Below are 121896 nucleotides of genomic sequence, written 5' to 3' on the forward strand. Positions count from 1 at the left end.
AATTTAAGTATTTTTGTAAAGCTCAGTGTGCAAAACTTGAAAAGACACTTGGTATTACGATACTTTAATGCAACAAAAAATTATGACAACTATTTGATTATTATGATTATTATTATTTTTTTTTACAATTCTATAATTATAATCCTATTGTTCTTGGAGCAGAAGTTGATGGTAGTGGGGGAATCAGACCATTAGGTTGACATTGTGTACAATTGTAGGAATGGGTTCATGTCAGACGAGAACCATCTCAACCCTCTGCCGAACAAAACAAAACAAATAGAGTACATTACTAAATCATTTGGTTTCAAACGCACTCCAACAAATAATGACTTACTGGCCTCCTGCGAGACTTGAGCTCTATTCAGTCGGTGTTGCTGAAGCGGTACAGATTTCAATTGAAAGGTAATTTGGTATTGAGCCGATATTCAGCATTTACCACGCAGTCTTCGCCAAACAGTAGGAACATTGCTTTTAAATTTGATTAACGTTGTAAAGATGAATTTCCGCGATTCGGATTGAATAGAGCCTTAGATTATACAGTATTTGGTTCAATACATACAGCCACTTGTATAGAATGACTTCAATCCCAGGACAACACAATGACTACAAATCCCAGGACAACAATAATTACAAATCCCAGAACAACACAATGACTACAAATCCCAGGACAACAATGACTACAAATACCATTAAAACAAAAGTTGGGGTCAATTCCAACTCAACAGTCAATTAGTTGTAATGATATTATAGAAATGTTCAAAGAGATCTCACTTCCATAGTTTAAACTGGATTTGACGCCCAGCCCTGTAAACAAGCCATAGTTTAAACTGCATTTGACGCCCAGCCCTGCAAACAAGCCATAGTTTAAACTGGATTTGACGCCCAGCCCTGCAAACAAGCCATAGTTTAAACTGGATTTGACGCCCAGCCCTGTAAACAAGCCATAGTTTAAACTGGATTTGACGCCCAGCCCTGCAAACAAGCCATAGTTTATTTCCATATATATTACAATGATAGTGATGCTTCAAAATACTAAATCCTTTTTATGATGTACGAAACAAATCAATTACTAAAATAGCTGTTGTGACGTGAAGCATTCTTGGGTCCATATGAAGTGTTCTACAGTATCTATAGTGGCTAGTGCAATACGGGTCTGTGTCCTAAAGGACTCCCCATTTCCTTTATAGTGCACTACTTTATATAAGGAATAGGGCATAAGGAATAGGGCCCTGGTCTAAAGTAGTGCACTATATAGGGAATAGGGCTCTGGTCTAAAGTAGTGCACTATATAGGGAATAGGGCTCTGGTCTAAAGTAGTGTTTCCTATATAGGGAATAGGGCCCTGGTCTAAAGTAGTGCACTATATAGGGAATAGGGTTCCATTTACACAGGTGCACCTTGTGCTGGGGACAAAAGGCCACTCTAAAATGTGCAGTTTTGTCACACAACACATTGCCACAGATGTCTAAAGTTTTGAGGGAGAGTGCAATAGGCATGCTGACTGCAGGAACGTCCACCGGAGCTGATGCCGGAGAATTTTATCTTTATTTCCCCATAAACTGCCTCCAACGTCGTTTTTGTGAATTTGGCAGTACGTCTAACCAGACTCACAACCGCAGATCGCGTTTAACCACGCCTGCCCAGGACCTCCACATCCGGCTTCTTCCACTGTGGGAAGGGAGACAAGACATGATAAAGTCCTTTTGTGGGAAAAAACTAATTCTGATTGGCTGTGCCTGTCTCCCAATTGGGTGGGCCTATGCCCTCCCATGGCTGCATCCCTGCCCAGTCATGTGAAATCTATAGATTAGGGCCTAATGAATTTTTTTCAATTGACTGATTTCCTTATACGAACTGTAACTCAGTGAAATCTTTGAAATTGTTGCATGCCGCGTTTATGTTTTTGTTCAGTATAATTCCACATCGCTGAGTTCCTATTAAGCAGTACTGCAGTAAGGTTGCCCATTACCAACAGTACAGCAGTAAGGTTGCCCATTACCAACAGTACTGCAGTAAGGTTGCCCATTACCAACAGTACTGCAGTAAGGTTGCCCATTACCAAAAGTACTGCAGTAAGGTTGCCCATTACCAACAGTACTGCAGTAAGGTTGCCCATTACCAACAATACTGCAGTAAGGTTGCCCATTACCAACAGTACTGCAGTAAGGTTGCCCATTACCAACAGTACAGCAGTAAGGTTGCCCATTACCAACAGTACAGCAGTAAGGTTGCCCATTACCAACAGTACAGCAGTAAGGTTGCCCATTACCAACAGTACAGCAGTAAGGTTGCCCATTACCAACAGTACAGCAGTAAGGTTGCCCATTACCAACAGTACTGCAGTAAGGTTGCCCATTACCAACAGTACTGCAGTAAGGTTGCCCATTACCAACAGTACTGCAGTAAGGTTGCCCATTACCAACAATACTGCAGTAAGGTTGCCCATTACCAACAGTACTGCAGTAAGGTTGCCCATTACCAACAGTACTGCAGTAAGGTTGCCCATTACCAACAATACTGCAGTAAGGTTGCCCATTACCAACAGTACTGCAGTAAGGTTGCCCATTACCAACAGTACTGCAGTAAGGGTGCCCATTATATTACCTTAAGTACTGGAGTATAGAGGGGGTGTCAAACGGACCAGATACTAGGAGGGGACTTTAAATGAAGTCGGTAGTGGAGTGATAGTTAAATGTAACATCTTAGGAAATTACACACTAAATGGTCGGTTCAACTTTGAAGACACTTAAAAGACAGTTAAAGTGAAATGAACGAGGTTGAGATTGGAAGGGGCTAAGCGCGATATTTTACCAAACTAACAGGCCCTGCTTAAAACAGTTCAACTGACTAGACACACTGCAGTAAAGAATAACTTGTCAACAACAGTGGTTAGCAATCACAATCACAGATGGAGAATGACTTATATAATATACACACACTGGTTCACTGGTAATACATGAGATAGACAGCATTGAGCTAAGGCTTGAAATGACTCCGTTTGCAATTAACACTACACATGATACTAAACGTCTCTTATTACAAAATGACATATGGATACCAGTGTAACCTGCTACGAGGAACAAACAGTTGAGAAACCGGCAGTTAGTTTGAAAAGGTTGACATCACATTCCTTCAGATTGTTAGACTAACAGACCAGAAATATGACCTGACAGCAGCGGGAGGAAGCAAAGCACAGGACGCATGAGGAGTCGAGGGACAGGAGTCCGGGGGATAGGAGTCCGGGGGATAGGAGTCCGGGGGATAGGAGTCCGGGGGATAGGAGTCCGGGGATAGGAGTCGGGGACAGGATCGGAGGAGTCGGGGGACAGGAGTCCGGGGACAGGAGTCGGGGGACAGGAGTCGGGGGACAGGAGTCCAGGGATAGGAGTCGGGGTATAGGAGTCCAGGGATAGGAGTCCGGGGATAGGAGTCGGGGGATAGGAGTCGGGGGATAGGAGTCGGGGGATAGGAGTCGGGGGATAGGAGTCGGGGGACAGGAGTCGGGGACAGGAGTCCAGGGACAGGAGTCCAGGGACAGGAGTCCAGGGACAGGAGTCCAGGGATAGGAGTATATCTGAACACATCTGTAGCTGAGCGATAGTGAGAATCTGAACAGCTGTCTGGTTTGCAGTGGAGTGGAGAGTAACTGGAGCTGAGTGATGCTGAGTACGAGTCTTCAGGGTTCAGAGAACAGTTCCTGTCCCCTCTGAACCACCTCTCTCTCTCCCCCCTCCCTCCCTCTCAGACGGGAGCGAAGGCATGGCCTTTACACAGCGGCTTATCATTCTTAGAGTAGAACGTCTTCCCTTCGAGGTTGATCTGGCAGAACTGGGATGGAGAGAGAGAGACTGAGGTGAGACATAACAGAGACAGGCAGAGAGACTGAGGTGAGACATAACAGAGACAGGCAGAGAGACTGAGGTGAGACATAACAGAGACAGGCAGAGAGACTGAGGTGAGACATAGAGACAGGCAGAGAGACTGAGGTGAGACATAGAGACAGGCAGAGAGACTGAGGTGAGACATAACAGAGACAGGCAGAGAGACTGAGGTGAGACATAACAGAGACAGGCAGAGAGACTGAGGTGAGACATAGAGACAGGCAGAGAGACTGAGGTGAGACATAGAGACAGGCAGAGAGACTGAGGTGAGACATAGAGACAGGCAGAGAGACTGAGGTGAGACATAGAGACAGGCAGAGAGACTGAGGTGAGACATAACAGAGACAGGCAGAGAGACTGAGGTGAGACATAACAGAGACAGGTAGAGACGTAGGTTGGACCAGGTCCAGGAGAGACAGGTAGAGACATAGGTTGGACCAAGTCCAGGAGAGACAGGTAGATACGAAGGTACAGTTGAAGTTTACATACACCTTAGCCAAATACATTTAAACTGTTTTTCACAATTCCTGACATTGAATCCTAGTAAAAATTCCTTGTCTTAGCTCAGTTAGGATCACCACTTTATTTTAAGAATGTGAAATGTCAGAATAATAGTAGAGAGAATGATTTATTTCAGCATTTATTTATTTCATCACATTCCAAGTGGGTCAGAAGTTTACACTCAATTAGTATTTGGTAGCGTTGCCTTCAAATTGTTTAACTTGGGTCAAACATTTTCGGGTAGCCTTCCACAAGCTTCCCACAATAAGTTGGGTGAATTTTGGCCCATTCCTCCTGACAGAGCTGGTGTAACTGAGTCAGGTTTGTAGGCCTCCTTGCTCGCACACCTTTTTCAGTTCTGCCCACACATTTTCTATGGGATTGAGGTCCATACTTTGTGATGGCCACTCCAATACCTTGACTTTGTTGTCCAAACCGTAGTCTGGCTTTTTAATGGTGGTGTATGTAAACTTCTGACCCACTGGAATTGTGATACAGTGAATTATAAGTGAAATAATCTGTCTGTCAACAATTGTTGAAAGAATGACTTGTGTCATGCACAAAGTTGATGTCCTAACCGACTTGCCAAAACTATAGTTTGTTCACAAGAAATTTGTGGAGTGGTTCAAAAACTAGTTTTAATGACTCCAACCTAAGTGTATGTAAACTTCCAACTTCAACTGTATATAGAGGTGAGACAGACAGAGGTCCAGGTGAATCAGGACAGACAGGTAGAGGTGAGGCAGACAGAGGTCCAGGTGAATCAGGACAGACAGGTAGAGGTGAGACAGACAGAGGTCCTGGTGAATCAGGACAGACAGGTAGAGGTGAGACAGACAGAGGTCCTGGTGAATCAGGACAGACAGGTAGAGGTGAGGTAGACAGAGGTCCAGGTGAATCAGGACAGACAGGTAGAGGTGAGGTAGACAGAGGTCCAGGTGAATCAGGACAGACAGGTAGAGGTGAGGTAGACAGAGGTCCAGGTGAATCAGGACAGACAGGTAGAGGTGAGGTAGACAGAGGTCCAGGTGAATCAGGACAGACAGGTAGAGGTGAGGTAGACAGAGGTCCAGGTGAATCAGGACAGACAGGTAGAGGTGAGGTAGACAGAGGTCCAGGTGAATCAGGACAGACAGGTAGAGGTGAGGTAGACAGAGGTCCAGGTGAATCAGGAGAGACAGGTAGAGGTGAGGTAGACAGAGGTCCAGGTGAATCAGGACAGACAGGTAGAGGTGAGACAGACAGAGGTCCAGGTGAATCAGGACAGACAGGTAGAGGTGAGGTAGACAGAGGTCCAGGTGAATCAGGACAGACAGGTAGAGGTGAGACAGACAGAGGTCCAGGTGAATCAGGACAGACAGGTAGAGGTGAGGTAGACAGAGGTCCAGGTGAATCAGGAGAGTGACTTACAGCACAGACGAAGCAGGTGTCGTGCCAGCTGTATCCCAAGGCCTCTAGGAAGCGGTCCCCAGCATCGATCTTAAAGTCACAGCCATGACACTTAGTACCAAACATCTTCTCATAATCTGCAAGGAGAGGGAGAGAGGGAGCAGGGAAGTGGAGGAGAGAGAGGGGGGTGAGGAGAAAGCGAGGTTGAGAGTTACCATATTCATCAGCAAAACATTTTTTTTTCTCCCCCTGTAAGGTTTTGGCCTGAGAAGATTAACAACGAATCAAACAAAGAAAGAAGAAAGAAATAATGAGAGGAGGAGGAGGAGGAGGAGGAGAGCAGATTGTAGGGAAGGGATGAGAGGAGGAGGAGGAGAGCAGATTGTAGGGAAAGGATGAGAGAGGAGGAGAGCAGATTGTAGAGAAGGGATGAGAGGAGGAGGAGGGCAGATTGTAGGGAAGGGATGAGAGAGGAGGAGGAGAGCAGATTGTAGGGAAAGGATGAGAGAGGAGGAGAGCAGATTGTAGAGAAGGGATGAGAGGAGGAGAGCAGATTGTAGAGAAGGGATGAGAGAGGAGGAGAGCAGATTGTAGGGAAGGGATGAGAGGAGGAGGAGGGCAGATTGTAGGGAAGGGATGAGAGAGGAGGAGGAGAGCAGATTGTAGGGAAGGGATGAGAGAGGAGGAGGAGAGCAGATTGGAAGGGAAGGGATGAGAGAGGAGGAGAGCAGATTGTAGAAAGAAAGAAATATAATAATATAATAATGAGAAGGGATGAGAGGAGGAGGAGAGCAGATTGTAGGGAAGGGATGAGAGAGGAGGAGGAGATCAGATTGTAGGGAAGGGATGAGAGGAGGAGAGCAGATTGTAGGGAAGGGATGAGAGGAGGAGGAGGATATCAGATTGTAGGGAAGGGATGAGAGGAGGAGAGCAGATTGTAGTGAAGGGATGAGAGGAGGAGGAGGAGAGCAGATTGTAGGGAAGGGATGAGAGAGGAGGAGGAGAGCAGATTGTAGGGAAGGGATGAGAGAGGAGGAGGAGAGCAGATTGTAGGGAAGGGATGAGAGGAGGAGGGCAGATTGTAGAGAAGGGATGAGAGGAGGAGGGCAGATTGTAGAGAAGGGATGAGAGGAGGAGGAGAGCAGATTGTAGGGAAGGGATGAGAGGAGGAGGAGGAGAGCAGATTGTAGGGAAGGGATGAGAGGAGGAGGAGGAGAGCAGATTGTAGAGAAGGGATGAGAGGAGGAGGAGGAGATCAGATTGTAGGGAAGGGATGAGAGGAGGAGAGCAGATTGTAGGGAAGGGATGAGAGGAGGAGGAGGAGATCAGATTGTAGGGAAGGGATGAGAGGAGGAGAGCAGATTGTAGGGAAGGGATAAGAGGAGGAGGAGGAGAGCAGATTGTAGGGAAGGGATGAGAGGAGGAGAGCAGATTGTAGGGAAGGGATAAGAGGAGGAGGAGGAGAGCAGATTGTAGGGAAGGGATGAGAGGAGGAGGGCAGATTGTAGAGAAGGGATGAGAGGAGGAGGGGCAGATTGTAGAGAAGGGATGAGAGGAGGAGGAGGAGAGCAGATTGTAGGGAAGGGATGAGAGGAGGAGGAGGAGAGCAGATTGTAGGGAAGGGATGAGAGGAGGAGGAGGAGAGCAGATTGTAGGGAAGGGATGAGAGGAGGAGGAGGAGGGCAGATTGTAGGGAAGGGATGAGAGGAGGAGGAGGAGAGCAGATTGTAGGGAAGGGATGAGAGGAGGAGGAGGAGAGCAGATTGTAGGGAAGGGATGAGAGGAGGAGAGCAGATTGTAGGGAAGGGATGAGAGGAGGAGGAGCAGATTGTAGAGAAGGGATGAGAGGAGGAGAGCAGATTGTAGGGAAGGGATGAGAGGAGGAGAGCAGATTGTAGGGAAGGGATGAGAGGAGGAGAGCAGATTGTAGGGAAGGGATGAGAGAGGAGGAGGAGGGCAGATTGTAGGGAAGGGATGAGAGGAGGAGGAGGAGAGCAGATTGTAGGGAAGGGATGAGAGGAGGAGGAGGAGAGCAGATTGTAGGGAAGGGATGAGAGGAGGAGAGCAGATTGTAGGGAAGGGATGAGAGGAGGAGAGCAGATTGTAGAGAAGGGATGAGAGGAGGAGAGCAGATTGTAGGGAAGGGATGAGAGGAGGAGAGCAGATTGTAGGGAAGGGATGAGAGGAGGAGAGCAGATTGTAGAGAAGGGATGAGAGGAGGAGAGCAGATTGTAGGGAAGGGATGAGAGGAGGAGAGCAGATTGTAGGGAAGGGATGAGAGGAGGAGGAGGAGAGCAGATTGTAGGGAAGGGATGAGAGGAGGAGAGCAGATTGTAGGGAAGGGATGAGAGGAGGAGAGCAGATTGTAGAGAAGGGATGAGAGGAGGAGAGCAGATTGTAGGGAAGGGATGAGAGAGGAGGAGAGCAGATTGTAGGGAAGGGATGAGAGGAGGAGAGCAGATTGTAGAGAAGGGATGAGAGGAGGAGAGCAGATTGTAGGGAAGGGATGAGAGGAGGAGAGCAGATTGTAGGGAAGGGATGAGAGGAGGAGGAGGAGAGCAGATTGTAGGGAAGGGATGAGAGGAGGAGGAGAGCAGATTGTAGTGAAGGGATGAGAGGAGGAGAGCAGATTGTAGAGAAGGGATGAGAGGAGGAGGGCAGATTGTAGAGAAGGGATGAGAGGAGGAGGAGAGCAGATTGTAGGGAAGGGATGAGAGGAGGAGGAGGAGAGCAGATTGTAGGGAAGGGATGAGAGAAGGAGGAGGAGAGCAGATTGTAGAGAAGGGATGAGAGAGGAGGAGGAGATCAGATTGTAGGGAAGGGATGAGAGGAGGAGAGCAGATTGTAGGGAAGGGATGAGAGGAGGAGGAGGAGATCAGATTGTAGGGAAGGGATGAGAGGAGGAGAGCAGATTGTAGGGAAGGGATAAGAGGAGGAGGAGGAGAGCAGATTGTAGTGAAGGGATGAGAGGAGGAGAGCAGATTGTAGGGAAGGGATGAGAGAGGAGGAGGAGAGCAGATTGTAGGGAAGGGATGAGAGGAGGAGGGCAGATTGTAGAGAAGGGATGAGAGGAGGAGGGCAGATTGTAGAGAAGGGATGAGAGGAGGAGGAGAGCAGATTGTAGAGAAGGGATGAGAGGAGGAGGAGGAGAGCAGATTGTATGGAAGGGATGAGAGGAGGAGGAGGAGAGCAGATTGTAGGGAAGGGATGAGAGGAGGAGGAGGAGGGCAGATTGTAGGGAAGGGATGAGAGGAGGAGGAGGAGAGCAGATTGTAGAGAAGGGATGAGAGGAGGAGGAGGAGAGCAGATTGTAGGGAAGGGATGAGAGGAGGAGAGCAGATTGTAGGGAAGGGATGAGAGGAGGAGAGCAGATTGTAGAGAAGGGATGAGAGGAGGAGAGCAGATTGTAGGGAAGGGATGAGAGAGGAGGAGGAGGGCAGATTGTAGGGAAGGGATGAGAGGAGGAGGAGGAGAGCAGATTGTAGGGAAGGGATGAGAGGAGGAGAGCAGATTGTAGGGAAGGGATGAGAGGAGGAGAGCAGATTGTAGAGAAGGGATGAGAGGAGGAGAGCAGATTGTAGGGAAGGGATGAGAGGAGGAGAGCAGATTGTAGGGAAGGGATGAGAGGAGGAGAGCAGATTGTAGAGAAGGGATGAGAGGAGGAGAGCAGATTGTAGGGAAGGGATGAGAGGAGGAGGAGGAGAGCAGATTGTAGGGAAGGGATGAGAGGAGGAGAGCAGATTGTAGAGAAGGGATGAGAGGAGGAGAGCAGATTGTAGAGAAGGGATGAGAGGAGGAGGAGGAGAGCAGATTGTAGGGAAGGGATGAGAGGAGGAGGAGGAGAGCAGATTGTAGGGAAGGGATGAGAGGAGGAGGAGGAGAGCAGATTGTAGGGAAGGGATGAGAGGAGGAGGAGGAGAGCAGATTGTAGGGAAGGGATGAGAGGAGGAGGAGGAGAGCAGATTGTAGAGAAGGGATGAGAGGAGGAGGAGGAGAGCAGATTGTAGAGAAGGGATGAGAGGAGGAGGAGGAGAGCAGATTGTAGGGAAGGGATGAGAGGAGGAGGAGAGCAGATTGTAGAGAAGGGATGAGAGGAGGAGAGCAGATTGTAGGGAAGGGATGAGAGGAGGAGGAGGAGAGCAGATTGTAGAGAAGGGATGAGAGGAGGAGAGCAGATTGTAGGGAAGGGATGAGAGGAGGAGAGCAGATTGTAGGGAAGGGATGAGAGGAGGAGATCAGATTGTAGGGAAGGGATGAGAGGAGGAGATCAGATTGTAGGGAAGGGATGAGAGGAGGAGAGCAGATTGTAGGGAAGGGATGAGAGGAGGAGGAGATCAGATTGTAGGGAAGGGATGAGAGGAGGAGAGCAGATTGTAGGGAAGGGATGAGAGGAGGAGAGCAGATTGTAGGGAAGGGATGAGAGGAGGAGATCAGATTGTAGGGAAGGGCTGAGAGAGGAGGAGAGCAGATTGTAGGGAAGGGATGAGAGAGGAGCAGGAGAGCAGATTGTAGGGAAGGGATGAGAGGAGGAGGGCAGATTGTAGAGAAGGGATGAGAGGAGGAGGGCAGATTGTAGAGAAGGGATGAGAGGAGGAGGAGGAGATCAGATTGTAGGGAAGGGATGAGAGGAGGAGGAGGAGATCAGATTGTAGGGAAGGGATGAGAGGAGGAGGAGGAGATCAGATTGTAGGGAAGGGATGAGAGGAGGAGGAGGAGATCAGATTGTAGGGAAGGGATGAGAGGAGGAGAGCAGATTGTAGGGAAGGGATGAGAGGAGGAGGAGGAGATCAGATTGTAGGGAAGGGATGAGAGGAGGAGAGCAGATTGTAGGGAAGGGATAAGAGGAGGAGGAGGAGAGCAGATTGTAGTGAAGGGATGAGAGGAGGAGAGCAGATTGTAGGGAAGGGATGAGAGAGGAGGAGGAGAGCAGATTGTAGGGAAGGGATGAGAGGAGGAGGGCAGATTGTAGAGAAGGGATGAGAGGAGGAGGGCAGATTGTAGAGAAGGGATGAGAGGAGGAGGAGGAGAGCAGATTGTAGGGAAGGGATGAGAGGAGGAGGAGAGCAGATTGTAGGGAAGGGATGAGAGGAGGAGGAGGAGAGCAGATTGTAGGGAAGGGATGAGAGGAGGAGGGCAGATTGTAGAGAAGGGATGAGAGGAGGAGGGCAGATTGTAGAGAAGGGATGAGAGGAGGAGGAGAGCAGATTGTAGGGAAGGGATGAAGGAGGAGGAGATCAGATTGTAGGGAAGGGATGAGAGGAGGAGATCAGATTGTAGGGAAGGGATGAGAGGAGGAGATCAGATTGTAGGGAAGGGATGAGAGGAGGAGGAGGAGAGCAGATTGTAGTGAAGGGATGAGAGGAGGAGAGCAGATTGTAGGGAAGGGATGAGAGAGGAGGAGGAGAGCAGATTGTAGGGAAGGGATGAGAGGAGGGGCAGATTGTAGAGAAGGGATGAGAGGAGGAGGGCAGATTGTAGAGAAGGGATGAGAGGAGGAGGGCAGATTGTAGAGAAGGGATGAGGAGGAGGAGGAGAGCAGATTGTAGGGAAGGGATGAGGAGGAGGAGGAGGAGAGCAGATTGTAGGGAAGGGATGAGAGGAGGAGGAGGAGGGCAGATTGTAGGGAAGGGATGAGAGGAGGAGGAGGAGAGCAGATTGTAGGGAAGGGATGAGAGGAGGAGGAGGAGAGCAGATTGTAGGGAAGGGATGAGAGGAGGAGAGCAGATTGTAGGGAAGGGATGAGAGGAGGAGAGCAGATTGTAGGGAAGGGATAAGAGGAGGAGGAGGAGAGCAGATTGTAGTGAAGGGATGAGAGGAGGAGAGCAGATTGTAGGGAAGGGATGAGAGAGGAGGAGGAGAGCAGATTGTAGAGAAGGGATGAGAGGAGGAGGAGGAGAGCAGATTGTAGAGAAGGGATGAGAGGAGGAGGAGGAGAGCAGATTGTAGAGAAGGGATGAGAGGAGGAGGAGGAGAGCAGATTGTAGGGAAGGGATGAGAGGAGGAGAGCAGATTGTAGAGAAGGGATGAGAGGAGGAGAGCAGATTGTAGAGAAGGGATGAGAGGAGGAGAGCAGATTGTAGGGAAGGGATGAGAGAGGAGGAGGAGGGCAGATTGTAGGGAAGGGATGAGAGGAGGAGGAGGAGAGCAGATTGTAGGGAAGGGATGAGAGGAGGAGGAGGAGAGCAGATTGTAGGGAAGGGATGAGAGGAGGAGAGCAGATTGTAGGGAAGGGATGAGAGGAGGAGAGCAGATTGTAGGGAAGGGATGAGAGGAGGAGGAGGAGAGCAGATTGTAGGGAAGGGATGAGAGGAGGAGGAGGAGAGCAGATTGTAGGGAAGGGATGAGAGGAGGAGGAGGAGAGCAGATTGTAGGGAAGGGATGAGAGGAGGAGGAGAGCAGATTGTAGGGAAGGGATGAGAGGAGGAGGAGGAGAGCAGATTGTAGGGAAGGGATGAGAGGAGGAGAGCAGATTGTAGAGAAGGGATGAGAGGAGGAGAGCAGATTGTAGGGAAGGGATGAGAGGAGGAGAGCAGATTGTAGGGAAGGGATGAGAGGAGGAGGAGGAGAGCAGATTGTAGGGAAGGGATGAGAGGAGGAGGAGGAGAGCAGATTGTAGGGAAGGGATGAGAGGAGGAGGAGAGCAGATTGTAGGAAGGGATGAGAGGAGGAGGGCAGATTGTAGGGAAGTGATGAGAGGAGGAGGAGGAGAGCAGATTGTAGAGAAGGGATGAGAGGAGGAGGAGGAGAGCAGATTGTAGGGAAGGGATGAGAGGAGGAGGAGAGCAGATTGTAGGGAAGGGATGAGAGGAGGAGGAGAGACAGATTGTAGGGAAGGGATGAGAGGAGGAGAGCAGATTGTAGGGAAGGGATGAGAGGAGGAGGAGGAGAGCAGATTGTAGGGAAGGGATGAGAGGAGGAGAGCAGATTGTAGGGAAGGGATGAGGAGAGGAGGAGATCAGATTGTAGGGAAGGGATGAGAGGAGGAGATCAGATTGTAGGGAAGGGATGAGAGGAGGAGAGCAGATTGTAGGGAAGGGATGAGAGGAGGAGAGCAGATTGTAGGGAAGGGATGAGAGGAGGAGAGCAGATTGTAGGGGAAGGGATGAGAGGAGGAGAGCAGATTGTAGGGAAGGGATGAGAAAGGAGGAGTGTAGGGAAGGGATGAGAGCAGATTGTAGGGAAGGGATGAGAGAGGAGGAGAGCAGATTGTAGGGAAGGGATGAGAGGAGGAGGAGGAGAGCAGATTGTAGAGAAGGGATGAGAGGAGAAGGAGAGCAGATTGTAGAGAAGGGATGAGAGGAGGAGGAGAGCAGATTGTAGGGAAGGGATGAGAGGAGGAGATCAGATTGTAGGGAAGGGATGAGAGGAGGAGAGCAGATTGTAGGGAAGGGATGAGAGGAGGAGAGCAGATTGTAGGGAAGGGATGAGAGGAGGAGGAGGAGAGCAGATTGTAGAGAAGGGATGAGAGGAGGAGGAGGAGAGCAGATTGTAGGGAAGGGATGAGAGGAGGAGGAGAGCAGATTGTAGAGAAGGGATGAGAGCAGATTGTAGGGAAGGGATGAGAGGAGGAGATCAGATTGTAGGGAAGGGATGAGAGGAGGAGAGCAGATTGTAGGGAAGGGATGAGAGGAGGAGAGCAGATTGTAGGGAAGGGATGAGAGGAGGAGAGCAGATTGTAGGGAAGGGATGAGAGGAGGAGAGCAGATTGTAGGGAAGGGATGAGAGGAGGAGGGCAGATTGTAGAGAAGGGATGAGAGGAGGAGGAGAGCAGATTGTAGGGAAGGGATGAGAGGAGGAGATCAGATTGTAGGGAAGGGATGAGAGGAGGAGAGCAGATTGTAGTGAAGGGATGAGAGGAGGAGATCAGATTGTAGGGAAGGGATGAGAGGAGGAGGAGGAGAGCAGATTGTAGTGAAGGGATGAGAGGAGGAGAGCAGATTGTAGGGAAGGGATGAGAGAGGAGGAGGAGAGCAGATTGTAGGGAAGGGATGAGAGGAGGGCAGATTGTAGAGAAGGGATGAGAGGAGGAGGGCAGATTGTAGAGAAGGGATGAGAGGAGGAGGGCAGATTGTAGAGAAGGGATGAGGAGGAGGAGGAGAGCAGATTGTAGGGAAGGGATGAGAGGAGGAGGAGGAGGAGAGCAGATTGTAGGGAAGGGATGAGAGGAGGAGGAGGAGAGCAGATTGTAGGGAAGGGATGAGAGGAGGAGGAGGAGGGCAGATTGTAGGGAAGGGATGAGAGGAGGAGGAGGAGAGCAGATTGTAGAGAAGGGATGAGAGGAGGAGGAGGAGAGCAGATTGTAGGGAAGGGATGAGAGGAGGAGAGCAGATTGTAGAGAAGGGATGAGAGGAGGAGAGCAGATTGTAGGGAAGGGATAAGAGGAGGAGGAGGAGAGCAGATTGTAGTGAAGGGATGAGAGGAGGAGAGCAGATTGTAGGGAAGGGATGAGAGAGGAGGAGGAGAGCAGATTGTAGGGAAGGGATGAGAGGAGGAGGGCAGATTGTAGAGAAGGGATGAGAGGAGGAGGGCAGATTGTAGAGAAGGGATGAGAGGAGGAGGGCAGATTGTAGAGAAGGGATGAGAGGAGGAGGAGAGCAGATTGTAGGGAAGGGATGAGAGGAGGAGGAGGAGGAGAGCAGATTGTAGGGAAGGGATGAGAGGACGAGGAGGAGAGCAGATTGTAGGGAAGGGATGAGAGGAGGAGGAGGAGAGCAGATTGTAGAGAAGGGATGAGAGGAGGAGGAGGAGAGCAGATTGTAGGGAAGGGATGAGAGGAGGAGAGCAGATTGTAGAGAAGGGATGAGAGGAGGAGAGCAGATTGTAGAGAAGGGATGAGAGGAGGAGAGCAGATTGTAGGGAAGGGATGAGAGAGGAGGAGGAGGGCAGATTGTAGGGAAGGGATGAGAGGAGGAGGAGGAGAGCAGATTGTAGGGAAGGGATGAGAGGAGGAGGAGGAGAGCAGATTGTAGGGAAGGGATGAGAGGAGGAGAGCAGATTGTAGGGAAGGGATGAGAGGAGGAGAGCAGATTGTAGGGAAGGGATGAGAGGAGGAGAGCAGATTGTAGGGAAGGGATGAGAGGAGGAGAGCAGATTGTAGAGAAGGGATGAGAGGAGGAGAGCAGATTGTAGGGAAGGGATGAGAGGAGGAGGAGGAGAGCAGATTGTAGGGAAGGGATGAGAGGAGGAGGAGGAGAGCAGATTGTAGGGAAGGGATGAGAGGAGGAGGAGGAGAGCAGATTGTAGGGAAGGGATGAGAGGAGGAGGAGAGCAGATTGTAGGGAAGGGATGAGAGGAGGAGGAGGAGAGCAGATTGTAGGGAAGGGATGAGAGGAGGAGAGCAGATTGTAGAGAAGGGATGAGAGGAGGAGAGCAGATTGTAGGGAAGGGATGAGAGGAGGAGAGCAGATTGTAGGGAAGGGATGAGAGGAGGAGGAGGAGAGCAGATTGTAGGGAAGGGATGAGAGGAGGAGGAGGAGAGCAGATTGTAGGGAAGGGATGAGAGGAGGAGGAGAGCAGATTGTAGAAAGAAATAAATATAAGAAATAATGCGAAGGGATGAGAGGAGGAGGGCAGATTGTAGGGAAGTGATGAGAGGAGGAGGAGGAGAGCAGATTGTAGAGAAGGGATGAGAGGAGGAGGAGGAGAGCAGATTGTAGGGAAGGGATGAGAGGAGGAGGAGAGCAGATTGTAGGGAAGGGATGAGAGGAGGAGGAGAGCAGATTGTAGAGAAGGGATGAGAGGAGGAGAGCAGATTGTAGGGAAGGGATGAGAGGAGGAGGAGGAGAGCAGATTGTAGAGAAGGGATGAGAGGAGGAGATCAGATTGTAGGGAAGGGATGAGAGGAGGAGATCAGATTGTAGGGAAGGGATGAGAGGAGGAGATCAGATTGTAGGGAAGGGATGAGAGGAGGAGAGCAGATTGTAGGGAAGGGATGAGAGGAGGAGAGCAGATTGTAGGGAAGGGATGAGAGGAGGAGAGCAGATTGTAGGGAAGGGATGAGAGGAGGAGATCAGATTGTAGGGAAGGGATGAGAAAGGAGGAGAGCAGATTGTAGGGAAGGGATGAGAGCAGATTGTAGGGAAGGGATGAGAGAGGAGGAGAGCAGATTGTAGGGAAGGGATGAGAGGAGGAGGAGGAGAGCAGATTGTAGGGAAGGGATGAGAGGAGGAGGAGAGCAGATTGTAGGGAAGGGATGAGAAAAGGAGGAGAGCAGATTGTAGGGAAGGGATGAGAGGAGGAGATCAGATTGTAGGGAAGGGATGAGAGGAGGAGAGCAGATTGTAGGGAAGGGATGAGAGGAGGAGAGCAGATTGTAGGGAAGGGATGAGAGGAGGAGGAGGAGAGCAGATTGTAGAGAAGGGATGAGAGGAGGAGGAGGAGAGCAGATTGTAGGGAAGGGATGAGAGGAGGAGGAGAGCAGATTGTAGAGAAGGGATGGAGAGGAGGAGAGCAGATTGTAGGGAAGGGATGAGAGGAGGAGATCAGATTGTAGGGAAGGGATGAGAGGAGGAGAGGAGATTGTAGGGAAGGGATGAGAGAGGAGGAGAGCAGATTGTAGGGAAGGGATGAGAGGAGGAGAGCAGATTGTAGGGAAGGGATGAGAGGAGGAGAGCAGATTGTAGGGAAGGGATGAGAGGAGGAGGAGGAGAGCAGATTGTAGGGAAGGGATGAGAGAGGAGGAGGGCAGATTGTAGGGAAGGGATGAGAGAGGAGGAGGGCAGATTGTAGGGAAGGGATGAGAGGAGGAGAGCAGATTGTAGGGAAGGGATGAGAGGAGGAGGAGAGCAGATTGTAGAGAAGGGATGAGAGGAGGAGGAGAGCAGATTGTAGAGAAGGGATGAGAGAGGAGGAGAGCAGATTGTAGGGAAGGGATGAGAGGAGGAGGGCAGATTGTAGGGAAAGGATGAGAGGAGGAGAGCAGATTGTAGAGAAGGGATGAGAGAGGAGGAGAGCAGATTGTAGGGAAGGGATGAGAGGAGGAGGGCAGATTGTAGGGAAGGGATGAGAGGAGGAGAGCAGATTGTAGAGAAGGGATGAGAGAGGAGGAGAGCAGATTGTAGAGAAGGGATGAGAGAGGAGGAGAGCAGATTGTAGGGAAGGGATGAGAGGAGGAGGGCAGATTGTAGGGAAAGGATAGAGAGGAGGAGAGCAGATTGTAGAGAAGGGATGAGAGAGGAGGAGAGCAGATTGTAGAGAAGGGATGAGAGAGGTGGAGGAGAGCAGATTGTAGAGAAGGGATGAGAGAGGTGGAGGAGAGCAGATTGTAGGGAAGGGATGAGAGAGGAGGAGGGGAGATTGTAGGGAAGTGATGAGAGAGGAGGAGGGGAGAATGTAGGGAAGGGATGAGAGAGGAGGAGGGGAGATTGTAGGGAAGGGATGAGAGAGGAGGAGGGGAGATTGTAGGGAAGGGATGAGAGAGGAGGAGGGGAGATTGTAGGGAAGGGATGAGAGAGGAGGAGGGGAGATTGTAGGGAAGGGATGAGAGAGGAGGAGGGCAGATTGTAGGGAAGGGATGAGAGACGAGGAGAGCAGATTGTAGTGAAGGGATGAGAGCAGATTGTAGGGAAGGGATGAGAGCAGATTGTAGGGAAGGGATGAGAGAGGAGGAGAGCAGATTGTAGGGAAGGGATGAGAGAGGAGGAGAGCAGATTGTAGTGAAGGGATGAGAGCAGATTGTAGGGAAGGGATGAGAGCAGATTGTAGGGAAGGGATGAGAGCAGATTGTAGGGAAGGGATGAGAGAGGAGGAGGAGAGCAGATTGTAGGGAAGGGATGAGAGAGGAGGAGGGCAGATTGTAGGGAAGGGATGAGAGGAGGAGGAGAGCAGATTGTAGGGAAGGGATGAGAGAGGAGGAGGGCAGATTGTAGTGAAGGGATGAGAGGAGGAAGAGGAGGGCAGATTGTAGTGAAGGGATGAGAGTGGATGAGAGCAGATTGTAGGGAAGGGATGAGAGAGGAGGAGAGCAGATTGTAGGGAAGGGATGAGAGGAGGAGGAGGGCAGATTGTAGGGAAGGGATGAGAGGAGGAGGAGGGCAGATTGTAGGGAAGGGATGAGAGAGGAGGAGAGCAGATTGTAGGGAAGGGATGAGAGAGGAGGAGGGCAGATTGTAGGGAAGGGATGAGAGGAGGAGGAGGGCAGATTGTAGGGAAGGGATGAGAGAGGAGGAGGGCAGATTGTAGGGAAGGGATGAGAGGAGGAGGAGGGAAGATTGTAGTGAAGGGATGAGAGAGGAGGAGGGCAGATTGTAGGGATGGGATGAGAGCAGATTGTAGGGATGGGATGAGAGCAGATTGTAAGGATGGGATGAGAGGAGGAGGAGAGCAGATTGTAGTGAAGGGATGAGAGAGGAGGAGGGCAGATTGTAGGGAAGGGATGAGAGTGGAGGAGGGCAGATTGTAGGGAAGGGATGAGAGAGGAGGAGAGCAGATTGTGGGGAAGGGATGAGAGAGGAAGAGGGCAGATTGTAGTGAAGGGATGAGAGAGGAGAGCAGATTGTAGTGAAGGGATGAGAGCAGATTGTAGGGAAGGGATGAGAGAGGAGGAGGAGGAGGGCAGATTGTAGTGAAGGGATGAGAGTGGATGAGAGCAGATTGTAGTGAAGGGATGAGGGTGGATGAGAGCAGATTGTAGTGAACGGATGAGAGGAGGAGGAGGAGGGCAGATTGTAGTGAAGGGATGAGAGGAGGAAGAGAGCAGATTGTAGGGAAGGGATGAGAGAGGAGGAGAGCAGATTGTAGTGAAGGGATGAGAGTGGAAGAGAGCAGATTGTAGTGAAGGGATGAGAGGAGGAGGGCAGATTGTAGTGAAGGGATGAGAGCAGATTGTAGTGAAGGGATGAGAGAGGATGAGAGCAGATTGTAGTGAAGGGATGAGAGCAGATTGTAGTGAAGGGATGAGAGAGGATGAGAGCAGATTGTAGTGAAGGGATGAGAGCAGATTGTAGTGAAGGGATGAGAGAGGAGGAGAGCAGATTGTAGGGAAGGGATGAGAGAGGAGGAGAGCAGATTGTAGGGAAGGGATGAGAGAGGAGGAGAGCAGATTGTAGGGAAGGGATGAGAGTGGAGGAGAGCAGATTGTAGGGAAGGGATGAGAGTGGAGGAGGGCAGATTGTAGGGAAGAGATGAGAGTGGATGAGGGCAGATTGTAGTGAAGGGATGAGGGTGGATGAGGGCAGATTGTAGTGAAGGGATGAGAGCAGATTGTAGGGAAGGGATGAGAGAGGATGAGGGCAGATTGTAGGGAAGGGATGAGAGAGGATGAGGGCAGATTGTAGGGAAGGGATGAGAGAGGAGGAGGGCAGATTGTAGGGATGGGATGAGAGAGGAGGAGGGCAGATTGTAGGGAAGGGATGAGAGTGGATGAGGGCAGATTGTAGTGAAGGGATGAGAGTGGATGAGGGCAGATTGTAGTGAAGGGATGAGAGTGGAGGAGAGCAGATTGTAGTGAAGGGATGAGAGAGGAGGAGAGCAGATTGTAGTGAAGGGATGAGAGAGGAGGAGGACAGATTGTAGTGAAGGGATGAGAGAGGAGGAGGACAGATTGTAGTGAAGGGATGAGAGAGGAGGAGGACAGATTGTAGTGAAGGGATGAGAGAGGAGGAGGACAGATTGTAGTGAAGGGATGAGAGTGGAAGAGGACAGATTGCTCCACAGAATGAAATTGATTGTCCTCGTTTTCTTTTGCTTATCTCTGGGACTTAGAGAAAGTTTCAGGCTTTAGAGCCAGAATGTGGTTGTGGTGTGTGGTGTTTGTGTGCGGTTGTGGTGTGTGGTGTTTGTGTGCGGTTGTGGTGTGTGGTGTTTGTGTGCGGTTGTGGTGTGTGGTGTTTGTGTGCGGTTGTGGTGTGTGGTGTTTGTGTGGTGTGTGTGTGTGGTTGTGGTGTGTGTGGTTGTGGTGTGTGTGTGTGTGTGTGTGTGTGTGTGTGGTGTTTGTGGTGTTTGTGGTGTGTGTGGTTGTGGTGTGTGGTGTGTGGTGTTTGTGGTGTGTGTGTGAGCAGCACAATCCCAGAGAAGTACTGAGGCGGCAAAATGTTTATCAACGCTGAAGGTATTCAAATCAAATGGTGTGGTGTGTGTGTGTGTGTGTGTGTGTGTGTGAGATGTAAATGGTTTCATGGGTCATAACACAGCAGAAGCTCGTTCCATTTATATAAACAAATAGACAAACACACACAACATAAAAGTCATTTGAGTAGATGATCTATTAGCTGTGGACGGAGGAAGAGAGAGAGAGAGAGAGAGAGAGTCACTGAGAGAATCTGTCCACAACAAAGGCTGTGAACACGGCGTTTAAAATCACTATTTCTACAACCTGACAACACTTTTCCCTGTTTTGATAGAAAAAAGGTTACAACAGCAACAGTTAACATGTTAAGGTAAGGCAACACACACACACACACACACACACACACACACACACACACACACACACACACACACACACACACACACACACACACACACACCTCTCTAAGCCTCACCTCTCTCGCAGTAAGGCTCTCCCTCCTCCATATAGAAGGCCTGGTTTCTGATGGGGCTCTTACAGGCAGCACACATGAAACACTGGACATGGTAGGTCATCTTCAGAGCATGCATGATATCCTGAACAGAGGAAGGAAGGAAGGAAGGAAGGAAGGAAGGAAGGAAGGAAGGAAGGAAGGAAGGAAGGAAGGAAGGAAAGGGGGGGGTCAGACCTCAGTTTACAGGTACAGCTAAACAAGCTTGTGGTCTACATTCCACAGTATTGTCAGAGATGACGATAGACTGGTCCTGCTAAACTAGCTTGTGGTCTACATTCCACAGTATTCTCATAGATGATGGTAGACCTGTATTGTCATAGATGACGGTAGACCTGTATTGTAGACCGGTATTGTCAGAGATGCCGGTAGACCTGTATTGTCAGAGATGACGGTAGACCTGTATTGTCAGAGATGACGGTAGACCTGTATTGTCATAGATGACGGTAGACAGACAGTAGACATCTCACCCCTGTGATAATCTTCTTGCATTTGGCACAGTTGGGAGCGTATCTGTTATCATAACACTTGGTGCAGAAGACTGAGCCCCTCTCCTCAAAGAATCCTCCCTCATCCAACATCACTTTACACTGGGAACACTGGAACTCTTCTGGATGCCAGGACTGACCCAGCGCCACCAGGTACCGGCCCCTAACACACACACACACACACACACACACACACACACACACACACACACACACACACACAGGTTAGATAAGCCCAGCTGGCAGAAACAGAGGTTTCTAGGCATAGCGCTCTATAATGTAAAATAGTGATCCTACCATAACAGACATGACTTACTGTATGTACACTATCCACGTAACTGTCAGATGGTGTCAGATCATTCCATTTTGTTTGTGTTGTTTTAAAAAAAATTTTATAGCAATAATGAGGTTATATAAAGTCCTAGAGTATTACCTGGTCAGGTCACATGGTCTAGCAAATCAGGGCTTAGCAGTTCGATCCGGCAAACCTAGTCTATTATGAAATGATAGCCTATAGAGTTTATTCTCTATATACGGTACACTACTTTTTCAACTAGAACTCATGTAGGGAACGGAGGTTGCTGTATTGACCCAATAGAGGGCTACTTTGACATTCGGGGTTTTGGTCAAACATTTTTGCAATATTTAAGGAATTGGGTGAGATTTCAGGCTTGGCTAGCTCTAGTGTAAGATATATCAGACATGGGGCAGTAGTAAATAAAGGCCTTGCGGTTATTAATCTAGCAGACAGGGGGCAGTAGTAAATAAAGGCCTTGCGGTTATTAATCTAACAGACAGGGGGCAGTAGTAAATAAAGGCCTTGCCGTTATTAATCTAACAGACAGGGGGCAGTAGTAAATAAAGGACTTGCCGTTATTAATCTAACAGACAGGGGGCAGTAGTAAATAAAGGCCTTGCCGTTATTAATCTAACAGACAGGGGGCAGTAGTAAATAAAGGCCTTGCCGTTATTAATCTAGCAGACAGGGGGCAGTAGTAAATAAAGGCCTTGCAGTTATTAATCTAACAGACAGGGGGCAGTAGTAAATAAAGGCCTTGCCGTTATTAATCTAACAGACAGGGGGCAGTACTAAATAAAGGCCTTGCAGTTATTAATCTAACAGACAGGGGGCAGTAGTAAATAAAGGCCTTGCCGTTATTAATCTAACAGACAGGGGGCAGTAGTAAATAAAGGCCTTGCCGTTATTAATCTAGCAGAGAGGGGGCAGTAGTAAATAAAGGCCTTGCCGTTACTAATCTAACAGACAGGGGGCAGTAGTAAATAAAGGCCTTGCCGTTATTAATCTAACAGACAGGGGGCAGTAGTAAATAAAGGCCTTGCCGTTATTAATCTAACAGACAGGGGGCAGTATAATCATATGACTCCCACCTAATGATCTTTTTGCAGGCTCCACATAGAGGGGTCCTTCCACTGTCCTCCGGTGCCTGCTGAGCTGCCTGTAGGATAGAGGAGCGGTTCTGCATGGGCGTAGGCTGGGCCGGCTGTCTGTGCTGGGTCAGAACCGTACTGGTCTTGTCTGGGGCGTAACGGTCAGCGAAACCTGGGTCAGTCACCCACGGAGGACGCACCTTGGGACCAGAGTTGACTGGAGCCTTAGAGGCTGGGGAACCCAGAGAAATGTATTAAAACAATACAAAACAGGAAGACTCATATAGTATATTAGAAAGGAACCATGGGACTGTATGAATGCTTATAGCACGTTACAATATATTACTATGCTTATAGCTAACGCTATAATGCATATTTCAACGCTTATAGCATGTTATAATGCATCTAACTACTAAATAAAAGGCTTGGATTTTGTATGCTAAATTACCAGCATCCCTGTCATTTGAGCTCTGACCTGCAGTTACTCACCGTCAGGTTTGTCGGCTGCCTGAGTCTGGGCCTTAGCAGGTGACCGAGAGGCCTTGATGCTGGGAAGAAACACACACTTCCTTAGGAACAGGTGCTATAGGGTTACCATGGCGACTCAGAAGCGGTAGAATGGCAGCAGTGTCCGACATTATCATCATGGAGTGCATTTTTTTATTTTATTTTTTTTAAATCGAAGGAGCATAAAATGGTAAAACCATTGAAACGATTGCTCCTTAATTTAACATCTCTCTGAGCCTATACCACTACCTTACAGAAAGGAAAGGTAATAGAGGGTGAAATGGTAATTGGTGTGATCAAGTCATATTCCTCCAAACAGCACATTGACTGTAGTCTGTAGAGCCGGGGTCAGCAACAGGCCATGTGGTTCTGGTCTTTGGCCCAACAAAAACAGTAGACGAGAAGGAGGAAGAGAGGAGAGACGACGAGGAGGAAGAGAGGAGCGACGAGGAAGAGAGGAGCGACGAGGAAGAGAGGAGAGACGAGGAGGAGGAAGAGAGGAGAGACGAGGAAGAGAGGAGAGACGAGGAAGAGAGGAGAGAGGAGAGAGAGGAGGAAGAGAGGAGAGACGAGGAGGAGAGGAGAGACGAGGAGGAGAGGAGAGACGAGGAGGAGAGGAGAGACGAGGAGGAGGAAGAGAGGAGAGAGGAGAGACGAGGAGGAGAGGAGAGACGAGGAAGAGAGGAGAGACGAGGAAGAGAGGAGAGACGAGGAGGAGGAAGAGAGGAGAGACGAGGAAGAGAGGAGAGACGAGGAGGAGAGGAGAGACGAGGAGGAGGAAGAGAGGAGAGACGAGGAAGAGAGGAGAGACGAGGAGGAGGAAGAGAGGAGAGACGAGAGGAAGAGGAAGAGAGACGAGGAAGAGGAAGAGAGGAGAGACGAGGAGGAAGAGAGGAGAGACGAGGAAGAGAGGAGAGACGAGGAAGAGGAAGAGAGGAGAGACGAGGAAGAGAGGAGAGACGAGGAAGAGAGGAGAGACGAGGAGGAGAGAGGAAGAGAGGAGAGACGAGGAGGAGGAGAGACGAGGAAGAGAGGAGAGACGAGGAGGAAGAGAGACGAGGAGGAGGAGAGACGAGGAGGAGGAGAGACGAGGAGAGGAGAGAGAGGAGGAGAGAGGAGAGACGAGGAGGAAGAGAGGAGGAGGAGGAGAGAAGAGGAGGAGAGAGAGGAGGAAGAGACGAGGAGGAGGAGAGACGAGGAGGAGGAGAGATGAGGAGGAGGAGAGGAGAGACGAGGAGGAGGAGAGGAGAGACGAGGAGGAAGAGAGGAGAGACGAGGAGGAAGAGAGGAGAGACGAGGAGGAAGAGAGGAGAGGAGGAAGAGAGGAGAGGAGGAAGAGAGGAAGAGGAGGAAGAGAGGAGAGACGAGGAGGAAGAGAGGAGAGACGAGGAGGAAGAGAGGAGAGACGAGGAGGAAGAGAGGAGAGGAGGAAGAGAGGACAGACGAGGAGAAGCGGAAGGAAAGATAAGAGGAGAGACTGAAACGTGAACTCTGATGTGCCTTAATAACTAACTTGTATGTCACCTGTAAATACGAATAAAATGGTTACAACTACGAGCCTGGTTGGTTTAGCCCCCGGAAAAAAAGACAGGAACCTTTTCCTCTTGCCATGATTGGCTGAGATAATGAGTGGGCTGGACATGCTGAGAGATGAGTTTGGATTGGTCGGCCATGTAGCATGCTTCTGTCTATAACATGAGCTGCTCAGTATGTGTAGATCATCCTTGTTTGAAAGATATAAACGTTAGTCGTGGAGAACAGCAAAAAAAAATATCAAAAAAAAAAAGTGTTGCTACTGCTCTCAAAAACATTGCTGCCCAGAATTTAGCAGGCGCTATCGACAAAGATCAGCGGGAAAAAAGTTGTGCTGGGGCTATTTTCTGAAGGATGATTGTGACATGAACATTAAATCAGACTCGGGAAATCCCTGACTTAGGTTTAATTTTTATTTATTTATTTATATAAATATATTGAGTGGCGCAGCGGTCTAAGGCACTGCAGTGCTAGAGGCGTCACTACAGACCCTGGTTCGATCCCAGGCTGTGTCGTGACCGGGAGTCCCATAGGGCGGCGCACAATTGGCCCAGCGTCATCAGGGTTAGGGGAGGGTTTACTTTGGCTCATCGCTCTCTAGTGACTCCTTGTGGTGGACCTGGCGCCTGCAGGCTGACTACGGTCGTCAGTTCAGCAGTGTTTCCTCCGACATCCATTTCTTTCACATGAACCATCAACTTGGAGAAGTGTCTTGGTAAGCATCATTCAATAATTATAAAATATTTCAATTTTTTTTTTTTATCTGGACACTGTTTTTGATATTGCTACTATGCCGGTAATCGTTTCGCTGTACCATTTACACCTTTTGTATCCTGTGCATGTGACAAATAAACTTTGATTTCATTTGATATAGTGTGTGTTTACCAGAGACGGTAATGTGAAGAACAACATGGCCTGCACCAAAGTCAGATTAGGATATAGGCCAAGGACTAGATAAACTACTTTTTGCTACTATTTTCACCACTTTTAGTCTTGGAATCTTTGGTTGTTTACTAAACTACCTCACTCTGTTTAGCACATGGCCTCACAGGTGACTCCTTACAGAGATGGGTGGGGCTTAAGAGGGTGTGAACGATGCTGAATGGGTGGAGACAAAGAAGAGCTCTCCAGTAGGTACCAAAACATTCCAAGGGCAATTTTCTCAAATGTGGGGTTACAAGTTTATCGACTTTCAAAGCAGAATTACTTTCCCATTGTTTCCTCAACTGCAGTGTATGATAGACCATTTTGTAGCTCTGTGTCTCTACTTTTATCCAATGTAAAATTTTTTGGGGAAAAACCCAATTGAGGCGGTTGGTCAAGTGTATAATTTAGGAAATCTGTTCCCAAGTATTTTCCTTCCTACAAAAGAGACGTGATCATGTCTCAATGTAATCAAGGTATGGCGTGATTGCATTTTCAAATAACAACCTCTTTTTAGGGGCTTAGTTGTGGTCAATTTGCAGCAAATTATTATAATGATGATGATGGCGATTATGTTCAGGTCGTCCGCCTCGGCTGAATCAAGTCGCCTACCCCTTCTTCAGAGTTAACAGCATTCGGCTCAGTAACAGGTGTCTACAGCCATCTCTGGAAACAACTACCATCTCATTACTACATCTACATAAAAAACACAACTTCTAAAAACGGCAGAGAGAACTCCGATATAGATTACAGAAGAGTGAAAGACGTGACAGTAGTCGTGGTCAGATCGTAGAACAGGTCGTTGTCTATCCAAATGAGACGTGATACCATTACAGCTGTTACGAGCGTGGCGTGAACAGCGGGTTAAGTATTGGGTTTGACACCACTACTATATTACAGAGACTGCTTTATTATCATCAAAATCATCCGTGTTTGATGTAACGTGATAACTGTCTGTAGAAAAGGCTACGTTTTATCAGGGTGATGCCTACTATATATATATATATACACACACACACACTCAACTTCCATCTGTTTGCCAAAAGTTCAATAAAAAAAAAACATGTTTCAAATGCACATTGACCCACAACGATAGTCTAGAATAACCTAGATGTTCTACTGCTCCCTATTAGTAGACGCCTATGAGGTGTGCTCACTCTAGTGTCAAAAAGCACATGGAGACTATTACATAACAGTAGGTAATATAGCATGATAGTACTATACAGGACAGTATAATGAGTTTTGCGTGATATAGTACTATACAGTATAATGAGTATTGCGTGATATAGCACTATACAGTATAATGAGTATTGCGTGATATAGCACTATACAGTATAATGAGTATTGCATAATATAGTACTTTACAGTATGAGTATTGCGTGATATAGTACTATACAGTATAATGAGTATTGCGTGATATAGGACTATACAGTATAATGAGTATTGCGTGATATAGTACTATTAGTAGACTTCTATGAGGTGTGCTAACTCTAGTGTCAAAAACCACATGGAGACTTACATAACAGTATGTATTATTGCATGATAGTACTATACAGTATAATGAGTACTGCGTGATATAGTACTATACAGTATAATGAGTATGGATGGTAGGGTATTGTACAGTATAATGAGTATTGCACGGTAAAGTATACTGGTAGAGTATCGCAGAGTGCAGTATAGTATTGCGTAGTATAGTATTGCATGGCAATAGAGTATTGCATGGTAGTATAGTATTGCAGAGCACAATATAGTATTGAGGAGCACAATATAGTATTGCAGAGTACAATATAGTATTGCAGAGTACAATATAGTATTGCAGAGTACAGTATAGTGTAGTAGAGTGCGGTAAAGAAGGAAGCAGAGAAAGATAAATGACAGATAGAAAGAGGAGGTGTTTTCAGATGTTTTATAATGACACCAGTACAGATATATTTATCTTTCATTCTTATCAGAGGGAGGGGCCTAAAGAACAAAAAAGGGAGAGTTCAGAAAATGATGAGAAAGCACAACTCAGAGCTAAGAGAGAGAGAGAGAGAGAGAGAGAGAGAGAGAGAGCTGAGAGAGAGCTGAGAGAGAGAGAGAGAGAGAGAGAGAGAGAGAGAGAGCGAGAGAGAGAGAGAGCTAAGAGGAGAGAGAGAGCTAAGAGGAGAGAGAGAGCTAAGAGAGAGAGAGAGAGAGAGAGAGAGAGAGAGAGAGAGAGAGAGAGAGAGAGAGAGCTAAGAGAGAGAGCTAAGAGAGAGAGAGAGAGAGAGAGCTAAGAGAGAGAGAGAGCTGAGAGAGAGCTAAGAGAGAGAGAGAGCTGAGAGAGAGCTAAGAGAGAGAGAGAGAGAGAGAGAGAGAGAGAGAGAGTTTACAGATCAACAGGAGATGGACTGCAACTACAGAATCAGAATAAAAAAAATAGAACAGGAAGAACAGCGCTGTTCCAACAGCTGTCCCCCCCCTCCCCCCTTAGATAACTCTGAGCAACACAGTTTAATAGGAGGAACAGGACTACAAAGCAGACCTGGGTCAGATACATTCGTCAAATACTGTAGAAATCTTGAGGTGGACTTGATTTGGATTGATCCGGGACAAAGGGACCAATAGAACAGTCCCGAAGTGCAAACTCCTCTCTCCCCCCTCCCTTCCCGCACCTCAGGTTTTTTGATCAATCAATCAATCAATCAATCAATCAATCGTATTTGACGTATGTGTTGGCCCCAGGTCTGTAACAAACACAAGGTGATCCACAAGATGTTACCAACACTAACTCATCAAGGAGAAGAAGGGAATCTGACAGTCAGACAGGCTCAGTATGCAATGGTTCCACGTATGGCTTAGTGATCATAGATTCCTCTATTTTATTTTACTATTTTAACTTTTTTTTTTTTTTCTCCTCTGCATGTCTGGGGTGTGTGTGTGTGTTGTCGTCTGGGGGGTTTGTGTTGTTGTCGTCTGAGGTGTGTGTGTGTGTTGTTGTCTGGGGTGTGTGTGTGTTGTTGTCGTCTGGGGTGTGTGTTGTGTGTGTGTGTGTGTGTGTGTGTGTGTGTGTGTGTGTGTTGTTGTCTGGGGTGTGTGTGTGTGTGTTGCTGTCTGTGGTGTCTGTGTTGTTGTCTGGATAATCGGGCTATTGTCGTTTTAGTCGTTGTCGTCGTTCTGATGGCTATCGATCGCTAGGGCTCAGGCCCGGCCCTGCGTTGCACGTTGCCATGGTGATGCTCAGGACTTGATGTTGAGGGCGCGTGCGGACCTCTCATGGTGCCAGTCCCTCAGACGGGCGTAACGAGGACTCTGAATCTCTGTAAGGAACTTTTCCCTAACCGCCCCGAGAGAGAAGAGAAGAGAGAGTTGACAGGAAATGAAGAAAGACAAATATCTCTAACAGGCAGACAATTCACCAAGCAATGGGAAATGGGAAAACTACATCACAACTCAATACGGAGGGAGAGAAAAGCTACTGAACAACACACACACACCACCTGTATAACTCACACACACACCAAACCACCTGTATAACTCACACACCAAACCACCTGTATAACTCACACACACACACACACACACCAAACCACCTGTATAACTCACACACACACACACACACACACACACACACACACACACACACACACACACACACACACACACACACACACACACACACACACACCAAACCACCTGTATAACTCACACACCAAACCACCTGTATAACTCACACACCAAACCACCTGTGTAACTCACACACCAAACCACCTGTGTAACTCACACACCAAACCACATGCTGAAGCTTAAAGATGGCTGTAACAGACTATACCAGAGTCAGCTGTAGACATCACACACAGGCTGTTTATAAACACACAGGCTGTTTACCTGGCCCTCTTCATTGTCTCATCGTCTGGGTCCTGCACTGAGAGAGCCAGGGGAAACACAGTATCAGAACGCCCAAAGGACATTGTCCACATCACTCACTCTTCCCCTCTCGACCACTGACAACCCCCCACCGACCTCACTCTCTCACCCTCTCCGACCTCGCTCTCTCACCCTCTCCGACCTCGCTCTCTCCGACCTCGCTCTCTCCGACCTCGCTCTCTCCGACCTCGCTCTCTCACTCTCTCCGACCTCGCGCTCTCACTCTGTCCGACCTCGCGCTCTCACTCTCTCCGACCTCGCGCTCTCACTCTCTCCGACCTCGCGCTCTCACTCTCTCCGACCTCGCGCTCTCACTCTCTCCGACCTCGCGCTCTCACTCTCTCCGACCTCGCGCTCTCACCCTCTCCGACCTCGCGCTCTCACCCTCTCCGACCTCGCTCTCTCACCCTCGCTCTCTCACCCTCTCCGACCTCGCTCTCTCTCTCACCCTCTCCGACCTCGCTCTCTCTCTCACCCTCTCCGACCTCGCTCTCTCTCTCACCCTCTCCGACCTCGCTCTCTCTCTCACCCTCTCCGACCTCGCTCTCTCTCTCACCCTCTCCGACCTCGCTCTCTCTCTCGCCCTCTCTCTCACCCTCTCCGACCTCGCTCTCTCTCTCACCCTCTCCGACCTCGCTCTCTCTCTCACCCTCTCCGACCTCGCTCTCTCTCTCACCCTCTCCGACCTCGCTCTCTCTCTCACCCTCTCCGACTTACTGTAGTCGGTGCCTGTGAGCTGGGCCAGCATGCGGAAAGAGCGGGACTGGGTAGTGCCTGTGCGGGGCTGCCAATCCTGAGTGTCCTCGATCAGCCTCTTCTTGCTGCGGTCGTTGGGGATGAACATGGGGATGCCTTCCACCCGCAGACCGTGCCTAGTACACACCCCCAAATCACCACAATGTTAATATAACGTTAACAACGGACCATGCCCAGTACACGCGCAACGTTCCCACAACGTTCCAACAACGTTAACATAACAAACCGCGCCTACACACAGACATGACGTGAAGCCAGCGACGTGCAAGCGAAGAATGATAGCTAATAATTATAAAACATTACCAAGTACTGATTACTGAACTTATGGACACATACATACAGTATATAACCAACAAACCCGAGCCCTATATCCCTGGTCAAAAGTAGTGTACTACATAGGGGATAGGGTGCCATTTGTCATATTTAACCGACATAAAGTACCAGTTAAAAGTTTGGACACACTTACATAATCAAGGGTTTTAATTTTTTTTTCCATAAAACTATTTTCTACATATGGAATTAGGTAGCAGCTAAAAAAAATTAAAAAATAAAGTGTTAAACAAATCAAAACATATTTTATATTCTTCAAAGTAGCCACCCTTAGCCTTGATGAATACTTTGCACACTCTTGGCATTCTCTCAACCAGCTTCACCTGGAATGCTTTTCCAACAGTCTTGAAGGCGTTTACACATATGCTGAGCACTTGTTGGATGATTTTCCTTCACTCTGCGGTCAAACTCATCCCAAACCATCTCAATTGGGTTGAGATTGGGTGATTGTGGAGGCCAGGTCATCTGATGCAGCACTCCATCACTCTCCTTCTTGGTCAAATAGCCCTTACACAGCCTGGAGGTGTGTTGGGTCATTGTCCTGCTGAAAAACACATGATAGTCCCACTAAGACCAAACCAGACGGGATGGCGTATCGCTGCAGAATGCTGTGGTAGCCATGCTGGTTAAGTGTTCCTTGATTTGTAAATAAATCACTGACAGTTTCACCAGCAAAGCACCCCCACACCACCTCCTCCATGCTTCACGGTGGGAACCACACATGCAGAGATCATCCGCTCACCTACTCTGCATCTCACAAAGACACAGCAGTTAGAACAAAAAATATCAAATTTGGACTCATCAGACCAAAGGACAGATATCCACCGGTCTAATGTCAATTGCTCGTGTTTCTTGGCCCAAGCAAGTCTCTTCTTTTTGTTGGTGTCCTTTAGTAGTGGTTTCTTTGCAGTATTTTGACCATGAAGGCCTGATTCACTCAGTCTCCTCTGAACAGTTGATTTGGGCTGCAATTTCTGAGTCTGGTAACTAATGAACTTAACCTCTGCAGCAGAGGTAACTCTGGGTCTTCCTTTCCTGTGGCGGTCCTCATGAGACCCAGTTTTCCCTCATAGCGCTTAATGGTTTTTGGAACTGTTCTTGAAGAAACTTTAAAAGTTCTTGACATTTTCCAGATTGACTAACTTGAAGTAATGATGGGCTGTCGTCTCTCTTTGTTTATTTGAGCTGTTCTTGCCATAATATGGACTTGCTCTTTAACCAAATAGGGCTATCTTCTGTATACCAACCCTACCTTGTCACAACACAACTGATTGGCTCAAACGCATTAAGGAAAGAAATTCCACAAATTAACTTTTAACAAGGCACACCTGTTAACTGAAATACATTCCAGGTGACTACCTCATGAAGCTGGTTGAGAGAATGCCAAGAGTGTGCAAAGCTGTCATCAAGGCAAAGGGTGGCTAATTTGAAGGATCTCAAATATAAAACATATTTGGATTATTTTACACTTTTTTGGTTACTACATGATTCCATGTGTTATTTCATAGTTTTGATGTCGTCACTATTATTCTACAATGTAGAAAATAGTAAAAAGAAATAAAAACCCTTGAGAAGGTGTCCAAACTTTTGACTGGTAGTGTATGTCCTCCAATATGTCCTCTAACGCCATACCCAGTATGTCCTCTCTAACGCCATACCCAGTATGTCCTCTCTAACACCATACCCAGTATGTCCTCTCTAACACCATACCCAGTATGTCCTCTCTAACGCCATACCCAATATGTCCTCTCTAACGCCATACCCAATATGTCCTCTCTAACGCCATACCCAATATGTCCTCTCTAACGCCATACCCAATATGTCCTCTCTAACGCCATACCCAATATGTCCTCTCTAACGCCATACCCAATATGTCCTCTCTAACGCCATACCCAATATGTCCTCTCTAACGCCATACCCAATATGTCCTCTCTAACGCCATACCCAATATGTCCTCTCTAACGCCATACCCAATATGTCCTCTCTAACGCCATACCCAATATGTCCTCTCTAACGCCATACCCAATATGTCCTCTCTAACGCCATACCCAGTATGTCCTCTCTAACGCCATACCCAGTATGTCCTCTCTAACGCCATACCCAGTATGTCCTCTCTAACACCATACCCAGTATGTCCTCTCTAACACCATACCCAGTATGTCCTCTCTAACACCATACCCAGTATGTCCTCTCTAACACCATACCCAGTATGTCCTCTCTAACACCATACCCAGTATGTCCTCTCTAACACCATACCCAGTATGTCCTCTCTAACACCATACCCAGTATGTCCTCTCTAACACCATACCCAGTATGTCCTCTCTAACACCATACCCAGTATGTCCTCTCTAACACCATACCCAGTATGTCCTCTAACACCATACCCAGTATGTCCTCTAACACCATACCCAGTATGTCCTCTCTAACACCATACCCAGTATGTCCTCTCTAACACCATACCCAGTATGTCCTCTCTAACATGGCTGTCTAGTGACCAGCGGTCAAACAGGCTGGACCATAATGCATCTGTCTCTTACTTCTCGTGTTGGTAATTCTGGTGGTCATATAAAGGCTGATCCTCTCTGTAGGGGGGAGGAGGAAGAGGAGGGAGGGAGGGAGGGAGGAAGAAAAAGGGGAGAAGTGGTAGGAGGAAGAGGGAGATGAAGAGAAGAGGGCAGGTGAAAGAGAAGACAGAATGGACAAGAAATTACATGAGAAAGAGAGAAATACTGATAGATGAAGAATTCTGAAGAATGAATGATTAGTCAATGATTAATGAACTTATGTTACTGTTACTACTGCTAAGAGAAAGATCTTCACTAATCATTACCAACCACTAGCCCAGATATTGACAGGAAAACTATGATTTAACATTCAATTAAAAAGGAAGTTAAAAAAAAAGAGAGTTTACTGACTTCTCATCCATCTGCGGAGAGAAAGAAGAGAAGAAGAGAGAAGGAGATGGAGGGGGGGGGGGGTCAGTTTGGAAAAACAAGACGACAATAGATGCAGAGAACAGTCAACAGTGAGGAGACAGTTGTTGTGGGATGCAGAGTATCATGCAGTGGGGTGAAAACATACACAGGCTTTCATTGTTGACGGGTTCTGTCAGAGAAATGCACAGCGTGGGGTGTTCTGACGACGCAGACTCAGTGACTTTCACACCAAACTCGCAGGCAGGCTGTGTGACGAGCATCCAGAGTCCCCGTCGTCCTCTCACTGATCTACAACAGAGCCGGGTTCAAGTTGATGTCTGTATTGACCGATTACCTCACTTCTAAAACTTATTTATTTATTTATTTATTTATTACACCTTTGTTTAACTAGTTAAGTCATTGAAAACACATTATTTTACAATAATTATCTGGCCCACATATTTATTCCACCAAATGGTGTAAAATTCCAATATTTATGCGCAGAACTTAACTTATTTACGACCAACCGGAAACTCAAATACAGGTAGGAGTATTCAGATCCCTTGACCTTTCCACATTTTGTTATGTTACAGCCTTATTCTAAAAATAAATACAAATCCTCCACAATCTACACAGAATACCCTATAAATGTTTGCCAATGTATTCAAAATAAAAAACAGAAATAATTTATTTACATAAGTATTTCAGACCCTTTGCAATGAGACTCAAAATTGAGCTCAGGTGCATCCTGTTTCCATTGATCATCCTTGAGATGTTTCTACAACTTGATTGGAGTCCACCTGTGGTCAATTCAATTGGACGTGATGTGGAAAGGCACACACCTGTTTATATAAAGTCCCACAGTTGACAGTGCATGTCAGAGCAAAAACCAAGCTATGAGGTCGAAGGAATTGTCCGTAGAGCTCAGAGACAGGATTGTGTCGAGGCACGGAAGAGTACAAAAACATTTCTGCAGCATTGAAGGTCCCAAAGAACAGTGGCCTTCGTCATTCTTAAATGGAAGAAGTTTTGAACCACCAATACTCTTCCTAGAGCTGGCTCCCCGGCCAAACTGAGCAATTGGGAGAGAAGGGCCTTGGTCAGGGAGGTGACCAAGAACCCGATGGTCACTCTGAGCTCTATAGAGTTGCTTTAGAAAGGCACATGGCAGCCCTGCTTGGAGCTTGCCATCTCAGACAATGAGAAACAAGATTCTCTGGTCTGATGAAAGCAAGATTGAACTCGTTGGCTTGAATGCCATGCATCACGTCTGGAGGAAACCTGGCACCATCCCTACGGTGAAGCATGGTGGTGGGAGCATCATGCTGTGGGGATGTTTTTCAGTGTCAGAGACTGATACACTAGTCAAGATCGAGGCAAAGATGAACGGAGGAAAGTACAGAGAGATCCTTGATGAAAACCTGCTCCAGATCACTCAGGACCTCCAGACTAGGGCGAAGGTTCACCTTCCAACAGGACAACGACCCTAAGCACACAGCCAAGATAATGCAGGAGTGGCTTCAGGACAAGTCTCTGAATGTCCTTGAGTGGTCCAGCCAGAGCCTGGGCTTGAACCTGATCGAACATCTCTGGAGAGACCTGAAAATAGCTGTGCAGCGATGCTCCCTATCCAACCTGACAGAGCTTGAGAGGATCAGCAGAGAAGAATGGGAGAAACTCCCCAAATACAGGTGTGCAAAGCTTGTAGCATCATACCCCAAAAGACTTGAGGCTGTAATCGCTGTCAAAGGTGCTTCAACAAAGTAAAGGGTCTGAATACTTACATAAATGTGAATTTCATTTCATTTTAAATAAATTAGCAAACATTTCTAAAAACCTGTTTTTGTGATTATGGGGTATTGTGTGTAGATTGAGGAAAACAAATTATTGAATCAATTTTAGAATAAGTCTGTAACGTAACAAAATGTGGAAAAAGTCAAGGGGGTTGAATACATTGCGTACACACTTCAATAATGTCACAGTAATAATGGTGTAATAATGGTATAATAATGGTGTAATAATGTAATAATGGTGTAATAATGTAATAAATGGTGTGTCATTGGACTGATGCATCACGACAGCAGGGTAAAAAGCTCTGATCAAATATACCAGACCTGCTAGTATACAACAAGCCCAGACATTGGACACATTCCCTGCTTTGTTCGGTATCACCCAGCCATGCCAAACTACCTAGTACGCCCATTGACTAGATTACTACTGTGCAGTGAAAAGACCTCAAATTAAACCTGATCTTCTGAAGAAGGGTTGGGATATAGTCCATCAGTGTCGTTTTGCGGGGGGAGAGAACATTGTCTGCATCCATCAACTAGCTAGCTTTACCAGTATTATAATATACGTATCGGTGAATCGCTGTTACATATGAAACAGGAGTGATAGTGTAATCAATGTGTAATAACTACATTAAAACATTTCATATTTGAGGTCCTGATTGGTCAACAAGCTTATTTGATACGTCAAATAGTGTTATTTCACGTCCATATTTTTTCTGGATACACACGGGAAACTGTGGAGCGATGCAGTTCTTAACACAAACCGGTAGACCCAGAACCTACTACCATACCCCGTTCAAAAAGCACTTCAATATTTTGTTTTACCCATTCACCCTCAGACCCGAACAACCCTGCCCTTTAGCAAGTCACAGATTAGACCTGAACAGGAATAGCAATATGCTCGGTATGATTTAGTCTCTGTCATAAAGAAAGCAGCTGTGTGAAGGAGTGGCAGTTTAGAATCGTGGTGGGCAACCTAATCCACAAAACATACTGGAGGGAGACTGCTGAAGGAAAGACTACTAACTACGTCTTTAGAAACTCTTCACAACAAACTGGTATGACTTCATTTAAGAGATTCAAAAAAAATAGTCTTATGAAGAACACAGGTTGAATTTGAAGCTTTTTCACGATAGAGAGTCAACCGTTTCTAGTGTTATAAACCCTAATTTCTCAGTATGACGTGCTTGCGACGCCGAAATGAGCATGAGAAGAGCTATACAGAATACAGACGTGTGGTCTTAACTGTTAATAACAACTTTATGACGCGTCATAAAAAGTTGAATTTGAGTAAACTAGTGTTTTTTTTTTTTAAACCTCCGTCTCTCCATGAAGTGTTTTAGACAGTGAAAGCATGAGAAGAACTATACAAGGCAGGCTTTCAGGTCCATGTGACTTCCCCAAGTAAGGCTAGTCAGGTAATGCAGCACCGCCACAGTAAAAAAAAAACCATTCTGACAGCTCAGCAGATTCTAAGCGAAGGGTCCTGAGCACAGCACAGCTAAATACAGCCACAGACAACTTCTAGACCTCACCAAAAAAGACTTTAACCCTTCCTATCCCATCGCCAACACACCACGGTGACCGTAGACTGTGTACCAAGTATCAGGCATGGAATAAGGGTTGCAAGATGCTGCAAACTTTCCCAAAACTATCTGGTTTTCCTAGAAATCCTGATCAGAGGATTCTGGATTCCCTACTTCCTCCCTCCTGGAATATTCCAACCAAGATTTGGGAGAAGAAAAAAAAACGTACAGTAACACTTGGTCAGACTTCCCCAGTCCCCCGTCGGGGCATGGGACTCTGTCCCCTGTGGCTCAGTTGGTAGAGCATGGTGTTTGCAACGCCAGGGTTGTGGGTTCGATTCCCACGGGGGACCAGTACGGGGAAGAAAGAAAAAAAAAATGTATGAAATGTATGCATTCACTACTGTAAGTCGCTCTGGATAAGAGCGTCTGCTAAATGACTAAAATGTAAATGTAAGGTGTCGAAAGCTTTTCACAGGGATGCTGTCCCATGTTGACTCCAATGATTCCCCACAGTTGTGTCAGGTTGGCTGGATGTCCTTTGGGTGGTGGACCGTTCTTGATACACACGGGGAAACTGTTGAGCGTTTCAGTTCTTAACACAAACCGTCACACCCAGAACCTACTACCATACCCCGTTCAAAAAGAACAACAATATTTTGTTTTACCCATTCACCCTCAAATGGTACACATACATGTCTCAATTGTCTCAAGGCTTAAAATCATTATTTAACCGGTCTCCTCCTCTTCATCTACACCGGATTTAACAAGTGACAACAACAAGGGATCAAAGCTTTCACCTGGATTCACCTGGTCAGTCTATGTCATGGAAAGAGCAGGTGTTCATAATGTTTTGTACTCTCAGCATACAGGGAATACAGTGCCATTGAGGACACAGACTAAGTCATGTTACAGGTGACCAGTACTCCTGACAGACTAAGTCATGTTACAGGTGACCAGTACTCCTGACAGACTAAGTCATGTTACAGGTGACCAGTACTCCTGACAGACTAAGTCATGTTACAGGTGACCAGTACTCCTGACAGACTAAGTCATGTTACAGGTGACCAGTACTCCTGACAGACTAAGTCATTTTACAGGTGACCAGTACTCCTGACAGACTAAGTCATGTTACAGGTGACCAGTACTCCTGACAGACTAAGTCATGTTACAGGTGACCAGTACTCCTGACAGACTAAGTCATGTTACAGGTGACCAGTACTACTGACAGACTAAGTCATGTTATAGGTGACCAGTACTCCTGACAGACTAAGTCATGTTACAGGTGACCAGTACTCCTCTCACAGAAAAACCACATGTTGCTTTACATGTTATCACATGAACTTCACATTAGATCACATGAAATCCATGTGGCTTTTCCCCGTTAAGGGTCCTTTCAGTCGACGTAGAACCTTCTACTGTTTAGAAACAACCAATGACGCTAAGAAACCCTTGTAAAGCGGTATACAGGTGTTCTATTCTCCCCGTCGATGGTGTGTGTGTGTGTGTATGTACAGTTAACTACAGTACAGTTAGGAAGAGGGGGAAATTAAACAACTTCTGAAATCCATGATGACTTCTACGTCTTCCAGCATGTTCCAGTTTAGTTAACAGAACGGAACAGTTTCAAAGCTGGTTAACGCAAGCCAGAGATTAAACAATTCATCAGTCCCAAAAATGGCACTCTATTCCATATGTAGTGCACTACTTTTGACCAAGGCCCTCTTAGTAGTGCACTATATAGGGAATAGGGTGCCATTTGGGACCCAGGAATGGACAGAGGTATGTTAAATAGAGGGTGCGCCGAGTTACAAAAACATCACCCCTGGTGTGGGACATTCCCCAATGATGGACGTGGGGCCTGAATGAAACCGTTTGGGAATCCCTGGACAAGAGAAAAACACACTACTCTTCCTACCAGAACTAAATGAGAAAGACAGACGTACAACATTGTCACTTAGGAATGTTAACGCGGGAATAATGACTACACTGTGGAGAGAATTAGGCTGATGGGAAGTCAATTTTATTTCCTGTATTCTACTCAACAGTCTGGTCCCAACAGACCAGGAGAAGGCCTCTTCTGATCAGGTCATCATTTGGGTTCCCGAGTGGCGCAGAGGTCTAAGGCGCTGCATTTCAGAGCAAGAGGTGTCACTACAGTCCCTGGTTTGAATCCAGGCTGTATCACATCCGGCCGTGATTGGGAGTCCCATAGGGCGGCACACAATTGGACCGTCCGGGTTTGGCCGGTGTAGGCCGTCGTTGTAAATAAAGAATTTGTTCTTAACGGACTTCCCTAGTTAAATAAAACTCAACCTTCACTCTTAAAGGTGCAGTCAGCAATTTCTCCTCCCCAGAGAGTTCCCTGAATGATTCAGATATGAAATAAATACAGAAATCACCCTTCCACATGAACCCAGAGTGACTCGTTTCACAACCCAAACACCGTGAAAACATTTAGTCTTTGAGAGTTGAGTTGGTTTGCATGGTTGGTTGTTTGTCTGTTTGTTTGTGTACCTACCCGTTGTGTGGCTGTAGCATGCTGGCGGGGGCCATTGAGGCCGGGGTGTTAACTTTAGGGGCGTACGCCACGGGTTTAATGACCGTGTTACCGCCGCCAGGCGTGAATGGCCGCGCCATCTTGTTGATAGCGGTGCTGGGGGCAAAGGAGTATTTTGGCTGAACGGAGGCGGGGGCGAGCGAATCCTACAGGGTGTGAGAGGAGGGGGGGGGGACACAGGGGGGAAAACCCATAGCAAATAACATGCAGTTAGACAAACACACACATATGCATAAATTGTGTGGTATTGTACGACACACACACACACACACACACACACACAAAAAACATCTGGCCACACACAGCAGACAGTGTCATATTATCATCTGCTGAAAACCAGCTCTGTTAGCCTCAACATGGCTCAGAACATCAATAGGTGTTGCCAAGGCCAGCTCTGTCTCTCTGTGTGGAGGGAGGAGAGGCTGAAGAAGTGTGAACGCACCCAACTGTCTGACTTGCGTCCCAAATGGCAAACCTATTCACTATATAGTGCACTACCTTTGACCCATTGACTACCCATAGTAAGTGCACTACTTTTGACCCATTGACTACCCATAGTAGTGCACTACGTAGGGAATAGAGAGCCATTTGGAAAGCAACCATGTTATCTTGGAGAGCTGGAGTTTGTGCCACTGAGGATCTGTCTCTGTTAGCTTGGATATGACACTTAACACTTAAATAGATTTCCAAAAATGAACTTTAAAAGTTACACTGTGTTTTCCTCAGCTGGGATTTCTCAGTGTGTCAGAGAGGATGTTATGACAGAATGTCCACTTAGGGGTAAGATGTTTAAATGTATACTGCCTTCCAATACAAATAACACTGTATTTCTGTAATAGGGCTTTGAACTATGAACTTTGCATGATAATGAATACATTTGGGTTGAAATGGCAAAAACTGTTACGATAACGTTATGTTGCCTTGAGTCTGGGTTTGCACAACGCTCTTTAGGGTCACACATACACACACGTGTATAAGGACTACTATTATAATTTCATTCAACAAACAAACGTCAAAACGTATAAGTGGCTACTGCTTATGCAATGTGTGCTGTGAGCCAGCTGCCAGCCTGATGGAGGGAGGATTGAATCAGAATGACTGAAAGACTTTTAAATGCAAGGTGACGGTGTAGGTTGTTAAGAGACGCCACTTAGAGCCAAACAAAGTGAATTCCTCTCATCCCGCCACCACAATGCAATATTAACAGCCTGTTGTGGAAACTGTATGTAAGCACGCTCATAGACAGGGTAATAAATGTTTTGGACTATGAAGAGACATAGGACTTGACCGTTTAGTCACTGCCTAGTGAAGACAGGGCTCTGTTGATTCACATTGCAGAAGCATCACCATTTACAGGGTTTCAGGAGGTGTGAGGTTAAGACAACACAGACATTAAAACGCAAATCTGAAACCCTTTTCCATGTATAGCTTACTACTTTTGACCTGAGCCCTTATAGATTAGTGCACTATACAGGGAATAAGGTGGTGTTTGGGATGCAAAACCAGACACTCTTACCTTCTGATCGCCACCCGCATGGAAAGCTCTGAAAGAAAAGATGGTAAAATAAGTGTTAAAAAAGAAATTTAGAACACCACAGCGGTAGATCCTATAAAACGTTACATTTATATAAAAAAAAGTCTGAATGTATCCTTTTCTGCATTTGAAATTAAAAGTTCAAACTTAAAATCTCTCGACCTCAACACTTCTCAGATAGTTTAAGTTCTTTGTTCTGCGTAAAAATAAACCCTTGTTTGCTGCATTTACATATTCAAGGAGCAGTGTTCAACGTGGACCTCAATATGGACTTTTGGGAACAGTTCTGAAATAGAAACATTAACTTCTCAGGGTCTAACTTCGTTTAATTTGCAGGACATTTATGAATATTAAAACAGTCTATGGTGTATAGTTTGTTTTTATTATAACTTTGGTTAGTTATGAAGAACTTTCTTGATGGAGAATAAATGTTATTATATAGGCTTAGTTACCATAATCAAAAATCGAGTTTTTCCGATGTCTTAAAATGCAGGGAACTAAATCCAACAAACAAATTCATATTTGTCTCGATTTAAGTGTTAAATATGCACTAATCCCAAATATCCAAAGTTAGAATTACACCTCGTCTCCCAAAAATAGTAAAGTGAACCACTATTACTTCCTAACGCCGAGGCCCCAGGTACCTCATTATTACTTCCTAACGCCGAGGCCCCAGGTACCTCATTATTACTTCCTAACACCGAGGCCCCAGGTACCTCATTATTACTTCCTAACACCGAGGCCCCAGGTACCTCATTATTACTTCCTAACACCGAGGCCCCAGGTACCTCATTATTACTTCCTAACGCCGAGGCCCCAGGTACCTCATTATTACTTCCTAACACCGAGGCCCCAGGTACCTCATTATTACTTCCTAACGCCGAGGCCCCAGGTACCTCATTATTACTTCCTAACGCCGAGGCCCCAGGTACCTCATTATTACTTCCTAACGCCGAGGCCCCAGGTACCTCATTATTACTTCCTAACGCCGAGGCCCCAGGTACCTCATTATTACTTCCTAACGCCGAGGCCCCAGGTACCTCATTATTACTTCCTAACGCCGAGGCCCCAGGTACCTCATTATTACTTCCTAACGCCGAGGCCCCAGGTACCTCATTATTACTTCCTAACGCCGAGGCCCCAGGTACCTCATTATTACTTCCTAACGCCGAGGCCCCAGGTACCTCATTATTACTTCCTAACACTGAGGCCCCAGGTACCTCATTATTACTTCCTAACACCGAGGCCCCAGGTACCTCATTATTACTTCCTAACACAGAGGCCCCAGGTACCTCATTATTACTTGCTAACACCGAGGCCCCAGGTACCTCATTATTACTTGCTAACACCGAGGCCCCAGGTACCTCATTATTACTTCCTAACACCGAGGCCCCAGGTACCTCATTATTACTTCCTAACACCGAGGGCCCAGGTACCTCATTATTAATTCCTAACACCGAGGCCCCAGGTACCTCATTATTACTTCCTAACACTGAGGCCCCTATGTGGGTAGGGAACCTGATATTCAAATTATCATTCTCTAGGCTTTATAATGGGAGTGCCTCTCCATAGCAATCACAGGCATCCCACTCAAACCCTTTGACACCACTGTCCTCAGTCCCTATCCTTTAACATTCCTGTCCTCCGTCCCTATCCTTTAACATTCCTGTCCTCCGCCCCTATCCTTTAACATTCCTGTCCCTATCCTTTAACATTCCTGTCCCTATCCTTTAACATTCCTGTCCTCTGCTAACCTGGTCCCAGATCTGTTTGTGCTGTCCTGTTAACTCCCATGGTCAGGAGTTGGCATGACAGCACAGCCAGATCTGGGATCAGGCTAGTCCTCGGTCCCTATCCCTGTTAAATATTTCACTGGCTGATATAGGGTTAAGCATATATTAGCCTAAATCGTCCCAAATGACACCCCATGCCCTATACAGTGAACTACGACGCAATCCCAATTGCACTCTACACTGCCCTCACCCACCTAAATAAGAAGAATACATATGTGAGAATTCTGTTCATTGACTACAGCTCAGCGTTCCAACACCATTGTCCCCTCCAAGCTCGTCATCAACCTTAGGAACCTGGGACTGGACACCTCTCTCTGCAACTGGGTCCTGGACTTGCTGACGGGACTGGCCGGCCGCAGGTGGTAAGGGTAGGCAACAACACCTTCGTCACGCTGACCCTCAACATGGGGGCCCCTCAGGGGTGTGTGCTTAGTCCCTTCCTGTACTCCTTGTTCACCCGATTGCAAAGCCACGCAAGACTCCAACACCGTCAAGTTTGCTGACGACACGCCGGTAGTAGGCCTGATCACCGGCGACGATGAGACAGCCAACCGGGAGGAGGTCAGTGGCCTGGCTGTACGGTGCCAGGACAACAACCTCTCCCTCAATGTCAGTAAGACCAAGGAGCTGATCGTGGACTATAGGAGTGAGAGTGGAGAGCACGCCCCCATCCACATCGACGGGGATGTTGTGCTGAGGGTCGAAAGCTTCAAGTTCCTTGACATCCACATCACTAAGGACTTAACATAGTCCACAGCCGTGAAGAGGGCACGGCAGCACCTCTTCCTGCTCGGGAGGCTAAAAAGATGATTTGGCATGGGCCTTCAGATCCTCAAAAAAGTTCTACAGTTGCACCATCGAGAGCATCTTGACTGGATGCATCACCGCTTGGTATGTATGGAAAATGCACCTCCCTTGACCACAAAACGCTACAGACGCTGGCGCGGACAGCCCAGTACATGACTGACATCACTGGGGCCGAGCTCCCTGCCATCCAGGACCTCTATAATCAGGCGTGTCAGAGAAAGGCCCAAAAAACTGCCAAAGACTCAGGCCACAGATGGTTCACTCTGCTATTGTCCGGCAAACTGTACCAGAGCATCGGCTTTCGGACCAACAGGCGCCGAGACAGCTACCACACCCAAGCCATAAGACCCCTAAATAGCCAGACTGCTAAATGGTTAATTAATGGTAACCAAAACGATCTGTACCGACTATCGTGCACTGACCGTACACAAACAAACTTCATATGCACACTTTACACTCATCATTTGCTGCTGCTACACTGCTCTTTATTTTATTATTATTAATCATTATCATCCACCCTGCCTTCATGTAGATATTTACCTAAAATACCTTATTATTATTATTATTATTATCTATCCTGATGTCTAGTCACTTTACCCTGCCTTCATGTACATATCTACCTCAAATACCTTATTATTATCTATCCTGATGTCTAGTCACTTTACCCTGCCTTCATGTACATATCTACCTCAAATATCTCATTATTATCTATCCTGATGTCTAGTCACTTTACCCTGCCTTCATGTTCATATCTACCTCAAATATCTTATTATTATCTATCCTGATGCCTAGTCACTTTACCCTGCCTTCATGTACATATCTACCTCAAATACCTCATTATTATCTATCCTGATGTCTAGTCACTTTACCCTGCCTTCATGTACATATCTACCTCAAATACCTTATTATTATCTATCCTGATGCCTAGTCACTTTACCCTGCCTTCATGTACATATCTACCTCAAATACCTTATTATTATCTATCCTGATGTCTAGTCACTTTACCCTGCCTTCATGTACATATCTACCTCAAATACCTTATTATTATCTATCCTGATGTCTAGTCACTTTACCCTGCCTTCATGTACATATCTACCTCAAATACCTTATTATTATCTATCCTGATGCCTAGTCACTTTACCCTGCCTTCATGTACATATCTACCTCAAATACCTTATTATCTATCCTGATACCTAGTACTTCTGCACATTGATCTACTGCTAACCTACAAAGCATTACATGGGCTTGCTCCTACCCATCTTTCCGATTTGGTCCTGCCGTACATACCTACACGTACGCTATGGTCATAAGACACAGGCCTCCTAATTGTCCCTAGAATTTCTAAGCAAACAGCTGGAGGCAGGGCTTTCTCCTATAGAGATCCATTTTTATGGAATGGTCTGCCTATCCATGCGAGAGACGCAGACTCGGTCTCGACCTTTAAGTCTTTATTGAAGACTCATCTCTTCAGTAGGTCCTATGATTGAGTGCAGTCTGGCCCAGGAGTATGAAGGTGAACGGAAAAGCACTGGAGCAACGAACTGCCCTTGCTGTCTCTGCCTGGCCGGTTCCCCTCTCTCCACTGGGATTCTCTGCCTCTAACCCTATTACAGGGGCTGAGTCACTGGCTTATTGGTGTTCTTCCATGCCGTCCCTAGGAGGGGTGCGTCACTTGAGTGGGTTGAGTCACTGACGTGGTCTTCCTGTCTGGGTTGGCGCCCCCCCTTGGGTTGTGCCGTGGCGGAGATCTTTGTGGGCTACACTCGGCCTTGTCTCAGGATGGTAAGTTGGTGGTTGAAGATATCCCTGTAGTGGTGTGGGGGCTGTGCTTTGGCAAAGTGGGTGGGGTTATATCCTGCCTGTTTGGCCCTGTCCGGGGGTATCGTCGGACGGGGCCACGGTGTCTCCTGACCCCTCCGGTCTCAGCCTCCAGTATTTACGCTGAAATCATTTGTGAGTCGGGGGGCTAGGGTCAGGCTGTTATATCTGGGAGTATTTCTCCTGTCTTATCCGGTGTCTTTGTGTGAATTTAAGTATGCTCTCTCTCTCTCTCGATGTACATTTGTATGTCGTCATAGAAGTGAATTTTCTGCGCTGTTAAGACTCAGTATATTTGGTATTATTATTATTATTATTATTATTATTATTATTTTTGTTGTGCAGATTTCTGGTAAGTACCAGTTTCTAATTGTATTCTTATTGCACAAGTGTGATTATTGCTATTATAAAAACTGTTTAACAACGTAATTAGAGCTGATATACCATGGCTGTCAGCCAAATCAGCATTCAGGGCTCGAACCACCCAGTGTATAATTGTATTCGTATCGTCAAACTGTAATTACTGATTACTTTTAAAATAGACACAAACCATAGTCTTTACCTGAGTAATATTTCTTCAATTATTATTTGGTTGAAATGTCTAATGATAAATGTTATTCACAATATACAGTTGAAGTCAGAAGTTTACATACACCTATATATTTAAACTCAGTTTTTACGAGTTTTAAATGACTCCAACCTAAGTGTTTGTAAACTTCCCACTTCAACTGTACATAGCATATATGCTCGGTCTCTAACTTTGCATCTCTGAGCTGAGGTTTAACTCAAATCCTTTAATGCTAGGACATAGATTGCAAGATATTAGCTATTTGTTCCTTAGCCTCTTAATAATTTAACCTCGGATAGATCCATTGGATACCGTTACGGCTTTCAGCATTTCCCCCTAATGGAGTCAGATAGTATATAATACCAGAGGTAATAGACCTCAACACTAACTCATTCTCCGTCATCCTCACACAAAACTGGATCTCCACCCATCTGCCCAGAAGGAAAGCCAAGAGAGTTATGTCGTGTTCTGTTACTTTTGGCAAATTAGACCGACCTGGGAAAGAACCGGAGGTGAACGGCAGAATTCCGGGGGAATTAAGGACGCTGCCTTAATAAATGGACTGAGATTGACCTAGGTTCAGTCACAAAATGTCACCCACCTTATTCCCTAGATAGCACACTACTTTGGACCATAGCCCCTGGTCAAAGTAGTGAAATATGGGCCCTGGTCAAAAAGCACTTGGCTATTATAGGGAATAGGGTGCCATTTGGGATGCCTGCCTGGGATGTACTGAATCACTAACTTGATACAAGACCCTGTTCTCCCTAATACACTAGTCTTCGTCCCAAATTGCACTTTATTCCCTACATAGTGCACTACTACCCTATGGGCCCTGGTCAAAAGTAGTGCACTACTAGCCTATAGACCCTGGTATAAAGAAGTGTACTACGTAGGGAATAGGGGGCCATTTGGGATGGAGACATTGTGCGACTGCCAAACACCAGTGATTCCAGAGATAATGCCTCTTTCCGACTAACCCATAGCATTCTTCTCTTTTCAAGGTCACATACAGTCAAAAGTTTGGACACACTTACTCATTCAAGGGGTTTTCCTTTATTTCTACAGAATTTCTACAGAATAATAGTGAATACGTCAAAAAACTATGAAATAACACATATGGAATAATGTAGTAACAAACAAAAAAACTAAAAAAAAAGCGTTAAATCAAAATATATTTTATTCTTCAAAGAAGCCACCCTTTGCCTTGATGACAGCTTTGCACAAAATAGGGGACTGTGAACAAATATGAACGATGAAATCCCAACACAATCATCACCACCACCACCACCACACGGAGTGTTGCCAGTGGAACAGTGACACACAACCCTATTGTGTCTGTCTCTGGATGATCAGTGATATATTACTGGGTGGAGCAGTTTCCTTCACTGGGATGTACACCCTATAGTAGTGCACTACTTTGGACCACACCCTCACTTTGTTATTCTACTCACTTGCTAGAATTTTTTTTAATAGTTTTTTTTTAATCGTGTACACACACACACACACTTAACGAGGCAGTTAATTATAACAAAATTCTTATTTACATTGACTGCCTACACCGGCCAAACCCGGACGACGCTGGGCCAATTGTGCGCAGCCCTGTGGGACTCCCAATCAAAGCCGGTTGTGATACAGCCTGGATTATTTATATATAAACAACAATATATGCCATTCAGCAGATGCTTTTATCCAAAGTGACTTAGTCATACATTTACCTATGGGTGGACCCGGGAATCGAACACACTAGTCTGGTATTACAAGCACCATGCTCTATCAACTGAGCGACAGAGGAGAGGACCGAATCCTAAAGACTAGGACGATACTTCATCATAGCCGTGGAATATAAAAACGAGGCCCCAAACCAAAGCCAATACACACCATCATTCAGTCATCAAACTGTCTTCCTAACTCATCCGAAAACCAAACTGTGGAAGGCCCTCCAAACCCCCTGAGAGACAAACAGAACAGCTCATATCCAGCATTAAAAAGAGATGAGTTTCAGCTTAATGCAACTCAACGGGAGCTTATTGTCTATTGTGACAGAGAGGGGTTGAGGAAGAGAAGGGTGAGGGTCACGGGTAGGAGGAAGAATCCGTGTGATTTACAATTGTTCTTCTAAAGAAAGGCGTTGGGGTTATACGGGGAGGAAACTGGTGAGAGTGAGTGAGTGAGTGAGTGAGTGAGTGAGTGAGTGAGTGAGTGAGTGAGTGAGTGAGTGAGTGAGTGAGACAGGTCTGTCTAGTGTGACATCAGATTCACTACTGACGAGTACAGACCTGCCTAATCCTTTACAACCAACACCTACGACTGAGAAACTCAACACACAATCAAACAACGCATGCAGTGGTGGTGACCCATATATTCACAACATCATCATCAAGTGTGTATACACACACACACACAACATTGGTTTTTTCATTACTGGTCCCTCGTGGGAATCGAATCTACAACTCTAGCATTGCAAGCGGCATGCTCTACCAACTGAGCCACACACACACACACACACACACAATAAAGATGTTTTGCTCGATGTGTAGTCTAATAACACAGTTCATATCCGTACGGTGTCTGTTTCAGCTACAGAAAACTCTACAGTATCACTAGATGTACTGTAAGGCCACAAAAAAAGTTTTCAATATGCTTATGTATGGTACACACCTGACATATAACTTTTAAGGCCAAGCACAATGTTGTTTGTTTAAAGACACGGTTCTCCAAAAAGAGGTGGATGTACAGGGAGTGGTTCATGACATTTTAGGAACTTAAAATAAATAAAAATGTGTTAGATTATGTCCTGTTTTGGTCAGTCAGTTTATGAATAGTACTGCCAAATTCAAAAAACAACAAACTGACCGTGACCCTGAATCCAACCAGCCACTTTGTTCCTGTGCCCTGATCTGTTGGCTAAACCGCAGGTATACATCTGAACACTCTGGGTCATTCACCAAAGTCTGGTCTGGTCTGACAGAAGACACAGGCTTCACCCCCCCCCCCCCCCAAAAAAGTAGTGCCCTATATAGGGAATAGGGTGCCATTTGGGACTCAGACATATTCCACTACAGCATCAGAGAGGAGGTTGAAGGACAGAGGTTACAATTTGTAAGTCGCTCTGGATAAGAGCGTCTGCTAAATGACGTAAATGTAAATGTTACAGGAAGAACAACACACAGCCTTCCCTGTAGAGCATGGTGTTTGCAACGCCAGGGTTGTGGGTTCGATTCCCACGGGGGGCCAGTACGGAGAAAAATGTATGCATTCACTACTGTAAATCGCTCTGGATAAGAGCGTCTGCTAAATGACTAAAATGTAAATGTTTAGACTTGACTGCCTCTAACCCTGCTATATTTAAGAGAAGAGGAGAACACGGAACCCAAACCGGCTGCGCACGTGCGCCATCGTGCGCCATCGTGCGCCATCGTGCATAAATGTATTTTGTCCCCCCGACACCAAACGCGATCACGACACACAGGTTAAAATATCAAAACAAACTCTGAACCAAATTACATTAATTTGGGGACAGGTCGAAAAGCATTAAACATTTATGGCAATTTAGCTAGTTGTTGCGAGCTAATTTGTCCTATTTAGCTAGCTTGCTGTTGCTAGCTAATTTGTCCTGGGATATAAATGTTGAGTTGTTATTTAACCTGAAATGCACAAGGTCCTCTACTCTGACAATTAATCCACATAAAACGGTCAACCGAATCGTTTCTAGTCATCTCTCCTTCCTTCCAGGCTTTTTCTTCTTTGGACTTTATATGGTGATTGGCATCTAAACTTTCATAGTATTACCACGACGACAGGTAACAAAGTTCGTATTTCAGTCACCCACGTGGGTATAACCAACGAGGAGATGGCACGTAGGTACCTGCTTCTATAAACCAATGAATAGATGGGAGGGGCAGGACTTGCAGTGCGATCTGCGTCAGAAATAGGAATGACTTCTATTTTATCCCATGGCAACGCAGGTGCTCGTTGATGCGCACGGGCGGTGTGGGTATAATAATTGAATAACATAGATTTCTAAATGTATTTTTGCAACGCTCGCGCACGCGACGCGAGCGGTGTAGTCAGGGTATTAGGCATCGTCACAAACAGCACCTGCGACGTCCCTCCCACTCTGTCTACTGAGATCTGCTGTTTGGTAGTCTGCTTGTTACAGGCCAGTGGGCCTGGGAGGATCGTCAGATGATGTGGCGCACCTGGGCAGGCTGGCCACATCAGCCAACCTCTCTTCCCCTAGGCAGACTGGCCACATCAGCCAACCTCTCTTCCCTCTTCACCTGGGCAGACTGGCCACATCAGCCAACATCTCTCTTCCCTCTTCACCTGGGCAGGCTGGCCACATCAGCCAACATCTCTCTTCCCTCTTCACCTGGGCAGGCTGGCCACATCAGCCAACCTCTCTTCCCTCTTCACCTGGGCAGGCTGGCCACATCAGCCAACATCTCTCTTCCCTCTTCACCTGGGCAGGCTGGCCACATCAGCCAACATCTCTTCCCTCTTCACCTGGGCAGGCTGGCCACATCAGCCAACATCTCTTCCCTCTTCACCTGGGCAGACTGGCCACGTCAGCCAACATCTCTCTTCCCTCTTCACCTGGGCAGACTGGCCACATCAGCCAACCTCTCTTCCCTCTTCACCTGGGCAGACTGGCCACATCAGCCAACATCTCTCTTCCCTCTTCACCTGGGCAGGCTGGCCACATCAGCCAACATCTCTCTTCCCTCTTCACCTGGGCAGACTGGCCACGTCAGCCAACATCTCTCTTCCCTCTTCACCTGGGCAGACTGGCTTCCTCCACCTTTTGGTTGTTGGTCTGTTTTCACCAGACAACATTCCCCACTCATCCACACACTACTGATCATATAGGACGTCCACAGCTTATGTTACATTTTTGTATTTATCATTTAGTTTAATAAATGTATTTCTTTTTACATTGAAGTAAATGTAATTGGGGCGGCAGGGTAGCCTAGTGGTTAGAGCGTTGAGCCAGTAACCAAAAGGTTGCTGGATCGAATCCACGACCTGACAAGGTATAAATCTGTCGTTCTGCCCCTGAACAAGGCACTGTTCCTAGGCCGTCATTGTAAATAAGAATTTGTTCTTAACTGACTTGCCCAGTTAAAAGGTTAAATAAAAAATAAAAATTCAGTCAAGTGTGGTCTCCCTTTGTTGTAATGAACTAAGAGCCAGCTAACACAGTAGGTGCTCGTCCAATCTGAGATTTTGGTAATATAGTAGTTTTGGTGGTATGTTGTTTGTAAATTGGCCTAATTTGTTTTGTTTGGTTGGCATTTGGTTTGGACTTCCTGTTTTGTGCACGGTCAGCTTGGAGCACCATGTAAGGGTAGTAACTTTATGAGTTTTGTTTTGGTGGATACTGGAAGGGAAGCAGCCTTTGTCCCCTGTGTGTTATCCTACAAAGCCCCGTGCGTTGGCCTACCAAAGCCCCGTGCGTTGGCCTACAAAAGCCCCGTGCGTTGGCCTACAAAAGCCCCGTGCGTTGGCCTACAAAAGCCCCGTGCGTTGGCCTACAAAAGCCCCGTGCGTTGGCCTACAAAAGCCCCGTGCGTTGGCCTACAAAAGCCCCGTGCGTTTATGCCCATTTCCTAATCATTGGGGTTTTACGTGCTGGTACATGTGTTACATTGATATAGCTGTGTCGGCATTAGTCTGGCTGAAAAATGTATGTCCTGTCCTTAGAGCAAAAAGCAAAGAATTCTGGGGTCAACTAAAAAGGAGTACATTTTTCTTCTGGCCTAGCTATGCCACTTAGTCCAAGTACTGTATCTCAATTTGAGAAGCATGCAGAACCTTTTGGAAAAGCCAGTGCTTTGGACTATGATGCAAACATTTGAGGGTTCTCTCTCCTTTGTAGGATGGGATGAGATAGTGCCAGTCAAAATGTTGTAACCAATTAACTGGTGTACAGGTCTGGGCTGGGGTCATTCTGGGTAACCAGGTAACTGGTGTACAGGTCTGGGCTGGGGTCATTCTGGGTAACCAGTTGGTGTACAATTTGTGCGCCGCCTCATTGGTCTTCCGGTCGCGGCCGGCTGCAACAAAGCCTGGGATCAAACCCGGGTCTGTAGTGACGCCGCTAGCACTGCGATGCAGTGCCTTAGACCGCTGCTCCACTATAGAGGCAGATAGTGCCCTACTTTATGACCAGGCCCCAGAGTGCACTTTGAAGGGAATAGGGTTCTATTTCGGATGCAGACCACATGTCGGTTTTCATTACTCATCTATTAAATCACAGACATATGACTTTCTCTCTCTCTCTCTCTCTCCCTCACAAACGGATGAGGTAGTTACAGTCTCCCTCCTCAGACACACTCACTCCTTTTTTAGGCTTTCGGTTGAGGCTGTTACGTGACCTCTTCAAGAAGGAAGACTGTCAATTCAGCACTTCAGATTTTTCCATATGTGTCGGGGGGGGAGCGAGAGCAAGGGCGTGCGAGAGAGAGAGAGCAAGCGAGAGAGAGAGAGTAAGGGCGAGAGAGAGAGTAAGGGCGAGCGAGAGAGAGAGAGAGAGAGAGTAAGGGCGAGCGAGTGAGCGAGGTGTCAGAATGGAAAGCGGAATAGTTTGGAGTCACTCTAAACCTTCTTGATGGACTCAGGCAGGCCGTAATATCAGTCAGCCATATTCCTGAAGTCACTCAGGCCTCACATTCTAACTGTAGATCTGGTCTCTGCTTTGATTGTGTCCGAAATGGCACTCTATTCCCTACTTTCGGCCAGTCAGACACAGCCTTGTTTATTAACAGTGTATCTAGACTCCCTCACTGTACCATCACTATCTCCAGTTCAGACACTCCCTCACTGTACCATCACTATCTCCAGTTCAGACACTCCCTCACTGTACCATCACCATCTCCAGTTCAGACACTCCCTCACTGTACCGTCACCATCTCCAGTTCAGACACACTCCCTCACTGTACCATCACTATCTCCAGTTCAGACACACTCCCTCACTGTACCATCACCATCTCCAGTTCAGACACACTCCCTCACTGTACCATCACCATCTCCAGTTCAGACACACTCCCTCACTGTACCATCACCATCTCCAGTTCAGACACTCCCTCACTGTACCATCACTATCTCCAGTTCAGACACACTCCCTCACTGTACCATCACCATCTCCAGTTCAGACACTCCCTCACTGTACCATCACCATCTCCAGTTCAGACACTCCCTCACCATCTCCAGTTCAGACACTCCCTCACCATCTCCAGTTCAGACACTCCCTCACCATCTCCAGTTCAGACACTCCCTCACTGTACCATCACCATCTCCAGTTCAGACACTCCCTCACTGTACCATCACTATCTCCAGTTCAGACACACTCCCTCACTGTACCATCACTATCTCCAGTTCAGACACACTCCCTCACTGTACCATCACTATCTCCAGTTCAGACACACTCCCTCACTGTACCATCACTATCTCCAGTTCAGACACACTCCCTCACTGTACCATCACTATCTCCAGTTCAGACACTCCCTCGCTATCTCCAGTTCAGACACTCCCTCACTGTACCATCACCATCTCCAGTTCAGACACTCCCTCACTGTACCATCACCATCTCCAGTTCAGACACTCCCTCACTGTACCATCACTATCTCCAGTTCAGACACTCCCTCACTGTACCATCGCTATCTCCAGTTCAGACACACTCCCTCACTGTACCATCGCTATCTCCAGTTCAGACACTCCCTCACTGTACCATCACTATCTCCAGTTCAGACACTCCCTCACTGTACCATCACTATCTCCAGTTCAGACACTCCCTCACTGTACCATCACTATCTCCAGTTCAGACACTCCCTCACTGTACCATCACTATCTCCAGTTCAGACACTCCCTCACCATCTCCAGTTCAGACACTCCCTCACCATCTCCAGTTCAGACACTCCCTCACCATCTCCAGTTCAGACACACTCCCTCACTGTACCATCACCATCTCCAGTTCAGACACTCCCTCGCTGTACCATCGCTATCTCCAGTTCAGACACTCCCTCGCTGTACCATCGCTATCTACAGTTCAAATCAGATTTGTCAAATTTCATAAAACCTTTTGAGGATCCGGGGACCCATGCCAAATCTTCAGTCTCCTGATGGTGAATAGGTTTTGTCGTTCCCTCTTCGCGACTGTCTTGTTGTGTTTGGACCATGATATTCCGTTGGTGATGTGGACCCCAAGGAACTTAAATCTCTCATAACCTGCTCCACTACAGCCCCGTGGATGAGAATGAGGGCATTTCTCGGCCCTCATTTTCCCGTAGTCCACAATCATCTCCTTTGTCTCGATCACATTACGCTAGAGGTCGTTCAGACACCCTCACCAAACAGTATTGGTTCCATGTCTGTGTGTGACCTGAAGTAACCACTACAACCCGTCTTGTTGCGACAAGGTTTCACTGTTAAATAGCTGCAACAGCAGCTGATACGCAATAGATGAAACGGACAGGATAGACGGTGGCTTGGTTAGTTCAACACCTCTATATCTGTCGATGCAGGAGATTCTAACCAAACATAAATGGTTACCATGTCTTTCATTTCCTGTTAGAAATTAGCTGTTGGCTTGACATAAAAAAATATATATAAAAAAAAAAAAACGTTTTAATTCAGTAGGGAGTTTCTAGGAGGAGTAAATACCACATGCCTCTGTAGGTAGCAGGTATGTTATCCAAACCCCAGTCCGTCAAATTACATATGCTTCGCTTTATTTAAATCACCCAAAGTGATTTTAATCTCATTTAATGGATTTTCCAACAGAATTAGAAAGCAAGACATCTCAAACCACTCCTCTAACTAACATGGTCCAAACACACCGAGACAGTCGTGAAGAGGGCACGACTAAACCTATTCCCCCTCAGGAGACTGAAAAGATTTGGCATGGGTCCTCAGATCCTCAAAAGGTTCTACAGCCGCACCATCGAGAGCTTTCTGACTGGTTGCATCACTGCCTGGTATGGCAACTGCTCGGCCTCCGACCGCAAGGTGCTACAGAGGGTAGACGGTGGCTTGGTTGTACATCACCAGGGCCAATCTTCCTGCCATCCAGGACCTCTATACCAAGCGGTGTCAGAGGAAGGCCCTAAAAATTGCCGAAGACTCCAGCCACCCTAGTCATAGACTGTTCTCTCTGCTACCGCACGGCAAGCGGTACCGGAGCGCCAAGTCTAGGTCCAAGAGGCTTCTAAACAGCTTCTACCCCCAAGCCATAAGACTGCTGAACAGCTAATTAAATGGCTACCCAGACTATTTGCATTGCCCACCCCCCCTCACACCGCTGCTACTCTCTGTTATTATCTATGAATAGTCACTTTAATAACTCTACCTACATGTACATATTACCTCAACTAACCGGTGCCCCCGCACATCGACTCTGTATCGATACCCCCTGTAAATAGTCTCGCTGTTGATATTTACATTTACATTTTAGTCATTTAGCAGACGCTCTTATCCAGAGCGACTTACAGTAGTGAATGCATACATTTCATACATTTTTTCCCCCCGTACTGGTCCCCCATGGGAATCGAACCCACTACCCTGGCGTTGCAAACACCATGCTCTACCAACTGAGCCACACAAATAATTACTGCTCTTTAATTATTTGTTACTTTTATTTTTATCTGTATTTTTTTAAACTGCATTGTTGGTTAGGGGCTCGTAAGTAAGCATTTCACTGTGAGGTCTACTACACCCGTTGTAATTCGGGCGCATGTGACGAATACAATTTGATTTGTACGGTGTTCAGTGTAAATAAATGTATTGTGTTTTCCTGTGGGTGTCTGGTCTTGCTAGCTACCTGCTAAGGATGGGATAAATTGTCACTGCTGTGTAAACAGGTGTGGTGGGTTCTTTCATGATACTGTGTGTTTTATGGTTTAGTAAGCATGGTATATTCTGGTATGGTACTGAGGGTGAGTATAGTATATACAGTACGGTCTAGTTATATTACTGAGGGTGAGTATAGTGTATACAGTACGGGCTAGTTATATTACTGAGGGTGAGTATAGTGTATACAGTACAGTCTAGTTATACTATCTTACTTGCTGAGGGTGAGTATAGTATATACAGTACAGTCTAGTTATATTACTGAGGGTGAGTATAGTGTATACAGTACGGGCTAGTTATATTACTGAGGGTGAGTATAGTGTATACAGTACGGTCTAGTTATATTACTGAGGGTGAGTATAGTGTATACAGTACGGTCTAGTTATATTCTTAGCTGAGTGTGAGTATAGTATATACAGTACGGTCTAGTTATATTACTGAGGGTGAGTATAGTGTATACAGTACGGTCTAGTTATATTACTGAGGGTGAGTATAGTGTATACAGTACGGTCTAGTTATATTACTGAGGGTGAGTATAGTGTATACAGTACGGTCTAGTTATATTACTGAGGGTGAGTATAGTGTATACAGTACGGTCTAGTTATATTACTGAGGGTGAGTATAGTGTATACAGTACGGTCTAGTTATATTACTGAGGGTGAGTATAGTGTATAGAGTATGGGCTAGTTATATTATCTTACTTGCTGAGGGTGAGTATAGTATATAGAGTATGGGCTAGTTATATTATCTTACTTGCTGAGGGTGAGTATAGTATATACAGTACGGGCTAGTTATATTACTGAGGGTGAGTATAGTGTATAGAGTATGGGCTAGTTATATTATCTTACTTGCTGAGGGTGAGTATAGTATATACAGTACGGGCTAGTTATATTACTGAGGGTGAGTATAGTATATAGAGTATGGGCTAGTTATACTATCTTACTTGCTGAGGGTGAGTATAGTATATACAGTACGGGCTAGTTATATTACTGAGGGTGAGTATAGTGTATAGAGTATGGGCTAGTTATATTATCTTACTTGCTGAGGGTGAGTATAGTATATACAGTACGGGCTAGTTATATTACTGAGGGTGAGTATAGTATATAGAGTATGGGCTAGTTATACTATCTTACTTCCTGAGGGTGAGTATAGTATATACAGTACGGGCTAGTTATATTAATGAGGGTGAGTATAGTATATAGAGTACGGGCTAGTTATACCATCTTACTTGCCGAGGGTGAGTATAGTATATACAGTACGGGCTAGTTATATTACTGAGGGTGAGTATAGTATATAGAGTACGGGCTAGTTATACTATCTTACTTGCTGAGGGTGAGTATAGTGTATACAGTACGGGCTAGTTATATTACTGAGGGTGAGTATAGTATATAGAGTATGGGCTAGTTATATTATCTTACTTGCTGAGGGTGAGTATAGTATATACAGTACGGGCTAGTTATATTATCTTACTTGCTGAGGGTGAGTATAGTATATACAGTACGGGCTAGTTATATTACTGAGGGTGAGTATAGTATATAGAGTATGGGCTAGTTATATTATCTTACTTGCTGAGGGTGAGTATAGTATATACAGTACGGGCTAGTTATATTACTGAGGGTGAGTATAGTATATAGAGTATGGGCTAGTTATATTACTGAGGGTGAGTATAGTATATAGAGTATGGGCTAGTTATATTATCTTACTTGCTGAGGGTGAGTATAGTATATAGAGTATGGGCTAGTTATATTATCTTACTTGCTGAGGGTGAGTATAGTATATAGAGAATGGGCTAGTTATATTATCTTACTTGCTGAGGGTGAGTATAGTATATAGAGTACGGGCTAGTTATATTACTGAGGGTGAGTATAGTATATAGAGTATGGGCTAGTTATATTATCTTACTTGCTGAGGGTGAGTATAGTATATAGAGTACGGGCTAGTTATATTACTGAGGGTGAGTATAGTATATACAGTACGGGCTAGTTATATTACTGAGGGTGAGTATAGTATATAGAGTATGGGCTAGTTATATTATCTTACTTGCTGAGGGTGAGTATAGTATATAGAGTATGGGCTAGTTATATTACTGAGGGTGAGTATAGTATATAGAGTATGGGCTAGTTATATTACTGAGGGTGAGTATAGTATATAGAGTATGGGCTAGTTATATTATCTTACTTGCTGAGGGCGAGTATAGTATATAGAGTATGGGCTAGTTATATTACTGAGGGTGAGTATAGTATATAGAGTATGGGCTAGTTATATTACTGAGGGTGAGTATAGTATATACAGTACGGGCTAGTTATATTACTGAGGGTGAGTATAGTGTATAGAGTATGGGCTAGTTATATTATCTTACTTGCTGAGGGTGAGTATAGTATATACAGTACGGGCTAGTTATATTACTGAGGGTGAGTATAGTGTATACAGTATGGGCTAGTTATATTATCTTACTTGCTGAGGGTGAGTATAGTATATAGAGTATGGGCTAGTTATATTATCTTCTGAGGGTGAGTATAGTATATAGAGAATGGGCTAGTTATATTACTCTGAGGGTGAGTATAGTATATACAGTACGGGCTAGTTATATTACTGAGGGTGAGTATAGTGTATAGAGTATGGGCTAGTTATATTATCTTACTTGCTGAGGGTGAGTATAGTATATACAGTACGGGCTAGTTATATTACTGAGGGTGAGTATAGTATATAGAGTACGGGCTAGTTATATTACTGAGGGTGAGTATAGTATATAGAGTATGGGCTAGTTATATTATCTTACTTGCTGAGGGTGAGTATAGTATATAGAGTATGGGCTAGTTATATTACTGAGGGTGAGTATAGTATATAGAGTATGGGCTAGTTATATTACTGAGGGTGAGTATAGTATATAGAGTATGGGCTAGTTATATTATCTTACTTGCTGAGGGTGAGTATAGTATATACAGTACGGGCTAGTTATATTACTGAGGGTGAGTATAGTGTATAGAGTACGGGCTAGTTATATTACTGAGGGTGAGTATAGTATATAGAGTATGGGCTAGTTATATTATCTTACTTGCTGAGGGTGAGTATAGTATATAGAGTATGGGCTAGTTATATTACTGAGGGTGAGTATAGTATATAGAGTATGGGCTAGTTATATTACTGAGGGTGAGTATAGTATATAGAGTATGGGCTAGTTATATTACTGAGGGTGAGTATAGTATATAGAGTATGGGCTAGTTATATTATCTTACTTGCTGAGGGTGAGTATAGTATATACAGTACGGGCTAGTTATATTACTGAGGGTGAGTATAGTATATAGAGTATGGGCTAGTTATATTACTGAGGGTGAGTATAGTATATAGAGTATGGGCTAGTTATATTACTGAGGGTGAGTATAGTATATAGAGTATGGGCTAGTTATATTACTGAGGGTGAGTATAGTATATAGAGTATGGGCTAGTTATATTATCTTACTTGCTGAGGGTGAGTATAGTATATAGAGTATGGGCTAGTTATATTATCTTACTTGCTGAGGGTGAGTATAGTATATAGAGTATGGGCTAGTTATATTACTGAGGGTGAGTATAGTATATAGAGTATGGGCTAGTTATATTATCTTACTTGCTGAGGGTGAGTATAGTATATACAGTACGGCTAGTTATATTACTGAGGGTGAGTATAGTGTATAGAGTACGGGCTAGTTATATTACTGAGGGTGAGTATAGTATATAGAGTATGGGCTAGTTATATTATCTTACTTGCTGAGGGTGAGTATAGTATATACAGTACGGGCTAGTTATATTACTGAGGGTGAGTATAGTATATAGAGTATGGGCTAGTTATATTACTGAGGGTGAGTATAGTATATAGAGTATGGGCTAGTTATATTACTGAGGGTGAGTATAGTATATAGAGTATGGGCTAGTTATATTATCTTACTTGCTGAGGGTGAGTATAGTATATACAGTACGGGCTAGTTATATTACTGAGGGTGAGTATAGTATATAGAGTATGGGCTAGTTATATTACTGAGGGTGAGTATAGTATATAGAGTATGGGCTAGTTATATTACTGAGGGTGAGTATAGTATATAGAGTATGGGCTAGTTATATTACTGAGGGTGAGTATAGTATATAGAGTATGGGCTAGTTATATTATCTTACTTGCTGAGGGTGAGTATAGTATATAGAGTATGGGCTAGTTATATTATCTTACTTGCTGAGGGTGAGGGTGAGCAACTCCTCTGCTGCTCTTATCTTGTTCTGTGCCTCCACATGGGTCATGTCTTCTGCGTTGGTCTCTCCAATGGACACCACCCAATCTCCCACGCCCACACCGGCCTGGGCAGCCTTACCCCCGGGGGTCAGCTGTAGAGGGAGAGAGAGAAGGGGGGGGGGGAGGGATTGTGGTGCTCAACAGGGGCGCTCACTTATACAGAAATATAGACCTTTGGCCTATTAAACCCAGCCACTGACAAGAACACATTACGATTACCTGTGAAATCCCACTGAACATTCAGCCTCTGGTTCATCCAACAGTATAGTTGTACAAGTACATGTGAACTAAAAAGAATCACCTAATATTTCCGTCTCTCAATATTTTCAGGGTTAAATGGAACAAACATCTGTCATAAACAACACAGTGCTTATTAGAATACGGTTCAAAGACAAGCATGTAAATGGTATTGTTCTGAAGCTAACCTACTATAATTGATACACAACAAAGCAATTCGTGTTAATGAGTCAGTAACAGGGCTGATCTAGAGGGAAGACCAGGAGGAAATCTAGTCAGTAACAGGGCTGATCTAGAGGGAAGACCAGGAGGATATCTAGTCAGTAACAGGGCTGATCTAGAGGGAAGACCAGGAGGATATCTCGTCAGTAACAGGGCTGATCTAGAGGGAAGACCAGGAGGATATCTAGTCAGTAACAGGGCTGATCTAGAGGGAAGACCAGGAGGATATCTAGTCAGTAACAGGGCTGATCTAGAGGGAAGACCAGGAGGATATCTATAATTACAGGGCTGATCTAAGGGGAAGACTAGGAGGATATCTAGTCAGTAACAGGGCTGATCTAAAGGGAAGACCGGGAGAATATCTAGTCAGTAACAGGGCTGATCTAGAGGGAAGACTAGGAGGATATCTAGTCAGTAACGGGGCTGATCTAGAGGGAAGACCAGGAGGATATCTAGTCAGTAACAGGGCTGATCTAGAGGGAAGACCAAGAGGATATCTAGTCAGTAACAGGGCTGGTCTAGAGGGAAGACCAGGAGGATATCTAGTCAGTAACAGGGCTGATCTAAAGGGAAGACTAGGAGGATATCTAGTCAGTAACGGGGCTGATCTAGAGGGAAGACCAGGAGGATATCTATAATTACAGGGCTGATCTAAAGGGAAGACCAGGAGGATATCTAGTCAGTAACAGGGCTGATCTAGAGGGAAGACCAGGAGGATATCTATAATTACAGGGCTGATCTAAAGGGAAGACCAGGAGGATATCTAGTCAGTAACAGGGCTGATCTAGAGGGAAGACTAGGAGGATATCTAGTCAGTACCAGGGCTGATTTAAAGGGAAGACTAGGAGGATATCTAGTCAGTACCAGGGCTGATCTAGAGGGAAGACCAGGAGGATATCTAGTCAGTAACAGGGCTGATCTAGAGGGAAGACCAGGAGGATATCTATAATTAGAGGGCTGATCTAGAGGGAAGACCAGGAGGATATCTAGTCAGTAACAGGGCTGATCTAGAGGGAAGACCAGGAGGATATCTAGTCAGTAACAGGGCTGATCTAAAGGGAAGACCGGGAGAATATCTATAATTACAGGGCTGATCTAAAGGGAAGACTAGGAGGATATCTAGTCAGTACCAGGGCTGATCTAGAGGGAAGACCAGGAGGATATCTAGTCAGTAACAGGGCTGATCTAGAGGGAAGACCAGGAGGATATCTAGTAATTACAGGGCTGATCTAAAGGGAAGACCAGGAGGATATCTAGTCAGTAACAGGGCTGATCTAGAGGGAAGACCAGGAGGATATCTAGTCAGTAACAGGGCTGATCTAGAGGGAAGACCAGGAGGATATCTATAATTACAGGGCTGATCTAAAGGGAAGACCAGGAGGATATCTAGTCAGTAACAGGGCTGATCTAGAGGGAAGACCAGGAGGATATCTAGTCAGTAACAGGGCTGATCTAAAGGGAAGACCAGGAGGATATCTAGTCAGTAACAGGGCTGATCTAAAGGGAAGACCAGGAGGATATCTAGTCAGTACCAGGGCTGATCTAGAGGGAAGACCAGATATCTAGTCAAAGGGAACATATTGGTTAATAACAGGATCAGAGAGAAGAAAGTGCACACTTAAAAACCACTAGTCCTGGGCCTAGTATGTTCACACCAATCAATCAAACCAGTGAACAGACATGTCCCATCTTGCTCTTAACAGTAGCTAGCGGACCCCAGTAGCTAGCGGACCCCAGTAGCTAGCGGACCCCAGCAGCTAGCGGACCCCAGTAGCTAGCGGACCCCAGTAGCTAGCGGACCCCAGCAGCTAGCGGACCCCAGCAGCTAGCGGACCCCAGCAGCTAGCGGACCCCAGCAGCTAGCGGACCTCAAAGGACTTTTAACACCGTGTTGACTAAATAAACATACACAAAGTCATCAAGGGGATTGACGTTCGGGGTCTGTTATCACCGGCTAATGATTTGTAGAGGGAACCTAAGGGCTCTGTGCCTGACAAGTTCTCTCCGTCTTGTGTGTGTGTGTGTGTGTGTGTGTGTGTGTGTGTGTGTTCAACCAGATGGTTCCCTACGCCACAATGAGGACATGAGGTAAGAGTCTTAATCAGCACTATGACATCACTGCTTATGATCCACTACAGATGTGGACCGAAGCTTTTATGAGCTAGCGTCACCACTCATCTGTTACCGTGGATTATATTTTGGGGAAAAGGGAAATGCCGAGTTAGTTGCACAACTGAATGCATTCAACCAAAACTACAGCGCATTCAGAAAGTATTCAGACCCCTTCCCCTTTTTCAGAAATAGCTTATTTACATAAGTATTCAGAGCCTTTACTATGAGACTCGAAACAGGTGCATCTTGTTTCCATTGATCATCCTTGAGATGTTTTCTACAACTTGATTGGAGTCTACCTGTGGTCAATTCAAACGATTGGACAGTAAAGGCACACACCTGGCTATATAAAGGTCCCAAAGTTGACAGTGTATGTCAGAGCAAAAACCAAACCATGAGGTCAAAGGAATTGTCTGTAGAGCTCCGAGACAGGATTGTGTTGAGGCACAGATTTGAGGAAGGGTATCAAAAAAATGTCTGCAGCATTGAAGGTCCCCAAGAAAACAGTGGCCTCCATCATTCTTAAATGGAAGAAGTTTGGAACCACCAAGACTCTTCCTGGAGCTGGCCGCCGGGCCAAACTGAGCGATCGGGGGAGAAGGGCCTTAAGTCAGGGAGGTGACAAAGAACCCAATAGTCACTCTAACAGAGCTCCAGAGTTCTTCTGTGGAGAAGGGAGAACCTTCCAGAAGCACAACCATCTCTGCAGCACTCCACCAAATCAGACCTTTACGGTAGAGTGGCTAGACTGAAGCAACTCCTCAGTAAAACACATGACAACCCGCTTGGAGTTTGCCAAAAAGGCACCTAAAAAGGACTGTCATGACGCTGACTCTTTCAGTGAATTGGCTAGCAGAGATGTGAACAACCCCCCACCCTATATGTTAGGAGGAAGGGCAGTATTATGCCCTTACGACCATGTCCCTCCGCTCTCCCTGACCATCCCAGAAATGTGAGAATTGAACAATATTCCTATTTTGGAGAACGTGCAAACGGTTGGTTGGAGAAGCCTGCTACGACCCGGTCCGTTTTGTTTCATGTTTGTGACCTCATGAAAGACAATACAGCCACATTACCATAACTCTGTTCATACAGGTGCCTCAGTTATGAGGTTTGCATCTAATTATTGTATAAAATGAATGAGTAAAGATGAAACTATTTGCGACATGATGTAACGTAATGTATGGCTAACTAAATTATATTAACTAGCAGTCCGAGAAGGTACTAATAAAATGAAGCAGTCCGACACAGCACCACAGGTCACCTAACTGACTAGATGATATTAACTAGCAGGATTATACAGCACCACAGGTCACCTAACTAACTAGATGATATTAACTAGCAGGATTATACAGCACCACAGGTCACCTAACTGACTAGATGATATTAACTAACAGGATTATACAGCACCACAGGTCACCTAACTGACTAGATGATATTAACTAGCAGCCCGACACAGCACCACAGGTCACCTAAATAACTAGTAACTAGTAACTAGATGATATTAACTAGCAGTCCGACACGGCACCACAGGTCACCTAACTAACTAGATGGTATTAACTAGCAGCCCGACACAGCACCACAGGTCACCTAACTGACTAGACGATATTAACTAGCAGTCCGACACGGCACCACAGGTCACCTAACTGACTAGACGATATTAACTAGCGTGAATGATATTTCAGTGATGTCATGTAGATTAATTGGATCATTCCTGACATGAGTTACAGCCACATCACACTCAGTAGGGAACAGGCTGCATACATGAACCTTAAAAACCACACGTGCCCTCAGAGTCCCTGCCCTGCCAGGCATGCTGCAGCAGGGTCCCAAATGGCACCCTCTCCGCACGGGGCTCTGGTCAAACGAAGTGCACTATATAGTGAATAGGGTGGCACTTGGAGACGCATCAAAGTGTCCTTTAAAAAAAAAACATCAACAGAGGCTGTTAATACACACGCCGGAGATGGTATGAAGAGAGAGGAGACGCCAGAACGTGTTTAGTAAGGACCTTACTCAGCCTTGTGTCGGAGGCTTAACGAAATGTGTCAAAGTCTCAGATCACTGAGAGAGTACAAAGTGTTCAACATCAGATCACTAAATAAAAAGGAGAGCGAGCCAGAGAAAGCCAAAGCAAGGCTGAACATCACAGGGCTGAACCCCGGCTGGAATACTGATTTCTGTCATGTAGACATCGTCTGAGTCACAAATGGAGCCCTATTCCTTATCTAGTGCACTACATGGGGACTTATGGTCCATAGAGCCCTGGTCAACAGTAGTGCACTACATGGGGACTATGGTCTGATTTGGGATGTAGACCCTGGTCGGCGAAGACATCGATTACCCCGTCCTATCCTGTTATTGATCCCTTTAGACTATTGGCTCATAAATGATCAGAGGATTCTAGACCCTAAATCATTGGTTTCTGGCGTGTTCCACTAAGCTATACGATTCAACTGCTTTGATTCAGCACATTAAAAAACAGACTGAGAGAAAGTCTAGTCCCATAGCGGAGGATACAGTTCCCTTGTGGAGTGGTTTCATTTCACCTTCCCTTGACTGCAGAGTACTAGAAGAAAAGAAAAAGCCAGGTCGTTCGAGATTGATGTTGAAATTAGACGTCTACCCATGTCTTGAGGATGTTGAGAAAGGCCCTCAAACACAGCCACTAGGGGCAACATTGAGAGCTATTACCATCAAGTAGGTTTGGGTAATCCCACGACTGCCACGGGTAATCCCACGACGGCCACGGGTAATCCCACGACGGCCACGGGTAATCCCACGACGGCCACGGGTAATCCCACGACGGCCACGGGTAATCCCACGCGGCCACGGGTAATCCCACGACGGCCACGGGTAATCCCACGACTGCCACGGGTAATCCCAGCCACGGGTAATCCCACGAGGACGGTAATCCCACACGGCCACGGGTAATCCCACAACTGCCACGGGTAATCCCACAACTGCCATGGGTAATCCCACGACTGCCACGGGTAATCCGCCATGGGTAATCCCACGACTCTGGAAGGTTGTGGATCAGAAGGTTGTGTGTTCGGACCAGTCGTGGACAATAGGTTTCTATATCCCAAGCCTTAACCCTTCAGAATGAGTGTCTAAAAACGTAACCCTTAACTTGGAAATGGGACGATACTCCTACATCTGTGTAACACTGACGATTGAAGAACGTGGATACAATTCTGCGGTCAGGCAGCTTGTTGAAAATAAGCATCTGGTTTGGTTTGTTTTCAGGGGGGGGGGAATAAATACGTCAAAAACATCAAAATATAAGAACATTAAATTTATTCCTCATGAAAAACGACTTTTAACATCGAGTTAATCCCCTATGATCTACCCAGGCTGGAAACAATTAAAGATACAACTAAAAAGGTGTTTTTACAGCTTCTCTGCATCTGTTACAGAGAAACACATCACCACCACATGCAGGCCCCTCAGGTGACTGGTATTCTGAGGCGGCATGGGCTGAGACAGAGAGACAGAGACAGAGACAGAGAGACAGAGAGAGAGACAGAGAGAGAGACAGAGAGAGAGACAGAGAGAGAGACAGAGAGAGAGACAGAGAGAGAGACAGAGAGAGAGACAGAGAGAGAGACAGAAAGGCCGAGCAGGGCAGATTATAATAGAAACCAGTAGAGACAGTAAGGCCGAGCAGAGCAGATTATAGTGAGTGGTGAGAGATACAGCGTGATTAGTAAGAATAAGTGAAACGGTAGAGAGAGGTAGAGGCAGCAGAGAGTGAGTGAGTGAGTGAGTGAGTGAGTGAGTGAGTGAGTGAGTGAGTGAGTGAGTGAGTGAGTGAGTGAGTGAGTGAGTGAGTGAGTGAGTGAGTGTGTCCGAACAGTGATGGACACCAGCACCTGTGTCAGTGGCTCAGGTTTAGATCACAGCTGTTCCTGTACTTCAGAAGGAAGGTGGCATGCCTGCGTCCCAAATGGCACCTTATTCCCTATAGGGCCCTGGTCTAAAGTAGTGCACTATATAGGGAATAGGGTCCTGGTCTAAAGTAGTGCACTATATAGGGAATAGGGCCCTGGTCAAAAGTAGTGCACTATATAGGGAATAGGGCCCTGGTCAAAAGTAGTGCACTATATAGGGAATAGGGCCCTGGTCTAAAGTAGTGCACTATATAGGGAATAGGGCCCTGGTCTAAAGTAGTGCACTATATAGGGAATAGGGCCCTGGTCTAAAGTAGTGCACTATATAGGGAATAGGGCCCTGGTCTAAAGTAGTGCACTATATAGGGAATAGGGTCCTGGTCTAAAGTAGTGCACAATACAGGGAATAGGGTGCCATTTGGGATGCTAGCATAGTAAAATGCTGTGCTCAGGCCTGTAGACGAGAGAGGGGGAAGGAAGGAAGGAACCAAGATACCCCCTCACAGTTAGTCAATACAAGGAAGGAAGGAAGGAAGGAAGGAAGGAAGGAAGGAAGGAAGGAAGGAAGGAAGGAAGGAAGGAAGGAAGGAAGGAAGGAAGGACCCACTGCACCCCACCACAGTTAGTCAATACTAGGAAGGAAGGAAGGAAGGAAGGAAGGAAGGAAGGAAGGAAGGAAGGAAGGAAGGAAGGAAGGAAGGAAGGAAGGAAGGAAGGAAGGAAGGAAGGAAGGACCCACTGCACCCCACCACAGTTAGTCAATACTAGGAAGGAAGGAAGGAAGGAAGGAAGGAAGGAAGGAAGGAAGGAAGGAAGGAAGGAAGGAAGGAAGGAAGGAAGGAAGGAAGGAAGGAAGGAAGGAAGGAAGGAAGGAAGGAAGGAAGGAAGGAAGGAAGGACCCACTGCACCCCACCACAGTTAGTCAACACTAGGAAGGAAGGAGACTAGGAGAGGAGACAACAAACCCTGCTACACATCAAACCCTGCTACACATCAAACCCTGCTACACATCAAACCCTGCTACACATCAAACCCTGCTACACATCAAACCCTGCTACACATCAAACCCTGCTACACATCAAACCCTGCTACACAGAATAATTAAATCAGATGGTCTCATTTAATCTGCCATTTGTAATAAAGACTGCTTTTAAAAACGTTCATTGCGAGCATAAAGGGGTTAGAAACAGCGCATCTTATCAGCAAGACAATGATGGTGTATCATTGAGTCTTCTATTAAACAACGGAAAATCAGTGAAACCGTTTCTTTAAAAAATAAAAATACATTCATTCTGATATCAGTGAAACCATTTATAAAACACATGACTCACTCGGATCAACGAAAGTCACCCTAGATCATTTCAAAATGTCACTTTAATGTCAACTTGGTATGAACTATAGTGTTTTATTAAAGGAGAGGTCTACCAGTACCTTTCAACCTACTGTGTTTTATTAAAGGAGAGGTCTACCAGTACCTTTCAACCTACTGTGTTTTATTAAAGGAGAGGTCTACCAGTACCTTTCAACCTACTGTGTTTTATTAAAGGAGAGGTCTACCAGTACCTTTCAACCTACTGTGTTTTATTAAAGGAGAGGTCTACCAGTACCTTTCAACCTACTGTGTTTTATTAAAGGAGAGGTCTACCAGTACCTTTCAACCTACTGTGTTTTATTAAAGGAGAGGTCTACCAGTACCTTTCAACCTACTGTGTTTTATTAAAGGAGAGGTCTACCAGTACCTTTCAACCTACTGTGTTTTATTAAAGGAGAGGTCTACCAGTACCTTTCAACCTACTGTGTTTTATTAAAGGAGAGGTCTACCAGTACCTTTCAACCTACTGTGTTTTATTAAAGGAGAGGTCTACCAGTACCTTTCAACCTACTGTGTTTTATTAAAGGAGAGGTCTACCAGTACCTTTCAACCTACTGTGTTTTATTAAAGGAGAGGTCTACCAGTACCTTTCAACCTACTGTGTTTTATTAAAGGAGAGGTCTACCAGTACCTTTCAACCTACTGTGTTTTATTAAAGGAGAGGTCTACCAGTACCTTTCAACCTACTGTGTTTTATTAAAGGAGAGATCTACCAGTACCTTTCAACCTACTGTGTTTTATTAAAGGAGAGGTCTACCAGTACCTTTCAACCTACTGTGTTTTATTAAAGGAGAGGTCTACCAGTACCTTTCAACCTACTGTGTTTTATTAAAGGAGAGGTCTACCAGTACCTTTCAACCTACTGTGTTTTATTAAAGGCGAGGTCTACCAGTACCTTTCAACCTACTGTGTTTTATTAAAGGCGAGGTCTACCAGTACCTTTCAACCTACTGTGTTTTATTAAAGGAGAGGTCTACCAGTACCTTTCAACCTACTGTGTTTTATTAAAGGAGAGGTCTACCAGTACCTTTCAACCTACTGTGTTTTATTAAAGGAGAGGTCTACCAGTACCTTTCAACCTACTGTGTTAAGGGTTAGGGTTAACCCTAACCCATATAACGCTAATGTCTTGCAACCCAAAGGTTGCGTGTTCGAATCTCATCGCGGACAACGTCGCTAATACATACTACTGTTTAGCTACTTAGCATGTTAGCTAACCCTTCCCCTAACTCTTTAACTCCTAACCTTAACCCCAACCACAAACAAATTAGAATTTGTAACATGTCATACGTTTTGCAAATTCGGAACATATTGTACAAATTACAATTCGTAACACATCTTTCAAAATGGATGATGGACATCCACAAATAATACATACCATAGTAAATGTAACATATCATACTAAATTGGAGTTCCCCTGGATTTACATTTACTATGCCTACCCCCGAGTCCAAGTTGTTCAGGGCTGAGCTCTGGCCTAGGAGACACAGCCAGCTTCTCCTTACATCACAACTCTGGCCTAGGAGACACAGTCATCTTCTCCTTACATCACAGCTCTGGCCTAGGAGACACAGCCAGCTTCTCCTTACATCACAGCTCTGGCCTAGGAGACACAGCCAGCTTCTCCTTACATCACAGCTCTGGCCTAGGAGACACAGCCAGCTTCTCCTTACATCACAGCTCTGGCCTAGGAGACACAGCCAGCTTCTCCTTACATCACAGCTCTGGCCTAGGAGACACAGCCAGCTTCTCCTTACATCACAGCTCTGGCCTAGGAGACACAGCCAGCTTCTCCTTACATCACAGCTCTGGCCTAGGAGACACAGCCAGCTTCTCCTTACAGCACAACTCTGTCCTGGGAGACATACAGCTAGCCAGCTTCTCCTTACAGCACAACTCTGTCCTGGGAGAGACACAGCTAGCCAGCTTCTCCTTACATCACAACTCTGTCCTGGGAGAGACACAGCTAGCCAGCTTCTCCTTGCATCACAGCTCTGACCTGGGAGACATACAGCTAGCCAGCTTCTCCTTACAGCACAACTCTGTCCTGGGAGACATACAGCTAACCAGCTTCTCCTTACAGCACAACTCTGTCCTGGGACAGACACAGCTAGCCAGCTTCTCCTTACATCACATCTCTGGCCTGGGAGACATACAGCTAGCCAGCTTCTCCTTGCATCACAGCTCTGGCCTGTGGAGATACACAGCCAGCTGCTTCTCCTTACAGCACATCTCTGTCCTGGGAGAGACACAGCTAGCCAGCTTCTCCTTACATCACTCACAGCACAGCTGACGGAAGACCATAAATATCCCTCTGAGAAATGGAAAGTAGAGCCTGCTGGGCTGCTGTAGAGCTCCAGTATCTACCACAGTGACAGTAAATACTGTAGCACTAACTCAAGGTAAATATAGTTCTGATAGTGACTCACAACACAACTCATTCACATGAACCAGTCCTTTTACAACAAAGCCTGCTGCTAGACGTATCCACTACAGTGTTATCCCCGAGCAGTAAGTCAAGGTAAAAACCAGCCATGTCAGTGTGTAAGTGATTCATAACAACATGAGTCATTCAGGTTTAACCAGATGATGTAGCCTTTTATTTAAGACCTTTCCTTTGTAACAAAGCTGTAGGGGCCAGTACCGATCAGTGAGAACACCTAGCATTAACTCAGAGCTGTAGGGGCCAGTACCGATCAGTGAGAACACCTAGCGTTAACACAGAGCTGTAGGGGCCAGTACCGATCAGTGAGAACACCTAGCATTAACTCAGAGCTGTAGGGGCCAGTACCGATCAGTGAGAACACCTAGCGTTAACACAGAGCTGTAGGGGCCAGTACCGATCAGTGAGAACACCTAGCATTAACTCAGAGCTGTAGGGGCCAGTACCGATCAGTGAGAACACCTAGCGTTAACACAGAGCTGTAGGGGCCAGTACCGATCAGTGAGAACACCTAGCGTTAACACAGAGCTGTAGGGGCCAGTACCGATCAGTGAGAACACCTAGCGTTAACACAGAGCTGTAGGGGCCAGTACCGATCAGTGAGAACACCTAGCATTAACTCAGAGCTGTAGGGGCCAGTACCGATCAGTGAGAACACCTAGCATTAACTCAGAGCTGTAGGGGCCAGTACCGATCAGTGAGAACACCTAGCGTTAACACAGAGCTGTAGGGGCCAGTACCGATCAGTGAGAACACCTAGCATTAACTCAGAGCTGTTGGGCCAGTACCGATCAGTGAGAACACCTAGCGTTAACACAGAGCTGTAGGGGCCAGTACCGATCAGTGAGAACACCTAGCGTTAACACAGAGCTGTAGGGGCCAGTACCGATCAGTGAGAACACCTAGCGTTAACACAGAGCTGTAGGGGCCAGTACCGATCAGTGAGAACACCTAGCGTTAACACAGAGCTGTAGGGGCCAGTACCGATCAGTGAGAACACCTAGCATTAACTCAAAGTGCAACAGTTAATATTATTCTCCATTTTTCTCTCTGCATTGTGGGGAAGGACCCGTATGTATGCATTTCACTGTTAGTTTGTAAACTGGTGTAAACTATGTGACAAATACAATTTGATTTTAGTTCAAATATGAATCCCAACAAGAACACCTAGTAGGAACTGAAGGTTAACCAGCCCTGTTAGAGATGCCAACATTTAACCAGCCCTGTTAGAGATGACAACATTTAACCAGCCCTGTTAGGGATGACAACATTTAACCAGCCCTGTTAGAGATGCCAACATTTAACCAGCCCTGTTAGAGATGCCAACATTTAACCAGCCCTGTTAGAGATGCCAACATTTAACCAGCCCTGTTAGAGATGCCAACATTTAACCAGCCCTGTTAGAGATGACAACATTTAACCAGCCCTGTTAGGGATGACAACATTTAACCAGCCCTGTTAGAGATGACAACATTTAACCAGCCCTGTTAGAGATGACAACATTTAACCAGCCCTGTTAGAGATGACAACATTTAACCAGCCCTGTTAGGGATGGCAACATTTAACCAGCCCTGTTAGAGATGACAACATTTAACCAGCCCTGTTAGAGATGACAACATTTAACCAGCCCTGTTAGGGATGACAACATTTAACCAGCCCTGTTAGGGATGACAACATTTAACCAGCCCTGTTAGAGATGACAACATTTAACCAGCCCTGTTAGGGATGACAACATTTAACCAGCCCTGTTAGAGATGACAACATTTAACCAGCCCTGTTAGAGATGACAACATTTAACCAGCCCTGTTAGGGGGTTAGAGATGACAACATTTAACCAGCCCTGTTAGAGATGACAACATTTAACCAGCCCTGTTAGGGATGACAACATTTAACCAGCCCTGTTAGAGATGACAACATTTAACCAGCCCTGTTAGAGATGACAACATTTAACCAGCCAGAGAAACTACTAGGCTGTCATCCCTTCTTCAGGCAACACACCAGTCACCTTTGAATTATTCATCCACCCCCATGACAAGTCCTGTGAGTGTGAGTGAGTGAGTGAGTGAGTGAGTGAGTGAGTGAGTGAGTGAGTGAGTGAGTGAGTGAGTGAGTGAGTGAGTGAGTGAGTGAGTGAGTGAGTGAGTGAGTGTGAGTGAGTGAGTCATCTGAGCGGTGAACAGAACACAGCCACAGCTAACCCTGAACCCTGGCTGAGAACAGACTACATGACGATAACACAGCTAACCCTGAACCCTGGCTGAGAACAGACTACATGACGATAACACAGCTAACCCTGAACCCTGGCTGAGAACAGACTACATAACGATAACACAGCTAACCCTGAACCCTGGCTGAGAACAGACTACATGACGATAACACAGCTAACCCTGAACCCTGGCTGAGAACAGACTACATGACGATAACACAGCTAACCCTGAACCCTGGCAGAGAACAGACTACATGACGATAACACAGCTAACCCTGAACCCTGGCAGAGAACAGACTACATAACGATAACACAGCTAACCCTGAACCCTGGCTGAGAACAGACTACATAACGATAACACAGCTAACCCTGAACCCTGGCTGAGAACAGACTACATGACGATAACACAGCTAACCCTGAACCCTGGCTGAGAACAGACTACATGACGATAACACAGCTAACCCTGAACCCTGGCTGAGAACAGACTACATAACGATAACACAGCTAACCCTGAACCCTGGCTGAGAACAGACTACATGACGATAACACAGCTAACCCTGAACCCTGGCAGAGAACAGACTACATGACGATAACACAGCTAACCCTGAACCCTGGCAGAGAACAGACTACATGACGATAACACAGCTTGCTCTGGAACCGGTCACAAATCCCACTGCCTGCTTATTAACGTGCCATGTGTAATTTCATGACTACACACAGCAAGGTGATATGTGCTCTGAGATAGAGGGGGAGACATCAGGTTTCTGTGGCTCCACAGGGCCCAAAGATCAGCAATCACTACGTTTACAGCTCCACAAAGCCCCCAGATTTAAAGACAAGATAGAGACTTCTGATGGCAGGGCTGGTGGGGGGTGGGGGGGCAGGGCTGGTGGGGGTGCAGGGGGGGTGGGGGTGCAGGGGTGGGGGTGTGCAGGGCTGGTGGGGCGCAGGGGTGGGGGGCAGGGCTGGTGGGGTGGGTGCAGGGCTGGGGGGGCAGTGCGCAGGGCTGGTGGGGGGGGGGGGTCAGGGCTGGTTTTTCTTCCAGTGATGTCAGCGGTAAATCATTCCTTTGGAGATGTGAGAAGATGGTCATGCGGTGTTCTGGGAGACTGATGATGTCAGGACACCTGGGCTGAGTCCCAAATGGAACTCTAGTCCCTACATTTCCTTATTTAACTAGGCAAATCAGTAGTGCACCACTTTTGACCAGACACATAGGGAATAGGGCACTACTTTTGACCAGGACACATAGGGCATTGGTGAACTAGGGAATAGGGTGTCATTTGGGACACAACCAATGTGTAGGGCACTATATAGGGACACAGCCAATGTGTAGGGCACTATATAGGGAAGAGGGACACAGCCAATGGATACCGAGAGAAGAGAAAGGGCTCTGCTGTTGCCAGGGTCTGGGAACGGGAGAGCCATGAGGAATGACGGCATTCCAGGAATTTACAGGAAACGTCGTGTTCCTAGCTCATACAGGGAGAGGAGGACGGAAGCAGAGCATTCAGACATACCATCCTACACACACACACACACACACACACACACACACACACACACACACACACACACACACAGTTCTGAAACAATAGCAGAGGGACAAAATCGCCAGATAACCATTCTGAACCAATAGCAGAGGGACAGAATCCCCACGTAACCATTCTGAACCAATAGCAGAGGGACAGAATCCCCACGTAACCATTCTGAACCAATAGCAGAGGGACAGAATCCCCACGTAACCATGCTGAACCAATAGCAGAGGGACAGAATCCCCACGTAACCATTCTGAACCAATAGCAGAGGGACAGAATCCCCACGTAACCATTCTGAACCAATAGCAGAGGGACAGAATCCCCACGTAACCATTCTGAACCAATAGCAGAGGGACAGAATCCCCACGTAACCATTCTGAACCAATAGCAGAGGGACAGAATCCCCACGTAACCATGCTGAACCAATAGCAGAGGGACAGAATCCCCACGTAACCATTCTGAACCAATAGCAGAGGGACAGAATCCCCACGTAACCATTCTGAACCAATAGCAGAGGGACAGAATCCCCACGTAACCATTCTGAACCAATAGCAGAGGGACAGAATCCCCACGTAACCATTCTGAACCAATAGCAGAGGGACAGAATCCCCACGTAACCATTCTGAACCAATAGCAGAGGGACAGAATCCCCACGAACCATTCTGAGACCAATAGCAGAGGACCAGAATCCCCATGTAACCATTCTGAACCAATAGCAGAGGGACAGAATCGCCACGTAACCATTCTGAACCAATAGCAGAGGGACAGAATCCCCACGTAACCATTCTGAACCAATAGCAGAGGGACAGAATCGCCACGTAACCATTCTGAACCAATAGCAGAGGGACAGAATCCCCATGTAACCATTCTGAACCAATAGCAGAGGGACAGAATCCCCATGTAACCATTCTGAACCAATAGCAGAGGGACAGAATCGCCACGTAACCATTCTGAACCAATAGCAGAGGGACAGAATCGCCACGTAACCATTCTGAACCAATAGCAGAGGGACAGAATCGCCACGTAACCATTCTGAACCAATAGCAGAGGGACAGAATCCCCACGTAACCATTCTGAACCAATAGCAGAGGGACAGAATCGCCATGTAACATGTCTACAGGACAACCATCTAGAAAGACACTGATGGAAAGTTACCTGACCAAACTCAAAAACACATACAGCTGTAGAATCCTCCAAATAAATCAAACCTCAACGCTACCAACTACATGAGCTGTCCCACACACACACAGAACTAGTACTATAAGTTCGTTTTAGTACTATTGCTACAAAAAAAAAAAAAAATTTGCTGTGACTATAATAATGTACATGTCCTGATATTTTAAACCTTTGTGAGTGCAACACTTACTGTTCATTTCTAATAGTTTGTTGACGTTTTTGTTTCTTCTCACTTTTGTTTATCTATTTCACTTGCTTTGGCAATGTAAACATATGTTTCCCATGCTATTAGAGACAGAGCGAGAGACAGAGAGCGAGACAGAGAGCGAGAGAGAGACAGAGAGCGAGAGACGATCTCTTCAGCCTGCAGCCTCTCTCTGAAGCTTTAGTCTTGCTGTCAGTAGGATTGTTCTTTATTGTGTAATCAGCTCTCTCTCTCTGGGTCGAGACGATACTTCAGGGGGCCTGGGACAGAGAGAGACACAGGCCAGACCACCCACACATCACTTCCTGGAGGTCCAGCCAGTCACAGCCTGAGGGAGAAGTCTGTCAGCCAGTCAGAGCGGCTGACTAGGGGGCCGACTAGACTAGGGGGCGACTAGACTAGGGGGCGACTAGACTAGGGGGCGACTAGACTAGGGGGCGACTAGACTAGGGGGCGACAAGAATAGGCCTTTTATTACGCTACAAGTCAGTCAATAGTCTGACACAGGGGCCTGCCAGTATGACATCAGCCAGTCTGAGCTTAAAGGAAAAGGCCTTTTTTTATTATGAAATCAGTCAGTCAACAGCGACCTACTAGTATGACTGTACTCCTGTCAGTCTACATGTCAGTATGGAAACAGCCAGGGGATATAACCTAAACAGGTGGTGTAAAACACAAGTATGACTGTACTCCTGTCAGTCTACATGTCAGTATGGAAACAGCCAGGGGATATAACCTAAACAGGCGGTGTAAAACACAAGTATGACTGTACTCCTGTCAGTCTACATGTCAGTATGGAAACAGCCAGGGGATATAACCTAAACAGGTGGTGTAAAACACAAGTATGACTGTACTCCTGTCAGTCTACATGTCAGTATGGAAACAGCCAGGGGATATAACCTAAACAGGTGGTGTAAAACACAAGTATGACTGTACTCCTGTCAGTCTACATGTCAGTATGGAAACAGCCAGGGGATATAACCTAAACAGGTGGTGTAAAACACAAGTATGACTGTACTCCTGTCAGTCTACATGTCAGTATGGAAACAGCCAGGGGATATAACCTAAACAGGTGGTGTAAAACACAAGTATGACTGTACTCCTGTCAGTCTACATGTCAGTATGGAAACAGCCAGGGGATATAACCTAAACAGGTGGTGTAAAACACAAGTATGACTGTACTCCTGTCAGTCTACATGTCAGTATGGAAACAGCCAGGGGATATAACCTAAACAGGTGGTGTAAAACACAAGTATGACTGTACTGTCACTTCACCTGTCTCCGTGGAACACTAATACGACAACAAGCAGTCAATTGCCCGACGGCAAAAGGCCTGTTACTATGACCATAGTCCCGCATGTCATTCTCCATGTCTGGAAACGGCCCATCAAGGTGACATAACACTACTGAAACAGATCACTGTGTGGAGATGGACACCTCAGTGTCATTCAGTACTTCAGAAAGCAGTCAATTATAAAACCTGCAGTATAAACATACCCGAGTCCCTATCCTGTCTGATAATACCTGCAGTATAAACATACCCGAGTCCCTATCCTGTCTGATAATACCTGCAGTATATAAACATACCGAGTCCCTATCCTGTCTGATAATACCTGCAGTATAAACACACCCGAGTCCCTATCCTGTCTGATAATACCTGCAGTATAAACATACCGAGTCCCTATCCTGTCTGATAATACCTGCAGTATAAACACACCGAGTCCCTATCCTGTCTGATAATACCTGCAGTATAAACATACCGAGTCCCTATCCTGTCTGATAATACCTGCAGTATATAAACATACCGAGTCCCTATCCTGTCTGATAATACTTGCAGTATATAAACATACCGAGTCCCTATCCTGTCTGATAATACTTGCAGTATAAACATACCGAGTCCCTATCCTGTCTGATAATACCTGCAATATATAAACATACCCGAGTCCCTATCCTGTCTGATAATACCTGCAGTATATAAACATACCCGAGTCCCTATCCTGTCTGATAATACCTGCAGTATAAACATACCGAGTCTCTATCCTGTCTGATAATACCTGCAGTATATAAACATACCAGAGAACACGTGTCAAATTCATTCCACAGAGGTCTGAGTGTCTGCACATTTTCGCTCCTCCCTTGTAGTTGGTCCTCGGGACACGTTTTGTTTTTTTGCCACAGCGCTACACACTGCTGATTCAAATAATCAACTAAATCATCAAGCTTTGATCATTTCAAATCAGCTGTGGAGTGTTAGGGGGGAACATGTGTAGTGTTAGGGGGGAAAATGTGTAGTGTTAGGGGGGAACATGTGTAGTGTTAGGGGGGAACATGTGTAGTGTTGGGGGGGGAACATGTGTAGTGTTAGGGGGGAACATGTGTAGTGTTAGGGGGGGAACATGTGTAGTGTTAGGGGGGAACATGTGTAGTGTTAGGGGGGAACATGTGTAGTGTTAGGGGGGAACATGTGTAGTGTTAGGGGGGAACATGTGTAGTGTTAGGGGGGAACATGTGTAGTGTTAGGGGGGAACATGTGTAGTGTTAGGGGGGAACATGTGTAGTGTTAGGGGGGAACATGTGTAGTGTTAGGGGGGAACATGTGTAGTGTTAGGGGGGGAACATGTGTAGTGTTAGGGGGGAACATGTGTAGTGTTAGGGGGGAACATGTGTAGTGTTAGGGGGGAACATGTGTAGTGTTAGGGGGGGGAACATGTGTAGTGTTAGGGGGGAACATGTGTAGTGTTAGGGGGGAACATGTGTAGTGTTAGGGGGGAACATGTGTAGTGTTAGGGGGGGAACATGTGTAGTGTTAGGGGGGGAACATGTGTAGTGTTAGGGGGGGAACATGTGTAGTGTTAGGGGGGAACATGTGTAGTGTTAGGGGGGGAACATGTGTAGTGTTAGGGGGGAACATGTGTAGTGTTAGGGGGGAACATGTGTAGTGTTAGGGGGGGAACATGTGTAGTGTTAGGGGGGGAACATGTGTAGTGTTAGGGGGGAACATGTGTAGTGTTAGGGGGGGGAACATGTGTAGTGTTAGGGGGGAACATGTGTAGTGTTAGGGGGGGAACATGTGTAGTGTTAGGGGGGAACATGTGTAGTGTTAGGGGGGGAACATGTGTAGTGTTAGGGGGGAACATGTGTAGTGTTAGGGGGGGAACATGTGTAGTGTTAGGGGGGAACATGTGTAGTGTTAGGGGGGGAACATGTGTAGTGTTAGGGGGGAACATGTGTAGTGTTAGGGGGGGAACATGTGTAGTGTTAGGGGGGGAACATGTGTAGTGTTAGGGGGGAACATGTGTAGTGTTAGGGGGGAACATGTGTAGTGTTAGGGGGAACATGTGTAGTGTTAGGGGGGGAACATGTGTAGTGTTAGGGGGGGAACATGTGTAGTGTTAGGGGGGGAACATGTGTAGTGTTAGGGGGGGAACATGTGTAGTGTTAGGGGGGAACATGTGTAGTGTTAGGGGGGGGAACATGTGTAGTGTTAGGGGGGAACATGTGTAGTGTTAGGGGGGGGAACATGTGTAGTGTTAGGGGGGGGAACATGTGTAGTGTTAGGGGGGAACATGTGTAGTGTTAGGGGGGGAACATGTGTAGTGTTAGGGGGGAACATGTGTAGTGTTAGGGGGGAACATGTGTAGTGTTAGGGGGGGAACATGTGTAGTGTTAGGGGGGAACATGTGTAGTGTTAGGGGGGAACATGTGTAGTGTTAGGGGGGGAACATGTGTAGTGTTAGGGGGGAACATGTGTAGTGTTAGGGGGGGAACATGTGTAGTGTTAGGGGGGGAACATGTGTAGTGTTAGGGGGGGAACATGTGTAGTGTTAGGGGGGAACATGTGTAGTGTTAGGGGGGAACATGTGTAGTGTTAGGGGGGGAACATGTGTAGTGTTAGGGGGGAACATGTGTAGTGTTAGGGGGGAACATGTGTAGTGTTAGGGGGGAACATGTGTAGTGTTAGGGGGGGAACATGTGTAGTGTTAGGGGGAACATGTGTAGTGTTAGGGGGGAACATGTGTAGTGTTAGGGGGGAACATGTGTAGTGTTAGGGGGGAACATGTGTAGTGTTAGGGGGGAACATGTGTAGTGTTAGGGGGAACATGTGTAGTGTTAGGGGGGAACATGTGTAGTGTTAGGGGGGAACATGTGTAGTGTTAGGGGGAACATGTGTAGTGTTAGGGGGGAACATGTGTAGTGTTAGGGGGGAACATGTGTAGTGTTAGGGGGAACATGTGTAGTGTTAGGGGGAACATGTGTAGTGTTAGGGGGGAACATGTGTAGTGTTAGGGGGGAACATGTGTAGTGTTAGGGGGGAACATGTGTAGTGTTAGGGGGGAACATGTGTAGTGTTAGGGGGGAACATGTGTAGTGTTAGGGGGGAACATGTGTAGTGTTAGGGGGGAACATGTGTAGTGTTAGGGGGGAACATGTGTAGTGTTAGGGTGGAAAACAAAACGGTTTGGGAAACGCTGAGGTAAGCAGAGAACACCTGGAGCCAAACATGACCAACCCAACCAGGGCTGAATGACTGGTACAACCAGTATACCATTACCAACCCAACCAGGGCTGAATGACTGGGACAACCAGTATACCATTACCAACCCAACCAGGGCTGAATGACTGGGACAACCAGTATACCATTACCAACCCAACCAGGGCTGAATGACTGGGACAACCAGTATACCATTACCAACCCAACCAGGGCTGAATGACTGGGACAACCAGTATACCATTACCAACCCAACCAGGGCTGAATGACTGGGACAACCAGTATACCATTACCAACCCAACCAGGGCTGAATGACTGGCACAACCAGTATACCATTACCAACCCAACCAGAGCTGAATGACTGGGACAACCATTATAACATTACCAACCCAACCAGGGCTGAATGACTGGGACAACCAGTATACCATTACCATTACCAACCAGAGCTGAATGACTGGGACAACCAGTATACCAACCCAACCAGGGCTGAATGACTGGGACAACCAGTATACCATTACCAACCCAACCAGAGCTGAATGACTGGGACAACCAGTATACCATTACCAACCCAACCAGGGCTGAATGACTGGGACAACCAGTATACCATTACCAACCCAACCAGGGCTGAATGACTGGGACAACCAGTATACCATTACCAACCCAACCAGGGCTGAATGACTGGGACAACCAGTATACCATTACCAACCAGGGCTGAATGACTGGGACAACCAGTATACCATTACCATTACCAACCAGAGCTGAATGACTGGGACAACCAGTATACCATTACCAACCAGAGCTGAATGACTGGGACAACCAGTATACCATTACCATTACCAACCAGAGCTGAATGACTGGGACAACCAGTATACCATTACCAACCAGGGCTGAATGACTGGGACAACCAGTATACCATTACCAACCAGGGCTGAATGACTGGGACAACCAGTATACCATTACCAACCAGAGCTGAATGACTGGGACAACCAGTATACCAACCCAACCAGAGCTGAATGACTGGGACAACCAGTATACCATTACCAACCCAACCAGAGCTGAATGACTGGGACAACCAGTATACCATTACCAACCCAACCAGGGCTGAATGACTGGGACAACCAGTATACCATTACCAACCCAACCAGGGCTGAATGACTGGGACAACCAGTATACCATTACCAACCAGGGCTGAATGACTGGGACAACCATTATACCATTACCAACCCAACCAGGGCTGAATGACTGGGACAACCAGTATACCAACCCAACCAGGGCTGAATGACTGGGACAACCATTATACCATTACCAACCAGGGCTGAATGACTGAGACAACCAGTATACCATTACCAACCCAACCAGAGCTGAATGACTGGGACAACCAGTATATCATTACCAACCCAACCAGGGCTGAATGACTGGGACAACCATTATACCATTACCAACCCAACCAGGGCTGAATGACTGGGACAACCATTATACCAACCCAACCAGGGCTGAATGACTGGGACAACCATTATACCATTACCAACCAGGGCTGAATGACTGAGACAACCAGTATACCATTACCAACCCAACCAGAGCTGAATGACTGGGACAACCAGTATATCATTACCAACCCAACCAGGGCTGAATGACTGGGACAACCAGTATACCATTACCAACCCAACCAGAGCTGAATGACTGGGATAACCAGTATACCATTACCAACCCAACCAGAGCTGAATGACTGGGACAACCAGTATACCATTACCAACCCAACCAGAGCTGAATGACTGGGATAACCATGGTAGGTATACCATTACCAACCCAACCAGAGCTGAATGACTGGGACAACCATGGTAGGTATACCATTATGAACCCAACCAGAGCTGAATGACTGGGACACCATGGTAGGTATACCATTACCAACCTAGCCGTTAGTCATCCATAGAGAGCAACCTCTAAGCAGCCATTACATTTCCATTGTCTCTTAATATAAAAGCCTGTAGATTACAGAGGTCAAATTGTTACTCTACAAAAATGTCTGTTTGGTTTCAATGAGTGGAAGGAAGCTTAGTCCCCCCCCCAAAAAAAAAAAAAAAAACAATTGTATGTGTATTTTTCCATATATAGACACACTATGTGTTTTAATAAAATCAACTATATGTATTGAGCTTGTCTGATGCTTTAAGCACACTTAAAAAAAAAAAAATGACACAAATTACTCAAGAGGGAGTCAGAGATCAAGATAAGTCTTTCTGGGTATTTTTTTTTTTTTTTTTTTAATATATAAATAACTGCCCCCTGACCTCCCTCCTCCCGCTGGCCTTGGCAGATTCTGTATTACCCTTCTGAAGTTGCCCAGAAATAGGTTACACCAGGGCTAAGCAACCTTTTCCCCCATCTGGAGTGCCAATATAGCTTACCATTTCTACGTGCCACTTCTGATTTTTATACGCACATCTTGGTGGAACAGTTTCCTCTATAAAAGCCTTTGCCTCTCAGTCAGTCATGTGGTCTTCTTCGTTGGTAGGAAAATAAATCTAAATCCTGTTCTGTCACCGATCCAGAGGAAACATTTTGTTATGATACTAGGCTGGTACTGAGTGAGTGTGAGCGAGAGCGAGGGCCGGACAGGCGAGCGAGATCGCGAGGGAAGGCAGGCGAGAAGAGAAATAGTAGGGAGAAGAGAGGTAGGAAGAGCCACAGAGTGCATGTACAGACAGGCTGGTTTAATCGCTACCTTCCATCACAGACACGCCAACAAACGTTGCACTTATAAGGGCTGGAAACCCTGTGTTTGGGTGTCACTCCGTTCCATTGCCAGTCGTTTATGGACTAATCAGAGAAAACATTTAGCTACGTACGCTTCATTTAGCTAAGATACAGTGACCTAACATAGTAACAAGTTGTTCCTGGGCAAGACTAAACAAGCCACAACATGTCCTTATGAGGAGAGAGAGAGAAGTGGAGCAACTCAGTCTGATACTGTATCATACATACTGATTACATCCCAAATGGGCCCCCCTCTTCACTAGAGCCCTATGAACCCTGGTCAAAAGGAGTGCTATAGTGCACAGGGAAATAGGGTGTAATTTGGGACACACCCCACTGACACACTGTCAGAGGAATGCATGAACTGAGAGGCAACTGATCGGTTCAGAGCTGAAACATGGATTTAAATTACACTCACTCTAGCTTGCTATTCTCCTCCATAGGTTCAGAGCTGACACATGGATTTAAATTACACTCACTCTAGCTTGCTATTCTCCTCCATAGGTTCAGAGCTGAAACATGGATTTAATGCCACCCATCATATATAGCTGTTCTCTCTCTCTCTCTCCCCCCCCTCTCTCTCTCTCCTCTCCCCTCCTCTCCCTCTTCCCCCCCCATAGTTTGCTGTTCAAATAAAACCCACAACAGGTGTCATGGTCAGACCCAGGGGTTCAGGTCACACTGGGGTCAAGGAGCTTATGCTGCATTCAGATATAGCCGACTTCAAAATAGCTGCTTAGGAATTGTAGCATATGGATGAAACGTATCCGGTTGTTTGACTGAGCAGAGTAGCGTGTAACCTGTATAATTCTTTAATGTCCACAGGGGATACAAAACATGGGGACACGGACACAAAGCCACACATATAGACCCCCCCCCCCCACACACAGACACACACACACACAGCAAATGGCATGTACGTGTATATATAGATGTAGGACTGGTTCATACTTGAATCTATTCTTTGTGGTACACTGGATTCAAACACCTTCAGTTAAAATTATTCTGGATTAATTTTGTATTCTTTGTTTCCTGCTCTAGTGTTATATTTACTGCTGGATAAAACTTATTTACTATTATGTGTTCATTTCTTTGCCAAACTGGCGATTTGACACGAAAATAAAAACGAGACAGACAGAAAGAGCGAACGAGAGACAAAAAGGCAAAATTTCATATCACTAATGAATAATACATGTTCTAGATTTTCTCTGAGTTGTGTGTGACCTCAGGGAGAGAACACATTCATTTCTCCATTCTGATGGTTTTATACTATTCAATCAAACTTCAACCAGAAATTGAACGATGAGGGGACCCCCCCCCCAAAAAAAATCTAAAATTTAAATAAATCAAGGCCTTATTTTTAACCAAATATTGAAATTGTGATATGACTTGAGATTTAGATCAAAACAGTTGGTTGAACTGTTGGAATCATGGAAATATAATGAGTATTCTAATTATACAGTTATAATGTAATAAGGGGCATTTTGAATACAGTGTTTGACATGACAATGAATGAAAAAGCCAGGAGGCATTCATAGAATACCAATAGGATCCCTATTGAGGCCTTATTGTGACAGGGTAGGAACCAAAGTGTTGGTCAGTGTTTCCTATGGGAGTGGGACCCTACAATCTTTGGCTACATTAAAATGGTTTCTCTTACTTCATGTAGCTAACATTCACGCTTTGCGTATTCCTCTCAGATTTAGAAGATACTGTTGCACAAACATGCTGATTTAGGCCTACACCATCACAGGTATCAGTATTAGCTAGCGACGTTTGCAACTTACTAAGAAAATACCAACTACCTGTTTGCAGACAGTAAGATACACAAACCAAGTGTAATTATAGAACGCTTGTGGATTTATATTAAGAAGCAAATTGGAAAGCTGCATCGTTGGCACCAATCAACATATTGTTGCATCTGCTGAATCGACCATGCAGACTGAAGAGTGGACGGTCAGCAGATGATCTCTGGTGGTCGAGCAACAAGGCTCGGTGAGTGACACACACACACACACACACACACACACACACACACACACACACACACACACACACACACACACACACACACACACACACACAGCTTACCCTGGACACCGTGAGGGGCATGCTGAAGTCTTTCCCCCCCTGAAGTCTGAATCCCCATGGTGCTGGACCGTTGAGGGTTATACAGTATATACTCATGGCCTATAGAGGAGAGAAGAGAGAGGGTTATTCATGGAATATATAAGAGAGAGAGAGAGAGAGAGGACACACTGAACAAAAATATAAAAACACAACATGTAAAGTGTTGGTCCCATGTTTGATGAGCTGAAATAAAAGATCCCTGAAATGTTCCATACACACAAAAAGGTTATTTCTCTCATTCTGTGCACAAATGCATTTACATCCCTGTTAGTGAGCATTTCTCCTTTGCCAAGACGGCATATCAATAAGCTGATTAAACAGCACGATCATTACACAGGTGCACCTTGTGCTGCGGACAATAAGATGCCACTCTAAAATGTGCATTTTTATCACAACACAATGCCACAGATGTCTCAAGTTTTGAGGGAGCGTGCAATTGCCATGCTGACTGCAAGAATGTCCACCAATGTCGTTCTAGAGAATTTGGCAGTAAGTGCAACTGATCTCACAACAGCAGACCACGTGTAACCACGCCAGCCCAGGACCTCCACATCCGGCTCCTTCACCTGCGGTATCATCTGAGACCAGCCACCCAGACAGCTAGTGAAACTGGGGAGTATTTCTGTCTGTAATAAAGCCCTTGTGGGGAAAAACCTCATTCTGATTGGCTGGTCCTGGCTCCCCATGGCAGCGCCCCTGCCCAGTCATGTGAAATCCATAGATTAGGTCCTAATGAATTTATTTCAATTGACCTACAATGAGCTAAGGTTTTAATTCCTTGCATAGAACTACATGCAAGGCCTGTTTCTGTGAGGAGAGTTGGTATGGATGGGCTTGCCTTGGCAGCAGAACACCCAACACAGCAGGGACTCAGAGTTCCCTCATCCCCAGGTCCTCACAGGTTGCATCCTATATGGCACCCTAATTCCTTTATAGTGCACTACTTTTTGACCTGCGCCCTATGAACAGTAGTGCACTATGTGGAGAATAGGTTACCATTTAGGACAGTGTTTCCCAAACCAGCATCTATAAACAACAATAAACGCGTGCTGATTAGCTGAATCAGAGGTGATAGACTAGTGTTGGAATGATTCCACCATGTAGCTCCTTAAATGGGTCACAGTGTAGAAGATCTAACACATTCTCAGTTGTTTTCATGTCACCCAGAAAGCAACCAAACAAGGAGCCAGTTAGGACCTCTTCACACTACTTAGACTGACCACACACACGGTCCAGGATAGAGATACCTGTGTAGTGTAAAGAGATGGAACTACATTCTACATTTTCATTTTTAGTCATTTAGCAGACGCTCTTATCCAGAGCGACTTACAGTAGTGAATACATACATTTATTATTTTTTTTTTTTTGTACTGGCCCCCCGTGGGAATCGAACCCACAACTCTGGCGTTACACACACACCATGCTGGCGTTGCAAACACCATGCTCTACCAACTGAGCCACAGGGAAGGCCAAATCTCTTTTTAAATTTTTTTTTTTTTTAAGAGATGTCTCCCACACTACCTCCTGAGGTAGTCATCTACACCACATAGCCCCTCTGAGTGGTAAAGTGTAAAGACAACAGCTCTCCCACACCACGTCCCTGCAAAAAAAATTACCTTAAAATGCTCTGTTTGCCAGATTGAAAATTAAAGGCGTTTGTGAATCATTGCATTAAAATCAAGTGTGCAAACATGGCTTAGATGAGAAGCTCCTGTATAGTTTGAATTTTCTATCCTTATTTTGTTTGTCTCTATACTATGGTATTTACGGTATGATAAATAGCTGAACTCAAGAGGTGAGGGAGGAATGTAATTCCAGCCACATCACATCCAAGGACCGTAAACAGAGAAGATACAAATCCGAAGTTGGAGACAGACCCCGACTAGACATATTTTATTCATGTAAATCCACCCTTAGGTCACGACCCTTTAAACCAGGGTCACAAAAGGAAGGAATGTGCCATGACCCACCAGTGGGCTCTAACACACTGGTTGAGAAACAGTCTAATGCTAGGCTAAACTAACTCAAAATGTTTCAAGACGCTGCTGTGCAAAGCGATGGAATATCTACCCATGGAATCCTACAGGAAGAGAGTGCAAGGCCTGACTGGAGTTACTCATTAGAGAAAACTAGAAAACTATTTTCTACAAATATCTCATTAAGTCTAACGCTAGGCTAAACTGCATTAGATGACTAAAATGTATTTTCTATTTTCTACAAATATCTCATTAAGTCTAACGCTAGGCTAAACTGCATTAGATGACTAAAATGTATTTTCTATTTTCTACAAATATCTCATTAAGTCTAACGCTAGGCTAAACAGCATTAGATGACTAAAATGTATTTTCTATTTTCTACAAATATCTCATTAAGTCTAACGCTAGGCTAAACTGCATTAGATGACTAAAATGTATTTTCTATTTTCTACAAATATCTCATTAAGTCTAACGCTAGGCTAAACTGCATTAGATGACTAAAATGTATTTTCTATTTTCTACAAATATCTCATTAAGTCTAACGCTAGGCTAAACAGCATTAGATGACTAAAATGTATTTTCTATTTTCTACAAATATCTCATTAAGTCTAACGCTAGGCTAAACAGCATTAGATGACTAAAATGTATTTTCTATTTTCTACAAATATCTCATTAAGTCTAACGCTAGGCTAAACTGCATTAGATGACTAAAATGTATTTTCTATTTTCTACAAATATCTCATTAAGTCTAACGCTAGGCTAAACAGCATTAGATGACTAAAATGTATTTTCTATTTTCTACAAATATCTCATTAAGTCTAACGCTAGGCTAAACAGCATTAGATGACTAAAATGTATTTTCTATTTTCTACAAATATCTCATTAAGTCTAACGCTAGGCTAAACTGCATTAGATGACTAAAATGTATTTTCTATTTTCTACAAATATCTCATTAAGTCTAACGCTAGGCTAAACTGCATTAGATGACTAAAATGTATTTTCTATTTTCTACAAATATCTCATTAAGTCTAACGCTAGGCTAAACTGCATTAGATGACTAAAATGTATTTTCTATTTTCTACAAATATCTCATTAAGTCTAACGCTAGGCTAAACTGCATTAGATGACTAAAATGTATTTTCTATTTTCTACAAATATCTCATTAAGTCTAACGCTAGGCTAAACTGCATTAGATGACTAAAATGTATTTTCTATTTTCTACAAATATCTCATTAAGTCTAACGCTAGGCTAAACAGCATTAGATGACTAAAATGTATTTTCTATTTTCTACAAATATCTCATTAAGTCTAACGCTAGGCTAAACTGCATTAGATGACTAAAATGTATTTTCTATTTTCTACAAATATCTCATTAAGTCTAACGCTAGGCTAAACTGCATTAGATTACTAAAATGTATTTTCTACAAATATCTCATTAAGTCTAACGCTAGGCTAAACAGCATTAGATGACTAAAATGTATTTTCTATTTTCTACAAATATCTCATTAAGTCTAACGCTAGGCTAAACTGCATTAGATTACTAAAATGTATTTTCTATTTTCTACAAATATCTCATTAAGTCTAACGCTAGGCTAAACTGCATTAGATTACTAAAATGTATTTTCTATTTTCTACAAATATCTCATTAAGTCTAACGGTAGGCTAAACTGCATTAGATGACTAAAATGTATTTTCTATTTTCTACAAATATCTCATTAAGTCTAACGCTAGGCTAAACTGCATTAGATGACTAAAATGTATTTTCTATTTTCTACAAATATCTCATTAAGTCTAACGCTAGGCTAAACTGCATTAGATGACTAAAATGTATTTTCTATTTTCTACAAATATCTCATTAAGTCTAACGCTAGGCTAAACTGCATTAGATGACTAAAATGTATTTTCTATTTTCTACAAATATCTCATTAAGTATTAGAACAGGAGCTAGGCATACGGAAGAGCTCAAGTCTGGACTTCAGACTGGGAGCCCTGGGTCATATATTCAAGGAAAACAGAAGAAAGACTGAAACGGAGTGTCTACATCAATTCTTGACCAATAAGAAACGACTGGGGGGGGGGGTTTTCGTTGCAAAAAAAAAAATGTTTTGCTACGTTGTGCACTAATAAATACAACTCAGAGTCACATCCACCTCTGGTCTGAATGACATACTGACAGTCAGACATACAGTGTTCAGAGAACAGCGGAGGGACATTGCTTTTACATTCAGGTGACCCCAAACAGACTTACAGTACCAGTCGAAAGTTGACACACCTACTCATTAAAGGGTTTTTCTTATTAATTTTTTTGTACTATTTTCTACATTGTACAATACTTGTGAAGATGTCAAAACTATGAAATAACACATATGGAATTAGGTAGTAAACAACTCAAAATATATTTTAGATTCTTCAAAAGTATCCGCCCTTTGCCTTGATGGCAGCTTTGCACACTCTTGGCATTCTCTCAACCAGCTTCATGAGAAATGCTTTTCCAACAGTCTTGAAGGAGTTCCCACATATGCTGAGCACTCGTTGGCTGTTAGTCCTTCACTCTGCGGTTCAACTCATCCCAAACCATCTCAATTGGGTTAAGGTTGGGTGATTGTGGAGGCCAGGTCATCTGATGCAGCACTCCATCACTCTCCTTCTTGGTCAAATAGCCCTTACACACCATGGAGGTGTGTTGGGTCATTGTCCTGTTGAAACACAAATGATAGTCCCACTAAGCCCAAACCAGATGGGATGGCCTATCGCTGCAGAATGCTGTGGTAGCCATGCTGGTTAAGTGTGACTTGAATTCTAAATAAATCACAGACTGTGTCACCAGCAAAGCACCCCCACACCATCACACCTCCTCCTCCATGCTTCACGGTGGGAACCCCACATGTGGAGATCATACGTTCAAAGACAAAACAAAGACACGGCGGTTAGAACCAAACATTTCAAATTTGGACTCAGACTAAAAAAGACAGATTTCAACCGGTCTAATGTCCATTGCTCGTGTTATTGGCCCAAGCAAGTCTTCTTCTTGTTGGTGTCCTTCAGTAGTGGTTTCTTTGCAGTATTTTTACCATGAAGGCCTGATTCATGCAGTCTCCTCTGAACAGTTGATGTTGAGATGTGTGTTACTTGAACTCTGTGCACCATTTATTTGGGCTACAATTTCTGAGGCTGGTAACGCTAATGAACATATCCTCTGCAGCAGAGGTAACTCTGGGTCTTCCTTTCCTGTGGCGGTCCTCATGAGAGCCAGTTTCAACATAGAGCTTAATGGTTTTTGTGAAGAAACTTTAAAAGTTCTTGACATTTTCCAGATTTAAGACATGAAGGTCAGTCAAGTAATGATGGACTATCATTTCTCTTTGCTTATTTGAGCTGTTCTTGCCATAAAATGGACTTGGTATTTTACAAAATAGGGCTATCTACTGTATACCAACCCTACCTTGTCACAACACAAATGATTGTCTCAAACGCATTAAGGAAATAAATTCCACAAATTCACTTTTAACAAGGCACACCTGTTAATTAAAATGCATTCCAGGTAACTACCTTGTGAAACTGGTTGAGAGAATGTCAAGAATGTGGAAAGCCGTCAAGGCAAAGGGTGGCTACTTTGCAGAATCTCAAATATAATTTGATTTGTTTACCACTTTTTTGGTTACTACGTGATTCCATATGTTATTTCATAGTTTTTAATATTGTCGCTATTATTCTACAATGTAGAAAATAGTAAAAATAAATTAAACCCTGGAATGAGTAGGTGTGTCCAAACTTTTGACTGGTACTGAATACAGAGCGGCTTACAGTGAGTACATTTAACTAACGTAAGTCAAGTCACAGCAATAAAGCTACATGAATGGCATACTATGTATAGACCACAAACTAGGCTAAATCTGTCCATTGTTATGTCCTTATTATAAACTAAGAAAAAACTAATTAATATGTAGGCCTAGTACAATTCTGTCACATGACATCCAGGAAACAAACAGAGGGAAGGTAGCCTAGTGGTTTCTACTTCCTGTATATAGGCATGATATTTCTATTCTCTGTATGTAGAGTAGGTAGCCTAGTGGTCAGAGCGTTGGGCTAGTAACCGAAAAGGTTGCAAGATTGAATTCCCGAGCTGACAAGGTAAAAAAAAATCTGTCGTTCTGCCCCTGAACAAGGCAGTTAACCCACTGTTCCCCGGTAGGCTGTCATTGAAAATGAGAATTTGTTCTTAATGGACTTGCCTAGTTAAATAAAGGTAAAATAAATTAAAAAGGGACACTTCTATAGACTGTATTTACGCTGTCCACTCTTATTCCACATACTAACCAAACGTTAGTCTGTCCGCAAACAAATACCCTTCGTTGTTAAAACGTATCTGTCAAAGTAATACAGGTTTAATTACATTGATACAGCGCATTTCCTTCGCTCACAGCCAGCACAACACATAACCCATGTCATTTTAAGAACCAAGGACAACCTGAGACCTAAGGCCATGACACTTAATGCTCTTGCCAAATTAGTTACAAGCCTAATGATAACCTCAACCCCCCCCCCATAACTCTCTCCTCCAAGGTATCCAAAACCTCACCACGACACAGACCTACCTGCAATGCAAACATACCTTGTCCTGATGAGGCCCTCCTGGTAACCCAAAGCTGGCAGAAAGCTACAGAAGTGCTAGAGTACTGAAGCAGGATGGGCTGACTCTCTCCCTCCCCCAGTGACACAGCTAGGCAAGCCCCCCCACACTCCTCTCCTCAGAGAGCTATATAAGGAATGTAAAACTACACCAAACTATTTCAGCCCTACACCCACATGAGTCACGGAGAAGGGGGGCAGCAACGAGGAGAAGGAGCAGGAGAGGAACATTGACTACCCATATTATCTGGCACCGACTTTGCACATAAAAGCCAAAAGATATTTAGAACGGGAGGAATGGCAAAGGAATAGAAGAGCAGAAGATAAATGAAGACCAGTAAGGAACACATTCCTTCCAGAAGTACTTTATAACCTTAACCAAACCAGCAATTAGAATATAGGACATCAAAAAGACAGACAGACCTGGTTTGACTTTTTTTCTATACGCAGTGAAAAAGTTACTTTGATTTATGTTTAAAACTAAATCCAAAGAATTGATAAGGTGTAGGCTACATGTACTTATTTCTACCCTAAAAACAAGTCAACCAAATGAGCTTCGGCTATTACAAAATGCTATCTGCCCTCTGAACTAGGTCCTGGTAGTGTGTTTATACAGACGTCAGCAAGCGTAGCTCTCCACAGCCTAGTATCCTTCATATCTAAATAGATGTTACATCTAGACTGATGGAATGTGTGAAAGGTCACACGAACAAACAAAAAACAAAAAAAAGGGATGGTAACAAATTTGAGAATCCTGTCACTGGGCCTTCAATATTTCCTCCAAGACCAGAGACACACTTTAAAAAGTTTAGAAGAGCAGCCAGACGTCAACGCCCAGAAAAAGCAGGTTCAGGAGGTCCTGTAAATAAATACTGAAATAACCTCTTTAGCTAAATGAGACATGTTTATGTAGCCCACACTCCAGAATCAAAATTAAAAGTTAGTTTTTTTATTCTATTCAACTCAAACTAAGCTTCAATTGCAAATTACACTGAGTATTCAACACATTAAGAAGTGCACTTTCCATGAGAGACTGACCAGGCGAACGCTATGATCCCTTATTGATGTCACTGGTTAAATCCACTTCAAAATCAGTGTAGATGAAGTGGAGGAGACAGTTTAAAGAAGGACTTTTAAGCCTAGAGACAATTGAGACATGGATTGTGTATATGTACCGTTCAGAGGGTGAATGGGCAAGACAACACATTTAAGTGCCTTTTGAACAGGGGTATGGTAGTAGGTGCCAGACGCACCGGTTTGTGTCGAGAACTGCAACGCTGCTGGGTTTTGTATGCTCAACAGTTTCCCATGGGCATCAAGAACAGTACTTCACCCAGCCAAGGACATCCAGCCAACTTGACAACTGTGGGAAGCATTGGAGGGGGTACAAGGTGTTCCTATTGGAAGGGGGTACAAGGTGTTCCTAATGTCTGGTATACTCCGTGTATATCCATGGGAATGCTGGTGTAACCGGTGTGAAACGGCTAGCTAGTAAGCGGTGGTGAGCGCTAATAGCGTTTCAAATCGGTGACATCACTCGCTCTGAGACCTTGAAGTAGTTGTTCCCCTTGCTCTGCAAGGGCCGCGGCTTTTGTGGAGCGATGGGTAACGGTGCTTTGAGGGTCCCTGGTTTCGAGCCCAGGTAGGGGCGAGGAGAGGGACGGAATCTACACTGTTACTTTCTCCATGTGTCAAAATGAAGATACTCAGAGGTTAACCCAGTAGTTTACCGTAACAGCCACTGGCAACAAAGACATGAAAGTGTTGCCTTGCATACAGACAGAGTGATAACAATTGGCATGCTGATAATGTCCACCAAAGCTTTGAATGTTCATTTCTCTACCATAAGCCACCTCCAACGTCGTTTTAAAGAATTTGGCAGTACATTGAACTGGCCTCACAACCTCAGACCACGTGTAACAACGCCAGCCCAGGACCTCCACATCCAGCTTCTTCACCTGCGGGATTATCTGAGGGTTGGGCAGAGGAGTATTTCTGTCTGTAATAAAGCCCCTTTTCTGGGTAAAAACTCCTTCTGAATTGGCTGGGCCTGCCTCCCCAGCAAGTTTGCTTGGCTCCCAAGTTGGTGGGCCTATACCACCCTCCCAGGTCCACCCATGGCTACGCCCCTGCCCAGTCATGTTAAATCCATAGATTAGACTCTAAAATGTACTTATTTCAATTGACTGATTTCCTTATATGAACTGTAATGCAGGAAAATATTTTAAATTGTTGCATGTTGAGTTTATATTTTTATTCAGTATAAATGTAAGTGTTGTAACCCCCCCAAAAAACTATATTTGGCAAACACTAAATTATGGAACGAGGGCTGATCAATAAATTGGTGGTATTCAAACATAGAAAGTGATATCCATAATTTTACATTATTGCTCTACTAACATGGATAGAATACAATGTAACTCCAACACCATACATACAGTATCTTGTAAAAACGAAGGAAACTGTTAAACACAACTTTTGAACAAGACCAGGTGTTGTAATATATACAATATATTGGTCTTGAATATTGTGGAATGCGATAAGAAAGGACTGCAAGATCAAGACAGGCCCGATCATTACAAGACCCACTTCGAGGTCTAGACCGCTTTATCGCCGCCGGGAAAATGTTATTCCACCAAGGAAAAACAGCTAAATATCTTACTTTCATGTAAAAGGAAAGCAGCAACTTAAATATCATCTTTTTTTTCTTCATTGTAACTTCATACACTCTAACGTCAGACAAGGCTATGTATGTTTTACAGACTTGGCTACAACAAACGTCCACTGGACTCCGTGTAGAATTCCGATAGTTGATAAATTAGAATAAACTTTTCTCCATTAACCTACCTCCTTGTCATTATGATGATCGGCGGACATCGTGAGTCGGCCTACCGTAGTCGAGATCTGAAAAGAAATAATGTGAATCAAACAAGTAACCCAGCCGAAAAGTAAACTTCGGACTTCCTCGACTTGGACGTCAGGGGCACTGTGGATCCCTTAAGCAGTAATCAGCATTCATTCCTGTTGAGCAGCGTCCTACTGTAACGTCAGCAAGTCACATGGAGGGGTAGGCGATCCCTGCCCTTCTTCTGTGCCCTTCTTCTGTGCTCTGCTATGGGAGAGGTGGTGCGCTTTCCCCCTAACAGTCTCTATTTCCTATATATTCTAAAATATCTAAAGGCGACTAAGAATAAGCAATATCAATTGCCTGCCTCACATGACGCTAAAATGAGCACTCTTATTATTATTATGCAGAAAGGTTTAATCATTTATTGTATTGTATTTTAATTATATTCTAATTCTGATAGTGTGCTCTATTCTATACTAACAAATAGAAAAAAGGTTTATACATAATAGCCTAATTAGGCAAGAAGAAAACGTTTAGTTCAGATACCAGTTGGGAAATAGGAGTGTATTTCATAGGTTTGTCCAGCAGATAGAGACACATCCTAATAAACCAAAATGAAAAAGTTGGAAGTACGATGTGGCAGGCGAGGCAAGTTGAAAGTGAGTAATCATGAATCATCCCAGACGGAAGAAGCTGACTAACTAACATTAGTCTTTATTCTATTAGCTGACAACAGTTCCTGTGAAGTTGGGTTAGTTACATGTTCTACCCGAGTATTGATATATCCACCATCATAACGCTTCTCTCTCAGCTCAATTCATGGATAACCAGCGATAATATAACGGTATTAAGCGGCTAGCCACACTTCCATTTTTATTTTGTTGTTGTTGTTGTTGTGGTGAAAAGATGGCTGATTCAGATTTGGGCTTCGCCTCTGACAACGGAGTGTTGCCCGTCGAGGTGGACCCAGCAGCGGCTTTCTTAGCCCAGCAAGAGACCGACATCGCGGTGATAGAGAGCGAAATCCCGGTGATAGAGAATAACGACGACGGAGGACCCGGAGCGTTGGACGGATCCGTTCAACAACCGCCGGTAGCGGATTCGCCTGCTCCTGGAGAATACGGTAAAACATTGCTAACTAGATGCTGAGTTAGCATGTTAGCTTAACTAACTTCTAAACTAGAAGTACATCAAAAGGAGACGACAACATTTAACTTGTTTTAGTACTGTAGTAACCAGACAAACTAGTTAGTTAGCTAAATTAGCCTGGTTTTTAGTACTATAGTAACCAGACAAACTAGTTAGTTAGTTAGCGAAATTAGCCTGGTTTTAGTACTATAGTAACCAGACAAACTAGTTGGTTAGCTAAATTAGCCTGGTTTTAGTACTATAGTAACCAGACAAACTAGTTAGTTGGCTAAAATTAGCCTGGTTTTAGTACTAAAGTAACCAGACAAACTAGTTAGTTGGCTAAATTAGCCTGGTTTTAGTACTATAGTAACCAGACAAACTAGTTAGCTAAATTAGCCTGGTTTTAGTACTATAGTAACCAGACAAACTAGTTAGCTAAATTAGCCTGGTTTTTAGTACTATAGTAACCAGACAAACTAGTTAGTTGGCTAAATTAGCCTGGTTTTAGTACTATAGTAACCAGACAAACTAGTTAGTTAGCTAAATTAGCCTGGTTTTAGTACTATAGTAACCAGACAAACTAGTTAGCTAAATTAGCCTGGTTTTAGTACTATAGTAACCAGACAAACTAGTTAGTTGGCTAAATTAGCCTGGTTTTAGTACTATAGTAACCAGACAAACTAGTTAGCTAAATTAGCCTGGTTTTTAGTACTATAGTAACCAGGCAAACTAGTTAGTTAGCTAAATTAGCCTGGTTTTTAGTACTATAGTAACCAGCCAAACTAGTTAGTTAGTTAGCTAAATTAGCCTGGTTTTTAGTACTATAGTAACCAGGCAAACTAGTTAGTTAGCTAAATTAGCCTGGTTTTAGTACTATAGTAACCAGACAAACTAGTTAGTTGGCTAAATTAGCCTGGTTTTAGTACTATAGTAACCAGACAAACTAGTTAGTTGGCTAAATTAGCCTGGTTTTAGTACTATAGTAACCAGACAAACTAGTTAGCTAAATTAGCCTGGTTTTTAGTACTATAGTAACCAGGCAAACTAGTTAGTTAGCTAAATTAGCCTGGTTTTTAGTACTATAGTAACCAGACAAACTAGTTAGTTAGTTAGTTAGTTAGCTAAATTAGCCTGGTTTTTAGTACTATAGTAACCAGGCAAACTAGTTAGTTAGCTAAATTAGCCTGGTTTTTAGTACTATAGTAACCAGACGAACTAGTTAGTTAGTTAGCTAAATTAGCCTGGTTTTTAGTACTATAGTAACCAGACAAACTAGTTAGTTAGTTAGCTAAATTAGCCTGTTTTTTTTAGTTAGCTAATTGACAACTGTCAATGTAAACGGTAACGTTATTTTAGTTGGAGGAAGCACACTAACGTTACACCCTGACTGGAATAATGTCTAAATGAGGACTAAAGTTTGAATCACTTGTCTGGATAATGATTGTGTAATGTCTTGAAGATTACACTCAGGTTAAATTAGGTTAGCCCATTGTTTGCGGTGAGAAACTAGTTTACCTTAGTGTCCAAAAAGGTGTTTAATACATTTACTGTGTCACTAGATATCCGCCCACCGAAAGCAAATCGATTTTAGTTAACGTAGGTTAGAATAATGTTAATTAATCATGTCATGTACGGTTCTTTTTAAAGTCGTTTTGTTGTTTCATCTGTCAGATGCCGGATTTGCAGAGGCATCAGCAGCCACGGTAAACGGAAACAGGTTTGTGCTGGTAAGAGAGGAGCATTAATGAGAATTAACCTTTATTTTTTTGTTTTAAATGATGTACTTGGACATGTTATTGCAGGTTAGTTTTGTAAGTGATGCTGTACCTGTAGTAGATGACACACCTGAAATAGGTACTGCATTCTCTATGGTAAGGCCATTGTTGTTCAAGGAAGCATGACAAGAGAAACGTTCTTGGGTAATGTAAAGACCAACTGCCTGTAAAAATGATATATATATATATATATATATCTCTTTTAGAAAACCGCCTATGAGTCCAAATAATTTATTCTACTGTCAAAATTGACAACAGTGTAAATAGTATAATTTTGGCTAAAATCAATGTCATCCAAAACAGTGTTTTGTAACCTGAGTATGTCCCAACATAATGTCAATTCAGATTGGGTTTGTTTCAATCCTGCCCACAGCTGGCAGCACATAAGTAATCATCACAGACCCCAGCATCATGCCTTGGTAAATGTGGTTTGACTTTGGATATCCCAATGGGGCTAGTTAGGGATAATGTGTAAACTACACAATGTAGGCTACATGGGACTATATGTTCAAATTCCAATACTTAAAAAAACCTCAAAACAACTATAAATTCATATACAGATATTGAAAGCATTTAATGATAACTAAAAGGTGTGCAACATGAATATTTTCTCATTTACATTGTTTAATTTATTGTTAATCCAACTTTGCCACGGTTGCACACCAAGGCTGAAGCTTATTGGTGAAAAATACTGGCTAACTCTTCCCACCTGCAAACACGCACACAAGACATCCACATCAAACCACACCCCGAAACCAACTCACCTTTGAATTGTCATGGCCGTTGGTATTTCTTAATGAGCCAAATCTAAAATGGGGCCAAATCAGGAAGTTCAGCTGCCCTTTAAGGATTTCTGCATTTGCTCCTCAGTGTCCAGCTGTTACTATTGAATGACCTGGTTGTCCTCATGCCTTATTAGTGCTGAGCGATTAATGCTTTTTGAGGTCGGTTAGATTATTAAAGAAATGATCACAGATTTCAGATTTAATAATTTTTTTTGGGGGGGGACGGACGACTGTAAAAGCATTATGTGAGTTGGATGCTGTAACAACACAGAATAAAATTGTTTCATAAAAGTCCCATGATTGTAGTGACTAATGCTTATCACTTATTAACCATAATTTCTTCAATGATTTTGTTTCACTCCAAGTCATCTTCTCATCTCTATAGAGCTGCTGTCTTGACAAAATCACTATTTTAGTATTTCTTCAAAGTAAATAAGTCATAGGCCTATTTATTTAACTGCTGAATACCAACTATCCATCACTTAAATCGTGTATTTTCAGGCTCGCAAAGTAATTGCTTTCTATCCCCCTCGATCGTGTGTTCTTCTCTCTTTGTCTGTGCCGCACAGACCGGACAAGTTTAAGCGGGTGCGCAGTGGATTATGGTCATTGTAGTTAATTACCAAGTTGTCTGCACTAAACTGTGTTGAATATTGGTCTGTTGGAAACTACAAATCCATACTACAATCGCACAGTTCAGGCTTGATCTGATTTATCTCTACAGAAACTGCACATCGAGCTCACAGATAAAAATGGTACAAAATGGAATTCTAATATTTGAATCGACGTCGGTCAATTAGTTGTTTAATAACCAACATTTTGGTTAATCGCTCGGCACTATGCCTTATGTATGGTGTTTGTCTAGCCTGCAGGCACCGCAAGCTAGGATACATCAGTTCATAATGGGCTAGTCTATGCCTGGTCTTATGGCTGCGTTTACACGGGCAGCCCAATTCTGATTTATTTTTGACCAATCAGATCAGATCTTTTGCCAATAATTGGGCTGCCTTTGTAAACGCAGCCTATGACTGGTGGTCCTTATGTCTGGTCCTGGTTCTTCCCCCCCCAGGAGTCCAACGGTCCATCGGACAGCTATGCGGCCATCTCCCAGGTGGACTCTCTGAGAGCAGAGCCTGAGAGCCTGCGTAAGTGGAGGGAGGAGCAGAAGGCACGGCTGGAGCAACTAGGTAAGTTGTGCCCTATATAGTGCACTACTTTTAGCCAGGGTCCATAGGGCTCTGGTCAAAAGTAGTGCACTATGTAGGGAATAGGGTGCCAGTTTGGGGACACACAGCTACTTCAGACTTGCATACTACTACCGCTGCGGTACATGCAGTATCTACCGCTGACTTCTCAGTCAGTATTTTGTACACACTGACGAAGGTTGACACCTAAATGTCTCATTCTTTCCCCTGCCTGCTAAAACGCTAAATAAAAGACCTATAAATATTAGGTTGAATACTCTGTGTATTTCTGTGTGTGAACCACCCTTCATTTGGGTTCCACTCAGTGTCTTGTCCTGTATGGTATGCTTGAGTTGTTCTTGCTGTATAGTTGATCTCCTGAGAAAAGAGCACCACCTTCTGTAGCTCATACAATGCATTGTGGACTAAAACATTTCATCCTGGGTAGTATTCATTAGTGCACACCATAGCAAAACCTTTATTGCAACGAAAAATGAAAACAAGCAATATTTATTGGACAAAATCAGGTAGTCCTGCCCATTTCCGCCTGTTTGCTTCCGTTTCGTTCCTATTGAATACTACCCTGGTTTTGCGCAGATTCTGTATTGATCATACCATCCCCATCTTTTCCTGTGTGTGTGTATGTGAACCCTGAAGACTCTGCGTCCAAGGCTGCGGAGGCTGAGTGGAAAGAGAAGGCCAAGAAAGAGCTGGAGGACTGGCATGTGCACCAGAATGAACAGATGGAGAAGAACAAGGCCAACAACAGGTTAGTTCCTACCTAACTCTGTTTACTTCCTACATGGTTCCCTCAACTAACATAACAGGAAATACAAGTATAACAATATACATTAGGCTAAATATGAATCTGAATGAATCGTTCACTATCAGAATCTAAGAGCAACAATGTTATAAGAATGTGTGTTTCTATGGTTATTTCGTGACATCAGACCAGGAAATGGGATTTATAAGCTTAGGCTTACAGACTTCCAATAGACTGTCACAGAAAGTTGACTTTATTCATGTACCTAAAAAAAATATATATATATATATATATAATAATGTGGACAGGATTTCCTGGTAAATATCCTAAACAGAGTGGAATCTTGTAATTGTGATAGCTGAGCTGACCTCTGGCCCCAGGGCTCCGATGTTTTGTTGTTGTTGTAACAGCCATATATTGTTCATTATTTAGGGTTTGTCACCAAGCTGAAATGTCGTTGTAATAGCTCTGAACTGGCATAAACTAAGGAAAGTGGATGGATTTCTCAACCTTATTTCTTTGAGCTAATGAAATAACTAAATGACACGTGACTTCTTATTTGCATTTTTGTATTGATTTATCAAAGTTGATTTAACTGTGAACTAATGTTTAACTATTTTAACGCCCTGTGTTATCCTACATTTACAGTGCATTCGGGAAGTATTCAGAGCTCTAGACTTTTTCCACATTTTGTTACGTTACAGCTTTATTCTAAAATTGATTAAATTGTAGTTTTTCCTCATCAATCTACACACAATACCCCATAATTACAAAGCAAAAACAGGTTTTTAGATATTTTTTGATGCAAATGTATAAAAATAAAGCACTGAAATATATCACATTTACATAAGTATTCAGACACTACTCAGTACTTTGTTGAAGCACCTTTGGCAGCGATTACAGCCTCAAGTCTTCTAGGGTATGACGCTACAAGCTTGGCACATCTGTATTTGGGGAGTTTCTCCCATTCTTCAATACAGATCCTCTCAAGCTCTGTCAGGTTAGATGGGGAGCGTCGCTGCACAGCTATTTTAAGGTCTCTAGAGATGTTCGATGGGGTTCAAGTCCGGGCTCTGGATGGGCCACTCAAGGACATTCAGAAACTTGTCCCGAAGCCACTCCTGCGTTGTCTTGGCTGTGTGCTTAGGGTCGTTGTCCTGTTGGAAGGTGAACCTTCGCCCCAGTCTGGAGGTCCTGAGTGCTCTGGAGCAGGTTTTCATCAAGGATCTCTCTGTACTTTGCGCCGTTCATCTTTCCCTATATCCTGACTAGTCTCCCTGTCCCTGTCGCTTAAAAACATCCCCACAGCATGATGCCGCCACCACCATGCTTCACCATAGGGATGGTGTCAGGTTTCCTCCAGATGTGACGCTTGGCATTCAGGCCAAAGAATTCAATCTTGGTTTCATCAGACCAGATAATCTGACCAAGGCCCTTCTCCCCCATCTTGGTGGTTCCAAACTTCTTCCATTTTATATATATATATATATATATATGGGATGGTTTTCCTGACTCTCTCTCGCAGTTTGGTGAAGGAGGAATAATGGTCTGGGGCTGTTTTTCATGGTTTGGGCCCCTTAGTTCCAGTGGAAATCTTAACGCTACAGCATACAATGACATTCTATATGATTCTGTGCTTCCAAATTTGTGGCTACATTTTGGGGAAGACCCTCTGCTTTTTCAGCATGACAATACCCCCGTGCACAAAGCGAGGTCCATACAGAAATGGTTTGTTGAGATAGGTGTGGAAGAACTTGACTGGCCTGCACAGAGTCTCCGCGCAGCAATGTTCCAACATCTAGTGGAAAGCCTTCCCAGAAGAGTGGAGGCTGTTATAGCGGCAAAAGGTGTGGACCAACTCCATATTAACGCCCATGATTTTCGAATGAGATATTCGACAAGTAGGTGTCCACATACTTTTGTCATGTATGTGCATTTTAAATTGCCATCGATTTTTAAAAATGCAATTGTGTTCGTTGTCCGTAGCTTGTACCTGCCCATACCGTAACCCCACTGCCACCATGGGGCACTCTGTTCACAATGTTGACATCAGCAAACCTCTCGCCCACACGACTGCAATCTGCCCGGTACAGTTGAAACTGGGATTCATCCGCGAAGAGCACACTTCTTCAGCGTGCCAGTCACCATCGAAGGTGAGAATTTGACCACTGAAGTCTGTTTATGATGCCGAACCGCAGTCAGGTCAAGACCCCTGGTGAGGACGACGACGACGCACGCAGATGAGCTTCCCTGAGACGGTTTCTGACTGTTGTGCAGAAATTATTTTGTTGTTCAAACCCATAGTTTAATCAGCTGTCCAGGCGGCTGGTCTCAGATGATCCTGCAGGTGAATAAGCTGGATGTGGAGGTCCTGGGCTGGCCTGGTTACACGGGGTCTGATGTTGTGAGGCCAGTTGGACGTACTGCCAAATTCACTAAAACGACATTGGAGGTGGCTTATGGTAGAGAAATGAACATTAAATTCTTTGGTAACAGCTCTGGTGGACGTTCCTGCAGTCAGCATGCCAATTGCACGTTCCCTCAACTTGAAACATCTGTGGCAATGTGTTGTATGACAACTGCAGTAGTATTTTATTGTTCCCAGCACAAGGCTGTTTAATCAGCTTCTTGATCAGCTTCTCCACCTGTCAGGTGGATGAATTATCTTGGGAAAGGAGAAATGCTCACTAACAGGGATGTAAACTAATTTGTGCACAACATTTGAGAGAAATAACCTTTTTTTTGTGCGAATGGAACATTTCTGGAATGTTTCATTTCAGCTCATGAAACATGGAACCAACACTTTTTACATGTTGCGTTTTTTAAAAATATTTTTGTTCAGTATAAAACCAATATTCTCCCTATGCTTCCTAACCGACTGTCCAGTCTGGCACGGTAGCAGTTTGTATCTACATCTCTCTTTCCTGCTGTAATGTGACTGAGCATGACGAGAGGCTAGCACTATGTCCAGGACAACACAGCCAGGATATAGAAAACAAAACCGTCTACGTCCCAAACGGCACCTTGTTCACTATATAGTGCACGACCCCAAGGCCCATAGGGCTCTGGTCAAAAGTAGTGCACTAAATAGTGACTAGGGTGCCAATTGGAATGTACACATTGGCTAGTAAGGGGAAAAAAACAATTTACCTAGAAATGTCACATTGCAGTATATCCTGTTGCCCTATGGACTACGATGATTAAGACAGTATTGTGTTTTATCATTACACAATGGAATTGTTCTATACCTATACACTGAGGGTACAAAACATTAAGAACACCTTCCTAATATCGAGTTGCACCCCCTTTTGCACTCAGAACAGCCTCGATTTGTCGGGGCATGGATTCTAGGTGTCGAAAGCATTCCACAGGGATGCTGGCCCATGTTGTGACTACAACGCTTTCAACAGTGGTGTCAAGTTGGCTAGTAGTGGATCTGTGAAATAGCTCGTTCCATCTCATCCCACAGATTATCAATTAGATTGATCTCTGGTGACTGGACAGGCCACTGCAGTAAGATGAATTCACTGTCATGTTTGTGGAATCATTCCTGGACAGTCCTAGCCTTGTTGCATTGGGGCATTATCCTGCCCAAAATAATCTATTTACAGATGGATACACTGCTGTCGTGAAGGGATGCTCCAGATTGGCAATAATGTTCAGATATCTTGTGCCGTTCAAATGTTGCTCCACGTTTATCAAGGGGCCCAATGTGTGCCATGAAAACACAGCCCACAACATCACCACCACCACCCGCCTGCAATGTTAACCCGCTGCGTGATGGATGCATGTAGTCGTGGTTCTATCTATACTCTAGCCCTCCAATCATTTTTTTTAAACAGCAGGAACCAGGATTCGTCAGACCAGGCAATGTTTTTCCCAATTCTCCAGTGTTTTCGTTCATTTGACATTTTAGTCATTTAGCAGACGCTCTTATCCAGAGCGACTTACAGTAGTGAATACATACATTTCAAACATTTTTTTCCCCCGTACTGGTCCCCCGTGGGAATCGAACCCACAACCCTGGCGTTGCAAACACCATGCTCTACCAACTGAGCCACACGGGACCGTTCGCTAGCCCACTGCAACCTCAGTTTCTCTGTAAGGTCGTTGATTGCCATATCCCATTCGTTTCAAGGTATGACGAGCTCTGCATTATTTGTATGGGTCTTTGGGCACCAATGTTGTACTGGACTGTCTGACTGTCTGTCGCTCTGCACAATTCATGTCAGCCTCATTTATCCTCTTTCATCGATGACCTGTTTTCCACCACTGGCCTGCTGTTGGCTGGATGTCCTTTGGGAGATGGACCATTCTTGATAGACACGGGAAACTATTGAGCATGAAAAACCCAGCAGTGTTCTTGGCACAAACCGGTGCGCCTGGCACCTACTACCATACCCCGCTCAAAGGCACTTCAATCTTTTTTTTTCTTGCCCATTCACCATCTGAATGGCACACATACACCATCGATGCCTCAAGATTTACATGTCACCTCCCCTTCATTTACACTGATTTGAAGTGGATTTAACAGGTGACATCAATAAGGAGGTCATAGCTTCCACCTTGATCGGGTCTACAATGTTCATCTGATGGGACTTCCTCTCCTGAATCTTGTTTGTTCTCTCTCTCTTCTCTTCTCTTCTTCTTCTCTTCTCTTTTTCCTTCTCTTCTCTCTCTCTCTCTACCGCACACTAGGATTGTTGATGAGACTTTCTACAAACAGCCCAACTCTGAAGTGCTAGGCTTTGTGTAGGCTTTACAACTCTTCTGCTTTTGGTGTAGTATTGTCTTGGCATTCTCCCTTTTTATTTTGTTACCTGTCATTACTTTGTTTGCATGTTCCAACTGTGAAACAAACCAGTGAATTAACACATGATGTGAGGGCTCATTTTGTTCTTGGAGGGACTCTATTTGACACTGTCCATAAATCACAACAACAGTGTTTATTGAAATCCATCTAAATTATTTCAGTTATGATCATTTGCCAGAAATGCATGTAGCCTATTTTCAATACCGTGGTGTGTGTGTGTCAGTTTTAGTCAAATGTACATACGCTATGAGTCTGTGACGTGTGAAGATTAAAGCATGGCATGTCATTTATTCTAATCTCTATGGGACGGTTTTCCTGACTCAGACTAAAGTCCTGAAATAAAATGTTATTTCAAAGGAGATTCTCCAATGAGCATTGTAAATGTATTAGTCCAGGACCAGGCTTAATCTGTGTCCGGGAAACCGTTCCTCAAACACCTCATCCACATCTCCCATCCCCTTCCTTCCCTCCTCCAGGGCATCTGAAGAGGCCTTCCTGTCTGAGGCTGACGGTGACAGTCCAGGGACGGAGTGGGAGAAAGTGGCCCGTCTCTGTGACTTCAACCCCAAGACCAACAAGACAGCCAAGGACGTGTCCCGGATGCGCTCGGTCCTCATAGCCCTCAAACAGACACCTCTGGTGCGCTAGTACGGCCAATGGAACGGAGGAGTGGTGGTGATGTTGGTTTCCGGTGTCCCTTCTTTAAACAACGCCCGCTCTTGAGTTATGAACCCTGTTTGCATTTAGGCAGAATGAGTACTAGCCTCTCAATCATATAGGTCTTCTTTTGGTGTAGGGTTCTTTTATGTTCGGACCCTCCTCTTCTCCGCTGTGTCCTGGTGTAGTGTCCCTCTTCTCCGCTGTGGCTCGGTGGAGTGTCCCTCCTCTTCTCCGCTGTGTCTCGGTGTAGTGTCCCTCCTCTTCTCCGCTATGTCTCGGTGGAGTGTCCCTCCTCTTCTCCGCTGTGTCTCGGTGGAGTGTCCCTCCTCTTCTCCGCTGTGTCTCGGTGGAGTGTCCCTCCTCTTCTCCGCTGTGTCTTGGTGTGGTGTCCCTCCTCTTCTCCGCTGTGTCCTGGTGTAGTGTCCCTCCTCTTCTCCGCTGTGTCTCGGTGGAGTGTCCCTCCTCTTCTCCGCTGTGTCTCGGTGGAGTGTCCCTCCTCTTCTCCGCTGTGTCTCGGTGGAGTGTCCCTCCTCTTCTCCGCTATGTCTCGGTGTAGTGTCCCTCCTCTTCTCCGCTGTGTCTCGGTGTAGTGTCCCTCCTCTTCTCCGCTGTCTCTCGGTGGAGTGTCCCTCCTCTTCTCCGCTGTGTCTCGGTGGAGTGTCCCTCCTCTTCTCCGCTGTGTCTCGGTGGAGTGTCCCTCCTCTTCTCCGCTGTGTCTCGGTGGAGTGTCCCTCCTCTTCTCCGCTGTGTCTCGGTGGAGTGTCCCTCCTCTTCTCCGCTGTGTCTCGGTGGAGTGTCCCTCCTCTTCTCCGCTGTGTCTCGGTGGAGTGTCCCTCCTCTTCTCCGCTGTGTCTCGGTGGAGTGTCCCTCCTCTTCTCCGCTGTGTCTCGGTGGAGTGTCCCTCCTCTTCTCCGCTGTGTCTCGGTGGAGTGTCCCTCCTCTTCTCCGCTGTGTCTCGGTGGAGTGTCCCTCCTCTTCTCCGCTGTGTCTCGGTGGAGTGTCCCTCCTCTTCTCCGCTGTGTCTCGGTGGAGTGTCCCTCCTCTTCTCCGCTGTGTCTCGGCGGAGTGTCCCTCCTCTTCTCCGCTGTGTCTCGGTGGAGTGTCCCTCCTCTTCTCCGCTGTGTCTCGGCGGAGTGTCCCTCCTCTTCTCCGCTGTGTCCTGGTGGAGTGTCCCTCCTCTTCTCCGCTGTGTCCTGGTGGAGTGTCCCTCCTCTTCTCCGCTGTGTCTCGGTGTAGTGTCCCTCCTCTTCTCCGCTGTGTCTCGGTGTAGTGTCCCTCCTCTTCTCCGCTGTGTCTCGGTGTAGTGTCCCTCCTCTTCTCCGCTGTGTCTCGGTGTAGTGTCCCTCCTCTTCTCCGCTGTGTCTCGGTGTAGTGTCCCTCCTCTTCTCCGCTGTGTCTCGGTGTAGTGTCCCTCCTCTTCTCCGCTGTGTCTCGGTGGAGTGTCCCTCCTCTTCTCCGCTGTGTCCCGGTGGGGTGTCCCTCTTCTCCGCTGTGTCCCGGTGTGGTGTCCCTCCTCTTCTCCGCTGTGTCCCGGTGTGGTGTCCCTCCTCTTCTCCGCTGTGTCTCGGTGTAGTGTCCCTCTTCTCCGCTGTGTCCCGGTGGAGTGTCCCACTTCTCCTCTGTGTCCTGGTGGAGTGTCCCTCCTCTTCTCCGCTGTGTCTCGGTGGAGTGTCCCTCCTCTTCTCCGCTGTGTCTCGGTGTAGTGTCCCTCCTCTTCTCCGCTGTGTCTTGGTGTGGTGTCCCTCTTCTCCGCTGTCTCTCGGAGTGTCCCTCCTCTTCTCCGCTGTGTCTCGGTGTAGTGTCCTTCCTATGTTTAACTGGAGGAAAGGTATTTTGCCTCTCCCACCATCTTTCCTTATTCTGATGTAATGTATCCAGTGGAAATATAAGTCACTACCTGAAACATGGAACGTTCTTGACTGTTCATGTTCTTTTTAACTTCCCTCAGCAATGCTTCCATTTGACCACTACATTACTGACGTTAAGAAAATATTGTTACTGTAAATTCTTTATTAAACTCCTTCCCTCTCCTAAACTACAGAGGGCATTGGGTCAGATCCCTCTCTCTTAAGCATAATGGACTCTCCCAATTAAGTGTTTTTGTAATTTTATAAAATACCAGATTAGGTTAATCTCCACTGTAATTTGTATTTTATTTCATGTGAAAAGGTCTAACATAGCCAGTCCTGTTCAGGAACTACATTAGGAGTCGATTGTAAACCACCTATGCCTGTTTTTTTTATTTATTAAGAATTGATTAATTGACCTATTCATTCACTGTTGAATGATATTCCTAATTGATTATTTAACGGTAGCTAATAGAAATTTGAGATGCTATGAGCTTGTGGCCTTGTTGAACTTTAAACTCCTCCTTACTCCCGTTTAGGGTTTGTGCTTTTGGCCAGATGAATTTCCTTCCCAAGCTAGACTACTTATAGCCTGGTTTCAGATCTGTTTTTGTGCAGTCTTGCCAAATGTGACAATGACCCTTTTTTTTTATACATATGTTCTATGCAATAACCATAAGAGTTGGCAGGACAGCACAAACAGATCTGGGACCAGGCTAGACGATGTAGTCTGCTCCAACAAATAAGTGTCTTCACATCCAACGAATCATTCTGAGGTAGATCCTCAGTAAGGATCAGAAGAATTCACATACTAGGGGGCTTGTTGTGCCATTGTTTTTAGGCTGTAGAACCTTGGGGGTACTGCCCCATCCCCCCTGGATAGATCCACGTGTCTCCTTACCTCTACTTTAGGCACAAGTGGTCACCCTCTCTTCACTTTTCTCACTGTCAGCCGTGAAGGATAATTCTTCCCAAGTTTTACCAGTGAGACGGCTATGCAGCATCTGCATACCAACCATTTGATCTGGATCAGTTTTATGGGAATATACCTCTTAGATCTTAGTTATGTAGTGTTTTGAATGATGCACAGTGAGTGAATTTTACAGCAGAAGGTGTTATTAAAACTGAAGCAAATCTGTGTTTTTGTTTCAATCAAAGCACTTTTGTTGTTGTCTAGTAGCACGAGTTATGAGAGAGATGCAACCATTTTAAACAATCATCCGGAAATCAGGTGGGGGGGTTTTTGCCTTACAGTAACATACTATTATATTGGTTTCTGTTCTGTATAATATCATGTGATCTTCCAAACTTTGATCTAACTTTAAGTGATAGCCATTCATCAGAGTAGCCTGCAGAGACTGTGGATGTAGAGAATCCCCCACATGTGCAAAACCTTTAACCCTGGGAAGAAAATCCCGATCCACAGCCACTCTGTCTTTAAGAGTCCTCATATCATGGACAAATTAAACAAGAAATCTAGAATGACATGGACATGTTGTAAACAGTTTGATGAAAGCTAGTCTGTTGAGTCATATTTTCAAACACTCCCCCCCCTTCATTTAAACTGCGTTGTCTCAATCTGTCATCAGCTGTTGTGTATTGGGACATTATCACACAGAGAATGTTACACAGGAACTGGAAAACTCATCAATAAAAAAATCTCATATCTGCCTGTTTTGGTATTGTCTTTTTTAAAATTTTTATCATCAAGCAAAATGTTTGTGAGCATTAAATAAAACTGTGTACGTGGGAAGACTCGAGACCATAGGCTTATTGTTAAACTCATGAAGGGGTACTCTGGGCAGAGAAATGTTCTTGGTGGTACAGTGACCAAAACAGGTTGAGAACCACTGGACTAGCGTTAGAACAGATCTGAGCTGTTCCTCTAGCCCTCCCTTACAACAGCCCCACACTGGCAGGTCATCTTCACCCGTCCCTATAACAGCCCCACACTGGCAGGTCATCTTCACCCGTCCCTATAACAGCCCTTATTTACTATATTGGTCATAAGAGCCAGATGCTCCATCTATAGCACACAAACAATTCACTTATTTATTTTTTTATAAAGGGACAGGCATATAACCCTGTGTGTGTGTGTGAGGATACATTGCTCTGTGTTTCACTTGACATGGTTAGTACAGCCAAAATGGGACTGACAATACATAGTGAGATCCACCACTGACCAACTTTTTTTTAAGCACTAACAGATAAGCAAGTGGCAGTGGGTCGGCTGGCCGATTTCCTCCAACCCAGAGATGTTTTTCTACATACGTGGATGGCTGCATTGCACTTCAATTATATAGTTACACAGTTATGTTTTAAACTCAAGGCAGTCAGTGTCCTGCTTGCTTTGCCATCTGCAAGACAGGGTGTACATTTCATTTGACTGGATCAACCCAAAGCACAGTTAAGGAAGTCCAGAAAAAGGAGAGCCTTTTTTTGGGGGTGGGGGGGGGCTTTTAAATATCTGTTCTGTTAAGTCTTTCAACACATTTCATTCACCACCACAACAACAAAGTGGGACTATCTGAACTTGTCTAATAAGAAACTTCTTGTTTTTGTTCTTCCCCGTTGCAAAAAGTTTTGCAGTAAATGAACACAACCCTAATGCTGCTCAGTCTTTCTTCAGGGCCGTGGCGAACACGCCGAAGATAATAGCGACTACAGTGAAGCCTTGTGCGAAGATACGTCCTCTCATCAGGAGCTGGGACTGCCGGGTCTTGCCTTGTTTGAAGGCTCGGAGACCGTACATCAACGCTCCAGCTGTACCGAGACAACCTGGAGAAGAGATGCAGAATACAGATTTTATTAATAAAAAAAAAAAATAGGTTTTCCATAACCACTCTTATAATAATAGATGTGAAAGGAGGTGCATTCAGTAGTTTTCATTTGGTATAAAAGTGCTCCTAATGCTTCTCTGTTTTGTTTTTGAAAAACCTAAAAGGTGTAGGAATCATAGTACTTTAAAAAAAAGAACAGGCACCATGACCGGTGTAAATCTTAAAGACATTTTAGGTCTGATTGTGTGTAACGGGTTTTGTTTTTAAATTGAGATTGTGTATGCAATTCATCCTGTAACCACAGGGGAAATGAACAGCTAGAGAGAGAGAGAGAGAGAGAGAGAGAGAAAGAGAGCATGCCCAATGTGAAGTAGTGTCTGATGTTATATTCACATAAAATGTTGACTCCCTAACTATGTTATACAGACAGTCTGGCCACTGGTCTACCTGTGTCGGTCTAGCACCCAGGGTATGACCCATTGATTGCACTAGTTTATCATTATAATACATGTTTATTATGAAACTCCTTGACAAGGGCATTATGGGCCCTGTAATGTTTCATAATGAGGCTTGGGACACTCGGCTATGATCCAATCAAATGACCTGTTAGTGTATCTTATGGGTTCAACAAGGACACTGTGCATCACACATCTTATAAAAACTGTAGCTGGCTGTATCAAATTAAGTTGATTTGATGATATTCCCTACTGTAGCTTACTAGCAAACTTGTTAGCTAACTAGCTACAAAACAGTTGTCTGTCTTGGTCGTAAAACGCAGAAGGATGACCAAATGACTGTCTAGTCCATGCATAAATAATCTGATTTATTAATAGTATGTATTGAAGCCGATTTAGGTCCAGCTGTGGACAGTGGACACTTTTTCCCCTAGAGTTACTCTTTACCCAACTCACCTATAGGGACGAACGGGTTTTCCTTCGACTTCCTCATAAACTTCTCCTGGAAAGTCTCTTCTCTGGGTCGCGATAGAGGTGTAAATCCGTCTATAACCGGGGGCTTTGATATGTCGAGAATTGGTTGTTGGGTCGTTGTCGCCGACTGTTCAGGGACAAACGGGGTAGCGGAAACTGCCATGTCTGCAGAGTGTGTGTATTCACGAAGCTACAGAGGAAGGGAATGAATGCTTTGGAACAAAGACCTTGAGAATATGAGAGATTACCGAATTAGAGAGCTTCCGTAAATAATCACATGATATCGCGCAAAGAATTCCGTTACTAGATGGGCCACCTTTGATCAAGTGTTGCAAAATGTTGAAAATTTGAAAGCATAGTCAAATATACTGAACAAAAATATAAACGCAACAATTTCAAAGATTTTACTGAGTTACAGTTCATATAAGGAAATCAGTCAATTGAAAGAAATTAATGAGGCCCTAATCTATGGATTTCACATTACTGTGCTGGGGTGCAGCCAAGGGTGGGCCTGGGTGGGCACTGGGGGAGCCAGGCCCAGCCAATCAGAATTCGTTTTTCCCCACAAAAGGGCTTTATTACAGACAGAAATACTTCTCAGCACCCCTCCTCAGATAATCCCGCAGGTGAAGAAGCCGGATGTGGAGGTCCTGGGCTGGTGTGGTTACAGGTGGTCTGCTGTTGTGAGGCAGGTTGGACGTACTGCCAAATTCTCTAAAACGATGTTGGAGGCGGCTTATGGTAGAGAAATTAACATAACATTTTCTGGTAACAGCTCTGGTGGACGTTCCTGCAGTCAGCATGTCAATTGAACACTCCCTCAAAACTTTAGACATCTGTGGTATTGTGTTGTGTGACAAAACTGCGCATTTTAGAGTGGCCTTTTATTGTCCTCAGCACAAGGTGCACCTGTGTAATGATCATGCTGTTTAATCAGTTTATTGATATGCCACACCTGTCAGGTGGATGGATTATCTTGGCAAATGCTCACTAACATGGATGGAAACAAATTTGATGGAAATACGTGTTTTGTGAATATGGAACATTTCTGGGATCTTTTATTTCAGCTCATGAAACATGGGAACAACACTTTACATGTTACTTTCATATTTTTGTTCAGTGTATATATATTGTAACCACACTGTACATCAATTTGATAGGGACATTGACCATGAACAATGTGATACATTGTATCCGATAGATTGTAGTACTCCTAAATGGTAGGTGGCGGTAGAGGTTTGCATTTGGTCACTGATACATCGCCAAAGAGCGTTTACGTATTGGTCAAAAGTGATCTTTTATATTGGCAAGACTGTTGAGTGATCGCTCTAACAATGGAAATACATGTCCTCAAAGATGGAAGACAGGCTGGAGGAGGTGAGATCAGGTGGGAACAGTGTAACCAATGAGAGGGCAGATACACTAAAATGCCATTGAATAATTCAATGGCTGTTTTTGTGCACAAAGTGATGACTAAAGTGTTTTATGAGTAATGGACAATCTGACACCGAGTGCACTCTGGCACTCCAGATTAAATTTACGAACACACCTTTGGTTGGAGTGCATCAAAACCTTGATGCATCATGGGTAAATTGTGACCAACTGACTGATCTACAAATAATATTAAGTAGCTCTTTATGATTTAAGGTGATTTGTAAATTAGTCAGTCTTGTCTTTAAACTCGGCTGCAATGTCGAACGCGCCCCATTATGAAACTTCTATTGATCAAATATAAAGCCTTGTGGAGAAATTATCAATTTATTCTTTAGTTGACCAAATTCGACACTCTCTCGTTAACCTTCATACAAAAAAATCCTCAATTCTTGGTCTTATTTTCCTGGACAGATTTTTGTACAGAGTAACCCTCTCGCTTTGTTTCTTCTTCTCTGTCTTGGTAAGGGATTGGCGAGTAGTGACGGACCGGAAGTTTGACCGAAATTCTTGTCAATTTTACCGAAGATGTTATATAACTAATCCAAGATAGACCAGAGCCTTTCATTTCCAATGGGAGCAAATTAATCTTAATGGGCAGAACAGGCAAGGAGGTGGACTGGGCCAAGCATGAGCTATCGAGATCCTATTGGGCGTTCTAGCATTTCTTTGCATATTTCTGTTAGGGGACATCCAGTACGAAGCGCGTTTGTTCAATAACTCAATTCGCCCTTGCAGTCCTACTAAACAACGCTATTTATTTATTTTTTACTTTGGGTAAAGGGTAAAGTCTACAAAACGTAGTCCACTCTGTTTGTTACAGATTGTAGTTTCGGAAACAGAAAAATCTATTGAGATCAAACGTTTCATTGAGGAGAAAATGTGCATAATGACGGTTAAAATACATCTCGTTAAATTTTCTCCCACTGTAAGTCACTGAGCTTCCTCTCATAACCATATTTGGTAGTGAGAGGAAACGCCAACCGGATGCTTAACATTTATACATCCGGTGAAATGTCTGACTCATTGTTCTATCTGTGTTTTTACTGACTCGGATCTTTTCCACTCGTTTAGTCAAAATAACGATTTTTTTTCCCGACTCATTTCATTCGAGTCAGTAAGAGGCCATTTATGCCTGATCCGAAAATGTGGTCGGAGGCACTGGATGGTGTGACACAATTGAGGCCAAATTGAGCTCTGTTCGGCCTCGCCTCTAACATGTTGTAATAATGCAGAGGGGCTCTGTATAGCTCCGCATTGACATTATTGGTTGGCAGTAGATCAGGGCTGTGGAAGAACTATGAATGCTCTGACTTCTGCAGAGGCCATGTCACCATAAATGCTGCACAGTCAATGCAGATAACAGATTTGTCATGCAGCGCTTTTCATGCATAGCGCACTCAGGTCCTCCTAACAGTGAACGATGAACTGAAAACTCGAAAGAGTTAGGATTCTCCGAGCCTCTCGTTCACATCATTCACCATTTTTATTTTATTTAACTAGGCAAGTCAGTTAAGAACAAATTATTATTTTCAATGACGGACCTACCCTGGCTAAACCCTAACGACACTGGGCCAATTGTTCACCGCCCTATGGGACTCCCAATCACAGCCGGTTTGTGATACAGCCTGGAATCGAACCAGGGTCTGTAGTGAGGCTGACGTCTCTAGCATGACGCCGTCATTGTAAATAATAATTTGTTTTTAACTGACATGTCTAGTTTAAATAAAGGTTACACAAATTGAGTTTGTTTATACTGGACCTCCCGCCCCTACCTAACCTCAACCAATCATGTCAATGATGAGCTACACAGAGCTCTCCGCATTATTGCAAAATGTGAGACGCAGCATAGAGCTCAATTTGGCCTCTTCATGCATCTGGAGCCTCTGCAATTGCGCCACACCCTCCATATGAAGCTTCCGACCACATTTTCGGATCAAACATTACGTTTACATTTTTACATTTTAGTCATTTAGCAGACACTCTTATCCAGAGCGACTTACAGTAGTGAATGCATACATTTCATACATTTTTCCCCCCCCCGTACTGGTCCCCCGTGGGAATCGAACCCACAACCCTGGCGTTGCAAACACCATGCTCTACCAACTGAGCGTAAACATAAATTGGCTTTTAGTTCTCGAGTTTGATGAGCATTGGCTGTGTATGTTTTGTTTCTACAAATCTGTTTCCGTAACATTCAATAATCAATAAATTGCAAGTCATTCTTGCACCCATGATCAATTATCAGTTCTAAACATGTTTTTTTTTTCTTCTCTTATTTACTATGCTCCTTGTCAATTTTCCGCGCATATGACAGACAGAGCAGCGTGTATCCATCCTGCTGTAGGAATCATTACGGGTCACCGGGGGCCAGTACGAAAAAAAAAAAGAAAAAAATAACAAATTACAAAAAATGCATGAAATTAAATGTTTGAAATGTATGCATTCACTACTGTAAGTCGCTCTGGATAAGAGCGTCTGCTAAAATGACTAAAATGTAAATGGGTCACACACACACACACACACACACACACTAGCGGGTCAAACGAACAACTAAAACGAATGATTCACTCAGGGAAAACGATTCACGACTCCCGAGTCAGTAAAAAAAAAAAAGAGTCGTTCAAAACAAACGAATCGTTGGCGAACTGCACATCACTGTTGGCGAGGTAAGATGGCGGCGCCAGAGGAGCAGGAATTATCTCAGGCGCAGACCGAAAAACTCCTTCAATTTCAGGTAGTCAGCCCTTCTTCAGCTTTCAAGTCATTTTTTAAATGTTTATATATGTATATATAACTTCATATTAATGTATATTTAGATATATGAAGGAAATTGTTTCAAATAAAGCACGCTATGGGTGTAAAAACGCGTCTTTTTTTTGACAATATAATTTTGATACCCCCCTAGCGCCACCGCTAACGTTAGCTAACTTGCTACCGTTAACCTTATACCTAATCTAGCAAAACACCCAATTATTTTCTATCCTAAATATTGTCTTGAGTTGCTAGTTCGTTCCCGACAATTTCCCCCAAAAGAAACGCATCAACAAACTTAAATCAGTGCAAGGTGAATAAGAAAGAACATGTTTTTAACTTGGTTATCTCCAACACTTGGTTTACTTACGCCAACTAACTAGCTAAGCTAACGACAGTTGGCTAGCTGGCTAGCTAGCTATCAGTTTGCTTGGTCAGCCAAGCTAACGTTACTTAGCTTTTTTTTTTAGCTAGAAGATGGTTTGAGAGTTAACATGAGACACAACTGTTATGACACATGACAAGCAATGACTGGTTAATTCCTAGTTAGGCCCCCCTCTCTGTCTCATCCAGACCCAAGATGTGGAAATGGCCTGTAGGAAGTAACGTATTCTAATACATTTGTTGAACCTAACAACTTCACAGCCTCACTGATCAATTGGTGATTTGTCCAATCTCGTGTACAAACACCAGTGCTAGATCTGAGAATTCAGATTTTTGCATTTGATTTCAGGACTTGACAGGTTTGGAGTCTATGGACCAATGTCGTCGCACGTTAGAACAACACAATTGGAACATCGAGGTAAGAACTGTCGCCCCCCAAAAATACATGAATGGCTCTTTTTTGATGTGGGCCTTGAAGACTACAAAAGACACAGGTTATAATGCACCCAGTGAATCGAATAGTTTTATCAGAGGTTGCACTGTTATAAATGAACAACGTGCAGTAATATATATATATATATCTCGACAAATGTTGCCTTCGATATTCTGCATGAGCTCTGCGACACGGTTCAGTCTTCTTGTGATGTCCAGTGTGAGATCAAATGGATAATGTCGTGTGTGTGTGTTCCCAGGCTGCAGTGCAGGACAGACTGAACGAGCAGGAAGGAGTTCCCAGTGTTTTTAACCCTCCGCCCTCCAGACCGTTACAGGTCAACACGGCAGACCACAGAGTGTATAGCTATATCGTCTCCAGGCCACAACCCAGAGTACGTACGCAGAAATCTGTCTCTCATGTTGTTCTTCTCTTTGCTCTTTGTATGTCACTGGTAAACTGCAGTAAATTGTTCTCGCATCTCAACTTTTTAAGGTAGACTCTGCAATATGACGTTAGCATACACAGTGGGGCAACCTCCTGCTTACAGAATCAACTCCATAACTGAAATCATCCAGCTGACAGCTGTGGTATTCTCATTCAATCTTTCCACTGTTCTGACCATGTTGCATCTGGTCTTTTTTCTTTCTTTTTTTCAGGGATTAATAGGATGGAGTTACTACATGATAATGCTACCTTTCAGATTGACATATTACACACTTCTGGACATATTCAGGTAATACAAAGAAACTGTATTTGGCCATCAGTTCCCCTGATAAACAGCCTTCCCTGTAGCTCAGTTGGTAGAGCATGTTGTGTGCAACACCAGGGTTGTGGGTTCGATTCCCACGGGGGGTCTGCACACAAAAAAAATAAAAATAAAAGTATGAAATGTATGCATTCACTACTGTAAGTTGCTCTGGATAAGAGCGTCTGCTAAAATGACTAAAATAAACATGAGCTGCCTGACGTTTCTGTATAAAGGTGAGTGATTGGTTCTTCCTGCCCAGGTTTGCCCTGCGGTGGGTCAGACCAGATCCTCGTGGACGCGTCACAGACCCTGTGGGTGACGTTGTCTCCTTCTCCATAGTTTTGAAGAGAAGTACGGTCGATCGCATCCGGTGTTTTACCAGGGAACATATAGCCAGGTATGTTACTCAGGTTCCCCAGTTCAATCTCAATGTGATGTACCTGACCATCCACAACAAGTATATTACAACTCAGAACAACATCCCCCCCCCCACCCCAAAAAAAATAAATAAAAGTTGGCACAACCTACGTTGTATTTTATTGAACAACCGACTAAATAGTTTTAAGAAAGCGGATGTTCCAAAATCCATATAGGTTCTACATGGATTGAATCGATGTGTAACTTGATCGATAGCTGGTAGTGTTATTCAGTGAGCTGTGTGGTTTTTTTTTTTTGTCCCCCCACCCCCTCCGTAGGCATTGAATGATGCCAAACGTGAACTTCGCTACTTGTTAGTTTACCTCCATGGAGAGGACCACCAGGATACAGACCAGTTCTGTCGGTAGGTCCAATAACAAGTGATCATTTTACATGAGGTCAACATATATACACAGCCAACAAAATGCACAATGATACTATAATGCAATACCCAAACTCTGGAAGGCCAGGCACCGCTGTGTACTATTCTCCCTTTTTCCAGGGAGACCTGGCAAGAGTCATTCATTGGTTATCTAGTTATAATTCAGGTTCTGTTGATAACTGGTTTGAATATGTATTCAGTTAATTGGATGGAGGCATACCTTGCGTGTTTACTTATTTGTGGCATGCTTGGGTATTATTCATATACCCTCCACTCTTCATTATTAGTACAAATTATTAGATATTTTCCTTAAAGTATACTCTGTACATCTTTTATATTAATGATGCTTCTGTTTCCATCTTCCTCCAGCTCCACGTTATGTACAGAAGAGGTCCTGACCTTCCTCAACACCAGGATGCTGTTCTGGGCCTGTTCCACCAGCAGGCCTGAGGGATACAGAGGTATACATCGTCTACTCTTGCATGTGTCTTCACTACCTAGATCTCCTAGAGCTGGAGATACATTCCACAAAGAGGAACTGGCTTCATCCTTCACGCGTTGTTGTTGCTGTAAATGAGGACATGTTCTCAGTCAGTTTGATATGGTTAAATAGGGTTAAAGATAAAAGTCAATCTTTTGTGCTGGTACTGTGGATGATTCACATCAGTGTCCTCTTTAAGATATGAGGTGGAATCTCTTTATCGATCACTTTATTTCAGTGTTGTTTTAATCAGTGTTTGGTGTGTTTTCTGTTTTTTCCCCTGTGTGTCTGTACCTCAGTGTCCCAGGCGTTGCGTGAGAACACTTACCCGTTCCTGGCCATGATCATGTTGAAGGACCGTAAGATGACAGTGGTGGGACGTCTGGAGGGGCTCATCCAATCAGAGGACCTCCTCAACCAGCTCAACTTCATCATGGAGGCCAACCAGACCTACCTGATGTCTGAACGCTTGGAACGGTAAGGGACTGACATTAACTGACTGCAGACCTGGGTTTCCCAATACTTTACAATGTATTCCAGTAGTCTCTGTGCCTGTGCAAGCCCAACCCATCTGGCACGCCAGACAAACTCAAACAAAAGTATGGGAATTGTTTTAATGTATTTGAAACCCAGATATGATTATTTTACTATTATGAAAAACACAAATGTGGAGATTGTCTGGTCCTGGAGATGGATGTAGGTTAATTGAACGTGTGTGTGTGTGTGTGTGTGTGTTCCAGGGAGGAGAGGAACCAGACGCAGGTGTTGCGGGCGCAGCAGGACGAGGCCTACCTGGAGTCGCTGAGAGCCGACCAGGAGAAGGACCGGAGGAAGAAGGAGGAGCAGGAGAAGGTCCAGGCGGAGGAGGAGAAGATCCGGCAGACCGTCCTGGCCGAGGAGAGGAGGAGGAGGGTGAGAACGAGCAGTCTTTTTTTTTTATTTTAATTTTTTTTTAATACTCTCTGTCCTCTCTCGCTCTGCCTACATTAAAACCGTTCCTTATCTTGGTCCTATATATTTTTTATTTTTTTTATAATTAGTTGTTGCCAGTTTGACTGTGGCTAACAAATTCTGTGTTTTTAGACGTTGGAGGAAGAGAAGGAGCTTAAGTCAGAATGTCTTCCCCCCGAACCTCCAGCAGACGACCCTGACAGCGTCAAAATCGTTTTCAAACTGCCCAACGACTCCAGAGTAGAGAGACGGTTCCTCTTCCAGCAGTCTCTGACGGTACGAACACAGCGCTCTGCTCTCGTCTGGCTTGGTGTTTACCACTGGGGGCTTGGCTCCCAATTCTACACAGCAAACTCCTAGTCACTTTCACATGTGTAGTGTCATTTTAACTGCCCTAGTATATACCAATGGAACGTATGGTCTTGACAACGAAAAGTGTACACATCTCACCCATCTCTCCCTCTCTTGTGTTTCCAGGTAATATACGACTTCCTGTTCTCATTGAAGGAGACCCCGGAGAAATTCCAGATAGTTACCAACTTCCCCCGCCGGGTTCTGCCCTGCCTTCCCACGGAGGAGCAGCCCAACCCTCCCAGCCTGAAAGAGGCTGGACTCAGCCGTTCCGAGGTCCTCTTTGTTCAGGACCTCACAGAAGATTGACACCTAGCTAACCTTGTCCTCAACCTCCAACGTGAGGGAAATAAACTGTTCTGTCTTATTCGTTGTTCCTTCTCCAAAATGGCCGTTGTGCACAACAAGGGATCACTGTCTGAAATAACGAAAACTCTTTAACACAAAATAATTTAGCCCTGCTCCATCCCCCGGCCTTCCCACCCAACATGATACCTCCTCCTCTCTCCTCCAGTTAAATTTGGTTATGTTTATAAGGAGAACAATGTGAACTATCCTCCCTGTACATACATTAGATATTTAAAGAACAAGGCTGGGAAAAAGCACTACCTTTTTTTTTTTTTTATATATATTCAATCAAAGTTGACTCTCTAATGTAATTGTCTTGAAACGACCAAACAAGCGAGGGTTGAGTTTCCGTACTGCCTGCAGTTTAGAACGATTTACCCAGTTCAACAAGAAGAGGCCACAGCTTTGACATGTGGCTTTACCTATCTATAGTATAACTGTCTGTGGTGATTCATAGAAGCCTATTTCTCCTGTAACATCGGAATGGGCTGGTCATGTTTAAGATGTCATTTTCCAACAACTATAAATTAAACATTTTTAAAATGTTGTGGTGGTTTTTGATTTTGATAATGTTACTGGCTGTCAGTGGTCTGTTCTCATCCACAGCTTTCTTGGTCAGATAAATCTCAGCCTTCCTACCAGCCCACAGAAACTCTGCTAACCTTGAAGCCATGTCAGTTTTAATATATTTGTAGGTACGCTATATATATATATATATATATATATACACAAAAGTATGTGTACACCCCTTCAAATTGGATTTGCTGACGGGTGTACGAAATCAAGCACACCGTCATGCAATCTCCATTGGCAGTAGAATGGCTTTCCTGAAGAGCTCAATGACTTTCAATGTGGCACTGTAATAGGATGCCACCTTTCCAACAAGTCAGTTTGTATAATTTCTGCCCTGCTAGAGTTGCTCCCCGGTCAACTGTAAGTGCTGTTATTGTGAAGTGGAAACAATGGCTTAGCCATGAAGTGGTAGGACACACAAGCTTACAGAATGGGATTGCCAAGTGCTGTAGCGCGTAAACATTGTCTGTCCTCGGTTGCAACACTCACCGAGTTACAAACTACCTCTGGAAGCCACGTCAGCACAATAATTGTTAGTGGGGGCGTTCGTGAAATGGGTTTCCAAGGCCGAGCAGCCGCGCACACAAGCTTAAGATCACAATGACAAGCATCGGCTGGAGTGGTGTAAAGTTCCCCGCACATTGGACTCTGGCGCAATGGAAACGCGTTCTCTGGAGTGACACTTCACCATCTGGCAGTCCGACAGACAAATCTGGTTTTCGTGGATGCCAGGAGAACGAAACCTGCCCCAATGCATAGTGGCAACTGTAAAGTTTGGTGGAGGAGGAATAATGGTCTGGGGATGTTTTTCATGGTTCGGGCCCCTTAGTTCCAGCGAAGGGAAATCTTAACGCTACAGCATACAATGACATTCTAGATGATTCTGTACTTCCAACTTTGTGGCAACAGTTTGAGGAAGGCCCTTTCCTGTTTCAGCATGACAATGTCCCCATGCACAAAGCGAGGTCCATACAGAAATAGTTTGTTGAGATCAGTGTGGAAGAACTCCTGTATACTTCTGGCCCTTTGGACACTGTTAACTAACCTCCAGACGAGCTTCAATGCCATACAACTCTCCTTCCGAGGCCTCCAACTGCTCTTAAATGCAAGTAAAACTAAATGCATGCTCTTCAACCGATTGCTGCCCGCACCTGCTCACCCGTCCAGCATCACTACTCTGGACAGTTCTATCCTAAAATATGTGGACAACTACAAATACCTAGGTGTCTGGTTAGACTGTAAACTCTCCTTCCAGACTCACATCAAACATCTCCAATCCAAAATTAAATATAGAATCGGCTTCCTATTTCGCAACAAAGCCTCCTTCACTCATGCTGCCAAACATTATCCTGGTAAAACTGACTATCCTGCCGATCCTTGACTTCAGCGATGTCATTCACAAAATAACACTCTGCTCAGCAAATTAGATGCAGTCTATCACAGTGCCATCCGTTTTGTCACCAAAGCCCCATATACTACCCCCCACTGCGACCTGTACTCTCTCGTTGGTTGGCCCTCACTTCATAATCATCGCCAAACCCACTGGCTCCAGGTCATCTATAAGTCTCTGCTAGGTAAAGCCCCACCTTATCTCAGCTCACTGGTCACCATAGCAACACCCACCCGTAGCACGCGCTCCAGCAGGTATATCTCACTGGTCACCCCCAAAGCCAATTCCTCCTTTGACCACCTTTCATTCCATTTCTCTGCTGCCAATGACTGGAACGAATTGCAATAATCTCTGAAGCTGGAGTCTTTTATCTCCCTCTCAAAATTTAAGTATCAGCTATCAGAGCAGCTTACCGATCACTGTACCTGTACACAGCTAATCTGTAAATAGCCCATCCAACTACCTCATCCCCATATTATTACTTACCCTCTTGCTCTTTTGCACCCCAGTATCTCTACTTGCACATCATCATCTGCACATCTATCACTCCAGTGTCAATACTAAATTGTAATTATTTTCACCTCTAGGGCCTATTTATTGCCTACCTCCCTACATTTGCACACACTGTAAATAGATTTGTCTATTTTTCTTTTCTATTGTGTTATTGACTGTATGTTTGTTTATTCCATGTGTAACTCTGTGTTGTTTGTGTCTCACTGCTTTGCTTTATCTTGGCCAGGTCACAGTTGTAAATGAGAACTTGTTCTCAACTGGCCTACCTGGTTAAATAAAGGTGAATTATTTTTTTTATTTTTTAAAGAACTTGACTG

The 121896-nt window shown here is 44.9% G+C and overlaps 4 protein-coding genes across 6 annotated transcripts; 2 read left to right on the plus strand and 2 right to left on the minus strand.

Annotated features, from left to right (window-relative positions):
- Positions 1-19834: 19834 nt before the first annotated feature.
- Positions 19835-93886, minus strand: LOC100196664 (PDZ and LIM domain 7; the record flags this gene model as incomplete). Its single annotated transcript, NM_001141693.1, is given in 10 exon segments — positions 19835-19855; positions 28001-28426; positions 28978-29014; positions 29734-29888; positions 32640-32684; positions 33018-33028; positions 40410-40437; positions 59464-59615; positions 84262-84360; positions 93753-93886. Coding segments are annotated over 8 exon segments (621 nt in total). The 5' UTR covers positions 84358-84360; positions 93753-93886.
- A 231-nt stretch (positions 93887-94117) lies between these two features.
- LOC106604106 (clathrin light chain B) lies at positions 94118-108383 on the plus strand. 3 transcript variants are annotated; one of them, XM_014198504.2, is made up of 7 exons: positions 94118-94412; positions 94660-94876; positions 96556-96611; positions 98514-98631; positions 99286-99397; positions 104090-104143; positions 104681-108383. In XM_014198504.2, the coding sequence occupies exons 1-7, from the start codon at positions 94368-94370 to the stop codon at positions 104850-104852; spliced, it is 774 nt and encodes a 257-aa protein (XP_014053979.1). In that variant the 5' UTR covers positions 94118-94367; the 3' UTR covers positions 104853-108383. The 3 variants fall into 3 exon arrangements, with proteins under 3 accessions (XP_014053979.1, XP_014053981.1, XP_014053980.1); XM_014198505.2 differs by having other exon boundaries at positions 94395-94504; XM_014198506.2 differs by lacking the exon at positions 104090-104143 and having other exon boundaries at positions 94123-94412.
- An 827-nt stretch (positions 108384-109210) lies between these two features.
- Positions 109211-110627, minus strand: higd2a (HIG1 hypoxia inducible domain family, member 2A). Its single transcript, NM_001141315.2, is given in 2 exon segments — positions 109211-109489; positions 110403-110627. Coding segments are annotated over 2 exon segments (345 nt in total). The 5' UTR covers positions 110584-110627; the 3' UTR covers positions 109211-109325.
- Positions 110628-114472: 3845 nt separating this feature from the next.
- Positions 114473-119650, plus strand: LOC106604109 (FAS-associated factor 2). The gene is given in 12 exon segments (XM_014198507.2): positions 114473-114588; positions 115339-115407; positions 115682-115816; positions 116082-116158; positions 116433-116503; positions 116506-116570; positions 116869-116954; positions 117342-117433; positions 117753-117930; positions 118194-118365; positions 118537-118680; positions 118882-119650. Coding segments are annotated over 12 exon segments (1335 nt in total). The 5' UTR covers positions 114473-114525; the 3' UTR covers positions 119065-119650.
- Positions 119651-121896: the final 2246 nt, after the last annotated feature.

This window comes from Salmo salar, chromosome ssa05 (genome assembly GCF_905237065.1).
Source record: "Salmo salar chromosome ssa05, Ssal_v3.1, whole genome shotgun sequence".
NCBI lineage: Eukaryota > Metazoa > Chordata > Actinopteri > Salmoniformes > Salmonidae > Salmo > Salmo salar.

Coding starts and splice junctions, on each gene's coding strand:
- LOC106604106 (XM_014198504.2), top strand. CDS start 94,368: ATGAAAAAGTTGGAAGTACGATGTGGCAGGCGAGGCAAGTTGAAA. Junction 96,612..98,513: donor ACGGAAACAGGTTTGTGCTG/GTAAGAGAGGAG, acceptor TTCCCCCCCCAG/GAGTCCAACGGTCCATCGGA. Junction 104,144..104,680: donor TCTGAAGTGCTAGGCTTTGT/GTAGGCTTTACA, acceptor TCCCTCCTCCAG/GGCATCTGAAGAGGCCTTCC.